At 40.7% G+C, this 144,179-nt stretch overlaps 6 protein-coding genes and 1 long non-coding RNA gene across 9 annotated transcripts; 1 reads left to right on the top strand and 6 right to left on the bottom strand.

Moving 5' to 3' along the window:
• Window positions 1-1,569: 1,569 nt before the first annotated feature.
• LOC113033677 (lymphotoxin-alpha-like) lies at window positions 1,570-6,227 on the bottom strand. Its single transcript, XM_026187711.2, has 4 exons — window positions 5,815-6,227; window positions 2,762-2,786; window positions 2,613-2,672; window positions 1,570-2,372 (listed from the first exon to the last, which is right to left on the bottom strand). The coding sequence occupies exons 1-4, from the start codon at window positions 6,025-6,027 to the stop codon at window positions 1,963-1,965; spliced, it is 708 nt and encodes a 235-aa protein (XP_026043496.1). The 5' UTR covers window positions 6,028-6,227; the 3' UTR covers window positions 1,570-1,962.
• A 2,277-nt stretch (window positions 6,228-8,504) lies between these two features.
• Window positions 8,505-53,571, bottom strand: si:ch211-158d24.2 (multiple epidermal growth factor-like domains protein 9). Its single transcript, XM_026187179.2, has 6 exons — window positions 52,890-53,571; window positions 45,869-46,088; window positions 27,343-27,482; window positions 19,348-19,497; window positions 10,756-11,025; window positions 8,505-10,559 (listed from the first exon to the last, which is right to left on the bottom strand). Exons 1-6 carry the CDS (start codon window positions 53,434-53,436, stop codon window positions 10,048-10,050), a joined length of 1,839 nt encoding a protein of 612 aa, XP_026042964.1. The 5' UTR covers window positions 53,437-53,571; the 3' UTR covers window positions 8,505-10,047.
• A 6,329-nt stretch (window positions 53,572-59,900) lies between these two features.
• dhfr (dihydrofolate reductase) lies at window positions 59,901-73,284 on the bottom strand. Its single transcript, XM_026187146.2, has 6 exons — window positions 73,099-73,284; window positions 72,575-72,624; window positions 63,242-63,347; window positions 62,913-63,036; window positions 62,554-62,669; window positions 59,901-60,334 (listed from the first exon to the last, which is right to left on the bottom strand). The coding sequence occupies exons 1-6, from the start codon at window positions 73,188-73,190 to the stop codon at window positions 60,253-60,255; spliced, it is 570 nt and encodes a 189-aa protein (XP_026042931.1). The 5' UTR covers window positions 73,191-73,284; the 3' UTR covers window positions 59,901-60,252.
• Window positions 73,285-75,206: 1,922 nt separating this feature from the next.
• gtf2h2 (general transcription factor IIH, polypeptide 2) lies at window positions 75,207-81,850 on the bottom strand. Of its 3 annotated transcripts, XM_026187145.2 has the most exons (16): window positions 81,728-81,817; window positions 81,356-81,470; window positions 80,974-81,074; window positions 80,811-80,888; window positions 80,672-80,708; window positions 80,137-80,223; window positions 80,002-80,052; window positions 79,337-79,391; window positions 79,022-79,127; window positions 78,852-78,942; window positions 78,549-78,744; window positions 77,719-77,782; window positions 77,525-77,628; window positions 77,329-77,431; window positions 77,211-77,250; window positions 75,207-75,801 (listed from the first exon to the last, which is right to left on the bottom strand). In XM_026187145.2, the coding sequence occupies exons 3-16, from the start codon at window positions 81,027-81,029 to the stop codon at window positions 75,691-75,693; spliced, it is 1,179 nt and encodes a 392-aa protein (XP_026042930.1). In that variant the 5' UTR covers window positions 81,030-81,074; window positions 81,356-81,470; window positions 81,728-81,817; the 3' UTR covers window positions 75,207-75,690. The 3 variants fall into 3 exon arrangements, with proteins under 3 accessions (XP_026042930.1, XP_026042927.1, XP_026042928.1); XM_026187142.2 differs by lacking the exon at window positions 81,356-81,470 and having other exon boundaries at window positions 81,728-81,850; XM_026187143.2 differs by lacking the exon at window positions 81,356-81,470 and having other exon boundaries at window positions 81,521-81,773.
• Window positions 81,851-81,961: 111 nt separating this feature from the next.
• On the bottom strand, window positions 81,962-106,650 carry marveld2b (MARVEL domain containing 2b). The gene is made up of 14 exons (XM_080309244.1): window positions 106,513-106,650; window positions 103,205-104,431; window positions 102,014-102,049; window positions 101,741-101,919; window positions 100,055-100,226; window positions 99,927-99,977; window positions 98,646-98,738; window positions 93,838-94,572; window positions 92,794-92,958; window positions 91,358-91,473; window positions 89,999-90,103; window positions 89,669-89,840; window positions 82,690-82,731; window positions 81,962-82,604 (listed from the first exon to the last, which is right to left on the bottom strand). The coding sequence occupies exons 2-14, from the start codon at window positions 104,414-104,416 to the stop codon at window positions 82,506-82,508; spliced, it is 3,177 nt and encodes a 1,058-aa protein (XP_080165370.1). The 5' UTR covers window positions 104,417-104,431; window positions 106,513-106,650; the 3' UTR covers window positions 81,962-82,505.
• A 1,203-nt stretch (window positions 106,651-107,853) lies between these two features.
• sdf2l1 (stromal cell-derived factor 2-like 1) lies at window positions 107,854-115,576 on the top strand. Its single transcript, XM_026188133.2, has 3 exons — window positions 107,854-108,917; window positions 114,677-114,873; window positions 114,969-115,576. The coding sequence occupies exons 1-3, from the start codon at window positions 108,740-108,742 to the stop codon at window positions 115,245-115,247; spliced, it is 654 nt and encodes a 217-aa protein (XP_026043918.1). The 5' UTR covers window positions 107,854-108,739; the 3' UTR covers window positions 115,248-115,576.
• Window positions 115,577-117,593: 2,017 nt separating this feature from the next.
• LOC113033929 (uncharacterized) lies at window positions 117,594-121,412 on the bottom strand. Its single transcript, XR_003274098.2, has 4 exons — window positions 118,412-121,412; window positions 118,214-118,300; window positions 117,987-118,109; window positions 117,594-117,855 (listed from the first exon to the last, which is right to left on the bottom strand). It is a non-coding gene; the product is annotated as an uncharacterized LOC113033929 (long non-coding RNA).
• Window positions 121,413-144,179: the final 22,767 nt, after the last annotated feature.

Below are 144,179 nucleotides of genomic sequence, written 5' to 3' on the forward strand. Positions count from 1 at the left end.
GCAATGAATTAAATAATTAAATACAAACACACATTTCTAGGCTTGTTAAATAAGTGTATATGAGCACACAGCAGCAACTCGTAGGTTAAAAGTATAAAGTGAAAAGTTCCACATATATGTTTTCATCAGTTTACAATGAATCCCGTGGAAAAAACAACAAACAATAGTTACATTCTACCACATATAAATACTATGGTATACAACGTAATCCATCACTAACTCTACAACTGAGTCTTCCAGCATCCCTCAAACATTTCGAGTCACACCTGCGGGTAGTGCAGTGATTTAAGCGTTCCTCCCAAAATTGCACATGCTTCCTATTACACGTCAATAAACTGTGAGTATATGAGTCTGAGAAATTCTCTCACCGTCAGCGTTAAAACACTGGCACCAACGATGCACAGTGTTCATACCGACAAACTGCTGTGCTAAATCTTTTAAACAATCATATCAAAACACAATAAAAGTTGTCTGGCACTGAGATGCTTTTATCACCCCTTTAAAGCTTTATTACCTGATGAGAGCATCACAGGTTTAGACTACTACAAACATGTTACAATGACTACAGGACTGGACACTAAGCAACCAGTGCTGCATTTAATCAGAATACCACAGCACAACTGTATCTACAACTGTACAAAAAATTCATATTTCAGCTAATGCTTCCACTCTTTTTTTGTTTCCTGCATCATTCACCACGTGGCCAATTAACTTTCCACTGGCGTCCTTTGAGCCAATATAATCTCGTTTTTAGTTAGCTGAGATGGAGCCTTACAGCTTAAAGTATCAGCCTCCAATTTAGGCAAAGTGGCCTTCAGTGTAACTTTTAAATCTCGATACAATTTAAATGAGAGCGTTATAGAAAAATTAAGAGAGGAATTAGCTACAGAGACCAAAACTATTTCAGTAAAATGCTGTAAACATAATGTTTAAATGCTGTAGAGTGTAGGACTTTGAACTAGAGATCTATGAGAACTGACTCACTTTTAAGTCCTTAGTTGTGACCGTAAATAAATACAGTCATGATGGTAACAGTATATGTGTGGCTGGAAATTATGGGCTAATGATTCACCGTCTTCCGAAAACTTCTGAGCAGTGTCTCTATTTCAACATAAAGTTCACACTTTGTCATGTCTTTGGCTCTTTTGCTTTTATAGACCTTGAGACTGCTCGACTTTGAGAAATTTAAACCGAACTTGAGAAAATATTTCAAGACACTTTAAAAGGGACCATCACCAACAATTATCACAATGGCAAAATATATAAAAATGGTAAATGGCCTGTATATGTATAGCGCTTTACTAGTCCCTAAGGACCCCAAAGCGCTTTACACAACCAGTCATCTACCCATTCACACACACATTCACACACTGGTGATGGCAAGCTACATTGTAGCCAGAGCCACCCTGGGGCGCACTGACAGAGGCGAGGCTGCCGGACACTGGCGCCTCCGGGCCCTCTGACCACCACCAGTAGGCAACGGGTGTCTTGCCCAAGGACACAACGACAGAGACTGTCCAAGCCAGGGCTCGAACCGGCAACCTTCCGATTACAAGGCGAACTCCCAACTCTTGAGCCATAATCGCCCATATATTTTAATTCCACACATATAAAATAAGAAGAAGGCTATAATTGATGAGTTTTGCAGTTATACGAGTCATGTGCTGTCAAGGACATATATATTTTATACCAGGAAACCAGTTTAGGAGGCAGTATGTAAAGTGAGCTGTCGTTAATGAGTAAAAAACAATGCAGCTTATAACTTGCATAGGGTGAAATTAACCCACTGTCATAGCTTGTTCAATAGCTTCTCACTGCTGTTAATCAATCGGTAGCTGCATATGTTTCATGAGCAAAAAGAGTAAAGGGGAAACCATAAAATACACTGATTTTCCTGGAGAAGAGGCTAAAAACCATCCTCAAGATCGGATTCGAACAATCTTGATATATGTGATATAGATATTAGTGAGGAAAAAGCACAGCGCCAAAGAACACTTCGTATTCTGCCTTGGTAATATAATCTGGATGTGATGACATCACACGTAGTTTGTCTTTTGCTTTCAGGAAAAAGAAGCCAGCTGTATAGAGGGATTTACTCCAGACATCTTCGCTGCAGCTCATTGTGTGGATCGATGAGAGGAGAGTCATATCATTTCTGTATTCTTCTGAACTATGCAACACCTTGTTCATCAGTTTTTTATGGACAGGACACACTAAACCACTATAAGTGATCTGCAGGTAGACACTGTACAAGCCATCTCTGGGCACCACAAGATCCCCATTGGAGTAGCTGAAGCCGCCGTGACAGTAAGCATTTCCGATGTCATGTGCCCATTGAAGGTACTGCCCATTCGTGTTATTCCCTACAGGAGCTAAAGAAGAAAAAAATAAATAAAAACTAAGGTTACTCATGTTTCTACTTGTCTATAATTTATAGCTAGCTTCAAACTTAAGTAAAAGTGAATGACTTCTTGCAGAGTCATGTGTAAATAATTTAGGCACAGAACCTTTTTTTTTTATGATAAGCTCCATACAAAGTGTGGTTAATGAAAAAAAAAAAACTTAAATAAGCATAAGATAAAGACACACACACACATCATTTTTAACTTTACCTGTTAGCATGGCAGCTGGATTAACCAAGTTTTGATGTCTTGAAGTTTCTAGTTTGTTGACTACAACACAGATTGAAAAAAGAGATTGTTTGAAATGTGGTGATGGCGTTTCTGTTTTAACTTCATGCTAACACAGTATTAACATTTACCTGACAGGTCGGGTGGCGTGGTTGGCTGTAAGGAAACAGACAAAGTCTTAGCATACTTTATTAGAATGACCAAAAATATGATGTAACTCGATGCCAATGAATCTACCCTACACTATTTTCACCAAAGTGTGATAGCAGAACACTGTTTATGTATATTAGAAACAATAACCACAGGAACACTCAAACTATAGGTGCCTGGTAAATGAGCTATGTTAGAACATTTAGGGAATATTCAATCAATTTCAAAAGTTTCGCTTCCTGGTTAAATAATGGTTTGGGACTAAAAGATAGAGAGACACTCTCCAAATCTGAGGGTTTGTTTTTAATATACATTATACAACTGTTTTACTGCAGGAAGCAGGTTTCAAAAACAGCATTGACATGAATGTCTTTAAATGTTTTTGGACGCTTCACTGACTCTGTGGTTCAGAGTTACTGAAATATTATGACCTCGTTTGTTTGAGGACCACACAGTTTTTAGTATTGTGCCAAAAAGCGATCATCTGACAAAAAGTGATTTCCGATGTTTCTGTGTTCTATTTCAGCAATTATTTTTCTAAATAATAAATAATATCTTTACTTACCAAGCACTTTATTGGTAAAAAGACAGCAGTGAAAATAATCCAGGAAGGCTTTATGTAAAAAATGACCAAGTATCATTATCAGCATCTTTATGATGCTGCATTATTGTACCTGTAAACAATCTAGTCCTTTTCAGTCACATAAAATATTCTTTTAGAACTGTGATGTTATATTTGTTTCAAGTTCTGTTCGCCTCTTGGCCAGATCTCTCTTGAAATTACTTTTTTGTTCATTTTAAATAAATAAAAGATATGCAAAATCCTCTTTGCCAAAAACTGATTGTGGCTTCCACTTTGTGATAAGAATGTTCTTTCTGGCTGAAAAGGACTTGATATAATTCACGAGAAATGCGTTTGACATGTTTTTGACAGAGTATATATGTCTGTGAAGGTCCAGACGTTTTTCTTTCCAAGCTCTTTAGACAGAGTATATACCAATAGGTCACTTATAACAGTTTAAATACCCACAATCAGTTTTTTTAATAGCAAATACCGGAAATCACTTTCTGGCATAACACCGGTCACTGTGGTCATAAAATGAACTCGCAGGCCATAATTTCCTGAATCACAGATCCCTTATTTTGGAGTTCATCCCTCTAAGGCTACGTTCACACTGCAGGTCTTAAAGCTCAATTCCGATTTTTTTTATCAAATCAGATTTTTTTTGTCTGCTTGTTCACACTACAAATAAAATGTGACAGCAAACGCGCTCTAGTGTGAACCCTCAAAGCGCCACGCATGCGCAAAAGAAGTCGTCACACACAACGCGCTCTGTTTAGACCCAGTAGTGTTTGACTGATGGCCTTGATATAAAGATTTGTTTCTGACTTTACGTTTCCCAATTTTGCTTTAAGTTATAAAGTTATTTTGTTATTTTCATATGGCCTAATAATTATCCTTGTTGCCGTTTTAGAGAGGAGCGGCGCTTCAAAGGATAGTTGCAGATTTCTGTCAGAATCTGCAGATTATACAGTACAAATAAAATGTTCACGTTTCTCCAACGTTGTCTTCCCAACAGTTTCACTGGATGGCCAGGAAGCGTTCACCATGTTTTCTCGGGCGCTTCTCCGACGCTGATAATTGGTGTCTGTCTTGTGTCAGTGACGTAAAAAGCTGGTTTAATGCGACATAACCATTCAAACAGCAGTCGCTTTCTAAAACATCAGATGTGTGTCGGATTCAGTACCACATACGAAAGCGACCCAGGTCGGATTTGAAAATATCGGATTTGTGCTGTTCACACTGTCATACCATGATCGGATATGGGTCGCATAGTCAAAAAAGTCGGATTTGATGCGCTTTCGCCTGCAGTTTGAACGTAGCCTAAAAAGCGGTTAGTGCAGTGTCCTGTGGGACCTTTTCCTAGGCAACGAAACTAACACAGATGATAGGTTGGGTTCTTCCTCGGTGTCTTTTACAGAGGCCGTTTTTAAGGTTTCAGCATTTTTAAGCAAGTACGTTTCTGCAGTGTTGCCAACTCCTCAGTAAGGAAAATCGCTATTGGCTGTCCTAGAAGTCGCTAAATGACGCCATCGCCTAATTTTGCATAATTGGTCATGCTAATCCAATTGTAACCTATGTTGTTGGAGAGAGAAATAACATCGTGGAAGAGACATAAAGTGGGTAAAAACGTCCTAAATGCATTTAGAGTTTATTTAGAACTACAAATTAAATTTCTTTTAGCAATTATTGGTTTTTTTTTTGTTTTTTTTAAATGTCACAATTCCAACCCTACTCCTTTACCCGGGCTTGGACCGGTGAAAGTGACCCGAAATAGGCACTCTGGTGGAGTTACTTTGTGTGTGTGTTTATAAGTAGCTTTAAACCTTGTGATCCACAAAACAGCATAAGAGTAAAAGAAGAACTGACTGCGTTACAGCACCCGCTGCTTGTTGAGAGTAAAAGCGATACGCGCTTTCACGTCTTTTTTTTTTTTTTTAGCGAACTTCCCAACAGTCGCTAAGGGGTCTGAAAACTCGCTAAATATAGCGACAAAGTCGCTAAGTTGGCAACACTGCGTTTCTGTAACTAAGCACTCCAAACTACAGCTGCGCGGTAACAACATTTGGGCACGTGCGCTCTGTTTTGCTGGCCGTGTGCGTGTGTGTCGAGCTACCGCGCGTGCTTGGATTCAGTGTGCCCACGACTCACAAGTGCGAATAATTTCGTGGAAAGTACGCCGCCAACGCGCTTTGGCTAATGCTGTAGCCAAGTTTATCAAAACATTGCATGAGGGAATAAACTTTGACCCGGCTGGCTTGGAAACATAAAGAGTAGAACATATCTTGAACGCATCAGCCGAGGATTTAAAGGCGTATGAGTTAGCTGCGTTTATAATAGATTACATTGTTTAATATGCGCTAAACCATTCTCCTCTCTTTTTGATTTTTTTAAAGCAGTGTTAAAATAATATTTCAGCAGCAGCAGCAGCTCTAAACGGAAAATCTTAAGAGTGTGTCGGGTATATGTTACCTGGCTGCCCGGCGGTGCATGCCTTTGACTTCGGAGTAAAATCGTGATTAGTAAAGGCAGAACTCCTGCAAGCACCAGAACCAGCACCAAGGCTAAAAGCTTAGCCATTCGCCTGTTTCGTGTCTCGTTCGGCGACAGTAACTGAAGAGAGGTGTTCGGGCTTTGAAGTACTGCCTCCTCCCCTACTTCAAAACCCCATTTGTCTTCCTCCATGCCTCTGCTTTGCTATTCCCGGATTAGCCGCTGGCTCCCATACTCCATCTCCATTTATTAGCGTGGTGTCGCCCACGTTGTTGCAAGTCTCGCTTTAAATGAGTTTCACCGGGTATCGAGTATCAAGCACGAACTTCCTCTTTTTTGGGGCTGGCTTTTCTCTAACACCGTGAAATACGTTGGCTAGTTTGGTTTTTAGTGGAACCAAAGCACGAATGCTAGGAGAGGGATTGATTATAATATAAAACCACGACCATAAAAACTCACCTCCTGTTGAACACGCTGTGAATGACAGTCCCATTAATGACCATTGGCTAGACTTTGTTTTTCAGCTGCTTGTGAGGACACTGACAGTGTTTTCGAATGAACGTCAGCACTCTGCTATCTGTTATCTGCCCCTTTGTCCAGATGTAATTTGCAGACTAGCTGTAATCACGTCCGTGTAGTCTAGACATAATAAATAAATAATTAGTGGTATGCTGTAGTAGGTTTACACATTTTCCAAAGAACTAGAGGATGGTGTAGCTTGTGAGCGGAAAAACAACATCTAGTATAAAACACATAGTTATGAATGCATTGAATCAGTTTCTGCAAAAAAAGAAAAGAAAAAAACCTTTACAGTAAAACAAGCTGAACGATAACTACAGATAAATGGACTGATTCTTATATAGCACTTTTCTACTCTCCCGGAGTACTCAAAGCGCTGTATACAACATGCCACATTCTCCCAAACTCACAAGCACTGACACTAAACTGAGTGCTTTTCTAACAACATCCACACTCCGATGGATGCATCAGAGAGCAACTTGGGGTTAGTATCTTGCCCAAAGATACTTGGCAAGCAGACTGGAGGAGCCAGGGATCGAACCACCAACCTTCCGATCAGTAGGTCACATCTGATAAGGTTGATTTAACCTCTGCTGGGGGTTTAAAGGCAGTCGCCTGCTGGGTTATACAACCAAAAGGAAACGGGAGCTGCTTTGCAAGCGACATTAATTTTTTCCCACTTATGCAGGGCTGGTTCATGGGGGCAGCTGCCTCAGCAGAGAAGCCTAGACCCTCTTCTCCTTGGCCATCTCCTCCAGCTTGTGCAGGGGAACACCAAGGCATGCCCAGGCCAGCTGAGAGATATAATCTTTCCAGCATGTCCTGAGTCTGCCTTAGGACCTGCTCCTATTGGGACATGCTAGTAACACCTTGCCCAGGAGGCATCCTTGTCAGATGCCCGAAACACCTCAACTCTCTCCTTTTGATGTGGAGGAGTTAAGGCTCTACCCTGAGCCCTTTATGAATGGCTGAGCTCTGTACCCTATCTATAAGGGAGACACCAGCCACTCCTGGGAGAAAGATAATTTCTTGTATTTTGCTTGTATCTGCGATCTCGTTCTTTCGGTCACTACCGAAAGCTTGTGACCATAGTTGAGGGTAGGGACCACGGCCTAAGACTTGGTGCTGATTCCCATTCCTGCAACGTCATCTGTGAAAAGCGGAGATGAGATTCTAAGAGCACCCAAGTGACACACAGTCTATTACACTGCACCTCCTATCGTTCTCATTTATTTGCAGTTTGTAGTCATACTGGCATTTAACCTGTCCTCCATTATTCATGTGCCCTATGTTACGACAAATTTCTCATAATGTTATATAAAATAAATGCTGCTGCAGCATTAGTTGCTTACATAGACAAAAAATTCAGAGTGCTATGAAAACAGAAGCTGATAATACATCAATCAATGAAGTGTTGTAGATTACTGATCTGAGTAAGTTGGCAATGTTAAGCAATTTTAAGTAGCCTGCAGTTGAAAAAGACTTTGAAAAAGAATTTAAGAGAGTATGTCAACTGGTTAGCAGCAGTCAGCCTGCAGTAATTAGGGCATTAGTTACCTAGAAACAATCTGTGAGTAAATCAAGTTCCTCTTCACTCATCTTTGTAATTGTGACTTCCTTTGATTGTTTCGGTGAACAGTAAATGTTTTGCATTCTTCGAAAGGAATGATTCCTTGCAATCACCTTCAACTTAACAAACAGGATTTTGCATCATCAGAGCCAATATGAAATCTCAGCTGTCCAGTAGAACTTGGAATATTTTCTTGGAATTTCCCACGTACTTTGGTTTATGCAATGTAGCAGTTTAAATAACTGAAATTAACTGAACAGAAACTGACTTTTTTTTAATCAAGGGAAAGGAATAATGTTACATTTTTCAGAATGTCACCGGATACCTTTTGATAACAATTCCCTTTTATCATATATAAACTTTTGTGTGTTGCGTACAGGATGTAAACTGAATGTTTTAATTTTTTTAATTTGCACAGTGGAAAATAAAAGGCTTAAAAAACCCTGCTTGCAGTGTAAATTTTAAACAGCTAACATGTGAGTATATTTCTGTACTTTTTAAATGAATTGAGACAAGTCTTTTTTATGTCTCAGGAGGGAATTGTTAAAATGTGATAAAGAGATGTGCAACAGACATAAACAACAGTTAAACCCGTTTTTATTTGAGAGTTGGGCTCTGACTGTGAGGTATTATTTACACTGCTCTTTTTTTAAATTCTTTGTTATGAGTTGTGGGTGCATTTGAGTTCTGTAGCTGCGTGTATGGCAAAGTCAACTGAGAATAAGAAATCAAAATACAAAAAGCCGCAGGTCGACCGCCACATCACGCTCTGGGAAGTGAAAGGTTGGGAGCTTGTTGAGTGACAGTGTCCACACGGTATTCTACCTGTACAATAATAGTGCTACTATTCACATTCATCTGTACAATAATAATATTTACAGAGATCACATTAGGGAAAGAGCCAGTACCTGAGGAGTTGGTTTCATAATTAGCTTTACTCATTCACCATGGTAAAAAGAAGCACACCCACCCAATGGTAGCTATATTCACACAGAAAACGTGGGGTCCTGTCTGGGATCAGGTGGAAATTGCATCAATATTACAGCAACTCACTGCTTGAGATGATGCAATTTGATTGTAGGTGAGAACAGGATGTGTGTGGGTTTTTTTAAACATCTGCAGGTTGGTTTCACTACACAACAGTATCAACAAGACAATACTGTTTATGTTTTTAAACTCTCTATCATCTGAGTCACAGTACTCACCCTATCTAAGAATGAGAAGCACTTATTGAAATGGTTTGTTCAACTTTTGCTGAGGAAGGCAGCAAAGAGCAGATTAGATTATAAGATTATGGCCTTTTACACAATCCGAGTATGTGTCACTGTCTCACCATACTGCCAGAAGAAAGCAGTCTGTAAATACCAGTTGCAGTTTCTTTAAACAAAACACTCCTCTTAGATGTTTTAGGTGAGCTGGCACACTTTAACAAAAGTGAGAAAGCTATGAACAAAAGATGAGGTCACTAAGACGCGTGTGCTAACAGACTTTGTTTCCTTCTACAACTCTCTCTCCCTCTCTCTCCAAAACACACCAACTATACATGAAAACATATCAGCCAGTTCAAAGTACCATTTGATAGCACATAAGATAAAACACCATGAATAAACACAGCATACATGTGCAGCATTTCTCCCAACCAATAAATAAGAACAGAATACAAATTCATTAAATAACAATCATCGTCTCAGATTGAAATCACCATACCAAGTGATTCAGTTATAACTTAAACAGTCACAAATTCATTTTAAAAATATCTGAAATGTTAAGCTCCTGGAAGTCCTCTGACTGGTTCCAGAACCATTGTTTCAGCCAACAGGTGCATACTTTCACCAGCCTCTCACCGGCCCTCATTAATCTCCCCAGCAGTGCCCTCTGCAGGCAAGACTTAAACTGGTTTCTTTGGACCCCGTTTCACTGATCACCCATTCCACCCGAAATCGCACGAAAAAGTGGAAACTCTTTACTTTGAACTCTCTATCAGGTTGCCAGGTGCTGTAAATGCTGCAGATGAGCAGTATAATGACAAACTGTCAAACATGAAGGAGCTTTGGATTTGGTGTTTTCCAGCAGCTTTATTTCATCTGTAAATCTAGGTGACTGCTTTGGGAATAGATGGAGAGCTAAGCTTTGTAGCAGTTTCCCTGCGTGGTGAGTGCCAGCTGGCCATTGGGCGCTACTTCATTAGCCTCATCCTCCAGCAGGCCTGACACGTCAGCGTTGGGGATGCTGTCGTGGTAGCTGCTGAAGCTGATGTTGTCCTCTTTCAGTTCAATGGTCCAGAAGGGGGCGTTGAGCTTGCGGTTCTGGTACTCCCTGTAGGTGTACACGCCTCCGACAAAGCCCAGCAGTAGCAGCACCACCAGGATGATGACAGCCAGAACGATGACGTTGAACTGAGTCCAGGTGACCTCTGTCAGGGCAGCTGTGGTGTTGTCAGTGGGGCTGCTTAGACTGGTCAGCAGAGCCTGGGTGGTGGAGGAGGTGCTTAGTGTGGTACTGGTGTTGCTGCTTGATGTGAAGGCTGGGATCCCTCTTGCTCTGGGAGACATCAAAGTAGTGCTGGTGGTTATTGTGGTGGAGGAGGATGTGGGGTGCTTTGCTGTAGCTTCTGGTGTGGGAATAATTCGGGGAGCTGAGGAGAAAAAGCATTTCAAGTATTTAATCATTTCAGATTTTATTTTTAAACATTTGAGACTACAGCAGACCTTTTCTTCCAAATTTTAACCCATTATTTTTATTCCTTCACTTAAGTAGCTTTGCATGGTTTGTAGTTCTATATAATGCTCGTTTGTAATCATCTTCAACCCAGCAGTGTGTTTTGGACTTACTCGGATGGGTGCAGTTAAGTTTGCGGTTGTCCCCTATGAAGCCGGGAGCACAAAGCTGGCACTGCGTCCCAGTAGTGCCGTTGATGCAGCGGAGGCAGTGGCCAGTGTCAGGGTGACAGAGCTGGGGCGGGCCCAGAGGGTCTGCATTTCCATTGCAGTCACATGGAACACAAATCCTAGCTGATTTGTAGAAACCAGCACTGCACTCAACACAGTGTGGTTTGCTGTACTGGGGAAGGCACTGGTCACATACTGGAGAGCCACTTTGATCTGTACAGGAACAGAGGAAGTTGCACATCAGCTGCTGATCACTGCTATTTATGACTTTCAAGTACACAAGCATGATCTGAGCTTTGTTTGAGATTTAAGTTTACTCATGTTAAATATGAGCATTTGCTAGATTACACTTACTGCAGGGACAAAAAGAATGTTAAACACATATAAAAAAAAAACCCCCACATCAAAACACATTCTTTAGTCTCAACTTTGATCGCTATATCATTAACATACATCCATCTTATTTCTTCTGCTTTACCAGGAGTTTATCCCAGCTGCCACAGGGTGAGAAGCAGTTTGCACCCTGCCATCAGTCTGTCACATATATTACAAGCAGAGGTTCTAAAATCTAGCTGTAATGATGACTAGCAATATTATGTTGTGTTTTCTGAAGAACCCTCTGAACATGTATGATCTTGTGTTATATTATACAGCCCGAAATGAAACAGCTATTGTCGGGCCACTAGGTGGCTCAAGCTGACAGTATATGGATGTGAGAGAACCATGTTGTGTCATATCTCCAGAGGAGGGTGTGATTTTCCCTGTTTGTCCTGTGCAACTCAGTGAAAACACAGAGTGCTTATGCCTCAGCCAGGCCCACTATGAAGTACTCTGAAAAGGTTTTACATTTTTTTAGTGTTTTTTTTTTTTAAATTCTGGGTTAAAAAAAACAACAGTGATTTGTTTAAAGCTCAGTAATAGCTTGTATTCAACCAGAATTTACATGAACACTGTTCATCTGCAACAAGTGCATGTCAAATGTCAGCTTTCTCCTAGCCTTGAGCCACTGGTCACATGACATCTTCTGGCACGTCAAACAGAGACTGCAGTACTGAAGTGCACTCCCTTCAACAGCGTTGTGTCACCAAGACACCACCGTCATTGGCCTCATTCAGGATGGTGATGAGTCTGCATACCGGCAGGAAGTTGAGGTACTCTGGTGCAGTCAGCACAACCTGGAGCTGAACGCTCTTAAGACTGTAGAGATGACAGTGGACTTCAGGAGACATCCCTCAACTCTGCTCCCCCTCACCATATCAGACAGCCCTGTGTCGACAGTGAAGATCTTCAAGTTCCTGGGTACCACCATCTCCCAGGACATGAAGTGGGAGACCAACATCAACTCCATCCTCAAAAAGACCCAGCAGAGGATGTACTTCCTGAGACAACTGGGGAAGTACAGTCTTCCATAGGAGCTGCTAATCCAGTTCTACACTGCAGTCACAGTCTGGTATGGTGCAGCCACTAAACAGGACAGGAGCAGACTGCAGCGGACTGTACGGGCAGCAGAAAGGATCATCGGCGTCCCCCTGCCCTCCATCCAGGACCTGTACCTCTCAAGAACCAGAAAATGGTCAGGGAAAATCATCACAGACCCCTCACACCCTGGACACATACTTTTTGACCTGCTGCCCTCTGGCAGACGGCACAGAAGCCTGCAGACCAGGACCATCTGACATAGGAGCAGTTTCTTTCCCCTTGCCATCTCCCTTCTAAACGGTTGACCTGTCGCACTGCTCCCACTGCCAGACTGCAACTGCACTTTATGTGCATTCTGTAGTATTCATTCCACCTCATTTAATTGCTGTCATCCTGTATACTATGTATATAAGTTTAGATTGGTTATTTATAGTTGGTTTACACAGCTTTGTGTATGTATGTGTATGCATGTATAATGTATATATCGACACGTGTGTGTGTGTGTGTGTGTGTGTGTGTGTGTGTGATTTACATTGCTGTGCTTGAGAGTCACCATCTACCGGAACCAAATTCCTTGATTGTGTCTGCACATATACATGGCCAATAAACACGATTCTGATTCTGAAGTAAACATGGTGGCAGCCTTGATGATTAATCAAACCAAATGATCAACGCTAGGGGTGGGTTTTTATAATCGATTCATCGATTAAAATCGATTCTGGCTTGGATAACGTAAAATCGATTCATTTAAATCCTGAATCTATTTTTTTAATATAAATTTATTTTGCTTGAAATGCCAGAATCTTTGGTGACATCTCACAAAATTTCAAGAACCACCAAACAGTTAAGACAGTAAATGAGAGCAGGTACACGGATTCTGCACATAGACTTAAACACACAGTGCGACCCGCGGATCAGAATCAGTTAGATGTCGCCTTTCTCACGGTTGGGGCTGAAAGCCGACAGCTCGCTGATCCTGATGTTTCGGCGGGTCCGCGCTTTGTGTTTACGCCCTTTTTGCGCCGATTCTAAAGCTGTTAGTTTGATCTCTCTCCAAACAATATTGACCGAACCAGCAGCAAAAGAAGATCCAAACGATTCACATAAAATTGTCATGAATTCACTCTGACTTTTACTGTTTTGCTTCCACCGCGATGCACAGCTCTCTCTCTCTCTCTCTCTCTCCCTCCCCCCCCCCCTCTCTCTCTCTGTACTTCAAGAACAGTTTCCCTTTCTTCATTATTCGCTTGCTTGTTACGCACCAGTCTACTGTTGTTTACAGCGCTGTCAGCCGCTGTTTTTTTCCCTTTTACATTCTTCCGAAAAGAAAACCTCATTTCTGCTGTTCAATACTGAACAAATTTAAACTTTTTAAAATTATTCAAAATGCAAAACGCTTAACCGTGTCTCTAATAAAACCGCTGTAACTTCAGAGGTAATGTTCATATGTTGATTAATGGTTTTCTTTCGTTTTTGATGTACTGCAGAATATTTTTATAAAATCCCAGGCCAGGAAAATCACCTTCATGTTTTTCTGTGTTTTATCTTCAGCTACTTTGACACAAAGGCATCTGCTGTGATGCTCACACCTTTGATAAAGTCTTGCGTGTGTCAGCTTCCTTTTTATTGATACAAAAATATGTAAATGTACTGATTTGAATTATAATATTTCTGACTGTCAAAATTTCCCAGATTTAAATCGAATCGAATCGAATTAAATCGAATTAAATCGAATCGTGGATCGAATCGATTCGGGACCTTGTGAATCGGAATTGAATCGATTCTAGAAATCAGTGACGATACCCAGCCCTAATCAACGCCTTATTTGAACAAGTAAATCAAGTCTGAATTGGATAAATTTCTTATCTGCCAAATGATTAGAATTCTTATTTTGTAATAAGTATTCAGTTTTAGATTTTAATTACAAGTAATATTATTTTAAGCTAAGTATGTGTTACACTGCCCAAAGGGCTCTAGTGTTTGGCTAACCAGCCTTTGCTTTTAAAGGGTTAATCTGTCTGCAGTAGGAGGATTTTTGCCATATGACTTAGAGGTGGGAATCATCCCCATGACACAAAATTATCACAATAATTCATTCAAAATGTGGTATTATTGTGATTTTGAACATTTAGTGATATGCTTAGTATTGCAATTTATTACCTTTTGTCAACTACAAATTGTCAAAGTCAAACCTTTCCAGTATCTTTTTTAATTAATAAAAGTTATCTCATGTCAGTTATCTTTTTGGCTGCAAAATGACATCAAGCATATAATATGGGCAGAAATCTGTGACATTTTCAAACCATAAATTCAATTTCAAATTAGACTAATTCAAATTCAGTTTCTGATGGCACAGATTTCTGCCCATAATACAACGCTGCCAGTAAAAACCGCCATAATTGCCATAAGACAAAAATCAGTCAAGTCTGCAATCAGTCTGAAATTGAACTTGAATCCCCTCGAGTTGTGCTTATTGAGAGACTCATACAGACTGATGACAACATGTTGGCAATCTGTTTGCATTTATAAATTAAACAGCAAGTATTTGCAAACTTTCAACAATCTGTCAGAGAGTTATTTCAGTCAGTCCAAGAGAATATGAGAACAACATAGGTAACTATCACTGAAGAATTCATAGTAAGACCAGTGGTCATCCTGAGGCATCTTAATTGGCGCCATTAAAAACTAAGGAGCAGCGTTGCTCCTTCTCAGCCACTGCTTGTCCAACTCTGGAACAACTCTGGTCTAAGTTATAATTAAACTAATTTAAGTGACTGAATTGTATCACAATACATTATGCTGCTAACAAAGCTTTGTCTCTTTGAGAGCATATGCACAAGCTAATGTGTGCTAATGTAAAGCTAGCCAAGAACGGAGACTGATGCTCAAGCCCAGTGCACGCTGACCCCAGCCCTGAACTTCAACAGACAACAGGGATGTGCAGTCTTCCAGAATAGTAGTGTTTCTATTTCTATTTCTACATGTTTCTACAGTAGAACATTGAGGTGATTACCTTGGAGTCTTTTTTGGCCCATTTTCAACTTCTCTTTGTGTATCTGATGTAACTGACCAAGCCTGCAAAATTACTTTTACACACATGCGTGTGCAACAGACAAAACACAACATCAAGATGGTGGGGATTGGAGGATTGTGTTATTTACCTGGTAGAGGGGAGTTTTTAACACATCATATAGCAAACATTTACTTCAATCTAAAGGGGTTAGACAGGTTAGTAGTGAATATTCCACCAATATAGGTAAAAAGTTTTTGCAACATGAACAATATGGCAAACGGTCCCATTGTTTTCCCCTTTTCAACACAAGCTGACAAGCCTGCAGTTCCATTTTACTGGTTCCCAGATTGCTCTTCTCATCAAAACACTGTTGCTGTCCAAAGAATAACAGGTTCCAACTTTCTTATAACAAAGACTGGTTTCTGGCACAGAACCACAGAATGTGTGCTCCAAAACTAGGAGCCACTGATTTTCTTCTGACAGAACTTAGTTCTGCACTGCTCAAAGTTCTGCTCTGAAACTTGTTGAAAAGTGTGTGTGTCAACATGTTGGTGGTGGAAAATAAGTAAAGAAAAGAACCATCAGTTTGGTTCTTAAATGTTCTTTTTATTTCTTTGACGCAATCTGATTCTGCAGTGGGATAAATCTCACTGATACCTGAGCTACTAAACCTTACTGTTCGAGCTTTGATTTGATGTGTAAAACTGAACAGCAAAAACTGGGTCATTGAGCAGGGGGTGAAGGCACACAATTTGGCTATGAGAAGTTGAGAACTCGTATAAATAATGTGTGTGACACTGCAGCATAGTAGACCATTCCCTCTCCAGTCGTCAGCACAGGAGAGCTGTTGGCATTGAATGATTTAAGCACAGATAGCTGCCTTCCAGTGGCCTAGATGTTGGTCTCCATCTACTGTAGTTACACGGCTGTGTTGATTTCCAGCAAAACTAAGGAAGGCACATCTGATAAGGTTGATTTAACCTCTGCTGGGGGTTTAAAGGCAGTCACCTGCTGGGTTATACAACCAAAAGGAAACAGGAGCTGCTTTGCAAGCGAAAAGTGCAAAGCACTCCTCTTTCCAACAGCACACACATACACACATTTGAGTGGTACTGTTAGGCAGGCAGGTCCCACATACACAATTATATAAGACAAGACGATTTAAACAAATGAGTCAAAATATCTGATGAAGCTTAGAATAAACTGAAATACCCTGACTGTTCTATACCACTGGGTAAAGACACAATCATACATGGATGATTTAATATGTGTGACCCACATTCTGAACTGGTGCAATGCTCCATTTCACCTCTCCGAGTGTCAGTACAGAGGATATTCATTTACTGCAACAGGCCACATCAGCACATTTAGGAAGCATCTGCCCCTCACAGTGGAGCCATGATACTGCATTGTGGCATCTTCTCACTTGTCACTGTTGCCGGGGCAACCTATACAGGGAGGCTGATCTCTTTCCAGTTCTAGTCTTGAGTCTGTGAGATCCTCGACAGCTGTGCACCACTAACATGAGAGCACCTCACCCTGTGAACCATCCCAAGCATATTTCAAGCTGTCTAAATAGAGGACACGATGATGCCCATCCCCCTGCTCCAGTCTGCTGCTGCCTGGGTGGCGCTGAAATGGCCCAGCTGTGAACATGCCGTCCCAGCTACGCTCTGCCTGGTTCATGTCCCATCCCCTCCCTCCCACATTTTGTAACCTCTGCTATGGCCCCTGGCAGTGGCAACCCTGATCCGCCAGTCTAAGTGCATCTATACATGGCTGTTGCCATGCAGGCCACCACCAATAGTGGTGATGTAGCAAAGCTGTGTGCCCCAAAAGGGGGAAGGGCAAGGTGATAGAAGACAATAAGCAGTAGAAAGCGAGGCCAGTGATGCAATGCTGAACGCAAACCTCCAAAGGCAGTTTGCAGAAAGGGTTATGGTGCAGTTCAACAAGGATGAGCTGTGATGTCTGAAGCACACAAACTCACACCATGAGAGACTCATCACTTGCACAGCACATGTAGCAAGGTTCCTGGTCATATTTTATTTAACGCCTGGAATGAAGTTCAGGCAATTTGAAGGTAACTGCCAAATTCCCTTGTTTGGTGGACAGCACAGTATCTTATTTGAAATTAAATAACTGCATTTCAAAACTGCAGTATTCTGCAGGTTCATCACATGCAAACTGGTCTGCCTTGCATTTGCTTTAGTTTCAGCTGATTCTTAACTTAAGTATATCTAAGGAAGTATATCTATGCATGTTCTTTCATAGGATGGAGCCTATCCCAGCTGTCTTAGGGCGAGAGGCAAGCTACACCCTGTACAGGTCGCCAGTTGCAGGGCTAACACATAGACACCAACAACACTTTGCCCTCACATTCGCACCTATGGGCAATTTAGAGTTTCCAGTTAACCTATTCCCACTAACTGCATGTCTTTGGACTGTGGAAGGAAGCCAGAGTACCCGGAGAGAACCCACGCAATTAAACCTATTTACAACAATTTGAAAAGGTGTGTTTTTTAAACTTCAAAACAATAGCAATTGAAAGGCTTTCTTTACTGACATATTGATGACAAGCTCATCTTTGGTCCATGATTTTTTCTCTATTACATATATATGTTATTTATGTTATGTGTTTCTCACTCACCAAATGTTAAATTTTGATTTTTTTTACTCAAGAAAATTGAAGGTGATTGCACATTGATATGGGACATGTGATACACCATTTTATCATTTCAAACATTGTTGTTGACCAGATGCTGATCTTCATTTTTTTTTTTTAACTACTTCCTTGCGATGAAATTAAAGGAAGAATTGAGGTAGTCTGAGAATGTTATAGAGACTGTAGTTCAACTCAGATGTCAGCTCCACAGAGACCTCCAGGAGGTTGTGGAAGTAGGGCAGCAGCAGCCTGAGGTGAAAGAAGTGGGAACTAGAGTGCTGATTTTTGTTTGGAAACGTCGAAAAGACTGTGGTTTACAGTTGAAAAGTTATCAGAAAAGCGCAAAGGAAATAATTGATACTCAATTTCCAAAAAAGTTGTTTTTGCAAGTCAGTTAAATCCCACATATAAATAAAAATAATACAAAAAGAACATATCTAATGTTGTGACTTGCAACCATGTTGGCATTTAAAAAAATACTGCATTTTAACACACATATCAGTAAAATTCAAGAAATGTTGCAATACACTTGGTGAAATATACACAAATAATAAGATCAGTTAATTACACGACTGGATATAGAAAAAAGCAGCAGATAACAATAGGGAGAGAATTATCACTTTTCATAGATGGTATGTTTCCAAACTGTTCAGCAATTTTTGAAATCATTATAATTTCAGAAAAATAAGCCATGCTAATGTAATATCTTAAAGGACTGAAAGAATCCTAAAATGACAATGTGAGTGACTCATCTTTGAGCAGTGAAGCAGCACTGTATTTAATGGTACAGTCACAGGGTGCAAAGCAGTGGCTGCACAGTGAGAAACATGCTGCTGTTATCATATTCAAAATGAGTTTATATCTGGAATAAACTTTCTCAGTTTCAATATGTTGCCTTTGAAATAATAGTTTTCTTTCAAATGTACAGTGGATTGCAAATCACTGGATTCTCTTTATACTTTACATTTTATGCGGTGTTGTGAATAGGCAAATCCAGGAACAGGACCAGACCTTGAAAGGCTCATTTTAATTTCACTCCATTCAAAATCTGCCAACAAACACAAGGTATGTATGCAGTATATGTGGTATTATATGTAGTTTGCTTTTTAGGTTATCTAACATTTGGCTGCTGGTTGCTTATCTACATAATTTCTCTGATGTCACCTTCTTTCCTTTTCATTACATCTCCCTTTGACTGCATTTCTCTTTTTAGTTTGTATAACCAGCCAACAGTAGACACCATGATGTCATTCCGAGTTATTTTCAGCAATAACAGCTTGAAGGTGGAAAATGCTTTCCAAGACATCATCACTGTCAGGTTTTTATGTCATAAATCCCAGGATTAATGGAGTATAAAGCCAGGAGGCCAGATCTGCTTAATCACTGCAACAAGCCATTGGATGAGCGCTAAATGCCTGACATGTGAACAAGTGCTCACCAGTGTGACAGGTGCCATTGGAGGTGGAGTTAGAGCAGGGGCATGGCACACAGGCTTCGGTCAGGGCAGCTCCAGGACTGCGGTAAAAACCAGGCTTGCAGTTCTCACAGTTCAATCCGTGGGTGTTGCCCTCGCAGTTCAGACACACTCCTGAAAGGTAGAACAAAGGTCACAAGATTAGCTGTTATTCTTTCTTGATCTGCTTATGACAGAAAACGAAAGTAGTTGGTTATATAACAATGTAATCTGACGACATTTTAAAAATCTAAAGCAAAGTTTTTTAAGACCTTTTTAAGACACTCAACAAATGTGAGTTACACTCTCAGTCGGAGGAACTCTCATTTATACAGTTTTAAATATAAAGCAATACTCAGATTGGTGCCTTCCTATTAGGGCTGAACGATATATCGCATTTGCGATAATATCGCGACATGATCAAGTGCAATTTTCTAACCGCAAAGGCTGCGATTATACTGCGATTATAAGGCTGTCCAAATTACTACCATATCCCAGAATTCATAGCGCGGCCCAGCCAAACTCCAGTTTCCAGCAATGGCGGCCGCTACTAAGTTTTAAAATTACTCATACTAATCTTTCTGGGTCACAAAATAAACTTTTAACATATTTTCAGGCGAGAAAGTAGTTGTGTAAACATCAAATATCTGCTCGGTTTATCAAGATATCCCATATTTGCAAAAGTGCTTCGATGTTTTCAGAGGCGTCTGCTACCCACCAGCTCGACAGCTAGCCGGGAGCTCGAGGATTACTGATGCGGCCGAGAACGGCACAACTCCCGGCACATCATTTTCAGATCACCGCGGAGTTTCGCTGCTCGGGTTAAACGTAATATATAAGTCACTTAGACAACCTAAAAATGTTATTGTTGGGCTTTTTTCAGTGTTTTGTTTGTTCGTGAGTAAATCGGTTTGGCTGAGATTAAAGTTATTAGATTAGATAAAATAAAACTTTATTAATCCCCCGGGTGGGTTCCTCCTTGGTTTTCACACAGCTGACTAAACGTCAAACAGAAAACTTATTAAACAGAAGTATGAGACAGTCGAGAATTTACACCAGTGTCTGGTTATATTTTAGATAGCAAGAAGCAGACGGCCGAGTTTATTAAACTCCACCGAGACAGCGGTGACGCTAATCAGAACTAGCCTTCTGATTAGCTAATCAGAAGGCTAGACCGTCCAATTTGACGCCTTTAAACTTTAAAGGCGTGTTTGTGTGTGTGTTTATACAATTGCTATTATGTTTGCACTTTATGTGTAATGTTACTGACTGCAGAGATCAGTAAGATGTGTGTATTTTTTATTTATTAGTTTTATTTATTTAATATTATTTTTTAATTGAATGACTGTCTAGTAGTTCACAGATGTCGAAAAACTGAGTGTGGTAAAGCCACTGATTTTTTTTTATGTATATTTCTGCAATCTGCACATTGTACTGACTTTCATTTTAATGTTTACACCAGAGTTCCTTGTCAGCACTTTATGCTCAGATGTTTGTAAGCTAAAAATAAACTATTGTGTATGTTCAAATATACTGTTGTGATTGAAGAAGTTAAATAAAAATGTCAGTCATCAATTCATGCATCACCTCATGTCATCATAACAGAGGTCTGTCTTCCAGGAAAGAACAGTTTAAAATTAATGTAATATAGTATTGGCCATACTATATGATGTATTGCTTGTCTTTGTTTAATAATACAGAAGACAAAGACCTTAAAAAATAATCGCATATCGCATCGCAATCGCAATATTGGGGCAAAAAATCGCAATTAGATTATTTTCCATAATCGTTCAGCCCTAATGCGATTACATTAAAGCAATTGGTCAATCCAGGATTGGTATGTTGTAACAGGCCAGGATGTTACCTTGGAGTTCAATATAACCTCGACATACTTCATCCTGAAGTGAGCTGTGGTTTTTATTGAATGATTAAGTATATATAGTAACATGAAAGTTAAAAATCCATTCCTGTTAACATGCTCAAAGCATTCTAAAAGTATTTCTCTTTGGCCCACCTGGCTGCCTGCATGTAGTGCAAGGTGATTGCTTTGCAATGTGCCAGATTATCTTAAACCTTAAACCAAATTCACCATTTCGCTATTACATTAGATTACTTAAAACTCTAAATGGCAATAGGCTAGCCAGTGAGTTCCAATAGCCAGATCACATCCAAGAGTTTTGATGAATTAGGTCATGGAATCAACTTCAAACAGGGTTTACTGTCTGTTTGGTAGCTCGCAGTTCAGCGATATTAGCATGCTAGTTGGCGTTCAGCAATATTAGCTGCACATTTGGTGAAATTGCAACTGTTACCTTAAGCGGTCTCAGCATAGTTGTTGCTTTGTCCTCACAGCCATTTGATATGTTTTAGAATGTGGTTAAGTATGTCAACCCAAGGAAGCTCTAATAGATTATTTGGCTATTTCCTGATAGACATTAAATGAGGTTCCTGTAAGAGCGAATAATGGTTTGATGGTATGTTTAAAAAAATAGGAATCATGACTCTTACTCCTCACCCTGATGGTAAACAGTGAAAACTATTAAAAAATATGTATTTTTTTGTCTGACCACCAGTCCAGAATCCAAAGACATTTTACTGCTATGTATTAACAAAAACATCAAATACACTCTGCTTCAAGACTTTTTGCATTGTTTTGCACTAGTAGTTGCTTGTTTATGAAAACCCAAATATAATAAAAGATTTTAGTATGGTTCTGTGTTAATTTTTTGTAATTAACATTTATTGAGATTAAAGAACTCTTTTTAAGGGATACCTGGCCAAGATGCCACCAGCAACTATCTCACAATTACAAAAATTATACAATAAAACACACGCCATAACAACACACACAAACAAATTAATTAATTAATTTAATATTCAATTAAAATTGAAACCATTTCATGTTTTGGAATTGGTCTGAAGGATTCTTAGTTTTGCTTTAAAGCACTTGATGAAATGAATTCTGTCATTTCCAGTCATTCTGCACAAAAGCTCTTTTTGCCAAGTTCAGTTCATGCAAGTACAACAGAAAGCAACAAGTAACCTTGTGGACGGAGAAATTACCAGCATGTTGCATTGCAAACAGGGAACATATATAGGAAGTAGGGCTGAACGATTATGGAAAATAATCTAATTGCGATTTTTTGCCCCAATATTGCGATTGCGATGCGATATGCGATTATTTTTTAAGGTCTTTGTCTTCTGTATTATTAAACAAAGACAAGCAATACATCATATAGTATGGCCAATACTATATTACATTAATTTTAAACTGTTCTTTCCTGGAAGACAGACCTCTGTTATGATGACATGAGGTGATGCATGAATTGATGACTGACATTTTTATTTAACTTCTTCAATCACAACAGTATATTTGAACATACACAATAGTTTATTTTTAGCTTACAAACATCTGAGCATAAAGTGCTGACAAGGAACTCTGGTGTAAACATTAAAATGAAAGTCAGTACAATGTGCAGATTGCAGAAATATACATAAAAAAAAATCAGTGGCTTTACCACACTCAGTTTTTCGACATCTGTGAACTACTAGACAGTCATTCAATTAAAAAATAATATTAAATAAATAAAACTAATAAATAAAAAATACACACATCTTACTGATCTCTGCAGTCAGTAACATTACACATAAAGTGCAAACATAATAGCAATTGTATAAACACACACACAAACACGCCTTTAAAGTTTAAAGGCGTCAAATTGGACGGTCTAGCCTTCTGATTCTGATTAGCGTCACCGCTGTCTCGGTGGAGTTTAATAAACTCGGCCGTCTGCTTCTTGCTATCTAAAATATAACCAGACACTGGTGTAAATTCTCGACTGTCTCATACTTCTGTTTAATAAGTTTTCTGTTTGACGTTTAGTCAGCTGTGTGAAAACCAAGGAGGAACCCACCCGGGGGATTAATAAAGTTTTATTTTATCTAATCTAATAACTTTAATCTCAGCCAAACCGATTTACTCACGAACAAACAAAACACTGAAAAAAGCCCAACAATAACATTTTTAGGTTGTCTAAGTGACTTATATATTACGTTTAACCCGAGCAGCGAAACTCCGCGGTGATCTGAAAATGATGTGCCGGGAGTTGTGCCGTTCTCGGCCGCATCAGTAATCCTCGAGCTCCCGGCTAGCTGTCGAGCTGGTGGGTAGCAGACGCCTCTGAAAACGTCGAAGCACTTTTGCAAATATGGGATATCTTGATAAACCGAGCAGATATTTGATGTTTACACAACTACTTTCTCGCCTGAAAATATGTTAAAAGTTTATTTTGTGACCCAGAAAGATTAGTATGAGTAATTTTAAAACTTAGTAGCGGCCGCCATTGCTGGAAACTGGAGTTTGGCTGGGCCGCGCTATGAATTCTGGGATATGGTAGTAATTTGGACAGCCTTATAATCGCAGTATAATCGCAGCCTTTGCGGTTAGAAAATTGCACTTGATCATGTCGCGATATTATCGCAAATGCGATATATCGTTCAGCCCTAAATCGCATTATATTTATTAGGCTTGCAATATATCCAAATCAGTCTAATAGATGCCAGGGTTAACAGGACACCGGTAGAAAATACAGGTACTGGGGAACTTGTTTTAGTCTTTCTTTTAGGATGCCTGGGTCGTTGACCAAGGGTTTTGAATTTATTATATTATTTATCATTTCTAATCTTGGGTTTCTTTGTTAGAGTTCTCTTTTATGGTTTATGTCTCTGTGCATCCTTAGTTGCTGTCTCCCCTGTCTGTGATATCCCCATGTCCAGTCAGTGTCTGTGTCTGTCCTGGTCCCACGTCTCTGTTCCCTCTGTTGTAGTGCCTGCGTGTGAGTCTGTGTCTTTAGTTCAGTCTGTGTTATGTTTCCTGTTTTATTTTGAAGGTCCATGTCTGATGTTAATGTATCTGGTTTCGCTTCCCCTTGTCTCGTTAGGCCTGATTTGCCCCAGCTGTGTTTCCCTCCTGTTACCCATTCCCTGATTGCTCCCTCTGTGTATTTAAGCCCTGTGTTTCTCTGTGTCCGTGTTGTGATCTACCCTCATTTATGCTGTGTGTTCTGGCTGCCTGCTTATGTAAGTTCATTTGGATTTTTGTTACGTTTTGCCATCCAGCATTAAAAGCTGAGTTTTGAAATACACTTTTGCCTGCCGTGAGTCTGCACTTTGGGTCCACTACTCCTGCCTGCACACAGCGACACCTGACACTTTCCAGCCTTGTAATACCTGCAAGTCTCTTTTAGGCAGCTAAATAAAATCCAGGATGCTATGCCTGAAAAGGTGGGTACAGCTTTATTGCTCACCTATAGAACTTTCTTTCCCAAATAGGAAGCATTTCAGAAGTAGATGATTTAAAAAACAAAAAATATTTTTGCACTCTGCAAAAATGTTAATAATGTTACAAAGGCTGTGCAACTGCACCTTTAACACACCAACCAAGAAACAAGTTTTATTTATTTATATATAAATAGATCAGTCATGTCGACAGATATGATTAGGACAGATATGACTGATAGGTGTGGATGTGGGATTAATACAGTTTTTAGACTACATAAAGAAAGTGCAGTTGTTTTGAATGTTCAGTGAGACCAGGGAAGGACTGTATAAATACCAGTTCATTTGCATGTTGTGTTTACCTCTTCACTACAACATGCTCTGTCTTTCAACTTTACTCTCCTTCGTACCTTTATTTTCATTTAATGTTTATCTACAGATAACATTTAAATTTTACTGAAAACATATAAAGCAGGCTTTAAAACACTTGTTGGAAATACTTAATGTGGGTTGTTGCATTCAAGGAGATGTCCATGCTAATTCTCACTTTAGCATAACTGCATATTTTTCACCTTTTTTTTAAATTTAAAGAATTTTCAAAACATACTCTTTGCTTCAGTGCTTTATTTAAGAAAAAGAATCCCAGATTAAAGGCATTGTTGTTCTTGTAAATATCTGTGACGGCAATCACCACTATTGTGCTGTTTGGAGTTGAGCTTCGATGTTTGTTTGAACTGTTTTGCCTCTATGAGCTCTGACAAAGGTTATGTAGATGTGACTCAGTCTGCCTACAGGCTTATGCCATATCGTTGTGTAACCAGGATTTCAGCCATCACCACACAGAGGTTAAATTACTGTTTAAAGAAGAAGACAGAAAAGTGAATATCTAAATGCAACGACAGCTTGTTTTCAGTTCAGAGACACCAATTTATAAGCAGAATTTAATATGTTAAAGTATTATGAAATTTGAATGTATGTTTTAAGGTTCAGAGAGAGAGATTCTAGTGAAACATCATCTTGTTTACTTATCCCTGCATTAGATACTTTTAAGGTTGAAAATAATGTGTTTATGAGACAGTGTTTGGGATACTGCCTAATTTGCATTTGTGCAAGGAGTTCCTGTGTGAGCAGCCTTAGGGAGAAGCCACAATCGCTCTTTAAAGGGAGCTGTCAAACCTGAACTATGGCAATCCATAGCACTATGAACACTGAGCCCAAGTGAAGGCTAAAGAGCTCCATCTGCGCCTGCATTATAATGCAAAGACATATGCCGTCTAAAACTGCTACACACGTGCCCCACCCACACACACTGCCCCCTGTGCAGTTCCTCCTTTTCGGGGTTGTCACTAGCCAGTGATTTCTAAGTCTCAAGGCCTGACTGCTGGGAAGCGAGCAGCAATCCTCCTTTACATTTGAAGAAGGTGCAAACTCTCAAGAACACAAACCGAACTGGAATTGCACCCTAGTGTTTAACTTGCTTCTCGGGTTGCTGAGACCACAGACTACAGCAAATATTTACTTCAAGGAAGTAAAGTGGGGGAGTTTTGTGCTGCCAAAGATTAATTAAACTCGGCATTAGACTGTTCTCTGGGTATGCGATCAAGGTGTTACTGTAACCTGGACAAATCCAACATTTGAATTTAAAGAGTTTTGAGTATTTAATCAGCAAAGACTGGACAATTTGCACTGCCTTTCTTATGCAATGCCAATGAACAAAACAGTGCATGTTGAAAACGCTGCTTCTTTCATTCCAAGCTCTAACAGATTGGTGTTGTCCATGTCAGGGTTCTCAAGAAAAAGCCCAATGCAAAAGCATCCAACTGAAATTGACTGACAGTCAACTTTGGGATTTGCTTGTCTTCGCCTTGCTCAAGGACACTTTGACCCTACAACTAGTAGGTGTAGCTGATCAGTGTTTAAGTTTCAACTCTATTACCTGGAGTCTCTGAGCTGGACTTGTTCGCTGCCTTTTGGAGCGTTTCAATTGAATCATCTGACAAATAACACAAGCTGGTGTATGCTACAGACTGCCAAAGAAGTCTGCGCCTTTATTGAGTGAAATTGTAGTTGCTAGCAATAACATTGCTCCAACACAGTTTACTACTGGCTCTGAAAATCCACTCTGACAGCCAAAAACCAACGAGTGATGTCATGAATTTGGGGTTAAACCATCACAAGATTTATATACATAAATATCAGTTCCATTTACAAATACAGGTTATCTGTTGTCATTATTAGTAGTAGTCAGTACTGGTATCATAAAAAAAATTTTGTTTTTATGATGATTATAATTTTAAGTGAAGTTTCCATGTAAAATGAAGTAGGATAAAAAGCAGAGTAAAAGTTGTCCTCTAAAATGAAGCTGATTGTTTTCTTGGACTTTATTTATTGAGAAAAATGATTAAAAAAAAAAAAAAATCAGTCTCTGATAACAAATTACTTCAAAAAGGAAAGTGCTTCCAAATAATATTTATTGGAGTCAGTTTGTCTAAACAAAAGCTCTTATTTTGGAATCAGATTGTGCGGATTTGCAGGATTTTCTGTTTACAAGGCAGATGCTTTCACTAACTAAGCTACTGTGGCTCTTCACAGCTGACTCAGACAATCCTGAATAATGAAAAATTACAAAACAAAATAGGTTAGGTTTTAGTGACAATGAAAATGAGATCATTGAACTGCAGCGTTTGTCCTCAGCTGACTCACCGGACTGCGGATGGCAGTAGTTGGTGTGGTTGTTACACTGGCAAGGCCGACAGCCAGTGCTACTGAAGTCGAAGAAACCCGGGTAGCAGTCATCACACTTCGGTCCATACACTCCTGATTTGCACACACATGTCCCTGAACTGTGGGGGCAGAACAGAAGACAAATATCAATACCCAGTGGATCAAATACAGTCGCAGAAAGCATTTCAGTGGACCATAACACCATGGCAGCATGTCAATGAGGTACTCTGTGTGTGTGTCTGTGTGTTTGGTTTTAACAAAAGGTTTCCCTCCACGCCTTGATTAATTACATGAGGTGATTTATTAGTGGCAAATGTGGTAAGAAATCATGTAAAGTAATTATATACTGGACAAAGCTATGTGGTGCTGCTGAGTAGCATATAAAGCCGGATTACAAACAAAGGTAGCTTATTAGTGGACCTCCCAGCATGCACTTTTTTGAGAGTGGTTACCTTTGATGAAAAATACACATTGTGCAAATGTATATTTATTACATACAAAGGTAGCATAAATCAAGGTTCACAGTTCTATTTCTTGAATGCTGAAAACAAGCAACTCTTAAGCAGCTCTTATGTTTAAAAATATTAACAGCAGACATTTGAGATGTTTTAAAGAATACTGTGATCTTTGTCTGTCAGGTTATGAAACGTCAGAGCATCGAGAATCAAGGCTTTTATTGGCCACATTTTCTTTACATAACTGAGAATGATTGCTTTCAGCTGAGAAAATCTCATTGTATAAAACATCTCCAAGAATCCTCCAGCAAACTTAAATCCAATTACATCTGAGTTCTTCAGCCATAACACACTCGCAACTGAGTTATTTCACATGATAATGTGTCTTTCATAGATCAGACCTTTGCTCTCATTATGCTGTGTTAAAAATAGCAAATGCTCATTAATACAGTGTGAGTGTCAAGAAGAGATTTTGTTTTTCTCTCTCATCCACCGCTCACTGGAGGTAAATTCCTTGGAAGAGAACAATGCTAAATCGAGCCCGATCAGCTCTTAAACCCAGACAATGGACTCAAAAATGTAATCTTGGGACAATGACTTCAAAACAATTGAAGCAAATCACAAGTGACTCGAAGCACTTTCCATGAATGTGTGCGTGGGTCTTCATACAAACAAGGCTTTGTTAAAACAACTGCACTTAATGCAAATGAAGAGGCCCATAGCGATGCTTAGTGAGGCGTGGGCACTGTTGAAGACGAGGCTGGGAGATCAACAGTCCTCGATCCTCTGGCTACAACACACACACAAACATCAGGCACTAACAAAAAGTATCAGCGTGATACATCATGACCCTAATACAAGCAAGTGAAAGATATAATGTCCAGCTGCCAAAGGAAAAAATAAAAACACGATACAAAAAAACAGATTTATTTAAAATTGCCATTTATTACTAAACAGAAAGATACTTTGCTCATCAAAAAATGACAGAAAATGTAAAGGGATTTGTTTTTACAATAGCCAAATTATTTGTGTTAGATTAGATTACGTTCATTGCCATTCTAAACAAAAAAAAGTTCATTTTTTTTTTTCTTTAAGTGATTATAAACGAGTGTGTGGGGCTTATAGAAACTAGACTTTTGAAAACTGATTCAACATGAATTTTGTGAACCTGGAAAACTAACTAAACTAAAACACAAATTATTGGGGCAATATTATTTGTCTGTCTTTATCTGTTAGTTTGGTCAAACTTTTAGCTTGCAACTTTCCTGATGAGTGTGTTTGTAATCGAGATTCTACTTTGGCAAAATCAGCATGTGGTCAGAGAGCGAGGATACGCCTAATATGGTCATCTTAAGAATACCCCGTGTTTACACCTTCTGTTTGTGAGAAGCAGGTAATATGAAAACTGCTTGTAAAGTTAGGGGGGTAGGAGCTAGAGTTTTGTTTTTAAATGTGCTGAAACTTCCATATTTTATTGAGAAGAAAACAACTTGTAATGTTCTATCATTCAACTCTAACATTCACTCTGCATCAGGATCTGCGGTTGAGTGTACTTGAAAGCTGACTTTTGATCAAATGTGCAGCATCCCAGTAAGGCCAGATGGTCCACTGGCTTTGATTCCTTACTTTTCCTTGTATAAAATACAACCTTTCACCTTTGGCTAATTATACATGTGTATTTCTCTAAGAGGAAAAAATAAAAGAAAGATGTCAAACAAAAAACACTATACAGCATGCAGCTGCCTGAAATGAACACTAAAACATTTTTTAAGTATGCTATAATAAATAGCCATCTGTACAGTAATAAATACTACAAGGGACATCAGCTGGAAAATCAGCTAAACTAACATGATGCATTTTTCCTTTAAAGCACCGACATGTTTCTGCTCCAGCTGCCTGGCAGTCAGTCACACACTGACCTGTGGCAATGCAATGCAATCTGTCATCAGTTTCTAGTGATCCTTCCTCTGTGTGGAGCTCTAAATAAAGACTCATTTACTAAGAGCTGTGCTGTCTTAGGTGCAGCCTGCAAATCCAACAGGCCCTGTGTTGCTTTGTCTCTCCTTTTAAAATGCCTCTAATTCGGCGTTTTTCCTTTGGGGATCTTTTGTGGAATAACTACAACAGGTCTGAAAACCTCCAGGCCTTTATAAAGAGTTTTAACTTGGCTGGAAATTTAAATAAAGCTTTCAACAGACAAACTGTAATGCCAAAATATAATACTTCAATTGAAAGGTAATAGCCTATAGTCCCTGAAAATCGGTTTATAAAACATGTGGATAAAATAAAACCCAGCCTTCCCCCTAGATGGGTTCTACCAGAGGTTGATTCGTTCTGCTGTTATTTCTGCCCATTTAAAAGAAATAATTAAATTTAAATACATTCAGGGTTCTCTTGGGTGCTAAAAACTTTGATTGTGCCCACATTTTAGTATATAGGAAATGCTCTGCCCAAAAGAGTTCTGCTGGATTCAAATCATTACTTTTGGATCATGATCACACCAAAATAATCCTCTGCTACAAACTGGGAGTCTTGCCATCAGCCAGTGTTTTGGCAGACTCTCAGTGCTGCTGTTCATAAATGTCATATCCCTGCTACCTTCACATATTCAGCTCATTTCAACACACTTCCTCCTCCTTGCTTTAGTGCTGGGACTTCTCAGTTAATATGGTAGTCCTGGCCTGACTGATGTTAAACATCCTGGATCCTGTCAGAGGCAAATAAATATGTCACCAGTGACTGATTTATAATCAGAAAGCTTCTTCTTGCAAAGTTTATTCTTGTATTTCCCTCTTTTGACTGATAAAGGCCACCATTATGCAATGCCCCTTACACTGTCAGAACTGTCACATAAATTCTGATTTAACCTCAAACACTTTGCATGGTGTAACATACAGAGGACAGCAGATTTGATCTGATCTGTATTACTGTGGCTCATTCTATACTCCTACTGTTGCAACTATGTTTCCAATGATTCCTAGCAAGAGCTTTCTAATTCATATAACAATCGTCTGGTGATTAATGGTGAAAATGTGTTAGGATAACAGGATAAAACAAGTGTCAACATTTTGGTTACAGTTAACACAGAATTCTACACTGTGGTCTATATTTTGATCACAATCTTTCTGAAGTGGTTATTCTGAAGAGTTATCTTATCTTAATGCAGCTTTACTAATGACTTTACATTGACGTGGTATTGCACAGCGATGCAGCCCGTCTGTTTGTCTACTGTAGCTTCATCTAATCTATAGGAACTCATAGGTTTGAACTAGGCTTTAAATGTTTACGTTGCGTCTCAGTGGTCCTGCTTGTGAGATTATGAAGACCCTCTCTTTGTCTTCTGTGGCCAGAAGGAGGGGGTTTGTTATTGTTTTGATGTAGTTTCATGGCCCCGTGCTGGCCAAGCTGCTCTGCGTCAGATCTGTGTGTTAAGTAGGTCAGTATAACATAAGCGACAAAGCTTAACCCCATTCTGCTGCTGCTGCCACGCCAGCGCTGCCCCATTGGCTGCTCCTGTGTTGGATCAGGCCAAATGTCCTCTCTGTAACGGGGACGTTGACAGTTCAGTTAGCCACAAGGTTCAGTAAAAATAAACAAGGAAGTACACTAAGCAGGTTTAGTTGCTTTTCTGGTTGAGCAGTGAAATGCTCAAAGGGTGTGTTAACCAAAAGCAGAGCCAGATCTCCCTTTGCCGTCTTAGCCTTTCATCTGTATGAACGTGTCCAAATATTCCATGTTATAGCAGGGCTTAGCGCGTCTGGTTTTACGTTCACTTCCCACGATCATGAAAACAAAACAAAAACAAGGGGGAAGAAAAGGTTCTCTTTTTTTAATGTAACATGCTCACATTTTTCTAGCACTTGGCAAAGTCATCTAGACTACAAGTCATATTTAACCATCGTTTATTTAGCACTTAATTCAATTTTAGCACTCTATCTACCTCAAACCAAAGCCAATTTACATTCTCCAATTAACTTAAGATGACCATGTCTTTAAACGCTTGGAGGAAGCAGGAATGCCTGAGGTACTAAAACCACAAAACAAAGATCACTAACAGGCTCTTGTTTTGTCTTGTAAATTTGGGGCACCCCATCACTTGCCTGTATAGCAGCTCCTCTCCTTACAAGCCCAAACTCACTCAGTATTTAGTTTAGTCTGTGCTAAGATCATTGAATCAGCAGGATCTACACAGGGGGAGCAGAACAGCTTTAATGATTGCAGGGTTCCTTTTTTGGGAATCTCTAATGGTTTCTCACCCCAGTCATCTTCTGCAGTGCCCTGAGGTCTCGATTGGAAGTCAGCACTCCTAAGCTTTCTGTCTAGCTAACAGACAGGTCAACACAGGCACGCAAACCTGCTGTTGCATGTGTTTTCTTATTGGCACTCAAACAACCTGCAGTAGAGCTGCCGGGTAGCAGGGACTAGCAGCTGCCCTTATGAGGGGGGATTACACTCAGAAACTATCCTGTGCCTAACTACTGACTTTACAGATGCAATATTCTGCTTTTCAGGGTTTTCCTTAAATATTTTATACACCTTTTTGTGCATTCAACAGGTCAGCAAAGTGCAAAGGGAGTTCTTCTCTCCTCCAGTAAAGCCTGCTGCTGAACTCTCTCAAATTTCATGCTGACAACCTAGGCTTTTCCCCTGCTACTTATCAAGGTCACCATGTAAAGTTAGGCATGCTCTCAAACACAGAAAAAGCAGCTGCCTCAAAGGCCACCATTTTTAATTTACTAGCTACAGTCACTTTTGCTAAGTTTAAATCTAAAAATGTGTAAAGAAAATTGAATACCCATTGGACTGAGCCAGCTTAAAACTGCAATATGTGAAGAATACTATGGTTGCAATGAAATTCATCTCTCAAATGGTAATACCATTATAGGAAAACATTATTTGTGTACCTAATTAAATTAGCTAAAGGATTCTTTAAAGACATTTTAACCAAAACTTTCAATGTGCATTACCTTTAAGCCTTTAAGCTACCTGATATAAAACACTGAATAAATGTAGTCCGGAAAAAGACTTTTGCATTTTCTGCGTCATTTCTAATAATACTGTTCGCCACTGAAATATCACAATCGGTGCAGAGTAATGCTAGATGAACAGCAAAAATGCCTCCAGTGACCTGACATAGACACAGAAACATCTGTAGCCAAAATCAATATTTCATTACAGACTGTGGTGCTTTTTGACACAGTAATGGTAAAAAAAAAAAAAAAAATCCTTATAGACATTGCCCACAGGATCTGACCCACATACACTACTGACTCTTGTGTTCTGACAGATGCAAGATGATATTAAAGCTCTTTTGTCAAAGACTGGCCTGACCTAACCCAACAAACTGGGTAACAGTGTGTGTCCACTTTACATCACATGATTTGCAGACAGACAGAATGCAAGATCATGAGAGAGCAAAAGAGGGGAATCTCATTAAGGTTGTTAAGAAGACTGAGCAAGGACAGAGTTACAAATGTCACTCGGCTTTAAACAGTCGCCAGCCCTGAGAGAATTCTATTAGAGTGGGTAATAGAGAAGCTTAGTGTCCTAGGACAGGGTCAGTAATGATCACATATTTATATGTCCGCATACAACAGCTGCTGGTGAGTTATTTAGTTAATATTAACATAAACAGGTTTGACAAGTTCCTCATTCTCACACAGCAAAGCACAGACTGCTATCCAGTACCGTACAGTGCTTAAAACAGTTATTTCCTTTATTTCTTTGTGTTCAAAAGGGGAAGGAAATCTAGCTAAACAGTTATTATTTAAACTAGTATAAGTCCAAAATTTCACTATTGGTGAATAGTGAAATGCATACCGAAATACCTGTGAAACACATTTGTATTTGCTAGACTACCTAGCTAATAACTGATAAGGTAATAATATCAGCTGAAAATATTGTTTAACTGATCAGTCAGGCTCAAACTGAAATTAACATGGTCCTATTAACACTAAAGAGGACCTATTCTGCTCCATATTTAGGTTTGGTTTATTCATGGGTCAAAATAACTGCCACTGCCATAAGAGAGCAGAGAGCAGGAGGGTGGAGTATTCAGTGTGCAATGGTATTTAGGGAAGTGATAAATCAATTCACATGAACGTCACAAAGGTTTAAAAAGCAGAACACTTCCCTGAAACAAGATGCACATCATCCTCATTACTTCTTCACAGCTGTAGATTTCCAGTAAAAATAAAAATAAGGAAATACTTTCTTAAGTAAGCACTATTCTACTAAACTACTGAAGGCAACCACCTATGTTACTATAGAATAATCCCATCTTGTAGTGGGTCTTAGTTAGGGATGGGTATTGTTTAGGTTTTATCCGATACCGGTGCCAAACCGGTACTTTTGAAATGGTGCCGGTGCTTAAACGGTGCTCGAACCGGTGCTTAAAGAATGGAGAACAAACTTTGTCCAAAAACCTCTTATGTTTTTATTTTTAGCAGTCTCTTTTTTCTACAGAATGTTAATCATTAGCTTTTTCTGTTGATACAATATACCTCCTTTGGTTGGAACTGGTGCTACACTGGCAGGGCTAGGGCCAGGACTCTCCTCTTCGGGTTAATGGGGGATGTTGCTAACTCCGGGTCCGATAACAGGCATCACACCCGCAGTAGATGTGCTCGGTGTGAGATCTTGCAGCAAGCTATCAAATACGGTGCATTTCTCGGCTTTTAAAAAAACGCTATGCGTCGCCAGGTGTTTCATCAGATTCGAGGTGTTACCTACTTTGCGCAGTATCACCTTAAAGCACTTGTTGCAGGCTGCTGAGTTTGCATCTTTTGCTGTGAAGTACAGCCAGACTTTTGACCGCTTCGCCTTGGGCATTTTTAATCTGTAGCTCTGCTCTAAAAGAACGTACGTGCCTGGGCCCGCTTACTATTCTTGGAAAGTTAAAATGATTGGCTAGAATCCAAAGTGTATGACATCTCAGGGGAAAGAAAAGCACCGAAATAAAGCACCGAAATGTGCGCTGCTTTTCGGTCTGGTTACCACCGTTTATGTCAGAACCGGTGCCATAATGGCGCTGGATATCGGTACCCATCCCTAGTCTTAGTGCAGGACAACAGGTTCCTGTCATTTTAGCTCCTCTGCCTATCAAGCTATCCTGTCTTTAATAAGAAAACTTTGATTGGTTACCCAATCAAACAGGTATTTGTAGCTGTCCTTGAGGTCTACAATGTTACTTTCTGGTAGTTCGATCCCCTCAGTTCTGACTACCTTCCCTCTCTTTGTTGCCATCTGACTACACTTCTCCAATCCAAATGACATTCCAATGTCATAGCTGTATATCCTGGTGGTGTGGATCAGTGAACGGATGTCTTGTTCACTCTTGGCATACAACTTGATGTCATCCATGTACAGGAGGTGTCTGACAATTGCTCCGTTCCGTAGTTGGTATCCGTAGCCAGTTTTGTCGATGATCTCACTGAGGGGGTTCAGGCATAGGCCTGGGGGGCAGTGGGGACAGAGCATCTCCTTGATAGATCCCGCAATTAATGGTGACTTGTGCTATGGGCTTGAAATTGGCCTCTAGTGTGGTATGCCACATCCCTGCTAAGTGCCTGATAAAGGTTCTAAGGGTCCTGTTGATCTTGTACAATTCTAGGCATTCCAGGATCCAGGTGAGGGGCATCTAGTCATAAGCATTCTTGTAATCAATCCAAGCAGTACAGACTGGTCAGTCTGCTCTTGCAGTCGTGGGACGACTGCTCTGTCTACCAGTAGCTGGTGTTTTGCTCCTCTTGTATTCCTGCCTATTCCTTTCTGTGACCCACTCATGTATTGAGCCATGTTCCTATTCATTTTAGCTGCTATGCTATGATGCCTGACAGGAGCGTCCATGTGGTACTGAGGCTGTGACTGAGTCTCATTGGAGTAACCATCTGGAAACCTGTGTGATTATGCAAATCTTTAAATGGCATTTCTAAAGGTTTAGACTTCTGCAGGAAATCCACCTTCTAACTTACATAGTAACCAGAAACTCCTTTACTCCCTACACCAGAACCTTCAATGCCATTCAACTGGCTGGCATTCCTCCTGGCGTGGAATTGCATTTCTAGGGAGGTGCACGTCCAGTGGCGTAACTCGTGACATAATTTACGGCATAGATTTGATGTAGAAGTACAATTCACGTGTAACAGAAACTACTTTTCATAGTTTTGTTCTCCAGTGAGGCAAAGTTTGGGGGTTTTTTCGTTGTTGTTTTTTTTTTTTTGCTTTGTTTGTTTGTTTGTTTTTACAATCTTACCCAGCCCTTAGTTTTGTTATATAGTTTTCATTCATTTGTCATCTTTTATTTTCCCAAACTGTGGCTTAAGGTCTTTATATTGAGCATTCACCACACTTAACACTCCTCCTGTGAGCAGAGGTCACATCATTATCAGCAGTTCTGTTGAATGGTGAGTTAATCTACAACCCAAGGCACTAAAAAGTTTGCTTGTGCTGAAAGATTTCCGTTTCCCCATTTTGTATGCCCACTGCAACTTAGTTAAAGAACACAGATGATCATTTCACACTGAGAACAACTAATGTCATCTCAGGGTAAAGAACAGTCCAAATGCAAAGTACTGGAAGGCACTTTGGCCTCTTTTTATCCAACCCGACTTCCTCTTCCTGACATAAGCTACTGCTGTCAATTTATAAATTCATTAGTTTGATCACATGTGACTCTGAGTTTGAGGATAGTGGCAGATATTCATTGAGCAGGGCTTGGGCATGCTTTATTTTCTCTTAGAGGCTATACAAGAAAAAACTGACCTTCCATAAAGTGGTTTCTGCCTCTGTGCAGAAAAACGAAATGAAGTAGATATTCTAGAAAGAAGGTCTTGCTTTTCAATTCTAAGGAACAAATGTGGAATTCTGGCATTTAAATTGAAGTTTTAGAGAACTGAAAATAGGCGCTTTTAAGCATCTGCCTGAGATGTCGTGTCATCTATATTTGGCTAGCCAAACAGATAAATGCACCAGCAAACAAAAACAGTGACTCAGAAATGCAGGGGACATTCTTAAAAACACTCAGCATGTGTATGCAGCATGACAGCACAACCAACAAAAATCTTCTACTTCCACCCCGGCAAATGCCCCAACAGAGGCTCACAGAAGAGCACAGCGTTGAGCACTTGCTGTGGGCTACAGGCTGTCCGGCAGTTACATAATGCTGCTTCACACAGCAAAGCTCAGACTTAGTTGCTCGCTTGGATTTAGGAAACTACAACTGTGTTATAACTAAATGCTGCCATTAAAGCCTATCAGGCTCTCGACAACCGTGCCAGACTTTCTAGACCTTTTAAAAAGTGCTCTAGAGCAATAGTTCTACAGGATTTCTGTGGGTCTTTCAAGGTCGTTTGCAGTTTCTTTTTTTTCCACATGTTTTTGGGTCCAGTATATTTTCAGAGGAATATTTTGTGTTAGTTAAGACACAACACTGACCTATAAATCATTCAATCATAAAAAAGGCAGCTAACCTAGGGGATGAAACAGTGCTGTATCTGCACTTGAAAAATAACTGAGCAAAGACCCAATTAAAGGGAACTTAATTACTAGCAACTTGTCACAAAAACACAATATGTTATCACTTCACAAGCTGAATCTATGAAAAATGCCAAAAATAACAGTTTGACAGACAGTTTTGCACCAACAATGCAATTCCCAAAAAAGCTATTAGCTAAAAACTGTACACAGACATTTTAGGAAGCAGCATTGTTAGTTTCCAACCTTCTAAATATCACATTATGCCAACAACACAGGAACAATATGTTGATGCATAATCACATGCCATGTTTTTGAAATCTTTATGTAGAGAAACAGACATACATAATCTACATAATCTATACATTTTATTCATTGTTAAGTTATGTAGAAGAAACATTAACAATTTACATCTTCCTTAGCAAGGTTTCACCATTTCCCATTTCATATTTAAAAAGAAATAGATTCCAACTCAACAAGTACAGTAAAGGTTTTGGTTTGGTTATACTGACCAATTTTTTTTTCCAAACAGCCAAACTCTCTTATTCCTAAGGGTGTAACTTGCTCTGTCACTCTAGTAGAGTTGGCTTGTGAGCTTTCTGCCATTGTCATAGTTGCAAATTATTCCTGCCTGGCCTTAATTAACCCACTGTCAGTCCAAAAGTTTCAGGAAATTTGTATTTTTAACTTTTTTAGGCACAACCATTTAAGAGTTGTAGTTGAATACTTCATTAGCACAGAAAAATGTTCTAATACTATTTTTTTCTTCAGCAGTTCTGGGGCTAAGAGCTTAATTCTTGTGGAAATGCGGCTGTGCATTCTGTTCAGCTCCGAAGAGCAAGCAGACAGTCCTACTTGTGTAAGAAAATTCATCCAACAATATTTTAAGCAACACTTAAAATATCAAACACTTGTTTGATATAAACAAAGTCATATAATCCGCAGTCTTAAGATGTGAAATGTTTAACTGTTTTCAGCCCATTTCCAGTCTTTATGTCAGACTATGTGAAAGAGGGCTCTTAGTGAATCTTCTGACAGAATTAAGTAAATTCTCTAAAATGTTCCAGTTTATATTCTTGCTTTGGTTGAATATGCAACGTTAATGACAGAGAGTAGGAGGAACTTTACAGGTGTGATGAGATGACTGTCAGGAGTGAAACTCATCATGTTCCATGCCTAAAGGTAACTACTCCTCCCCAGCTTCTTGACCAGGTCAGTAATTCCTGAACTAATTCTTTGAAATCTTGGTATAATTTCTGCTGTTATCACTGTGATTTCAGTGAACATGACCACAGCACAGACTGCCTTTACTTCAGCTCATTACTTAATGGGAAAGAAACCTAAAGCAGCAGGCCAGGGGGTCTGAAAGCTGGTTAATCTGGATAAGTTACAATGCTAAGCTCCTGAATGAGGCTAGGCTAGGCCGGGATGGTTATCAGAGGCCAGGCGCTGTGTGAAAGCCCAGAGCCCCAAAATAACCTTCTTGCCTCCACCTTTACCATCATTTGAAAGTGCTGTGCACGCAAAATCTCAATCAGCATGAAAAACACATCCTGTAGTTGCATCACAGGACTCCACCCAGCAGGATTTAGTTCAGGTGAGTAACATGTTTCTCGGGGCATGACAAAACAAATCCTCCACACGCTGCGGACACTGACTCAAGCTTCTAAACAGCAGCTTTCCTTTTCATGGCTAGAGGCAGAAAGTACAGCCGCTATTTTTACCGCATTCCTAACCCACACACGCAGCTTCTTTTCCCAGTCTGTTCTTGTGACTGTAGAAAGGCTGTGTACAAGAGCTGTTATGTGTTCTTTGACTGGATTTGAGAAGTAACCGGGGTGGGTAACATTTTGACATCTTCCAGGAGGCCTGCAGCAAGACAACCTGGATCAATGAGCAGAATAATGACTGCGAATGAACACCGTGTCTGAGCACAGCTGATCCCTTGAACATCTCGGCCCCATCTTTAGAGATAACAAACACTAATTCACAGCAGGCAGTCTGTTCAAGCTTGGTGTGTCACAGCAGTTTTGGAGCTAAAGTTAAGACTCCTTTAAAATGCTGTAGCCAATTTGCAGGTACATTACAAATCAGAGCCTTTGTCCTGATAACCCACTCTATACAAAATGTGTACAGCTGGTCTACATGATAAAAATACCTGAAAGGGTTCATGGAGGCTCAAAGTAAATCTCAGTAGCCTCATAAAGAGGATTTGTTTCAGAGTTTAGATCACAGTGACACAATTAGAATCTTAGATAGTGCTTCTCTACTCAACCTCAGCAATCAAAACGCTTCATACAACATGTCTTATTCACCCATTTACACCAGTTCATACAAGCACTTTTTTCTGTCCAACATTCAGTCTGATGGATGTGTCAGAGGGCAATTTGCAATATCTTGGCCAAGGATATTTGGTATGCAGGCAGGGATCAAACCAGCAACAATTCTGATTACCTTCTGATTAGTAGATATCCTGGTCTACCTCCTGAGCTACAGTCACCCTGTGTTCGACAAACTGGTGGTTAAATGCAGTCACTGTCGTTAACTCACGTGCAAATCAGTGCTGTCGCTAAGCCCTTTATGCAAAACATGTTCAAATTCAAGTTAAGCCAGTGACTGAGCCAGTGTTAAAGGAAAGCCCGAATGATGTCTTCGTTTTATTGATTTTACTGTTAAGAACTGACCAGTCGTAATATTTCTCTTATCCAAAATGGGTGAAACCTTTTTTTTCCCTCCAGAATTCAAACAAAAGCTTGAGGTCATTTTCAGGTGTAATCATGTCCTAAAATTTATTAGCATTAGTCCCAAATTGGCTTCCATGGTGTCAGAATTCATTTTTTGAGCAATAGTTCTCCAGTCTTTCTGAAGGTTGTTCTCAGGTTTTTCTTTGAACACTGAACATCAGTGGGAACAGGTCTTCTGGAATAATGAATCCAAATTTTACATTTTTGAAGTAGGACAGAGGTACAGCAGTGAGTGTTTGCAGCCATTTTAAAAACATGCGGAGGCTCTGCCGTGGCTTGTGGCTGCATTTCAGGCTGTAGCATTGGGAGTGGGAGAAAAACCCATTCGATTTTGATGCACCATGGAACACAATCTAGGAAAAATCTGAACAGTAACAGATTAATTTTTCATCATGACAATGATCCCACACACACCACCAATGCAGTAAAGGGATACCTGGATAGAAAAAACACACAATGAAACACTATCAGTCATCGACTGGCCTCGCCAGAGTCTAAATCTAAACATTAGAAACATTAGTAGGGGCAATCATGGCTCAAGAGTTGGGCATTCGTCTTGTAATCGGAAGGTTGCCGGTTTGAGCCCTGGCTCCGACAGTCTCGGTCGTTGTGTCCTTGGGCAAGACATTTCACCCGTTGCCTACTGGTGGTGGTGAGAGGGCCCGGTGGTGCCAGTGTCCGGCAGCCTTGCCTCTGTCAGTGCGCCCCAGGGCGGCTGTCATCACCAGTGTGTGAATGTGTGTGTGGAGAGAAGAGCTGCCCCAGCTGTGTTTCCCTCCTGTTACCCATTCCCTGATTGCTCCCTCTGTGTATTTAAGCCCTGTGTTTCTCTGTGTCAGTGTTGTGATCTACCCTCATATATGCTGTGTGGTCTGGCTGCCTGCTTGCTTATGTAAGTTTATTTGGATTTTTGTTACGTTTTGCCATCCAGCATTAAAAGCTGAGTTTTGAAATACACTTTTGCCTACCGTGAGTCTGCACTTTGGGTCCACTACTCCTGCCTGCACACAGCTGTTCATGACAATTTGTATTTTCTGTTGTACAGTTCATTTGCTGTTATGGATAAAAAGTGTCTTTTTTTTTTTGTTTCAAAATAGCTGATAACTATTCGCTGATAGCTGCCAGCATCTGCAAACAAATATAATTCTATAAAGTGGTTCTATATAGTGTGTAACTGTTAATATAGAGCGTTATTAAATTTATTGCTAATGCAATCATATGGCACACTGGCTTCTGAGGAAATTTTAGATGGCACTCATCAGAAAGGTTGCCTACCCCTGGTCTAGACTTTCACGCTTTACCTTATACACTGTATTTCCATTTATGTTTGCACGTTTTAACTGATCACTGCACCCATTTCCCAATTTTCCAGGACAATACAACGAAAAAGAAAAAAGGCTCACCCTACTTATCAAAATACAAAGTCATGCCATTGGCTAATGATCAAGTGGACTGGCCCATACAATCTGAGCGCTTAAAGAGCTTTCTACTACAATCTTCCTGCCATCCACATTCATACAATGCTTTCATTCTATGTCTTATAAGCACTTCATCCAAGAAGGACACACTTGCACTCTGATGGACACATAGGGGCAACTTCACTTTGAAACACGCTGGAAGATCCAGACACTGACCGTGGGTTAACAGTAGGTCAACCAACCACTGTACCTTCTGATCAACAGCCACTTCTGCCCTTACCTGAAAGTCTAGGCTGTGATTATGTATACAGGGAAAAAATAATAATTAACTTGCTTATCTGGCTCTGCATTTTTATGCCAAATCCACCAGAGTTGTTGCCTGTTTATACACACAACAGTCAAGAAACCATGTTTAACACCAAAACAGCTTCAGAATTGACTCTCTCTGTTTTGTCCTTCACCAGTTAACAAAATACTCAACTTTACCTGATAAATACTAGCAATGTGGTTCTGGGCAATGTAAACATCTATTTCTGCTGGTCACTGTTGGAGCAAGCAGTAAGGCTGAACCAAAACAAGCTGAAAAAATGCTAAAATACAGCCCCCCTTACATTCTATACAGAGATACAGTTGACATGTGCGTTTTATACCACAGTTAGTCAGAAAAGCAGTAAATATGTAAACAAAGCTTATCTGATTTACTAGTGAGACACAGCACAGAAATGAGTTGGGTAGGTGGATGATTGTGTATAGTGTAAAGCGCTTTGGGGTCCTTAGGACCAAGTAAAGCGTTATACAAATACAGACCATTTACCATTATTGAAGTAGTGTGGGAATATCTTGACAGAGAATGGAACAAAAGGAAGCCAACATCCAAAACAGGCTCTGGAATGACCTCCAAGAACCCAGAAAAAATATTTTACTTAACTACTAAGAGATTAAAAGACAGCTTGCCTACAACAGTCTAGACTAAGCACCCTAAGAAGGGCTAACTGATGGCACGACCATAGCTGGACTGGCCATCGGGCATACTCGGGCATGCTCGGTGGGCCGATGATTTTTTTTTTCTTTTGTAAGGGTATAAAAAATGAAAGGTGGTGGATTGGCCAGATACTGGCCGGTGTGTAAAAATAACTCAGTTGTTTGGTGGTGGCTATGGCGGAGCTTCCACAGGGAAAAGGGAGGCAGGAGGAGCAGAGACCCAAGGCAGCACCGGTCCGAGTGTCAGGTGAACTGAACTTCAGGTAAGAAGTTATGACCTGCAGTCTATCTGGGTCAGATATAAATCAAGTTTAGGTGTAGTTTATTTTCGTTGTGCTGACTTTTTACAGTCAGTTACAATAACTCGTACTGCGTACTAGCTAGCATGACAGAGTTTTCATCAGCATTGTTGTAGCGAACTTTATTTTATTCATAAGGTTAGTTAGTAGAGTCGCCAACCCGCATTCGTCCCGCATTCAGAGAAAAATATTACGAGTTTCGTATTGAGCTGAAAAGGAACAGTTTGTCCCGTACTTCAGCTAGAATGGAAAAAGACACAAAGCTGGAGTTATTCTGTCGTTACGCTGCACAGCTGCCTCTTCTCTCCCCTCTCTCTCCTGTTGCTACTTCAATCATGAAACTGATCAATGATCAGCTGATTGGCTTTTCTCTCTTCTTTGTTTATCGCCCACTTTGCGCCAGAAAGAGGAAACCGCCGAATGTTGCGCTAAACAACAGCAGCACGTTTAAGCTTGATCAGCTGTTGTTAGAATTTATTTAATATTAATTTCTAGTATCAGCTGATGTTTGCTGGAGCCACAGCTGTAAAAGCTGCTGGTCATGATATCGGTTTGGTTATCTGGTGAGAGGGAAACATGAAGATGAAACCCGGAGATGTCCTTACTGAATCATCAGAGCTGAACAGGTGATGGAGAAACAGGTTTACCTTTTAGGTGACATGAATGAGTTGAATGGAAGTTATGAACTGTTTCTGAGAGACAAATAACACCAAGTAGCTGACAGCTGGTAACTGTGCAGGGGTCTAGCAAAGTGTTGCCAGGGGGCCAGGTAGGGCATTAACAGGGAAAGGGGGGCACAAAGAAATACTTTCTTATTTTCATTTAAAATGTCTGGCTGTTATTAAATAATTATCTGAAGCTTACAACCAAAGTTTTTATCTGACGTAAAATGAATAGAAATCATACATATACCAACAAGACTGTACATCACTGTCACAATCGCGTTTGTTTTCATCCAAAGGCTTTATGGCTTTAATACCTGGTGGGCCGGTCTGTAGTCAAAATGCCCGGGCCAATTTTTTGTCCCAGTCCAGCCCTGGGCACGACACGCAGTGAATTAATCTGAGAAGGCGCATTAAAAAATAAATGGCCAGGCCAGCGGTGCACATCGCAAAATAGCTCGCATAGACACATTAGTTGTGCCGCTTCTTAATGACGGTATCTTAACCAACAACCCCAACTACCAGATTCAACTTGTAATTGGCTAAAAATAACTTAGCCTACTGGTGAGAGGGATGTTGTTAGCTTTCCATATTCCGACACTTCAAAAGCTTCAGGAGCTGTCCACTCAGCGCAGCATCAGCACCACGGAAATACACGGATACATCCGTAGACTCGAGACAGAATTCACACTGCGTTTTTGGGGCTTTCAGGTGTATGGACCAATGTTTTATTTTCTGATCAAACCAGAAATCTTTAATGAGCAGCTGGATTTGTCTCGCATTAACTGGCTGAGTTATCCCTGTACATGTGTATCCCTGTATTAACAAACATGCCATATTGGCCCAGTTTATTTTACTTATCATTGTTGTGAGGAGACCATAAATAGCATTTGTGTTAGGATGCCTGGGTCGTTGACCCAGAGGTTTGAGTTTATTATATTATTTATCTTTTCTAGTCTTTGGTTTCTTTGTTAGAGTTCTTTCTTATGGTTTATGTCTCTGTGTAATCCTTAGTTGCTGTCTCCCCTGTCTGTGATATCCCCATGTCCAGTCAGTGTCTGTCTGCCCTGGTCCCACGTCTCTGTTCCCTCTGTTGTAGTGCCTGCCTGTGAGTCTGTGTCTCTAAGTTCAGTCTGTGTTATGTTTCCTGTTTTACTTTGAAGGTCCATGTCTTATGTTAATATATCTGGTTTCGCTTCCCCTTGTCTCGTTAGGCCTGATTTGCCCCAGCTGTGTTTCCCTCCTGTTACCCATTCCCTGATTGCTCCCTCTGTGTATTTAAGCCCTGTGTTTCTCTGTGTCAGTGTTGTGATCTACCCTCATATATGCTGTGTGGTCTGGCTGCCTGCTTGCTTATGTAAGTTCATTTGGACTTTTGTTACGTTTTGCCATCCAGCATTAAAAGCTGAGTTTTGAAATACACTTTTGCCTGCCGTGAGTCTGCACTTTGGGTCCACTACTCCTGCCTGCACACAGCGACACCTGACACTTTCCAGCCTTGTAATACCTGCAAGTCTCTTTTAGGCAGCTAAATAAAATCCAGGATGCTATGCCTGAAAAGGTGGGTACAGCTTTATTGCTCACCTATAGAACTTTCTTTCCCAATTTTCCAGGACAATACAAAGAAAAAGAAAAAAGGCTCACCCTACTTATCAAAATACAAAGTCATGCCATTGGCTAATGATCAAGTGGACTGGCCCATACAATCTGAGCGCTTAAAGAGCTTTCTACTACAATCTTCCTGCCATCCACATTCATACAATGCTTTCATTCTATGTCTTATAAGCACTTCATCCAAGAAGGACACACTCGCACTCTGATGGACACATAGGGGCAACTTCACTTTGAAACACGCTGGAAGATCCAGACACTGACCGTGGGTTAACAGTAGGTCAACCAACCACTGTACCTTCTGATCAACAGCCGCTTCTGCCCTTACCTGAAAGTCTAGGCTGTGATTATGTATACAGGGAAAAAATAATAATTAACTTGCTTATCTGGCTCTGCATTTTTATGCCAAATCCACCAGAGTTGTTGCCTGTTTATACACACAACAGTCAAGAAACCATGTTTAACACCAAAACAGCTTCAGAATTGACTCTCTCTGTTTTGTCCTTCACCAGTTAACAAAATACCCAACTTTACCTGATAAATACTAGCAATGTGGTTCTGGGCAATGTAAACATCTATTTCTGCTGGTCACTGTTGGAGCAAGCAGTAAGGCTGAACCAAAACAAGCTGAAAAAATGCTAAAATACAGCCCCCCTTACATTCTATACAGAGATACAGTTGACATGTGCGTTTTATACCACAGTTAGTCAGAAAAGCAGTAAATATGTAAACAAAGCTTATCTGATTTACTAGTGAGACACAGCACAGAAATGAGTTGTCTCTCTTCAGTTGTGTTGACAAAACAAACTGACTTTTTTGCCAGAGGCTGCCCTCGCGGGGAAACTGAAAAAGCAGCCTTACCTGTCACAGAGGTGGTTCACTGCACCGTATGAGTCGCAGGAACAGGGCTGGCAGCCACTGGTGCCATTTGTGAAGTAATCCTCCTCGCAGTCCTCACACTGCAGACCAGTGTAGCCCTTCACACACGAACACTGACCGGTGCTCTTGTCACAGTCGTCGGGATGTGAAATCCCCTCAAAGTCACTGCTGCAGTTACAAAGGATCTCTGAGTGAGTGGTGGCTGGGGTGTGACAAAAAAACAGGAAAGACAAAAAAAAATGTAAATAACGCATGAAGGACAACAGTAGTGAAAGCAGGTCAGTACTGACCACACTACACAATGATGAACATTGTTTATTTCACAAATATTATTTCACAACAAAACATTTCAAATGCAACAAGCAGTGACTTGTGTAATGTGCAAAACAGGGATTTTAAAACCTTTTTGTTGTGACCCTTAAAGATGAAAATGCATATGTTTCCTTCAAAGTCATAAACCATTCAACTTTTCATCTATAATTTTATTTTTTTTTACCCTGGTTTCACCCTGCTTGTTCAACACTTTCTCCTTTTCACTCCCTGTTTGTTTAGGTCTAGCAACAAACTACTTTGTTGGGATTAGGTAAAAAAAACAAAAAACATTGCGGTTTGGGTTAAAATACATCCTTTCACAATGTTAACCATATCTTACACAGCAAACCTCTCCCATCGGCAACAAGTGTCTTTGCCATTTCCTTGGATACCACAGTTATGTGTCCCACAACTGTGACAACCGCTAGCAGATCTATACAGTCCCGATCAAAAGGTTAAAGCGCTTGAAAAATGGCAACAACAAAAAAAATATCATATTTTGTACGGTTGGATCTTAACGAGGTTCTAACAAGCTTGGAACCAAGCTTTAACATGGAACAAGGAGAAATGGGAGTGAGACAAAACATTTGTTTGAGCATGCAATTTATTAAAAATAACACTTAAAGTGAAACTTTTTGCATTTGGAGGTCTCTAAAGTTACACCACACCCTCTCCATGACCCTAGATAGGTCACCAGTGACTTGAGCCCTACCCCACGAAGAACCTTCAACAAACTCTGAGTGTAAAAGTAAACTCTGAGTTGATTAACTCTAATCTGTAACTGAGTTCCCTGTTCCAGACCAGCTGATCAGAGCAAGTTCAGTCATTTCAGAGCATGTTCATGCGCACATTCAGCTGCACATGCATGAATGTGGAAAGGACAATCTGCATTTGTAATCCGGTGGCCTGAGAGAAATGAACACATGTCAGTACTGACTATGATATTTACCTGAAATCACAGCAAGGAAGAGGAGTAATTATAATCATCTTGAGATACTATGTCATCTTCATAATAAGTATGAATGTTTAATTTAAAAAAAAAAAAAATAGATACAAAAAAATAAATGTCTGCTGGCATCTTTTACCCAACTTGAAGTGTCATTAGATGAAGCTGGAACCCTAATTTAGGTTTGATTTGTGAATCTAATTATTCAAACTGTAGGAGTCAGAAACGGAGGATTAAAATATGAAGAAACAGATCACAGTTTACTGATAGACCTGCTGTTAATTACCCAGATAGCAAAAGATCATTTTGTTTTTTCAATATTTATTCAGTAAAAATTAAATCTACTGGAGTACTATAACAACCTCACTTTTTTTAAAAATACAATTTTTTTATTTTTTTATTTTCCCCACTACTGAATAAAAACCCCTTAATGAGATTTACAGAAAAACTCAGCTTTTATGTTCCCTTGTTAACCTGATCTAACAGCAGCTTCCCTTACAAATGATGGCTCTCTTACAGTCATAACAGAGATGCTGTACGTTACTTTCCGTGGAGCTTGCATTGAATAAAGACTTGGAAAAGTACTATTAGTAAAGCTAAACATGATTTTACTTCAATACTTCAATACAGTCTTGGGGGATCAGCCATTTTAAATAAGGAGCACAGATTGTGCCAGGGAGTAAGCCATTATGAATGGATCTAATCAGAGGAGCTAAGAAATGATGAGAACCAAAGATCCGGGCCTGACTCAGTCAGAATCCGTGATCCATATCCATTTTGGATGTCAATGTGAGGACGCCACTTGCACTTGGCCTAACCCATGCAAGTGTTTGTAAAAACCCACTGAGACATGTTCAGACTGAATTTCAGACCATGTACCTTTCAAAATGTTGTTTGACATCATTTCATGACTGAATGTCAATCTGTGAACAAATTTTTAACGCGGAATGTCAGATCGGACTTCAAAAACTCATTTAGTTGTATTATAGAGCCTTATCTCAAAGATCCCAGCTGTGACAGGCATTTTTTATGACTATTACCATTTACTATATGACAAGTTATTCATCATTGATCAGTCTTCTCTGTCTAAAGACCCTTTTCTTTAAATAGTGATTGCTACAGTAAGGCTCAATAGATGTTTGCAGTGGACAAAAACAGGCTGTCACTCTGATAGCTCCATTACTGCCTACAGAGTCAGAGTTAGCAGGATGGAGACTAAAATTTATTTAATATTCCGAGTAGATAATAACTCTGTCCTTATATACTGACAACTGAGTGAATGTCATAGCACTCATGTTAATTAAAAAAGCACACTAACATCTAAGTGTTTGTAAAATGAATTATGCTTTTACAGCAACTTTATGAATGAGGAAATGTGGCATCACACAGGTGGATCAGGTGCAGCAAGAGGGGAAGAGTGAGGAAGAAATTGAGACTTTGAAGTTTACAGAGTCTGTTACCATGGTGACTGATTCAGTTTTTCCTGGAACAGAAAACCCAGAATTTCACTCATCTCAGTTCAAACATTTGACCTAATGTTTTAAGCCTTTTTATAGCTGATCATGCTGTCACTGTCATTGCAGCATTCCACAGCTAATGGAATCGGCGTGATGCACTGTGTTTGTAAAGAGCGAAGTCTTTATGCTAGCATTTGTCATAAACCAGTTTAGCCCAACATTACACAGACACCTGCCTTACACATTTACTGAATCTGGAAACTTTGGAACTGGTAGTGGAAGAGAAATTTAATTTGAAAATGGACCAAATGTGAGCATGCCCAGAAATGAAGACACTAGGTGCTGCCCTGGCTTCCACCATCGTTCACTTTAAGCTGCACAATCGAACCACAGTCCACTAATATCATCTGTGTCTAGGAGCTGCCCACTGTGTTGTGCTAAAGAAGTGCACAAAGTTACACTTTGCTCATCCAGATTTTTCAAATGAAACCTTGTCTTTCTTTGGCTGGTTTCTGTTTTGTTGAAAGCACAATTCACTTATGCTTCAAAAAAACAAAAAACAAGATTCCCATCTCATGGAGACTCTAGACAGTCTAGAGATAAGTGTGCAACTGTGCTGCATATGGAGGATGTAATGACAGACATGTGGATGAATCCACAGAGTGCCAATCTATTATTCATCTGATCTCAGGCTAGGTGTGGCAACTGAAGGCTCGACTGTGTGTCTCCATTCTGTGCTCAGCAGTGAGACAAAGAAAACAGACAAATAAGAGAGCAGAACAGCATGTTTTTATATGTGGTGTGCACACAATATCTCAACTAACATTAAGAGAGGAAAGGACAGCTAAATTTTAATGCATTCCCGCTCAGGCGTCCTACTCAGATTATACTCGTCTGCCACTGCTGCTTGGAGTTTTATGTAACTAATAAAGGCCTGTGGTTACGCAAGCTTGTTGAATATACAGTCTGGGCCTTTGCTACAGCAATGTCCGCATAGGAACTGTCAGTTCTGATCACGCCTGAAAATGTGTGCGATCCAGTGAATGCATCACCCCTAACACACGCACAAAGTTCATTCTTAAAACCCAGCTTCCGCTAGGTGTGAGATGATTCTGTGAGGCCGCGGCAGCAAGTTTGATTTAGATTGCACTGGAACTGCGTGCAGCGAGGAAGAGAAGGTGAGGAGGAACCGAAGCAAGAGTTCATCTTTCTCCTATTTAACTTGCTGTAAAGGGTTGTGACAGCATGGCTGCTGGTATTCAGGAACAGACAGTGGTAGACTGCTCGCCATGAAAAAAGAAAAAGAAAAACAAAACAACTGCCTCCTGTCCTGCCTAATTTAGAGCTTGCTATGGTGAAAACAATCATTGTGCTTTGAGATTTGTTTGGAGAGTCAAAACGCATTATCTTCCATGAAGCACTGGGAGACTTTGCAAAGTAAAGCTGTGGAAAAACACCACATGGTATTGGTCTATGGGGCCTCTGCCCTGGAAGAGAATCTACTGAGGTAGCCGAGCGAGGCGTTATCCCGAATGATGTGATGATGTCGTGTGAGTGGCCTTCACGCTACAAGAATAGAGAGTTTGGGGGGTTTTGAAGTTACAAATCTAAACAAGGCCAGCTGAAGTTTCCATTTATGACCTGACACGTGGCCATGTGTTTCATTTTGACCTCACGGTTCACGTAACAAAGTGGATCAAATGACTTAAAAGGAGAAATGACTAAATGCCTCACTAACATGAAAAAGGATCCAGGAAGCAGTTTGGTAAATATGCTGCATTTTGACTGAACACTTCCTGCACTCTGGTAGAGTATATTTGCATGAATCGCAGTTCAAAAATCTTTATTTATCTGCTCGCGTGCAGAACCTGTTTTTCCTCTTTGGGCTAACTTTTTTTTCTTATTGGCTGTCAATTATGAACAGAAGGTCTGAACAGCAGGTGGGTGGGGCTTCTGTGATCCCAGCCAAAGTTCAACATTTTAACTTTGTTGCTCACTCATTTATTTCTAGCTCCATACTTCAATCCTTGAACTCTACTAGAGCAAGAAAACCATTCTTAGTTAACATATACTAGGCCCTGGCTCACCTCCTCAGTTCGCCTTTTGACAGAGACAAAGCTGTTTGTTTCATTCTGCTTTACTAGCGACTGTCTGTTCACTTTTGTGCTCATAGCGAGAGCTGACCATATTAGGGATATTACCTCTATATAACCAAGAGCACAAAAAACAGCCTGAAACTCAGTGTTTAGAGCTGTAGCCTGAGCTTTTAGCTGATAGGGATTACTTGTAGGTACATTAACCTCATTATTTGAACAATCATTCCTTTTTAATGTGAGCATCCACCATTGTGACAGTGTGCATATGACAGAAAATAAGGTAAACCAATTCAAAAGCTTATTTTGTCCAACCAGAATGCTTATGGCCCAAACAGACTTACATATTTATTACTTACATATTATGAAAAGAAAAATAAACTCGAAAACTGTTTTTTTGATAACGTTTAATCAGTATCAATAGAATTTTTTCTTGTTTATGTGCCATGTTATAGACTTATAGATACTCACAGCTAACTATAACAGTAAAACTACTTACATGTGAAATGGATAATGCTGATGTGGATGTTACTTTGTAAAGGGCCACTCGCGTAAACACTGTTGCAGACCAAGCAGACCCCCATGCCTCCACCCCCTGTTGAAAAAGCACTTCCTGATGGTGGCAGCCTCTTGGCTTGACGAACAAGACAAAGACTCCAGGGTGTTTATGTGGCCTCTAAGCTCCCACAGGATCCCCTGCTAACATGCAGGTACCTGACAACACAGATGAACACCTTGAGGGATTCCATTTCCATAACATAACAGGTCAGAGCTGGGGAATATTGTGCTTGTGTTCATTTCTGGAATACAGTTGTGATCCAGCACCAAGAAATAACCTCTGAGCATCCACCAGGTCAACGGTGATCCACTTGGCAGCAGAGTTAGTTTGTATTTTAGATATATGCCACTTTCAGAAACTAAAACATGTTGCCTCTCAAATTAGGCCTCTTATGTATATTTTAGCATAATGCTACTTCTGTTATAAGGTTAAGCCAAAATCAAACTCGAAACAGTCAAAATGGAAGATGTTCTTTAACAATGTTCCACTGAACATTTGTGCATCTTTAATGGCCCATCTACCAGGAGTTCAACCAGAACCCAAGCTTTACTTCTTTCCTCCCAAACCAGTCAAATCTGGAGATTTCTCAATAGCCATTTATGGCTGCAGTACACCACAACCAGCTTTCTTAATCCGCCACCATCACTAGGATTAATGCTGACAGTCAGGTAGGACACAGTGAGGAGAACAAAGGGGTCACTGTAAAAAAAACATGACTAGATTGGACCCCCTGGTGTGGGGAAGCCAATATCATTCAAATACAGTAGCCTGAATTTTACACTTAGGTTCAGGAGGTGTGCAACTGTGTGTGTACGTGTTGGTGTGTGTAGTGCTCTATAAAGCTACAAGCAGAACACAGTGTGGCCCGGGGAGATAGGGGATGAAGCTTTTACAGACAAAAAGGGAATAGACAGTGTTGAACAAGAACACATAAAAACCATTTTTATGTGGTTACAACAGGATAAGGGCAAAAGAAAGCCAAAGCACGAAGACACACCATCTGCTGAAGGTGAATTTTGGACATTTGTGCGGTATTTGTGGCAGACTGGAGAACAACACCATGGATGCTGAGATGTGTGTGAGGTGTGAGAGGAGGAGGAGGAGGGGGCAGACTCCCCCACTGTCATTGCTCATTCATGGCTTGGCCTGCCTAGCCATTTTGCTTGGATGGCCTTGTTCTGAATATGCCAAGCAAACAACAATGGAGAAGATGAAGCAGCTATATGAGCAGCGTATTCCCTGTCAGCTGCAAACATGGCTGCTCTGACTATACAGAATCAAGGCTTGGATGAATTCTCTGTGAATTGGAGAAACTGAGTGAACAACAACAGGATTACACACCCCCTCAAGCCCCCCACACCCAACCCCAACAACGTAATATATGTCACACTCGTCCTAAAATAATAATAATTAAAAAATGAAACCCTATGTTAGAACGGAGCTGTGCAGGGGAAGCATCTAGGCTCTTGCTTATTTTCAAAGGGGCACACTATGCACTCTGAGGCGTCTGCCCATTGTTGCAATCTGGTTAATTCGGTGGATGCGTCAAACCCACGGAGCCACCATCCGAGCCTACTGATGTGACTGCGCAACACAAACGTTAAATCTGCAAAGGTTCCTGCTTCACAGGACTCACCCTGGCTGCTCTCCACTGAGGTAACAGATGTGTCGATATTATCCGCAGCCCAGGCATCGTTGGCCGTGCGCTGGGAAACCATGGACACCAAGGTCTGCAGCATTTTCTCCGGAGTGAAGAGGGATGTTCGCGCGTCGGCGGACCGCTTGCGCACGCCGGTTAGCCTGGAAAACGGTGTTGTTTGTTCTTTAGTGTATGGGATTATTCCAACATCAGGGGCGTGAATTGTGCTGGTGGGGGTGGGTGTCGGGTCCGTGGTTGGCGTTTTGGAGATGGCCGTGGTGGTGGTGGAAGGATCGGCTGAAACAATAGTCGGCAACGGTGCGAGTCCGGCTGAAGGCGAGAGAGTGAACCAGCTCTCTGGTAAACTGCGAAGCATGTCGTTGCGGAAGGTATCCCAGGCATCGGAGGCTGAGCCGCTTTTCCCGGAGATAGACGACGCATCGTAGGTACTGATGCGGGGCGCAGCTTCAGAAAACCCACTATATACATACAAAATAAATAGTAAAAGCAGAGATATGTACATCATTAAGGACGTTAACGTCATGTTCAGCCTCAGCTCTCCATGTAAGCCCCAGTAATGGTCTTCCTCAGACCGTTCCCTGAATGGACGTGTACTCCAGCATTGATGTCTCCCGGCGGCGTACACTGCTGTTTGTTGCCCTATGAACCACCGTCAACACTTCACCTGCGCTGCAACCTAGCGCGAGCCGTTCCTCAGATCGACGTACCAGTGAGCCAATGGGAGCCCAGGAAAAATGCCCACGGGGCACTCGATCGCTCGTTGATTGGATAGTCCCTTTTTCACGCCGCAGACAATAAGTTGTAAATTATCAAGTGTCTCAGCCTCCCCGAAAATTATAACCGGTTTCCATTCATGAATTTTTTGTATTGATAGGGTACTTTGTAAAAATAATGTGGCAAATATAAGTTTATTATTTTTTGTCCCATTTTACACCTCAGTATGCGCCCGCTTAGGTATGGAAATTTCCAATAATTGCTGGCCTAAAGGTCCAATTATTGCCTTGCTCTTAATAACACCACACGCATTAACTGTCATAAAATTTACTAGCATCATTAAAAAATTTCCTGGAGCTACTCTTCCTGAAACGCAATCTACAGCTTAATAAAAAGCTCTGTGTGAAATAAAGGTGACTTGGGCATAAGTTTGAGTGGATCATGGGTATTTTCTCTCCTGACGTATGTGAAAACGAACACGTTTTTGCTAAACCCTGGTTGTGAAACCGCATAATCCATATTCCATGTCCTCACCAGTGACATGGTGGCATATTTGGGCCAAGCATCAAACAGGAAGCTGACCATGGAAAGCGCAGGCTGCAAAAGATCACGGGTTAAACAGCGGGCAAGCTTAATGTACTACATGTACAACAACTAAAGCAGTAATACCATTTTTCCGTTTTTAGTTTTCTCATTTACCCAAAATGGGACAGCAAGGCTATGAGCGAATGGGACCGTGCTAAGGCTTTGCTAATAAAAACGTGTGAGTCCATCAAACATTTAAACGCAGCGTAACCATCACCTAGTCATGGTTAAAAAAAAACCCACAATGAAAGCTGTACAAGCCTTCTACCAAGAAGATGGTTTGTCAGGTCTTCAGTGTTGTTATCCAGCAGATGTGATGTGGGGAGAGCTATAGTCAGAGCATGCTGCTCCTTTAAATGTGTTTTTATATTGCATAATAATCAAAATGAGTCCGGTTTTAATATTGTATTGTTTTAAAAAATTTATAAAAACAAATAATTATCTTTACATACCTGTTTTTCTTCATCGTGTTTTCAGCAATACCTATCTTGCATGTGGTGAAATTGTCTAGAACACACTGACAGGTTTAATGTTGCATTAAAATACTCACCCGTAAGAATTATAGGACACTTGTTATTATAAAACAACAACAAATATGTAAATTAATTATATTCAAGCAACACATTTTCATTTTTGTTCCACTAACAAAGACCAGACCACTTAGAAGATGTTTGGTTTATTAAAAATATAAAAGAGTAAAGCTGGAAAAACTCAGGGTGCAGAGTGTCCTCCTGTGAATCCTATGGTTCCTGTGCTGAGAGAGAGTTACAAGAAAGAAAAAGAAACACAGTTCTGGGATGGAGGTAAATGCATTAGGAAATGAGGTGCCGTTTTCCTTTGAGCTGAGGGTGGCCCCCGCAAACCTCTCTGCAGGATACCCAGCTACTTTAGTTCAATTTTATATAAATAAAATAGAAATGAATTCCACCAGGAATGGAATTATTGTGACACTACAAAAAAGCAAAGCTTTATATTTTATAGATTGTTATTTATGAGTCAATTTATTCATTTTACAATCAGTTTTCATTCCTAATTTTTCTAAGGAAACAACAAAAATGTGCCTTCAAAAGTAGAATGAAAAAAATTCTGCAGCATAATTGATTACTAATTGATTTAGTAATTGATTATTAAATCAGTAATAACATGCACTGCCTTAACCACCCAAATATTCCCTAAAAATATGGACATCGTGCCACTTCAAACATACAGTTAATATCTGCAGTATTACACATATGCGTCACATGTTGATTTTATAGCAAGCAAGTTTTTAAAATAAAAAAAGTTAAGAAAACCCTTTATTCGTGATGTTTTCTCATATTTGTTAGCTGTTCACAGTGCCCGGTACTGGTTAGAAGAATTCTCCAAAAGTTGATTCTGTTCATTTGAACGTAACGTTTTCAGTGGGAGAAACGTTTCGTCACTTATCCAAGTGACTTCTTCAGTCACAGCCGACTACATGTTTCCCCAATCTTAAAAACAGTACATTTGCATAATGACTGAAACCAGCCCACTGAAGGAACAATGGACTGGTTTCCTTCAGTGAGGAAACCTGCAGTCAGCTGAGACTGAAGAAGTTACTTGGATGAGTGACGAAACGTTTCTCCCACTGAAAACGCTACGTCCAAATGAACAGAATCAACTTTTGGAGATTTACTTACCTGGATGATTGAGAATGCATCAAGACATTAGAAGAATTCAAATGTTCAATTACTGTATATGCTGTAGATCTGTTTGCAAAAGTAGTTTTTCCACACTTGACACTTGTTAAGTAATTTGTTGATGATACTAACGCTCTCCTTTGCAGCGCTCCTCTCCTCGCTGCTCCAGATTTCATGTGCCATCTTAAACTCGAGGTGGATGCCAGTGCTGTGTGGGCTGGAGCAGTGCTCCTGCAGGAGGATTCACTCTGTTACTTCTCAAAAAGCAACCATCAACTGCACAATAGTACAGCTGAAAAAGATATCACCCAATATGTATTTATTTATATTTACTCCTGAAATGTTTGTTGAGAGGATTTTGTAAATAATCTTTGTTAAGTAGTGAACTGTGAATATTTCACCACAGCACAGCACATTTCAGCAGAAGTGAGTCGTTTTTTGTTTGTTTTTTTTTTGTTTACCTTTGGTTCCTCTTGTTCATTGATAGGGAGCCTAGATTAGAGAACTGTCTTTTTTAAAATTTCTGTTGTGGAAGCTCAACAGAAGTTTTTTTTTTTTTATGTTTTGGCATTGCCTACTTCCAGAGCAAAGAAACTGATTCTAGCATCTTAAATGGTATTGTGCTGTTGCTCTTTTCTTGGGGCTGGTGAGGAGTAAGGATTGGGGAGTCACGTTATGTTTAGGTTGTGCCTACGCAAAAGTTTAGACGTTTATTTTAAGGTCACCACAGGAAGTAAGGGTATGGTCCCTTGATTTCTTGTAGTCAGTTTATGATTGGCAAGTGTTTGTTGCCCCCTAGTGGCCTCATGGGGCGATAACAAGTCAGTTTGTTAGAAAAGCTCGGAATCATATGGCCATATTCAGAAACGGTAGTGTAGCACACGTGTATACTGTGAGCAACACACATGATCCGTTACACCAAGGAAAAATACTGAAAGCACGCGCGCGCGCGCACACACACACACACACACACACACACACACACACACACACACACACACACACACACACACACACACACACACACACACAAAGAAATGAAAAAAAGAACCATATTTAACAATTCATGTAATTTGACAATATTTTGAAGGTGTTCACCAGAAATATTTTTATATGTTACTGTGTCCAAGCCAAACTGCTTATCCTGCAAAAGATACAGAGAATTGTCATGCAACACTTGAATAACACAAAACTACTACACTCAGTTTGTTTTGCAAGATGTTTCACAAAATAAAAACACACATTTGATCAAAACACATCATATACAGATCCAATATGTGATTAAAAATAATGACGTCACATATAATCTTTAAATGTGCAGTTTATCAAGTTTCACCTAGCAGTCTATACCTGCCTTCTCCTTTCTTTTCTTACATCTTTCTCCATCTCTGCAGTGAAGTTAGCTCTAATTTTTTCTCTCCCTGTGAGTTCCTGTGATTTATTTTTAATTTTATGTCCCAGGTGTGTGTTACTGGGGCTACAGTTGCCGATACACTGTGCATTGTTTTTGTACTATATCTTCTATTATGTCTTCCCTAGTTCAGCTTTCACAAGAGTATCCTCAGGGCAAATTGTGTAATAAATGATGCAAAGAAATTCAGTGTGCTTCAGGGTACTATTTAATATTAATATGTTATTTAGTATTAGTGTTGTTTCAAAACATTACTGATGGAAATGACCATTTAGCAGTGCTTAAGAAAAGGTGTATGACTTAAACTGAGATTTATTTTACATTATTCCCAGTATTAAGATGAATTGACAGGTTTGAGTTGGATAAAAGGAACCAGCTCCAGAACAATTCACCTCAATTGGAAAATAAAGATTAAGTAAATTCTAATTTCAACAATTTCCCTTCATTTCACGAAGAAATAGTCTGAAAACAGAAAAGGGGATAGTTAGAAAGACTTATGTGTGTGAAGGGTTCAGATTTACATATGGGCCCCAGTTTTATACTCCATTAGACTCCACCAAAAACCTGCCAAAACAGTTATTTTTACGGTAAGTATCGCTGAAGAATCCTTAATAGCTGCACAAATAATGACATGAAGAGTTTTGTCCCATGCAGAATTCACTTCCTGCTCCTTTTGACAATGCCATAAAGGTCTGTGGTCCAGCTGGGCATGGCAAAGGTTAGCTGCTATCATCATATTTGCTCAGTATGTAACTGTTAACAGCATCAAAATGCTAAAACTATAATAAAGGCAAAGTCAAAAGATGCACCTCATCAATGTTTATAGTTCATGATTAAGAAAAAATTCAAGATTCAAAGATTCAAAGCATTGTCATGTGTACAAAGAAAATAATTTCTCTGTGCAATGAAATTCTTTCTCTGCTGTCCACACACAGATGCCGGTTAATATGTACAAATAGGACTAGAACAGATAAAATACAAATAGTATAAATAAATAGAGACAAAAATTGAAGTATTAAATAGATTTGTGTGCAAAAGAGCTATGAGCTTAATATGCTGGTTTGATATGTAAGATGACCTGATGTGAAAAAATTATTATTACTGTTAAAATAGGTCAGCTGTTCAAGAGTCTGATAGCAGTGGGGAAGAAGGAGTTGTGGAGTCGGGATGTTCTGGATTTCACACTTCTAAACCTTCGTCCCGAGGGCAGAAGTGTGAACAGTCTGTGTTGGGGGTGTGTGGGGGTCTTTGAGGATGGAGGCAGCTCTCCTCTGTTGCTGTGGCAGGGCATGGTTTGTCACTCTGCTGCTGCGGCCCAGAGGAGAGAGCTGTGGTGTGCAGCAGGAGGTCGTTGAAAAGGTGCTGCAAAGAAGAAATAATTGTGCAAATATACAGTCATTCATCACGTGCTGAGTATCAGTAAGGTGAACAAGGTCTCACAGTTTGACGCTTATCCCATGGCCCAGGTCAGCAAGCTCCTGGACCGAGTAGGCACAGCTCATGTTTATTTATTCATCCAGGGGCTACTGGCAAATTTTCTTGGATTGGATGGATGGAGGTACAGTAACTGGTAAGTACATTCCTAAAACAAAAAAAAAAAAGAGGTGAGGCTGGTCTTGGGGCTTGCCAGTTACTACCACTGGTTTGTGGTCAGACCTGACCAAAAGGTGCCAAGGATCTTGTCCAGTGAATGGAGCAGTACCAGCTGGCATTTGTACAGGTAAAGAAGGCCCTCTATGGGGAACCCTTACTCTACACTACTCAATTTTCTCTCCCTTTTATTCATGAAATGCCTTGAATAGAGGGGTGGGGGCAGTTTTGTCCCAGCAGGTACTGGAGGTCGATTGCCTGGTCGTTTGTATCAGCTGAAAGCTGTCAGAGTGGGAAACCTTGTAGACTTTACTTTGCAGCCATTTAACACTCTAATAAAAGTTTACCAAGTTAACAATCCTTGAACCAACATTCTTTTAATAGCCAGCAGAGGGTGACTCCTGTGATTTCAGAGACACTTTTGATTGTATGTAAATCTATGAGAAAAGGGGCAAAAGTACTCTAGGTCTCCAAAACATGCATCTCAAAGCTTCTCTAACTAATTTTCTATGGTAGCTATCAACATCTTTTTTCCAATGACAGCTTTATCCTACCCTTATTAGTGAACATATAGTGCTTAAGAAGCAAACTTAGCTGTTGTAGCCATCCATTTTGTAGCTTTTGTCAAAAAGGTAATATAAAATAAAACTGATGATGTAGATCAGTGAATCAATTTGTTGTTCACGCTTGGCATTCAGCTTGGTGAAAGGGATAAAAAAAAAAATCTAGAACATCTTATACAAGATTTCAAATGTATTTCATTTGAATAACTATAGAATTAGCAACAGTAAATTCCTTGAATATCAGCAACTGAAATCCATCGTACAGGAAAAATTTAATCCCAGTCAACACAATCTATAAAAAGCTACTTGGGTAACAAAATCTCTGTATCCCCCAAATGGTAATCAAAAATGTATAAGGTGTTGTTTAAAATTGACAATTGTTCTTGCAAAAGCAAAATGTGTTCGTCACCACTGTGCATTCAGATCAAAATTCTGATTGCAAAAGGAAAGAGGACAAAATAATAAATAAATTAAACAAGTGACTTTCCAGAAGCCACAGTTGCACTTTATTTTGTTTACTTTGCTGTGACACATTTATATGAGAAAAGAGATCAGAGACTACACCTTTACATACCTCTTCCTTTTCTAAGATCATTCATTACTTGAAGAAAACAAAACTGAACAAACTCAAATCAAACTAGATCTAGTCCCAGCATCACTTCCATCACACCTGTGAAGTGTGGTGGGTCAATTCCAGTACTACTTAACACAGGTTTGTTTTTGTTTTCCGCCGTCTGTTCCAAACAATAAGTCCAGCATTTACATAATGGTGATCATTTACAAATCACATCAACTTTTTTGATTTCTGCGTTGCCTCATCATTCCTGGATGCTCTCATAGACTTCAAATCGGTACTGAATCCCATTCTCCTCCTGCAGCTCATGTGGTACATCTGGAAACCTGTAGGAGAAATGATCTTTAACCTTTAATGCATCTTGATTCATCTACAAATAAAGTTTAGAGGCAAGTGCATTATTTCACATTCAAATACCCAATTTCAACATCATTCACATAACACTTTATTATATAATCAACCTTCAACATTTTCCTTACTTTGTTATGTGTGTACCAAGGAGTATTAGAGCTATTGATCATTTTGAGAAGGAGGTACAAATTTTGAGATAATTCTTGAAATAGTATTTTGACTATAAAGTTGAAATGTGTTGATTAGTTGTTTTTCCATGATGAACTGCCACGGCTGATGTGACCCTATACAAAATGTAGAGGATCAAAACAAATTATTTTCCATATAAAAAAAATTGTACTGCGATGATGCACTGCACTGCATTATTATTTTTTGTGTAGTGTCAGATACTCCCTCTCGACACTTGCATGGACAAAAATAGTCACACGGCTCCATTATAGAACTTGCAAAGATACAAGAATTTCATGTACTGGCCCACAATGGGACAAATGGGATTCTGGTGGACTACAGTAAAACTTCCAAATATCAGTGGCTCATGGTAGTGCCAACTCCAAGCAACAGTTACCTCAAGCTTTATATTATAAGGTAAAGACCCTACAATAATACAAAGAAAATAGAGAAAACAATCAGATGACCCCATTTGAGCAAACACTTTAGCAAGAGTGGGAAGGAAAAACTCCTTTTTAACAGGAAGAAACCTCTGGCAGAACCAGGCTCAGGGAGGGGCAGCCATCTGTTGCGACCTGTTGGGGGTGAGGGGAGGAAGACAGGACAACGACACACTGTGGAAGAGAGCCAGAGATTAATAATAACTAATCATTAAATGCAGAGTGGTGTATAAACACATAGTGAGTGAAAGGGAAACACTCTGTCCATCATGGGAATCCCCCAGCAGCCTAGACCTATTGCAGCGTAACTAAAGGAGGATTCAGGGTCACCTGATCCAATCTATATGCAAAAATATTCAAAATGAGACCTGGTTCCACAGAAGAGGGGCCTGGAAGCTGAAGTCTCTACTTCCCATTCAGTACTATATTTCAAAGATTTTCAGGGCCGAGTTCAATAACCTTAGTTTTATCTGATTTTAGAAGGAGTAAATTAGAGATCATCCATGTCTTTATTTCTTTAAGACATCACTGAAGTTTAATTAATTGGTGTGTGTTATCTGGCTTTATGGATTGAAAAAGTTGGATATCATCTGCATAGAAGTGAAAACGTTTGCTATGCCTTTTAATGATAGTGCATAAGCATAGTGTAAACAGAATTGGTCCTAGCACAGAATCCAGTAGAACTCCCAAAATTATCCTCTTTACACACAAGTAATTAAGTGTGTGAAGAGGACTCTCAATACAAACAAACAAACTGGAGACTGTTAGATAGATATGTTTCAAACAACTGCAGTGCATCACCTTACCTATCAGCATGCTCTAACCCAGGGGTGGGCAACTCCAGGCCTCGAGGGCCAGTGTCCCTGCAGGTTTTAGATGTGTCCTTGATCCAACACAGCTGATTTAAATGGCTACATTAGCTCCTCAACATGTCCTGAAGTTCTCCAGAGGGCTGGTAACGAACGAATCGGTTGATTCAGGTGTGTTGACCCAAGGTGAGATTTAAAACCTGCAGGACACCGGCCCTCGAGGCCTTGAATTGCCCACCCCTGCTCTAACCACTGTAATAAAATATAAGGATAAGCACAGAGACAAGTAAACTGACAGAGGCCATAAGAAGATCATTTTCCCTTCACTAAAGCTGTTTCTGTGCTGTGATGAGCTCTGAAACCTGACTGACTGTTTGACAACTACTCTTTCAAGAACCTTTGAGAAAAAACAAAGGTTGGAAAATGGCCTATAATTAGCTGACAGATGGGTCAGGTGATTGCTACTGCCAGCTCGACAGCCTGTGGTACGTAGCCAATTAATAGAGATAAGTTGATCATATTAATATTAATTGAAGCATTAATTAATGGTACAACTTCTTCGAGTAAGGGCCTGGTGGACGATAAATAAGAAATAAAACAGTTTTCTGGATTTTCCAGCTAGGGTGGACAAAGCTAAGCATCAGGGAAACTCCTCGGCCTGTTCTTCGAGGATTCCCGACAATTAGTGTGACTCAGGGGTATTTTAGTTCTGTTTAATGATTTGAAATGTGTGACAAATATGCATAAACTAGTGCCAAGCATGTGTGATGGTCTTACTCTGGCAGCAGACGATATTTGTCCAGACTGATCTCAGGTAAGAATGTGTCGCACTGAAACTGCTTCAGAATTTGAGTGACAAACAGTCTTCTCATTCCCGTGCTCCCCATCATCTCCTGGATGATCAAAACATAATTAAAGAGAAAGGTGTGTAGTTGCAGCTTCTCTTGAAGTGCTTCACTATATAACCATCAATAGTAGCAGTCACCAGTGTGACAGTAAAAACCACTTTGGAGTAACTATTTAGAGTCCAGCTGACTATTAATATGTAATCAGTTAGCCTGGCCTACTCTTTTTTGGTTAATTCAAAATGACTAATTTCTGACTCTAAAAAAAAGTGGAAGTGAATACAAACATACCTTGTAGAGAGAACTGCCCCCTATAACCCAGACCTGATCGGCCTGATCAGCCAGTTCTGTTTCGATTAGCCTGAGGGCTGAGCTGAAGTCTGACGCCAAGTAGTGTGCTCCTGCAGGGGGCACTCTGGACCAGAATGACCAGTTACAGCATGTCAGTTAGAACAGGGCAATACTTTGTGTAGCAAAACTCTGCACTGAGTAATAAAATATCCCCCCCCCACACACACACACACACACACTCACACAGACACGCAGGAAGTCAATGCACTGCACACTGGGCATTATGATAAAACGTGACACCGTGAAATGGCACTGTGTGTGACAAATACTTGCACTTCCTGCTGAGGACAATGTTGACTCTGTTGCTCAGAGGTCTGTTCTTCTCTGGGATGGAGTACCACGTCTTCTTGCCCATGATCACTACATTCTGCTTGCCTGCACAAAGACAGGTTTTGAATTCATTTAATCAATTATTATTATCACATGTTTTAGCGTGCAATCTCCAGTGCATGGAGTGTCAAACTCCTTTTATGTCACAGGCCACATACCGCCCATTTTGATCTTAAGTGGGACGAACAAGTGAAACTCCACTTTGTGTCTGTGTAATTAAGTTAAATATGTAACTGAAATTTGTCAGAACTCTTCAGACTTAAATTGTAAGAAATAAATGTGTAAAATTACAGAAAAAGTCCTGGTAGCTGACCACCCAGTCTTTTGTTTTGTCTTTTTTCTCCGGTCCTCTCCTCAATCAGGAGTGACATGTTTAGCTGCATGTTCTCCTTAAATTGCTGGCTGTCTGAGTGGTGTCCAAAAAAATGATGTGGGCTTTATAGTAGGGGTGCAATGATACTCGTATCGATATTGAACCGTTCGATACAGTGTTTCGGTTCGGTACGCATATGTATCGAACAATACAAAATTTGTAATTTATTTTGAGCGCTCAGTGAATCTGCGTTCGACTACTCCGCCTAGGCTGCACTGTCGAGCGCAGATCCACTGAGCGTTCAACACAGACAGCATTGTCAGAAGGAAGAGCGCAGGGCAAGCTAGCGAGACAGAAGTTAAGCGCTCCTTGCAACATGGCAAATTGAACCTCCCCCACCCTCATTCAGATCTGGCGTTTGGAATTATTTTGGTTTTCATGTGACGTATGACCCTGAAGGTAAGCGCGTCATGGACAAAAGTAAAACAGTATATTGGATGTGCCACGCAATGCTCAATTACATGGGTGGGAACTAGTGTGTTAGCGCAGTTAGCTCGTTAACATGTTGGCCGTCTAGCCCCACGCACGGGGCGATCCGCGGTAGCTCATTAACGGAGATTTGCCGTGTTGTGGCGTTAACGTCATTTCAACGAGATTAACGCTGACAGCACAACGAATATGACTGCACATTTACGCCGACATCATCCTAGTGCAAAATCAAGTGGAAGCAGACAAAAACAACAAGCATGCATGCTACAAACTTTACCAGAGTCATTTAGACAGCCGTTAGCACATGATTCTCCTTATGGGGACCTGATATGTTTAATATTGTGGCGAGCTCAGACAAGGAGGAGACGGAGGTGTCGTTTGGTCTTGCTTCCCGTGAGCTAGCCAGGGAGCACAGCCATTTATTGACATCTGCAGAAGAACACTGCCGCTAGCTAACTGCTCAGCGCGGCAACCGCACAGCAACAACAACAACACACAGGGCACCCTCTGACCCCGGAAGGACACACCGTTGCAGCGAGAGGGCGTCACCCGTCACTATGGCAACATAAACAAAACATAACTGTACAAACAGAACCCCGAACAGCCCTGACCCGCTACAATATGCTGCTGAGAATATAGCCCAGAAGAAGCGGATAGTATTGCTTTTATTTTGGAAAGAGCCATTTCTCTGTAATAAACCCTTTTCCAAAGATGAGTGATTCCTCAATCAGATACAGGGCTCGCAAAATCGCTAGCCCGACGTCCTGGGGCTAGCGATTTTTCCAGTCGGGCTACCAAAATCTATCTCTGCCCTGCCCGTCGGGCTATTGAAGGAAAAATATATGTCAATGCTTTTGCATTCTTTCGGAAATGTAGCTGGGTAATTATGTCATTGGCATCGGTGAGCCAATGTCAATATGTGACATATTGGGGGGCAGGGATAGCTCAGTAGGTAAAGTGGTCGCCCCATGATCGGAAGGTCGGCGGTTCGAATCCACTTAACGGCTACCCTGAGGTACCCCTGAGCAAGGTACCGTCCCTACACACTGCTCCCCGGGCGCCTGCTTAGTGGGCTGCCCACTGCTTCACTGAGTGAATGGGTCAAATGCAGAGAAAAACAAGTAATTTCCCCATGGGGATCAATAAAGTATCCATTATTATTATTATTATTATTATTATTATATTGAAATCGCGTTTGAATTTGCGCTTGTTTTTTGCTTTCACTTTGCAATCGCGCAAACTGTGTATAGAGAGCGACAGTACTGATTGGTGAGTGATGATAATTTGCGCACCAATTCCTCTGACATCGTCTTATCAATCGTTCGCTTACTATGCAAACATGACAAGTGAAATCTCCCGCAGCTTAAACATGTGAGAGGTTGATCGCGCAGAGAATCGCTGAGCGTTATGTGAGTGCGTGTGTAAAAGCAGCAGGATATATATTTTAGTTCTGCTGAGCCAAATAAGACAGGTCAGGGTAAAGAAGTGACAGCCAAAGAAAAGCTTACCACAAAACGGAAAAGTTATGACAAATCAGACTATAAGGCAAAAAGAAAGTGCAGCTTTATGGTTTCATGGACAAAAGAATTTCTGTGGCTGCAATACGACAAGCTAAATAACCGGGGCTGCACATAAGTGGTCCGCAGGTGCGCATTCGCTGTCCAAAAAAAAAAACAAAAAAAAAACAAAACGCGTGTTTGCATACATAAGATTTTCTGGAGGAGGACAGACATTTGTTTAGAACTCTTAAAGATGTCGAAGAAACAAAATCCTTTAAGCAATTACTTTGGTGTTCCTCCACCTCCAAAATGTCAGAAGGAGTCCGAACCATAAAAACAGCACGTATTCTCGGAAAAGTGGTTGCAGGAGGTGAGCTGGCTTCAAACAAATGATGAACGCACAGAGATGTGGTGCAGAATGTGCCGTGAAAATCCCACTCTAGCGGACAAAAACAGTGCCTTTTATATGGACACAAACGCGCGTTGCAATTTCTTATCTGGTGCGCGTCTTTTATTTTGACAGCGAATGCGCACATGCGGACCACTTATGTGCACCCGTGTAAATAACATAATGTTCTGCCGAGTGTGTTGTTGGTTTTCTCTCGATTCCTGAGTCGACAAGCGCCTTTGTTACTGGGACCAGTCATTTTAAGAAAGGCCCCCCATTAGAACCCATGAGAAATGCAAGAAATGCATTATTGCTCAGTCTGCAATATCTTTCCCAGAACAAACACCAATTGCAAATAACATACTAAAAATAAACCTGAAAAATCTGTTTAGAACAGCGTACTATGTTGCAAAGAGTGAACTACCACTGGCAAAATTTAGCAGTCTTTGCAAACTTCAAAAAGCAAATGGCCTAGATCTTGGTTCCACTTGCCTCTTACCCGTGACTTCAGTGGAAATTTCAAATTCAGGATCTGACACAGACTGATTCCATGTCCTACACAGTTCTTACAAGTTCATAGAAATTTCTGTTCAATTAGAACCAAGTATTTGAGTTGATGATTGTAATTTTTATACAATGTTGTAATTTGTTTTTCAACAATTTTTTGACTGATGTTTTGTTTCCTTTACAATATTATACTTTAATGTATAATATTGTAAAGGAAACAAAACATCAATCACAAAATTGCTCTCTCTTTTTATTCGGGCTACTTACATTTATTTTGGGCTACCAAAAAATGCCCGAAGGGCTACCAGAGATTTTGAAATTTTGAGAGCCCTGAGATATATTTATTTTTTTTAATTACTTTTGTTTCAGCAACATTAAATTTAAAAACTGTACTTTTGAGTTAAAATATATATTTATAAGTTTAATAAATGACAAATTAAAAAGGCATGAACATTTTTTTGTATCGAAAAAATATCGAACCGTGACACCAAAGTATCGAACCGAACCGAACCGTGAATTTTGTGTATTGTTGCACCCCTACTTTATAGATAATTGGGAAACTTTCTGGAGCCAACCTGGACTTGTTAAGAGAGATGGCATCCATCCCACTTTGGATGGAGCAGCTCTCATTTCTAGAAATCTGGCCAAATTTATTAAACCACCCCAAAATGTGATTATCCGGAGTTGGGAGGAGGAAGCAGAGATATCTTACATGCCTCTCTGCAGCTTCTCTCCTCCCATTATCCACCCAAAACCCTGACCATAATATCCTATTAAAGCATGCAGTACACGTATTACAGGTACTGTCCAACAGTGGTTTGTATCATATCTATCTAAAAGAGTTCAATTTGTTCATGTAAATGGAGAGTCCTCTTCACACACAGGTTAACTATGGAGTTCCATAGGGTTCCGTGCTAGGACCAATTCTATTTACATTATACATGCTTCTCTTTGGCAGTATCTTCAGAAGGGATTGGATACATTTTCACTGCTATGCAGATGACACCCAACTTTATCTATCCATGAAGCAACACCAATTAGTTAAACTACAGGAATGTCTTAAAGACAAAGACCTGGATGCTTTCTAATTTTCTACTTCTAAATTCAGATATAACTGAGGTCATTGTACTCGGCCCTGAAAATCTTCAAAATATGGTATCTCACCAGATTCTTACTCTGGATGTCATTATCTCAGCATCCAGTAACACTGTGAGGAACCATTTTTTTGACCAGTATATGTCCTTCAAACACACATACTAAACATATATACGACTGCTTTTTTCCATTTGCACAAAATCCCTAAAATTAGAAATATCCTGTCTCGGAGTGATGCTGAAAAACTAGTTCATGCATTTATTACTTCTAGGCTGGACTACTGTATTTTATTATTATCAGGATGTCTTAAAAACTCCTGGAGAAGTCTTCAGTTAATCCAAAATGCTACAGCAAGAGTAAATGGTAAATGGACTGGTTCATATATAGCACTTTTCTACTCTTCTGAGCACTCAAAGCACTTTATTGACAGGGACTAAAAAAGAGAGAACATATTTCTCCTATATTGGCTTCCCTTCATATGCTCCCTGTTAAATCAAGAATTGGTATGATGGTATGGTCCCAGTCTGTCTTTTCATGTGACTGGCCACATAGTGTGCCCCATCAAAATAAAGTCCCACCCCTACCTGCATAGATTCTCAGCAGGGCTGAAGATTCAGCTCCCACATACAAGCGGGCCATTAATAATTAATAATAATAACAACCAACTTCTGACAAGCTTCTGTTTTTTCACAAAACCCAAAGTATGGGTTTGACATAATGACATAATTATGATGGGTCTGGACAGAGGTAAATCTGTGCTAAAATCCTGAGCTACATCTGTTGAATTGGAGTGTGTTATGATACACAGTGAATTACTTTTCGATATATACTACTCTCCAAAATATGTAGTTTCACAATGATAGTGTAAAACACATTACATTATTTACCATGTTGTTTAGTTTATGTGGATGTTGCAAAGAAAAAAAAAAAAAAGGAATGTCACACTTTCCACAAATCTGCTTGGATCCCAGTGACGTAAACTTCGTCATTGAGCAGTGAGTGAAATAAACCATGAGGTGCAATCAAAGCATTGTAAGATGTTGAAAGTAAGATGGTAAATCTTACTTTCAACATCTTACAATGCTATGATTGCACCCATTCCCCAACTCTCTGTGAATGGTACTCAAGGTCATTGATCAGTTTTTGATCAATGGTCATGACAATATGCATATTCATGATTAAGGAATTCTCAATAAAAATTTGTGACAACAAAAACAGAGTAGCATTCAGGTAGCTGTAGGGCTGCAGCTATCAGCTATTTTAGTAATCAAGTAATTATCGATTATCCCATAGATTATTTTACTCTGATGTGCTGTGTAATCCATTAATTTAAATGTTATTAGGAAAGGATTAGACAAAAGTAGGAAAACAGTCAGGAAATACTCTTAAGTGTTCAGTTTCTATGCCATATGTGCCAGATACAAGATCCAGAACAGGAGTGTCAAATGTATGGCTCGCGGGTCACATCTGGCCCATTTTTGTTTGACACAATTATATCTGTCCCACGATTAATTTCATAAGTCAGTTATTAATTGTCCATCGGTATGTGGGAGCCGAAATCTCAGCCCTGCTCATAATTCATGCAGACAGCCGTGGGACTTTTGATGGGCACACCATGTATGTCTCCCCACACACCAAAGAAAAAGTTAAATAAATGAGCTGCAATATCTGTAACTTGGTCAATCGTTTTTATAGTCACTATCTAGATGGGTTTTTTTCTGTAATTTGAGGTTATCACGTTTATTATTTTTATGTTTCAAAACAGTATTGCCAACAACCAGAGTTTGCTCCTCAACACATGAGGGTGGCTTCGGTCGCACTGACTACAGGTACAAGTATCATTATTACTAAAGGAGGCAGAGGAGTAACTAAACTTCTGACACACTGAGCAGGAAAGTGCAGGAGGGACGGGTGGAGAGGCCATGTTGCTAGAGATCTGGCTACGAGCTAAACTAAGCTAGCAAATCCAGAAAGACACACTGAATGAATACTGCGAATATAATTAGTGGGTGAATCGAATTATGTGCTTTGGCGTGTGTGAGCTTTTTATTAAAATTATAGGCCATTGTAACAGATAAGTTATACAAAAACACCATCATTCATAGTAACAGGAGCAGGGAGTGATACTCTACCATAGACAGCACCAACACCAAGTCGTGTTCTTTCACCAACATGTAGGTAAAATAACAGGTAACTAGTAGGTGTTGGATTAGTATGATCGGAGTCTGCGCTGCGGGACTGTTTTGATCACGCGGACTGGGAAATGTTTCACGTGGCTGCTAGGGACATTGATGAATACACAGACTCAGTCTGCGGATTTATCAGGAAATGCGTGGAAGATGTCGTCCCATCCAGAACAGTTAAATCCTTCCCAAATCAAAAACCCTGGATTAACGGAGATGTTCGCGCGGCACGGAGCACCGCCTTTGCCTCCGCGAACACATCGGACTACAAACACGCACATTACCAACTCCGGAAGACGATCAAAGCAGCCAAACGTGAGTACAGGGACAGGGTGGAGCAACAGTTTGACAACCCTCGGAGTATGTGGCAGGGACTAAACACGATCACAGACTTTAGAGGGAAAACCAGCACACCGCAGACCACGGCCTCTCTGTGTGAGGATCTAAACGTATTCTATGCTAGATTCGACACAGCGAACACCATGAGACCGGACAGTGTGCGCACCGCGGATGACGTCAGTGCGCACACTGTGTCTGAGGAGGATGTGCGGAGGTGCTTCAGGAAGGTGAACGCACGCAAAGCTACTGGTCCGGACGGGATTCCCGGCCGCGTCCTCAAGTCATGCGCGGCTCACCTGGCTGGAGTGTTCACGCACATCTTCAACCTTTCCCTCTCTCTGTCTGTAGTCCCAGCCTGCTTCAAAATGGCCACCATCGTCCCTGTACCCAAATCCTCCACCATCTCCTCATTGAACGACTGGCGACCTGTAGCCCTGACCCCCATCGTAAGCAAATGCTTCGAGAAGCTGGTCAGGGACTTCATCTGCTCTGCACTACCCGACTCACTGGACCCTCTACAGTTCGCATACCGCCACAACAGGTCCACTGATGATGCCATAGCCCTGACACTACACACTGCCCTGTCACACCTGGAGAAGAGAGACACGTATGTGAGAATGCTGTTTGTAGATTACAGCTCAGCATTCAACACCATCGTTCCCTCGAAGCTGGACAGGAAACTGCAGGATCTAGGACTGAGCAGCTCCCTCTGCAGCTGGATCCTTAGCTTCCTGTCTGACATACGCCAAGTGGTCAGACTGGGCAGCATCACCTCATCCCCCATCACACTGAACACTGGTGCTCCACAGGGGTGTGTACTGAGCCCTCTCCTGTACTCACTCTACACCTACGACTGCACAGCCACTAACAGCTCCAACATCATTGTGAAGTTTGCGGACAACACTACAGTGGTGGGTCTTATCACCAACAGTGATGAGACAGCTTACAGGGAGGAGGTCAGCGCCCTGACCCACTGGTGTCAAGACAACCATCTCACCCTCAACGTCGCAAAGACAAAGGAGTTGATAGTGGACTTCCGGAGGTGCAGAGAAGTACACACCCCCATCACCATCAGCGGCGCTGCTGTGGAGAGAGTGAGCAGCTTCCGGTTCCTTGGCGTACACCTGGCTGAGGATCTTACGTGGTCAGTACACACAAACAAAACAGTGAAGAAGGCGCAGCAGCGCCTCTTCTTTCTCAGGAGACTGAAAAGATTCGGCATGAGCCCCCGCATCCTCAGGACCTTCTATCACTGTGCCATTGAGAGCATCCTCACTGGATGCATCACCACCTGGTATGGCAACAGCACCGCCTACAACTGCAAAGCTCTCCAGCGAGTAGTGCGGTGCTCTGAACGGATAATTGGAGGTGAGCTTCCCTCCCTCCAAGACATCTACAGGAAGCGCTGCCTGAGGAAAGCGGGGAGGATCATCAAGGACTCCAGTCACCCCAGCCATAAACTGTTCAGACTACTTCCATCAGGAAGGAGGTTCTGCAGCATCCGGTCCCGTACCAGCAGACTGAGAGACAGCTTTTTCCATCAGGCCATCAGACTGCTGAACACTTCATAGACACCTCAGCTTCACTACTGGAACTTTAACATTATGCACTCCATACTGTACAGTAATGCCACTGTTTTGCACATGTCTCACTCTGTATATTTTATTTTATTTATTTTATATATTCTATTCATTGTTTACTCTATTTAATTTGTAAAATATGTGTACACACACACACACACACACACACACACACGTAGAAAAATATTTAGTATACACATCCAGAAATGCATATACTATTATATATTGTACATATATTTATTAGTTTCAGATGTAGCCATTCTTGTATTTTGCTTGTTTACATTCTTGTATTTTGCACAACTCTGTTGCTTGTGAAGCTCGCACACAAGAATTTCACTCACATGTGCTGTACCAATGTACCTGCACATGTGATGTGACAATAAAAGTGATTTGATTTGATGTTAAGCAGAGAAATCCAGAAGGACGAATCTTGGTGAATTTTGCAAAGAAAAAAGAAGAAGATTGAAATAGCTGTGGTAGACATGTAGGCCTACCTCAAGAAGAGGGAGGGACAGGGTAAGGGTGGAGTAAGGTGCAGTCTTAAAGAGATAGGACACTGTAAGTTGGTATCAGGAAAGTTTGTAGCCAAGCAGCATTGTTTGTATATGTGTTTTTCTTGCTGCTGTTACAACCAAGGTTACGTCCACACGTACCCGGGTATTTTTGAAAACGGAGATTTTCCGTTTTCAAAAATACCCGGGTACGTGTGGACGTAGCCCAAATTTCCCCTTGTGGGACAATTAAAGAATTATTCTATTCTATTCAACCCTGGCCCTTCGATACAAGCAGCACACTTGTTGCTTTATGTTCATGTTTAAGTTAGGTCACTCAGAGAACTTTGACCTGTGACTAAGCAAAGACAAGGTGGAGATGAGTTACCTTTCACTGACGGAGTTGCTGTCATCTTTCGGAAATGTGCGAATTCCTTACTGTAAAAGAACATGTATGTTTACAGATGTACATTTTAACGTCGCTACATCAGCTCGCTTGACCTTAGGTTAGACTTAGCTTGTACCAACAAATGTCTCATATTTAAACTGTTGTGAATGAATTGTTGGCCTATAATCCGCCAAACACATCTCAGACTTATTTCTCATGAATGATATTAAGTCACTTTGAGCCAGAAACAACATTTCTGTCACAGTGTAGAAGCTGCTGTCAGGTTTTGCCAAAGTCACTTGTACACGTCCATTACCCAGATAAGATATTAAAAATGTTTTCTTCACCAGAGATCTAGCCAAAGCATATTGATTGTCTGAAGATATGTACAGTGATTAAAAATGTAGCACAGCCGATGTACAGTGCCATACAAAACGGTTCATTTCAGAAATCCTGTCGATTAATCAATATAAACACAGATACTCGACATAAGAGATACAGAAACATCGGCCGGCGGGACTGACCTGAGCCTAATGGGGTGCCATGGCAGGTTTCCCTTGTTGCCGATTCCCCGGTCAGGGCACACGGCCACAATGGCGTTCAAAACGCGGGCCATCGTTACCGTGGACTGACACTGTACACTCCCGCCACAGAAACGCCGGAAATGACGACGATTGCTTCTCTTTTTTTTCTCCAACTTTATTTCAACAGAAACCTTTTTTAACAACAGCAAGCATAATACATGGAGAACGCAATGTATTATTGTAGTGCAAAATTATAATACAGTGGAACAGTATGTATAATTAAACAAATAGGATAGAAATACAGGTTAAAAGGGGGACAAAAGCGAGAGATGCTTTGACGCCGAATAATTAAAGAGATTAAAAATATTACAAATATTTTTGGTTTTTAAAGCTTTCTTGTTGTGAGAGGAACAAATTGTAGTCAGAGATCTAATTCTTTCCTGAAAGGGGAGAATTACGGTTTCTTGTTTGAGAACTTACATTTAATGGTGAAATACATCTTTCACTTTATTATTAGAATAGAATAGAATTTTATTTCGAACATGGAAATATAACTGAAATAACAAGAGAAAAAAGAAAAACAAAACAAAACTTAAAAATCATCAAATTTTCATGTATATATTTATGTCTATAGAATGTGTGTGCTCGAAAAGGAGTAGTTTACACTTCTACGGTTCCTACCCCCTTTACCCCCTTACTGATCAAATAAGTGATGATGATGATGATATATAGCGACAACGGTGTAAACTCTGTGCAGGAAAATACTATTGTACGCAAATTCAGCTTTTCTTCACTTCCAGTTAAAGTGGGTTTAAAGCGCACCGCCATATACTGCCCGCTTGTGGTCATCTTACAAACAATGTAGCATGCAGAAGCTGCATGTTGCATATAATGATGCAAGGAGAATCCTTCTTAGGATACCTAGAGGGTCTAGTGCCAGTCAGATGTTTGTAGCTGTGGGTATTTGGACTTTTACGGAATTTAAAGTTCACTTTTAGAGAACGACTGGACGGCTCTAGAAACAGTATAATTTTAGCACACACAGATCCGACAGTGAGCCATCCTTTTAACTATGGAAATAAAGTCTGTCAATAAAGACTGAATTGAAATTGAATTTATGGATGCGGTATTTGGCGAGGAGTAAAATCAGATTCATGAGGTAAAAAGCTCACTAGAGTCAGTATAACCAAATAAAAACGTGTTTTGAATACAATAAAAACATGGTACAAATTTTGATAAGATGCTGTAAGATGCAACTAGTGATATCTCTCCATAAAATCTGAGTAAAGGTACACAGCCAAAAGTAAATGCGAGCAGGTCTCTGGGACAATCTTACAAAAGGCGCAAAATGTGTCTATGTCACTTATATTTTTAAAGGAAGCTTTTAACAGGGTAAAATCTATGAATTAGCTTAAATTAAATCTCATTTTGTTAGTAAGGAGGATTTTTTGTTACAAAGACCAAACCTTTTTCCAGTCAGTGTCCTGACAAAATGAGTCCAGAATTAAATGGATGGAGGAACAGAGATAAGTGACTCTTGAAAAAGAGACCCAATCTTGGCATTCACACCTTTACAAGAGGAGAATCAAATCTGACCTAAAGGAGACTCTTTCAGAACAGGGTAAGACATGAACAGATGTGGGGAGACAGTGGTATTTCTAAACAACATGGATAGCTGAGATGGTATGGCATCAAAAACAATACAGAACTCCTTTGGGTGTATACCCAAAGGAGTTCTGTATTGTTTTTGAGTAATTATATAATAATCCTGCATTACTGAATACTTGACTTACAAGAAGAATCCCTTTATTAAACTCGTTTTCAAAGAATAGTGACTTATTCTTGTATAGAATGTTACAGTTGTTCCAAATATAATATCTTTGTGGAGAAAAGTTATGTTTATAGATCAAAGACCATGCCAAAAGAGCCTGTTGATGAAGGTTTGAGAGTTTAATTGGGATTTTCTGAATACTGTTAGTTGCAAAGGATAATAAAGTCCAAGCCACCCGAACATGAAAAGATACTGACGAGAGATGAAAGATGACTGCTTCTTCTTTCGGAGAGCTATACGGCTTGTCTTCTTTGTGAAATAACACAATTCTGCTGAAAACATTTGCATTTTTTTATTTAGTCAAAAAGCTGCCGTCTTAAAGTACATCAAAGTCAAAGTCAGTCCTAAGTATGAGGGTAAAATGTAAAACGCTTACAAATGACGAGTGGGTGGAACCCCCAAAATTCAAACTCAACGAAACCTGCTGAAATTTAGCTTGAAGTACAAGTGTTCAGCTACAGCCAGAGCTAGAGTACAAAAACATATTTTTACAATGCTTACCAAAGATATCTGACATATTTGATGACAGAAATCTTTATGTATGTGGTAATCTGATGACAGAAACCAATGCAGCAGCTCAGCAGCTGTATTTACAGGAGTCTCTCCACCTCAAATTATGGACTAAAAGCATCTCATACTCCCAGTCATCAGATCTCAAGTGTTCAGTGAGAAGCTCCATAAGAATCATCCTTGTTGGAAAAAAAAAAATCACGTGACCTCATTTTCATCCTATCAGATGTGAATAAAGCTTGTGTAGAGATTCAAGGAACAGTCTGACAGTAAATACAGCAGGGACAGCAGTGCAGAGACTCGTGGATGAAGAGATCACACTCCACACAGAACACACTGTGACACGATGGACAGCTGAACATCTGGAATGTCACAGGTATGCAGACAGAGCAAATAAATAAAAGGAAGATAAAGACATTATACAGTTTTTACAAGAAAAAATCTAAATGAATCCAGCAGGGCACAAAGTGTCACAGCAATTGAAGGCGGGCCCCTGATTTCACCAAAACTTAAGCTCTGCCAGCCAGCACATGTGGGTGGAAATGTGTGCTGCTTAAATCTGTAAATAATCAAGTAGTCTGCTGACTTATCCTATCTGCATTCATTCTCAGATGGGTATAAATTTATATTTACATATACTTTAAATAATTATTTAATCTTTAAAAAAAAAAACTAAATAATATACATATAATAACAACAATAATATTGATACAAAAGGGGCAGCATGGAGACACTTATATAATTATTATTATGAACTGAAGATGATGGCACAAGTCACAGTTTTGACAATTTCACAATGAGGTACATTAAAATTGTTCAAATTTTCAAAGATGCAGTTTTGTGCAGGTTGGTGAAACTATCCATCTTCACTCCTGAGAAAGTCTGTCTCTCGCCTTATTAGCAAATACCTTTTGTGAAACAATTTGCCTCTGTTTAAACATCTTGTGTTTTTCTGAATGAAATGTGTTTGTGATTGTTGCAATGTTTTTTTTTCTTTTTTTAAATCTGACAGCATCCCAGCTTTGTGGAATTGGGCTTATATCCTCCTGAGAACCGAGGAAAAAAGGAATCTTCCTGTTGAACTTGTTGTGTGATTTCCTTGCTCTTTGGAGTGAAAAGATTCCACCCAAACACATGAGATATCTATGGAAAGCCCAGCATATCCTCTATTTAGCACATCAGGACTTAGTAGGGTAGCTCAAATAAGTCAAAAGATATAGACTAAAAACACTCTACATGTCCTCCTGGTTCTTAGGAGGACATGTAGAGTGGTCATGGTTTGGGATGCAGACAAATTTCAGCAAGAGTGAGATGATGGTTATCCACTGTATAAGGAAAAAGCAAAAATCTTGCAGATTCTGCATATTCATATGCAGATGCCTGCTGTATGAGATTGTAGGTGTGTTAATATATAAAACTGGTGAACCTCATGGCAAATTTAAAAGAACGGGTAACTATACTGGCTTGTCACAGACCACATTTCCCCCAGTCTTCGACAGAGATGCTGATCTTTAGAGCAAGCCAAACAGAAGCTGGATGTTATGTTTCTGAAACATTTTGTGAATTAAAGCCAATATTAAAGTGTGTCTTGTTATTCGCATACCCGTGAGCAGAAATCACTTGTAAACCTCGACAAATGACTCAATTTACACAGCAAAGACTGAGGGCAGTTGACTGTGACAGGCAAACTGGCTTTTATGAGTAAAACTGGAAGTTCATTTCACAACAAGAATAACACTGTGCTGTGCTGCACAGATATTCAGCCACTTACACTTTTATCCTTCAGCTCTGCTTGACATGCCTGACAGAACCTGAAACCAAACCACAACAGTATAAGACATGCAGTGAAACACCATCTGCATCTCAATGTGAGAGTAGATCACAGCTACCTGTCTCCTTGGAGGTTCTCCACTGGACTCTCTACAAAAGCTTGGAGGGGGAAGAGGTGGTGAAAGGATCTGGCGAGATGGGGGGCCGACACCAGAGTCAAACCTTGGAGATAAAACAGCACATAGGCCAGTCAACACACAACAACAAAAATAAAAAAATTTTTCCCATCTAATCCTTTAACTGAACAGTACATACCACACACTTTACACTCCACGGGAAGCTCAGTGTAAGTGGCGTGGCACTGTGGACACAAATATCCTCCCAGAGACAGACCTGGACCACTGCTGCTGTCCAGATGACTGGACAGACACAAAGACGAGCGTCAAAACAAATATTCATTTTAACCTGCAGTCTTAGCCATGCGGTTAATCGCACTGCTTTCTACTCACGACATGCTGAACGACGGCTTGGCATCCTGGTCAGTCACAGAGGCAATGGTATGCTGAGGAAAACCTGAGCAAACACAAGGTTCACATCAAGTGGATTCAGTGAGAATGACTTACTTTTTTTCTCCAAATCTTGGTTCTGTTTCAAAGGAATCATTTCAAAACGTCACCACAAGAAATAGCTATCAGAAACTCTGAAGGATTTCAACACTAATCTAACCATGAACAGCAACTTTCACAAGAGCTTAGAAGAAGCATTATACAGACACACAAAGCCACAAAAGCATACAAACACAATTCTAAAGACCTAAAGGTTCATCAGCACATAATAAGATCAACAGTTTACAGATGACACAGAAATAACCACTGCTTTATTTTGAAGGAAAACATCTCCAAAGTCTAGCAGCTGAAAGTGAGTCAGATTTGCTGATGCAGTGAGGGAATAAAACAAAGCAGAACACTACTTAAGAATCACCAGAGCAGCAGCAAGCACTGAAGCTTAACAGAACAAAGCTTCTGTGTTTAGACCTGCTGACAGCATGTACCCACACTGTACCCTGGACAGTTGGACAAGTGCATTACTTTTACTGGTGGCCTCAATATTGGATGCAACGTACACAAAGAGCTTAAGTATATGAGAAGGTGAACGTGACACTTCCAGTGATTACTTGGGGTTCACCAGTGTCACTGGTTTAGTTCCATTGTTTTTATTAATAACTTTGATCCACAAGGAAATCCTACTAATTCCAAAGGCTTTTGCTGCAGCTGTAGGTAAGTGACGGGAGAGGAGCTGACTGAATACCAAGAGATGGAGACAGCGTCAGCATACTCACCCATGCGGATTAAAGAGCATTCAGAGGAGGAGCTGGCAGGAGGTGGTTTGATGTGAAGCATCAGCAGCTCTTTGAAGTGGCTCTCATCCAGGATCACGTGGTACGAGCCACCTGTCTCTCTCGTCAGCACTGTACATACCCGGACCTCTGCTGACAGACCGATGACAGACACCCGCACCTTCAGAGACTTCAGGGTCTGACGGAGGAGATGGAGCACAGAGCTGTCTCTGGACCTGAGCTAACTTGTCTATAAGATAATCAATGGACTGATGACTCTCAGCACAAAAAACAGAGTGGCTTCACCTTGATCAGCTCATAGATGTTGGCTGGGTCACATGTAGTGAGACTACTGAGGATGATCAGGATCTCCCGGCTCGTGTGTCCAGGCATGTGCCTTCACACAGAGGCAGACAGCAGCTCAATGACGTCTCACTACAGAAGCTAATCAAAAACAATGACTCTGCTAAACCTACTTGAGGGTTTGTATGGCCAGGTTGAGGGAATTGTAGAGGGACGGCTCTCCTACGCAAACAGTGTCCACAGCTTTTTTCAGAGCAGTGATGTGCTTCTTTGGATTTCCTGGTGATGCCGTGAAACAACACACACACAGTACATTTGCATTACAGAACAGATGACGTGAGGTTTAAAAAAAAACAAAAAAAACAAAAAAAACAAAAAAACTAACACTGGCACTGGCACACTGATGCTAATTTAAAAAAAAGAAAAAAAGAAAAAGGTTTAGTGGCAAATCAAAAAACATTGGTTCAAAGAGACCAAATCACAGATACCTGCCAGATCAGTCAGCTTCTCAGCCCTTTTGTTCTTTGTGGTGATAATACCAACCTACAAAACAAAACACAGCACAACTCACTTACTAGCAGTCACTCAGTCTCTGGAAGTTTGCTGAACATCCGCACACAGCCGAGTGTAACCCAGCAGCAACCTGGGGCCAATGCTGAAACTCTGGCACCTCCAGTGGACCCGTAAGACTGGCTTCGAAAGCATGTCAGGACACTCATATGTTAAACCCGACATATACAGATTAGAAAGCATGTTTACAACTCGGTCAACCTTCACGGACAGGACGTCTCTCCATTAGAACTGCATGTTGGGCCATTTCCACCAGGGTCTGTCACCCTCACTAATCTAAGACACCCAACTGTCTTTGTGCATTTTTATAAAATTATCAGGTGTTGCTTTGTCTGTGCTCCAGGTTGGAGCACAGACAAGTTGGCAAATCACAGGTTGGCAAATCAAACTTTTTTTTGTCTGTCACAATCAGCAGGCGTATAAGCTGAGCAGCCCAGCCTTAGAGGGAGCATGAGGAATTCAGTAGTTTAGGAGGAGCTAAGAGTCAAAAGGAAACTAACTGGATTGGGCATCTGACTAAAAGTATGAAACCAGTGTGTGTTTGTATACAGTGACAAGGGGCAGAATATGACTTATGGCATACCTGGCTGATGGGATTTTGGTCAAAATATTCATCAACAAATACTTCCATGAGCTGAGGAGGAAAGAAGAGATGAGATGGTTAGCAGACAATCACACTGTGTAGCTGCTGGTGTCCAGGGAGACAGCTCTGCTTTACCTTGAGAGTAGAGGTGAGGCGGTTTGGTTTTAAGTCCTGGTCTTCCATACTACGCGAACAGTCAATCACCACATACACGTGACGCATCTGAAGTACAAAACAACCTTTAACATCTTAACTTTCTTTTTCAATTTTTTCAAAAAAATAGATGTTATGCACAATATTAACCAGCGGGTATGTTGGGCTACAAATATAGAATGTGCAGCAGATCCTATATTGACATGAGAGCTCAGAGGCCTTGGCTTTGTGCTACGACAGGAAACTTCTCATTCATTTCAGGTTTATTTATAGAGCACCAAATCACATAAACAGTCACTTCAAGGTTTTAAACTGAAAAGTAAAGATCCAGCAGCATTCTGCAAACACATGATATTATACAGATATACACACAACTACTCACATATTTAGAATAATTAGTTAACTGTGTGTAAATTTTCTATGCTTTATTTCAGAGTGCTGAAACAGCACTCCACTTCAATAACAAACCACAAAAAGTGTTACGCATGTGGGAAACACAAGGCTCTGCACAACTCACCATTCCAAGCCTCACTTGCCCATGGCTCTCTATCACCCTGTGCAGCAAAGAAAGCATGAGATGAGGAGCAGGAGAAGACACAAGCATTTTCATCATGGGATGGATAGACAGACAGACAGACAGACACAAACACGCACACCTTTTCCGTTTGGACTGATACAGAATCTCTTCCACTGTGGCTTTGAGTGAGCCTGACTCGTCCTCCTTCAGCACCTCCCTGAGGATGAAACATATTCCACAATAATCCAGGGAATGACGACACACAGCTCAAGCTGCAGATGCACATGGCTGAGCAGTCTCACCATGTCCTCTCATAGCCCCCTTCCCAGCGCTTGGCTCTCTCTGGTTCTTCATCCATTGTGTTTGGCGGCCAGAAATTCAACAGACGCTCCCAGCCAAATCACTGCCAAACCAAGTACACACATTCGGTACTACAGACTCACAATAACTCATGACACGCTGCATTAAGGATAGGACGTATGGCCACATTTCGGTTATTGCTCATTCTGCATTTAACCCATGTGCCTTGCTTAGAAGCACAGTGGCAGTTATCGATTACTGTAGATTACCTCGGTGACTAGCTACCTTCTAGGAAGTTGGCGGTAAATAAAAACATGTTAATAAAAACCCCATTATCAGACCAAACAGCACCTTTACGTACGGGTCGTTATCAGCGCCACAGACCTGCCTGTAAGTAGAGTCAAGCTAACAGATGTTGTAAGTGCAGTCCGCTGAGCCACAGCTCATAGCCCTCCATGTTCTTCCAGGACAGCGTGAGGCTGACACTGGGTTCGCTGACCTTACAGTGAGAGAAGCGACAGATGAAGTCGGGTTTTGAAATGAACTTACACTTTCCACCACCAACGAATTACTCCAGCTCGTCGACTCTATTCCGCCTGCTAGCTAGCTAGCTAAAAGTCCTGATAAATCAGTGATTTTCATGCAGTTCAAACAACAAGCATGATGCGGGACTCACATCATGCAGTTACACAGGACTATGATTTTAAACACATTATAACTTACTATACTAACTAAAAAATAAATATAAACACTCACCAACTCTGACTATACTGTAACGCAAGCTGTGCAACAAGACTTTTCCTCCGGATGGAAACGGGCAAAGAAGAGAAAGGATCCGGTGACATACTATTTATTATTATCGTAGCATGATGGCCGCGGCATTATAATGAAAGTTTACACAGTGTCATATACAAACAAATAGCTTTGTGATTTTACATCATACTGCACATATCAGGGAGAGTGCAAAAATCAGTGGGAAAACTAAAAAAATGACAATGCTTAATGGTAGTTTAATGCAGTACATGGCAATTGTTAGAAGTTATTAGCGCCCAGATCCATGAACATTTATGCTATGTGCTAATAACATAAGCTCTGCGCCCATACTAAACAGAGTTTTCCTTTATATCCATCATGCCAAGGTAATAAAGTATAGAAAAGTTTACTTCAGAACAATCGAAAGAATAAAAATAAACATTTACAAGAGCACATGCACAGCTACTCCGATACCGAACAAATTTATAAGTCTCATCTTAACTGTGCCCACAATTATGCAAAACATTTCGGATCACAAGAGAAAAACAATAAAGTCTATAAACCTTACTTGTTTTTCAAAATTTTACTTGTGGAACTGAGAGGTAAAAAAGAAAGAAAAAAAATCCACATTTTATTTATCCTTTTGTTGTAGAAAAACTCTTACTTGATTGGCTTATAAAAATGCATTTCATAGGCAAGAGCATCACTATAATAATAATCATACAGGAGTTTGTCATAAACTGGACAGTTCAGTTCATAGACAGGGTCTTGGGTTGAAGGTTCAGGGTCGACGGTCATATTCACTGATCTTTCTCTTGATGTGCGACAGCTTGGATCTCAGATATTTACACCTCTTCTTCTTAATCTGGTACTCTGATGACTGTGGACAATACATAAGAAAGGTATTGTTGTTTGAATTCTTTACACACAAATTTCACTGCTGAGAATGTGAATAATAACCTTACCTTCTTGAAGTCCTTCAGCCTGTTATAGTCACTCAAGGCATCCTGAGATCAGATTACATATATTAGTTGGCTAAAGAAGTAAGCATCATCCCAAATTCTCACACAGAACTTTCTTTTATGCTAAAGTTTTCAAACCATTTCTAACACTTTATTACTGGATTTATTATTTGATTTTGAGTAGAATTATTTGAATATAAGCAAACACATAATGGATTGCATTTTTATAGTGCTTTTCTAGGCACCCAAAGTGCTTTACAATTCCACTATTCATTCACTCTCACATTCACACACTGGTGGAGGCAAGTTACAGTCTTAGCCACAGCTGCCCTGGGGCAGACTGACAGAAGCGAGGCTGCCATATCGCCCCTCTAGCCAACACCAGTAGGCGGTAGGGTAAAGTGTCTTGCCCAAGGACACAACAACCAGGACAGAGAGAACAGGGGGATCGAACCGGCAACCTTCCAGTAGATGAGCTTCCCAATTCCCCTGAGCCATGGTCACCCCAACATATCAGTCTTATAAAGTTTCCTATAAAACCAGCCACCTCGCATCTGCTGTTAAACTGTTGACAGTTAGAAGCTAAATTGTTGCCTTGCACTTGTACATTCACAATGAAATTGAATACAATGTAAATTTCATCAGATTTAAAATTGTAGGATTAATTGATGGCAAGACTTTTTTGAACAGTCTTTAGGAATGGAGTCTAAAACAAAACAACCCCCCCACCCCCACCCCCCATTTTGCTGGTTCAGAAAGTAAGGACTGAAGTTAACTCAGAAGGATAAATTCCAGTACTGAATTTTATGCCTGTGGCACATATTCCAGAATATGTGAATATTCTTTTGGTTAAAACTTTATTTGTGAAAAAAATTCATGAAGTCATTACTAGTTAAGGTTAAAGAACTAGTCAGTTCAACAGAGATCTGACTTTTTGTCAGCCTGCCTAAAATAGGGGTTGTTATTTTCTTTAATCTGAGATGAATAGTAAGATATTCTAGCTTTACAGGGTTGTTTTTGTTTTGTTTTTTGTTAAATAGAGCAGCAAACTCTTTTTCCAAGCTAAATGAAGATCTTCTAAATAAGTGACATGCCATTTCCTCTGTAACTTATGGGTTATCTGCTTTAAGGTGGACATGTGTGAGTCATTAAAAGGAGTCACCACTTCTGATATGAGGCTTTTTTTTTTTTTTCCAGAGGAGCTACGGTATCCAGAGTCATACGAGTAGTAATATACCTGTACTTTTTTTTGCCCCCCCCCCCCCCACCCCGAGGGCATTCCCCCCCCCCCCCCACCCCCCACCCCTCTCCCCCTACACCCCCCACACCCCCCACCCGGGCATTTTTCCCCCCTCCCCTATCCCCCTCCGCGTCCATGTGCGTGTGCACGTGCGCGAGAACGGACTTTTTGCACGTGCATGTGTGTCCAGGGGTCATATGAGTTCACATGTGTTTAATAGAGTATTATTTAATGAAACCATAATGTGTTTTAATTAAACTCTTTTTAAAGGATTGTATAGGTCTCAGAGTTCTGTTATTTAGACATAGGTGATTTAATTGAACTACTTTAGGGGTATTTTAACTAGTTAGGAGCCTTTTGCATTTTCTTCAGTGCTATTTAGGAGCAAATAGTTTTAAAACAGAGGGCCGCAAATAACAGGTATCCCTTTAGAAATAAACAGTGATACTTCTAAAAACCGTGTATTCCCACACAGCATTTAATTTAGCTAGTTTAGGAAGATTTCACTTTTCTAATAGTTTCACAGGCTAATAGTTTTTAAATAGAGCACCACAAACAACATGTATCCCTTTAGAAATAAACTGTGATACTTCTAAAAGTACATATTCACACTAGCGCTGTATCAACCTCAATGTGGCTTTAATGCAACTAGTCTTATAATTATCTACTAGTCTGCAACAGTTAGACTCGCTGATTACACATAGCTGATTTAACTACTTTAGGGGCATTTCACTTTTCTAAAAGTTTCACAGGCCAATAGTTTTAAATAGAGCACCGCAAACAACATGTATTCTTTTAGAAATAAACTGTGATACTTCTAAAAAACACATATTCACACACTCTGTAACAGTTAGACAGAGGGGGGTACAGTTAGGCTCCCAACAGTCTGTAAAAAAGGTATGAAGCAACAAAAGAGGAGACCTTATCAAGAGCATCCCAGCCCAAAGGTGTTTCTTCACAAATAGTTAATTCCCACACTCTGCAACAGTTAGACTCGATGATTACACATAGCTGATCAGAGGGGGTGCAGTTAGGTGCCCAACAGTCTGCAAAAGAAGTCATGAAGCAAACAAAAGATGCTCCTTATCAAGAGCATCTCAGCCCAAAGGTGTTTCTTCACAAACAGTTAATGGCTTTAATGCAACCAGTCTTATCATGTCAGAGGCCAACAGAAACCATGTCCAACAGAGTCTCCAAAGGCCTGCCACCTTTCTTCCTTACATCATGCTCTTTTATCTCTACATCTCAGAGGTCAACTGAAAGTAGCCCCACCTATATAAAAACACCCCATCAGACACACAGTATTTTCCTCAGCACTTCACAACTGCCGCAAGGTATAGCGTTTTAACTTGTTATTTTTTCACCTGAATGTGCATTGGAGCCGACTTTGCTACCCGCACAGAGCGTTTCTGACAGTCGGACGCTGCTTATACAATAGAGAAAAGCAACAATACAGAGTGTTTCTCTGCTCCAAGAAATCCGAGGGCCTTTCACAAGGTAAGCATGTCTGTTATACCCAGGGCATAAATGTCTGTATGTCAGTGCTGATTATTCAAACATTGTTTAAAATGTGACACATATGTTGTCCGAAAACATTTCCTCTAAATTTGCAAAGTTACTGATTTAAAAAATATATATTTTCGAATTTTTAGTTGCATGTCAAACATATGATAGACTCTTGAGCATATTCGTATAGCTAAATTCACAATGGTATAACCGTGCTAAATAAAAGAGGCCCAAGCACCAATGCACTCTAATCCACTCCGCTAAACTGTATGTTGATAAGTACATGTAGCGTACCTCTACCTCTACAGCTGAAAACAGTTTGTATCCGCACTCTGAGGGTCTGCTGAATTGTTTTAATGGCACTTTTTGACGAACAGCAGATGATGAAATCCTATTTATTGTAGAAACTGTCCCTAAGCTATTGTTGCTCATACTTACTGAGGTCCCTAGCTACTTCCTTACTATGTCAGTAAACATTTTTGAAAAGGAAGCTGTTGTAGATTTAAAGAAACATCTTAATTGAAGCAAAGGCAAAAAAAAACTGGAATGAATTTTATGTGACTGTTCATATTAAAGCCAACAACAAGTGAAAATCCAAAAACGGCTCCAATCCTTTGTATTAATGATCTCCCCCCCCTCTCTCTCTGTCACATAAAATTCATTCCAGTTTTTTTTTGCCTTTGCTTCAATTAAGATGTTTCTTTAAATCTACAACAGCTTCCTTTTCAAAAATGTTTACTGACATAGTAAGGAAGTAGCTAGGGACCTCAGTAAGTATGAGCAACAATAGCTTAGGGACAGTTTCTACAATAAATAGGATTTCATCATCTGCTGTTCGTCAAAAAGTGCCATTAAAACAATTCAGCAGACCCTCAGAGTGCGGATACAAACTGTTTTCAGCTGTAGAGGTAGAGGTACGCTACATGTACTTATCAACATACAGTTTAGCGGAGTGGATTAGAGTGCATTGGTGCTTGGGCCTCTTTTATTTAGCACGGTTATACCATTGTGAATTTAGCTATACGAATATGCTCAAGAGTCTATCATATGTTTGACATGCAACTAAAAATTCGAAAATATATATTTTTTAAATCAGTAACTTTGCAAATTTAGAGGAAATGTTTTCGGACAACATATGTGTCACATTTTAAACAATGTTTGAATAATCAGCACTGACATACAGACATTTATGCCCTGGGTATAACAGACATGCTTACCTTGTGAAAGGCCCTCGGATTTCTTGGAGCAGAGAAACACTCTGTATTGTTGCTTTTCTCTATTGTATAAGCAGCGTCCGACTGTCAGAAACGCTCTGTGCGGGTAGCAAAGTCGGCTCCAATGCACATTCAGGTGAAAAAATAACAAGTTAAAACGCTATACCTTGCGGCAGTTGTGAAGTGCTGAGGAAAATACTGTGTGTCTGATGGGGTGTTTTTATATAGGTGGGGCTACTTTCAGTTGACCTCTGAGATGTAGAGATAAAAGAGCATGATGTAAGGAAGAAAGGTGGCAGGCCTTTGGAGACTCTGTTGGACATGGTTTCTGTTGGCCTCTGACATGATAAGACTGGTTGCATTAAAGCCATTAACTGTTTGTGAAGAAACACCTTTGGGCTGAGATGCTCTTGATAAGGAGCATCTTTTGTTTGCTTCATGACTTCTTTTGCAGACTGTTGGGCACCTAACTGCACCCCCTCTGATCAGCTATGTGTAATCATCGAGTCTAACTGTTGCAGAGTGTGGGAATTAACTATTTGTGAAGAAACACCTTTGGGCTGAGATGCTCTTGATAAGGAGCATCTTTTGTTTGCTTCATGACTTCTTTTGCAGACTGTTGGGCACCTAACTGCACCCCCTCTGATCAGCTATGTGTAATCATCGAGTCTAACTGTTGCAGAGTGTGGGAATTAACTATTTGTGAAGAAACACCTTTGGGCTGGGATGCTCTTGATAAGGTCTCCTCTTTTGTTGCTTCATACCTTTTTTACAGACTGTTGGGAGCCTAACTGTACCCCCCTCTGTCTAACTGTTACAGAGTGTGTGAATATGTGTTTTTTAGAAGTATCACAGTTTATTTCTAAAAGAATACATGTTGTTTGCGGTGCTCTATTTAAAACTATTGGCCTTTGAAACTTTTAGAAAAGTGAAATGCCCCTAAAGTAGTTAAATCAGCTATGTGTAATCAGCGAGTCTAACTGTTGCAGACTAGTAGATAATTATAAGACTAGTTGCATTAAAGCCACATTGAGGTTGATACAGCGCTAGTGTGAATATGTACTTTTAGAAGTATCACAGTTTATTTCTAAAGGGATACATGTTGTTTGTGGTGCTCTATTTAAAAACTATTAGCCTGTGAAACTATTAGAAAAGTGAAATCTTCCTAAACTAGCTAAATTAAATGCTGTGTGGGAATACACGGTTTTTAGAAGTATCACTGTTTATTTCTAAAGGGATACCTGTTATTTGCGGCCCTCTGTTTTAAAACTATTTGCTCCTAAATAGCACTGAAGAAAATGCAAAAGGCTCCTAACTAGTTAAAATACCCCTAAAGTAGTTCAATTAAATCACCTATGTCTAAATAACAGAACTCTGAGACCTATACAATCCTTTAAAAAGAGTTTAATTAAAACACATTATGGTTTCATTAAATAATACTCTATTAAACACATGTGAACTCATATGACCCCTGGACACACATGCACGTGCAAAAAGTCCGTTCTCGCGCACGTGCACACGCACATGGACGCGGAGGGGGATAGGGGAGGGGGGAAAAATGCCCGGGTGGGGGGTGTGGGGGGTGTAGGGGGAGAGGGGTGGGGGGTGGGGGGGGAATGCCCTCGGGGTGGGGGTGGGGGGGCAAAAAAAAAAGTACAGGTATATTACTACTCATACGCAGTTAGAATATAACACTATTAACAAGATAATCAACCTCTGTGGGAGTAGAGTTCAGGTAGCTCCTCTGCATTGTGCTGGCACATATCATTGAAGAAGATAACAGTGGAGGAATTATATCCTTTCACTAAGTTACAGCACTTTCAGAAAGACATCTACTGTGTAATATTGTAAATCTAAATATTATAAAGAAATGAACAGAAAAAAACCAGGTTTTTCTGGGAAGAATGTTATATGTCATATGTAAGAAGAAGATCCAGAGTGTGCTTCAAGTGGTGGGTGGGCTCGTTTACATTTTGAGTGAAGCCAGTTGGCTCTAATTACAGTTTAAATGCTATGTCATTTTTAGTATCTACATGGATGTTTAAAATAAATAACACACTGTAAATATTTTATCTGAACTGAAATCTAAATCACAGTCATTGTTAACTCATTTTGAGTGTTTGGTTTTTGTTAGATACTCATTAGGTCGCTTAACTGTTATTGTCTGAAAATTGTTTGTGTAGTTTTCATTGGTTTCTGTTTTAGATTTAGTTTTTTTTTTAATTATTATAATATGGAGAATACTTTTTAAAAAGTGCAGTTTTAATTTTTATTTCAGTTACTTGAAATGCCTTGTGCTGGTTAAGTATAAAAACCTAGGGTACGGCATATATTTATGAAATGTAAGACTGCGTTCTTCCATTTGCGCAACATCTCTAAAATTAGAAATATCCTGTCTCAGAGTGACGCTGAAAAACTAGTTCATGCATTTATTACTTCCAGGCTGGACTACTGTAATTCATTATTATCAGAATGTCCTAAAAACTCCCCGAAAAGCCTTCAGCTAATCCAAAATGCTGCAGCAAGAGTGCTGACAGGGACTAGAAAGAGAGAGCATATTTCTCCTGTTTTGGCTTCCCTTCATTAGCTTCCTGTTAAATCCAGAATTGATACATTAAAATAACAGCCTGCAGTCCATCGAAATCACTAATGAGATGTTATGGCACAGCAAGAACATTACTAACCAAAATAACAACGTAAATAACGTTTCAACGTCCCTCTTCTCAGCTGTTTCTCTTTCCCTCTTTCTTTCTCCCCTTCTTTCCCCCAGTCAAGTCTGTCCCGTATTCAGTAAGTGAAAATAAAATAAACAATAAAAGGTGAATCAAATGGACCATTACGGCAAGGCTGGGATGGTCAATTTGGTAAAGTAAATCCGTTGGGCATCTTTCTTTGCCTTTAGACAATAATTCTGATGGCAAAAGAGCCAAACGGGACAGGCAAAAGAAAAAAAAAAGAAAAAAAAAAAGGGTGGACCAGCCACCTTCCCTTCAAAGAACCAGACAGATGCTGCCGCCCTTACCATGAACTCTGGACTGCCATCAGAATGTCGGTCCAGTTCTCGGTCCAGGTCGGCCAGGTCCTGGTTTATGCCGTCCAGCTCAGCCTGTAGGTTCTTGTATTCTTGGTGATCCCTATCAAACTCCTGTTTGTAGGCCAGACGCTCTTGCTCATCCAAAATGGGGGGAAACAAACTATATGCAAGAAGACAATTCAGTACATAACCAGTAAAACAAAAGAGATACGAATCAGTCAAGGTCAAAGACAAAGTTCTTTATTACCAGCTTTGATCTAGAAATAGCAGATTAATTGCAATCAGCTAATAACTGGCAATGGAATCACATGCACTCACACACTGAAATCTTCTTCCTCTAGGTCATCCCCAGATTCCACACCAGTGTCGTAGTCCCTCAGCCTGGGCTGCAGGCCTCCCACATAGCTGCTGATGTCAGAGTCTCTGCAAACAGGATTTACTGATTCATCCATTTTTGCAAAAGCCTTATAAGTATCTGCCATTAAAACAAACACACTTGAACCCTTGTAGCATGTTTACAGAGCCAACTGGTCTCAAATATGGTTAATATGGTTCCCCATTATCCTTCAGTACCTTAAACTTCAAAACTTATGGATGAGCTGACCCATCAGAGATGGATCACTGTGATCGAGTGCTACTACAGAGTTATGTGCACCTCTTCTCTTTGCACCAGACCTCATTTCAAATTTGGTACAGGGACACTGATCGTTTGTTGACCTGATTTGAACAGAAGTATCCCCGTCTGACCAGCTGGAGTTCCCTCTACACAGCACAGGAAACAGTTTCTGCAGCAGCTGAGATGTTCATCTTCGCAAAGTTGATAATGATGCACTTTTACACAACCATGAAGAACAGTTTCTTATTGACCCACACTCACAAATAAATGTATCTTCATTGTACATTTCTATTTGAAATGTTATTATTTTCTGTGTTTCAGTGAGTGTTTTTCACTACAGCACCAACAATACAATATAATACCAACAATCCCTTTTCTTGGGAATTTAGCGACGTTAAAAATATAATCAAAGAGGCTTTGGTGGTGGATTGTAAGTGTCATGGTCTGTGTGGAGTTATGTTCTCCCATGTCTGTTTGGGTACTGTGTGGGGCATTTTCAATTTGTCCCACAGTCCGAACACACAGATTGACCGTAGGTGTGGGTGTGAATGTGAAAGTGAATGGTTGTCTGTCTCACTGTGTTAGCCCCATCATAGACTGGTGACTGTTCAGCGTCTACCCCTCCTCACCAGCTGGGATAGCAGGTGCCCCACCCAGAAGTCTCCAAGCTGTTTTATTTTAGATGAACTTTGGTGGTTTACAGAGGAAAATTGTGTAACTAACTCCATCAGGCCACAGTCCTGATCATGTGAGCCCCCCCCCCCCCCCCGCCTCTGCACCCCACCCCAGAACATTTAGTCCTACAAAACTTCATTTACAAAAACAGACTGACAGTGATGCTGCATGTGCAAAAGGCCAGACACCCAAGGTAAGACTCTATCATGTTTTAAGTAAACAAATTATACACTGTTCAGTCATTTCAGTAATTTATTATTCAAGAATAAAAACCCAATAGAGCTGCTAGCATCACTATATCTGTAAAAAACAAACAAAACAAAACAAAACCCCAATTCCCCCAGTGCTTAATGATACCTTTTCATAACAATGAAGAACATGCTTACCCTGGTAGGTATAGAGGCTTGTTGTAGTCCAGCTGGTCTAAATAGTCTCTAGAGGCCCCAACTTTATCGTTATGGTCATTAACAAACACCTCTGGATCACCAGACACGTTGGTCACCTGAAGCAACAAACATAGTCAGCCTCAGAGTTTCTACAATGCCAGATTGAAATTAAAGGGACTTTTCCAAATGATGAGCAGTTTAAGGGTGGAAGTGGCTCTACAAATATTTTGAGTTTAGGTTTAAGGTGAAAATACCACGATTATGTCATCAAAGATTTTTCACATTAATGAGTTTCGTCCCATATCGTTAATGAGAGTGCCTTATCATAACCTAATGAGATACTACGCTCATACTTGAGGTCATGGAAACCTGTTTCCTCCATATGAAGCAAGAAGCATCCGCAGGGACCAACCGGTTCCTCTACTTGTCCCTGTATGTCTGAATACCACAAATACCTTCACTATTGTCAACAAGAAGTCTTAGTCAGTGCCTTTAACCAGCACACCTGATGAAATCTCAGGCCTGATGGTGCTACTTGGAAAGTACACAGCTGGAATTAAAGCTACATGGACATAATACTCAGATACACATTTTCCATTTTTATCACTACCATCGGAAGACAGGGAATAAATTAATTAATCTGAACATGTGAAAGATCTAATGAGTTAATGTTTAAAAGAATAAAAATATAACAACATGCTGTTTCACTTTAGATGACATCACAGTGACACCACAGCACATCATGCTGAAACTAAGAGTGGCTAAACAGACCACACCCAGAAACTACAGGTGAAACCTCCTCTGCCCAGTGTCTCTCTCACCTGTCACACACACACACACACACACACACACACACACACACACACACACACACACACACACACACACACACACACACACACACACACACACATCAATTCTCAGCTTTTGTAACAAACAAGTTGTGTAATTTCTGAAGTAGTAGTAGTGGTTAGAATCTGCAGCCAATTACATGAATTATGCTCCTATGCATCTTTATTGCCATTTACAGTGCTGTTAGGATGTCCCAGACTGTTTTAATGTTCTTAACAGTCTGTTTAGAGATTACACAGATCAAAACCAAGCATTCTGAATAGTGGATAAGAGCAGATAACACATTATCACCCTGCAACTGACTTTAATGTTGTGGAAATTTTAAAGCCCTCCGACACACCTTAGAGATATTGTGTGTTCCAGCTCTTGACTGCAGATCTGTGTCATGTTTACAGTATTTAAAATATTCAAAAATATTCACAGAGAGTTGGAGACTGAGTGGGGAATTTGTTGAGCTGACCTGATATATTTAGTTCAACCTTAATTTGACTGAATTAAGTTACGCTGCAGCTGATACAGGCTTTTGCTATTTAGTAAACAGGTAAATGCGATGCTGATGTCAACACAGTCACACACAGACTCACCCACTCCCCGACGCTGTTGTGGTGACCAACATTGACAACCTTGACTTCCTCCCAGAGAATGCGTTCTGGGCCCCAGCGCCTGATCTGTTGGCGAGTCTTGACCGCAAACACGAGCAGGATGATGAGGGCAACAAACACCAAAAAGCCCATAACCACAGCGATGGCCTGCAAGAAGCACAACCAAGATCATGGAGCTGAAGTAATACCCATTATCAGGGATGTAAATGACAGGCAAGTTTCACACATTTCCCTAAAAATCTCAATCTTATAACACCTGCCACCAAACAATGAGTTGGCCAAAGGACATTTGCAGGTACAAGTCTGCCATGAAACAATGATTCCAAATTCATGTAGAACAAACTGGGTTTCCAGTATCACTACATGTACTAGTTGGTTTCCAACGGCACACTTGCTCAGTTCAGCTGATTGCTGCTTTAGTGCAAAAATGTGTAGAAACACACCCAATTCCTGATCACCAACATGTATTCTGCTGCTCAAGATATCTCCTGCCCACAAGCGACAGTCAGTGACGCCGTTTCTGTCAGGGTTATGGTGATGTTTGCAGTTCTTACAGTTAACATTTAATGGCGTCAATTTAACAAAAATAAGGCAAGCAAACACTGGTGTTCAGTATTTTCCCCAATTTAAGAAATGTGAAAAGTTTGGAGCTCAATTGCACCAGTCCCTGAGTGCACCCAGAACAAGCTGATTTAGTACTGAAAGAGGGGCACACACATTTGTCAGGTTTTTGTTTCTTTTGCTTTTAATAACTTTGAAGTAGACGAACACATAAAGTTCCAATAAAATGAACATTTGCAGACTTTTCTCTTCCTGACACCACTCAGTTCTATTGCATTTTTCTTCTAGTCTTCTGAAGTCGTAATTTCATCTTCATGTGTCCATTAACTGCGAGTTTAATTTACTGCTACCTCTCTGGCTGAAACTAAACAAACTCTCAGTATACACAGAGAAAGGAACTACACAGAAACCGCACATCCTGTGCCAAAGATCCAACCACACATTATTAGAGAAAAAGTGTCTCACCTCTTGGGGCTCCACCACGCAGTAATGGTAAAGGTATTGGTTTAAGAAGAGGCCCTGGGGCTGGACCTGGTTCTGGAACTGGGCACACATCTGTACCACCTGGTTGTAGTACATAGACCCCGTGGACTGTGCTGTTGGATTTATCGCCACCAGGTACACAATAGTGGCAATAATCATCAGGAATGCCAAGATGGCGCAGATAATGATTGATGCCAGGTAGAACTTTGATGAACGGGCAGTACCTTGCCTTGACACAACCATGATGAATATAATAAGCACAGCTATGAAGGTAATTGCAGAAATGGCAATGATAAAGCCTTTGCCAGATCTGGGATCCATTTGTGTTCCTCCATAGCCGGAATAGGAACCACCATATCCACCACCATATGAGCCACCATATGAGCCACCATACGCGCCCCCATAACCGGTTCCATATCCACTGCCATATGAGCCTGGCATGAGACCAGTTCCGCCCCCCATGAGACTCATTTCGTAATCCCAGGCCAGTGTGGAGGCCACACAGGCAAACACAGCCACACACATGATGATAATGATGATGCACATTATCTTCATCACACCAGGTGGTGAATTCCAGCGATAGAAGTGAAGCACCTTATTTCCAGAATAATAGGAAAATGCTGGGTTGGACATGACTTCACTGTGCCTGTGGCTGGAACAGAGGAGAGAAGATGAGTTGTGGTCATTGTCAAGACATGGAAAAGCAAACACCAAGTACTGATATAAAAATAGCAAGGCTACCCCAAGAATAAGGTCTAATATTGTCAATGTTTTCATCACAAGGGCAACTTCTCATAATGGTGTGATCTACTTCACGTCATTGAAATGAACAGGTTATCACTTTGAAAAAGAAAATCCTCATGTCATCTAAAACCCAACTAAGCCAAAGCCTCATTGATGTCCATCACACATTTTCCAAAGGCTAAAGATGATTTAAAAAAAAAGTTTATTAGGGATGGATGTGTTTGTCAAATAGTTAACAAGAACAACAAAAAAAACTTGGTAGAACTCAAGTTTTTTTTAATACAACAAATTGTTTATACACTAATAAGCCAAAGATCTATGGTTTGAGCCCAAAAGGTGACACTAATGCTGTTGGGCATCTGACGTAAAAATCTAATCAAACGTGAATCGGCCCACTGCAGCAATGCCTTGTGAATACTGGAGCGCTGGAAAATGGCAACTATGAAAACTATGCCAACAGTCGGGTGACAAAGAGAAATAGTGTGGGATTGAACACAGACTTTACTAACAGGAAAAGCATGCACAGCTAAAGACGTCAGAAAGTCCGGCGCGGAAGCGGTTTACCTAATAACAGAAAATATGCATTCTGTGGCCCTACAAATACAACAATCCAGTCATTTGAATTTTGGGTGGGGGCCACTCCTTAAAGAATACTGAGTTAGTTCCCAGTGAAAATGAAACTTTTTTTTGGATGCCTTAAATTGCAATGAAACATTTTTGTCATGTATTTGAAATTAATGTTAGAATAGAATAGAGTATAATAGAAAAGCCCTTTATTGCCATTGCACATGTACAATGAAATTATGGGTGCTCCATGTCAACTATGCAGAATAAAACATAAAGAGTAGGACAGCAGGAATAAATAACAAACAGGATAAATATATACAGTCAAGAGGAATATATACAAAACAAGAGAAAGCCACAAAATAGAAAGGCATAACTATTATTACCAATTGCCTGAATTTCATCACACAACCTCTTACGGTCTTCTGATGCCTATATTGAAGCTTTTTTAAACGTATTACTGGCAATTTAAAAACAAGCAAACGCTTGCTCAAAAATGATGAAATTTGTCACTTTTGTTATGTGAAAATCCTTTAAACCTTAATTTAAAATCATTGAATTCTGAGGCTTTTCTTCGAACATGTCTACATTTCCAGAGGTTTATTTACCATAAACACTGCACTGAGCTTAAGTCAGCTGAGTCCATAAATGACTAGATGAAGCAGGTGTCTGTGCGTAGTGAATGATAAAGGGAATTCAGCTTACCGTTTTTTGCCACTGTGGTTGCTGTGTTTGTTGCTCGGCATACTTAAGGTCAACTTCCACTCACTCTAGTAGGACAACACACAAGAAGCAATGAGCATTCAAAAGCTTTTGTATAATGTCATGTGTCAGACTAGTTTTCCTGCTGAGGCACATACCAGCTCTCAGCCTTTTGTTACAAATGTGTGTTTGTGCAGATTTCCTAGCTCACATGATTTCTTTGTTTTTCTTGTCTAAGGTAACTGAATCAATTATGTGATACATACTTTTCAAAAGTCAACACTTCAAATTGCGTTTGATTTTCTGAAATGTGGGGCTAGGAATGATTAGAAATGATTGGCACTAATATTCATGAAGTGCCTTACTTTGACGCTTTGTTAAAAATGATATATTTTATGGTCATCTCAAACGATGAATGCGAAAATCTAACAAACTAGTGACGTATCAGGGGACCAATGTCTGGCTATGGAAAGCACTACGATGGAAAACAGCGCCTGTGTTTATGAGGAAGCCTGTTAATATAGTGGCCATTTCAGATTAAAAGCAGCTGTCTGAGCAGATAACACTGATCCATTCCATCACTTGTAAACTGACTTTAACATCAATGCTCATCTCTTCTACTTCAAACTGTCCGTAAACTCTAGTTACACCTTTAAGAGGGACCTACCTGTGTGATGATCGGCGTCCTGCTGATGAACACAATACACACTCACTGAAATACGAACGCAAACACTGTGCTCGCGACCGCCTCCATCCACAGCGCGCACTCAGGTAGCAATGAGACGGGCATATAGGCGTGTGCTCGTCACGTGGTCGCCTCCTCCTTGAAACAGGACTAACCTGTCCTCAGTGCCTGCATCTTCTGGAAACAGGCAGAAGATGCGTGTACTCTTCCAGGAACTGTTTGAGCTTTATTTCCAGTGCTCTTAAAACCAGATTATAAACAAATGAACTCTCAATCTGCTCCACTTAAAATAACAAACATAATCTCTTTTGAACATCTATTTATCCCGCAATTTCGACAAAAAGCAGGGTTACTATCAAGAAATGCGAATCCCGACGTGCCAGACTTGATCTCTGTTAAAATGCATACGTGCACTAATTCGATGTACCTGAAACCTGAGCCGATGTCCCCATCCCGTCTTCCTACTGTTGTGAAACTTGGTAGGACAAACAGTAACCTGTCAAACCTGTTCTGCAGGTAGAGCTTCTGCTCAGTGCACCGCTGTGAGTCCAGCAGCCACCTTGACCCCTGCATCAGTAGACCACTTCTAGTAGCCCGCATGTTTCTTTGCTTTTTGGACAGTTTCTAGCAGACACACCTTGAGAAAATATTCTATTCCTTTACCCATTTATCAGTGTCACTGCTGTCTTTGTATTCATTTTCATTTATACAAATACTCTTACTTAACACGTGAATGCAGAGAAACTCTTTGTTCAAAGTCCATTTTAAATTTGGTGTGAGTGACAATACTGAGTTTTTCAGGAACAGCTGCTGCAGGAAAATGTCGCTGGGTCTGCTGTTTTTGGATAGCTGTTAGTTTATTCATCAGAGTAGCTGCAAAATTAAAACCCCTGGAAGCAGAACTTATTACCAATCTTTCAATGGGCACCGTTTCAGGTAGGGGTCATGGGAGTTGGCATAAGGATTTTTGGCACCAAGAGTCATATTGTGTTCCTTGAACAGAGTGGTCGGCTTTAAAGGTTTTCCCATGAAATGAACAGTGAGTAGAAAACAACAACCTGGCACTAAAGGAAGGCACTGCAGCACACATTGATAGAAACAAAAAACTTTAATGAAGGTTACAAAAGAAAGGTACCAGAAGACAGCTTGGTGTTCATGGAGCTGTGCGGTCGGAGACAGGTCAGAGTTCAAATAGTCAACTGATTCAAGGTTCTGCTGGGAAACTTTAATGTCCTGTGATGCATTCCCTACCTCCTCATCTCGCTTTAACTTCAAGCACCTAAAAGATCTCTTGTGGAGAATCTGTTCATCATGTGGACTGACCGTACCAACCATTGCACCACCATGTCAGCCAATTTTAAACACATATTTACTATGGCAAAGTTGTACAAATCACAAAGCAGAATTTACATTATAGTTAAAAATATAAATTCAGAGCACAGGTTTCATGTTTAAATGCAAAATAAGGCAAATACACATATCTATCATATGACCCCAAACCAAAACTACAGATAAAAAAAACAGTGTCCAGTCAGAGGAAAGCAGTCAACTATCTTTATTATCTTGCCCATGAATAAAAGTAACTGTATTAAAGTTTCCATAGCAACATCCAACATGAAGATTTCATCTCTTTGCTTGTCTACCAGTGTTCTTTTGAAGTTGCTGTTGTTGCTGTTATGCTAAGCTAACATGGCCATCTTACAGTCTCTAAAACAGCAAAATCCCCAATATGTTCTTTTACAACTATCGGGGAGTGCTGTGTGCATGTTCATTTACCAACACTCTGTTGAAGTTTACGGTTTCCGTGACTTTTACTATTCCCTCTATAATGACGACACATCCCAGACGATGTTCCTTCTAGTGACAGTGAGTCTACCATCCATCATGACGGAGTGACTGCAGTGTTTTCCACCTATTTCAATGTGATAATGTCACCTCTGTTGTCAGGAATTATGGTTCAGCAGTAACGGGGAGTTTCACTTGGAAGAGACAAGCGTCTTTTTTAAATTTACACCACAGTCCCACTGTTGTGTTGTCGCAGAGCACACCTGAGCACACCTGTGTTAACTGCTTAGTTGGCATCGCTGTAGCCCACGGACTTGTTGTACTCTTGAATCTTCTGTTTGATGTGAGAGAGCTTGTTCTTTAGATACTCACACCTCTCTCTTTTTTCCAAATATGTTGGGTCCTAACAAGGAAAACATAAATCAGTAAAATTGAGTACATTTCTTCACAAAGATTTCAGTAAACCACACAAGTATTAAGAAACCAGGCAGTACATTTGAACCCTAATGGTGACACACCATTAGAGGTCTCAAGTTGGGTTTTTCAGACTTTCAGTGTTCGTTTGCTTGTCAAAATATGAAAACAGGATAGATAGTACAAGAAAGCTGCCATGATTAATCTGAGCTAGAGCTCCAAATCACTGTCATTGTTATGGCCTTCTATCCTACAAAAGCCATTACCCATCACCTGCTATACCACACAACAGTAAGGTGATTTGGCATCTGCATTTTTCTGATTCCTGTAGTAGGATTTGTATGTACAGCAGCAGAGAGACTTAGAAAACCAACTCATCTATCATCTGTGACAGTGGATGTGAAGTAAATTTAAACAATTTACTTGTGCTTTTTCACTAAAATAAAAGGGAAGAACACTTTTTAAACTTTTGTTTTAATGATTTATTCATTTTAAGTGGTACTGTGCACTGGGTTTGGATATTCAGCAGGTTTATATGTTTGCTTGTAGGTTTTATTTTTATTTTATTTGTTTTCTTGTCAGGGAGGTGAGGATGCTCCTGTAATAAAAAACCATGTTAGATTAATGCTGCGCAGTAAAGCACTAGATTATTAACCTCTGGGGTTTCAGTTCCTTGACTAAAGTCCAATTAAAAATGACTTCCCTTCTCAGACTGTTGCATTCGCAACCCAAGCCCAGTGAAGTGACAGAAAATGGATGGATAAAAATAAAACAATAATGAAACAAATACTGGAAACTACAAAAATATGAGTCTAACACAAGAACGATATATAATGGTTAGTGAGACAAGTGTGACTCAGCTGAAAAACTGCATTTATTTTCCAAACAAATTCATATGTTGTAAATAGATTCTTCTGAGGTTTGATGAGAGTTTGAAGTTATGCACTCAAACAAGTGTCTGCTAGGTTTTTTGGTTTATCCAAACCTTTCTGTAAAACATCCCCCCCCCCCCAAATATATGAAAGCACAACAGAGTGTTAGTGGGGCAGCTCTTTGATCTAAGTATTATTAAAAATAATAACTGTTATTAACAGAGACATGAAGGGATATCTTTTACAGAAACACCCCTTCCCTAAGACCCCAGTCTGACAGACAACAATTCATGATGTATACTCACAGCTTTCTTCCTCTGATACTCCATTAAAATACCATTTATCCGCTCCTTCTCCTGAAACAAAGCAAACGTGTTACTGGATGTAATGTTACAATGTGTGTGTCTGTCTATCTGCTCGCTAGCAAAATTACCATTTGGCTGGAGGGCCGGGATGGAAGGTTCGCCATCATTTCATCCATCTCTTCGAACTTCTTGGCCATGGCCTGGACCTCAGCATGCAGTTCTTTGTACTCAGCATACTGGTCATTGAACACAGCCTTGTACTGGTCCCTCTCCTCATCTGTGTAAATGCTGGGATACTTCCTGTAGAAACAGCAAAGGAAACAATATTTCTTGGAGCACTGGCAGCTGAATGTGTCTAACACAGGTGTTTAACTGGGATACCCTCCTTTATCTTATCTTACTTATCTTATTCTTGATCTTAAACTGCTAATAAAAATCTGATTTCTGAGGATGGTTTAGAAAATAGTTAGTTTGGTAAACTGGTAACTGAATAAACTACTTTCTAAACCATGTGTGCACCTTTAATTTTTGTCTTACTGACACCAAATCCATGAAAAGATCTAAGATCATAAAGGAACCAGTGAAGGCAGCTTAAATATGCACTCAAAAAATAATTGTTTTTGAAGGCTCAGTAATGTTCTACTAGAGCTGGTCAGAGGAGTTTTTAGCAAACTGTTATCAAGCACAAGTAATAATGTACTATTTGTAGTGTGGATTTAACCCACATTTAGAGTTGTGCTGTGTATTTAGGCCAGCAGGACACTGTGTGATGACACTTTCTGGATAACAATGGAGTTCAGTGATAAAGGAATTAAATGTGTGGCAATACTTATTTTTGATTCTCCATAGGGCATTCTTTGACAGTGTAGCACATTAAATGCCAAAGACCAGCACTTCCTAGTCCTACCCACACTGGGCCAGAAGGTCTATCTGATGTGTGTCGGTGTTGTTCCTGGATCATCATAATAATATTTGTCCAGGATCAACATCGCATCTGACCAAACATAGTTATGATGTCATAGCTTTGCGGATGTCCACTCAAGAAAAAAAAAATCCAAAATGAGGGCTGTTAGGGCCAAGGTGTGATTGTGGTGAGGGTTTGGTGTGTGATGTGATGGTGTTTCCACATCGCAAAGCTATGACATCACTACAGTATGACTAGTCACTTGCAATGATGAAACCTGGACCAACATTAAATTTGTTGATCCAGTAACTGGACCGACAGGAGGACATCAGATGGTGTAAACAGAAACACGCGCAACAAGCTACACATAAACTGTATGCCACTTTGTGTGAGATGGGCCTAACGTGAAAGTGTGACAAACAGTAGCACTGGTGAAATGGTTATTCAGCCTTTGTAGCAGTGAGTTTTCTAGAAGAGCCATAATTCACATAGTCTGTACTGGAGTGTTCACAAACTAAAAGAGGTCACACCATTCTGGGTGGTTTGGAGTTATGTATTTTTCATTTACAGACGTAAGTGTGATACTGCTTTCCCAGAATACCCATGTACAAAAACACAGTGGTCATCATTGCACTGCTGGAGGTTTTATTTCTGTTAAAACACTTTAATTTAATTCTATTTTATTTATATAGCATCATATCCAATCAGCAGTCCCCTTGAGGCACTTTATAATGTAAGGTAAAGACACTACAATAGGGAAACACTGCAACACGAGAACAAAATTGGGGACTGTGTTTAATCAGTCTGTTTGTATGTCAAATGTACATGTGACATCTGATACTACACTAGGGCCTCCCTGTTAAATGCACAATACACAGCTGGAAGACGAAACCTAGATGGTAATACTCACGCCACATAGTCGGCTATAACAACAGGTTTGGGGATGTGTCCGGCTGGTATGTGACCACGGAGGATCTCTGGCTCTGGTGCCATGAGAGGAGCAGCTTTTAAGTGGTTGGGAGCATCCATGATGTCTGGCTGAATGGTGGGGAGAGGGGTCTGCTCCGACACCATGGAGGATGGACCAAGCTGCGGCAGGTAAACATAGACACATGTTCAGATCATACATACTGTGTGCACCTTGGTGTCTGCAGGAACATTTCAAACACTTTCTCATACTTACTATAGAGAGTGGGACAGATGAGCCAATGGTTCTTATCTATTGTGTAATGAAAAAGAGAAACAGGAGTTTACTGACATTGGGTAAATACACCCTCTCTGCAAAACCTAAGCTGTGATGCTATGTTCTCTTTAGATAGAAGAGGTTTTCTACTCCCAACCCTTCCAAACAAACCACGCTTGTTCAGTCGCCTTGAGGCGACTTATGTTGTGATTTGGCGCTATATAAATAAAATTGAATTGAATTGAATTGAATTAATTCTACTGTCATGAACTCTCACGTTCACTGAGGCCTGTACAATCTGACATGAAGCTCTTGGGTTGTTTTACTGTGTCTCTGAGCAGTGCATAATCTGATCTTGGGTTGAATTTGCTTTGACATCCACTTGTGAATAATCTTTCTCCTTGTAGAATGCTGGGCTTCAGTTTGTTTCTTAGCTTAATTTCCATGGTGAAATCATCAAGGTGTGCAACACACGAATAAACAAATGGACTGGCTCTTATATAGCACTTTTCTACTCCATCTGATCACTCAATAGAACTTGCCTTATTGACCCAATCATACAAGCACTTTTTTCTATGCTTTTCTATACACAATTGAATATTAGATTAGAATAAAAACTGGAGATAAAGAGAATAACAGCTGGCTAGTTCTTTGGGGGGCATAACTATTCAAAAACACAACAGGATAAGCATCACTGCTCAGTATTACTTTTCAGTTTTATTGTAGGGTTATTACCTAACAGTGTAATGCACTTTGAAATTGCTGTGGCTGTTGTTGTCATTTGGTGCAATAGAAATAACACTGAATTACACTGAAAATAAAATTGTTGCATGTAAAAAAAAGCTCATCCAGTGAAGCAGGTGATTACTTAACATTACTTACAAAGCGGTCTTACAACAGCGTCCAGGAATGCTGACTCTATTTTCTAGAGGATTGATTGGCATTAGGTTTTGGTTTTGTATGTGCTGATCTCTTATCTTGGATATAAAAGCACAGGATGGGTGCAAAAACATGATAGTTTACTTACTGGGGTACACTGTCATGTAATAGAATTAATGTTTTATTACATGACAAATTTAACCCTAAGCCCCCAAAATGTTCTCTGGAGTATCTCCAGGCCTCTGCATTAAAGGTCAGATTAGGTATTTAGCTGTGAATATTATTTTTGTGCTTTTTGTGTGTGTGTCAGACCTCCTGTGCCAGCCCCTCTTTCCTCATCCTGGCTGCTTCATGTCTCCACAGCTTCACACACACCGCTGCACTAATAAAGTAGAGCACCATGGTGATGAAGATGAAGATAATGGCTGCTGTCTGGCCGGACTCGGTGCGACAGAATGCACCGTTCACTCCATTATTGAAGACTGGCGAGTAGCACAGCCCCCCTCGAGTTGTGTCATTCACATACACCAATCCTGCGGCTAAATAGAGCACACCCAGCACCAGATTTATGGAACACTCTGTTAGAGGCCACCATGAGGAATCCAGAAGGATGGCTCTGTAGTACAGGGTCATGCCAAGAACAACCAGAATAACTGTCACTATCCATGCAAGGCCAGCCACAACCAGAACAAAAGGCGTCTTGGGTCCTGTGTATAAATAACCCCCAGACCCATATGCAGCAGCGCCTCCACCAAGCCCTCCATACAGCTGCGGCCCAGAGTACCCATACATATTGAACCACTCATTGTCCTTATGAACGTAAGCGCAGACACAGGCAAACACTGCAGCTCCAAGCAGCAGCTGCACACCGCCCAGGATCCTTAGCAAGCCAGCCCATGACTTCATGTAGGAGTAGCGCGCATGATATTCTTCCACCCGCTCCTGGTACGTCTGAACTGAGACATTGGTGGGCACTGCAGATGCAGAGTCAAATGCTTCGGCACCGAGCAGCAGTCCATCTCGCTCCTTTTGAGATGTGTAGCTGCCTCCAGAGCCACCATAGCGGTCTCGATAGGAGCCTGGAAGGGAGGGAGATGGAGGGGCAGAGTGAGGCGGTGAGCAGGGGACTCCTGATGTGGTGTGGCACTTAGCACTCTTTTTGGATGAAGGAGCAGGGGAATCAGGGCCAGACCCACCCTTGCTACCACGGTTACTGCTGTTGCCACGGAAAAAGTTCTTGACAGAGTCAGGGATGAAGCGGCGAACTGGCTTAATGTCCATAGCGTCCCGGTCTTCGTCCATTGGGTCGTCATTGCTGGGGGGATAGAAAGCTTCAGGTCCAACAGGTGGCTGTTCAGGTAGAGGGGGAGGGGGCAGGGAGTCTAAGCTTACAGCTGGCACTGTCCCATGCAGGAGTTGTGGAGGTGGAGGTATTGCAAGGTCCCCATACAGGGAATCTGCTGGGACCTGGTCATAGAGTGGCATCTCCCTCACTCGGTCAAATCTGGAGACTCCTGAAAACATCGCAGCTTTGACTTTCTGCAAAGAGAAACAGAGAGGATTACAATGGCATAGTACCAAGATCTGAACTTACAGCACCTCTAAAATAAAAACACAGGCCTTAGTTTCATTCCTCATCTTCTCGCAGCTGCTTCCTTTAGGGGGTACCAAAGGAGATCATCTGCCTCCATCTCACCCTGTCCCAGCATCCTCATCTGTCACTACATCCATGAACCTCCTCTGAGGTCTTCCTCTTTTTCTCCTGCCTGGCAGCTCCATCTTCATTATTTCATTATCCTTTGGATAAACTGGACACTCTCCCTCCACTGCATATGTCCAAACCATCTCATCCCAGACTGAGCTGTCCCTCCAATGTACCTATTGCTAATCCTGGATTGCTCATCTGAGCATTTTCAGTTTGGCCTTCTGTCTTATTGTCAGTGCCACCGTCTCCAAAGCATACATCATGGCAGGTCTCACTACCTACTTATAAACCTTCCTTTTCATTACTGTACACTGCACCCTGCCTGCACTCTCTTCTTCATTTCTCTTGGGCACTGCCATTGGAGGTATTTAAACTCATCCACCTTGAATACCTCTGCTCCTTGCAGGTTCACTGATACAGTTTCACTGCTTTCCATAAATCATGACAGCACTGTACTTTTGAATTTTTGCCAAGGTCCAAGAAAAAAATATCAGCTACAGCGAGAACTTTAATAAATGATCAGATGACACAAATTGGATGAAACAAATTCAGAATGTAATGTAATTCCATTAATTGAGTCATAAATGCAAAACGTATGCTGTAAAGCCAACTGTTCGTCTGCTGGTGGGTGACCAGTCTTTACTCAATTTGAAGAACAGTAAACTGTTTGGATTTAAATGTCTACGAATTCCAAAATTATCCCTCTAAGATAATAAAAGTACTGTGATTATCCAGTCTGCACTGCTGTGTCAGTGCTCCACACAGGAGCTCCAATAAATACTTGGTATACCGAATACCCACCAACTCTGCTGTGGAGGAATTTTGGCTTGTTTTTCCTTTTCAGAACTGCTTTATGCTGGAAACACTGACCATTCACACCTCAGCAGGTTTGGGTCCAGACTGTGCTTAGGCTATTTTAAACTTAGTTTTGGAATTTTGTGCTTGGTTTAGATGAAAGAGGAACCATGTCTTCTTAAAAGATCATACAATAATCTCTCAACACCTTGAGGCGATTTTGAAGCATGGGAAAGTATCATCCACATAAATATTTCCTAGCTTTCTTGTTTTCTTATATGTGATGTACAAGAAAATGTCCTTCATCAACCAAGTCTATTTCTCCGTCACTGGAGTCTTTAATTCAGGTCCCCACTGTAGGCTTGTCTGCCACTAAGTGTGGTGCAGCTGACTGCAATCCACTGTGTCTCACATCTCATCAGTCAGGTCAAGGTTTCAGCGCTTGTCCTTCATTTGGCTGCAGAGCAGCACTCTTGCCATAATTAAAATGGTGAATGCCTCACACCAGCAGACTTTTCAGTCAAGGCTGTCTACATGAGGCATCTTCCATTTATTAAGTTAATATAACTGTTATTTGTAAAAACTGGGAAAGCTTAAGGGAACTGTAGCAAAACAGCTAATTCCATGAGTAAAATGACGAGAAATGAGCACAAGATCAGAGATTTTGTTTTGTTTTGTTGTTTTTGTTTAAACAGAGAACATTCACAATAATTACATTTTTACGTTATTTGTGAATATTTCTAGAATATTCTCAGTATGACATTGCACAATAGGACGTTTTTTTCTCTTGCTTCATGGCAGCACTTCTCAATAAGTAAACTAAAGGAGAGATTTGTAGTTTTACAGAGCTTAGCTCAGACTCCCCATGACTCAAGGCTCACAAAATATACACTATTTAGGACTCCTAGCTTAATCTCTTATGTTGGTCACAGGTTCTTCAAAGGGCGTCTGTACATCAGCACAAGGTACCGCCTTTACCGTCAGGTCCCAAAAGCGCACCGACACATGATGAGGGTGGCAGAGCTGGGAGTGCACGGCTTGACCACAACACACAGAGCACTTCAGACTGGAAGTCCATCTGTTCCCCTCCTATTCAAACTTCACTCATTCGCTGACTTACCTTCTCACTGGTGTCGGTGCTGGTCTGTGACACAGGCAACAGCCTCCTGTCTTTGTTTTCTCACACTTATAGGTCAGGCATCGCTATGAACAGTGGTTAAAGCGCAGTCAGGAGCCGGAAAAGCAAAGTGCTCGCACCTCCCCACCGCGGTAAAACTTACCTGACCTGTCCGGCCAGCCTCACGATGCGTTCACGGCCTCTTTTCACATCTGAATCCTCACTCTCTCATTCTTACGCCACATTGTTGTGTTCCCTTGAGTAAAGGCGACTTTCAACAACCGTTTTTATAAGTAATATTTTTAATACATTTATTTTTATTCTTTTGCAAAAAAAAGTATCACTTATTATAACTGTAAAAAATGTTGATTGGAAACGTAAGTGATATCGGTAGCTTAGCCCCTTATTTCTTGATAGATGTGAGCGCAGTTTACTCTATAGAAATGTACTTCCTCAGCATAGGGTGATCCTTATGAGTCCTAATATACCATATACCATACCGTGTACATTATAACATACCATAATAGACCCATTTCTGTAATATACTCACATATCTATATTATTGCTAATATATATTGTAATATATCTATATCACTAAAGCACTTCTGGATGGATGCAAACTGCATTTCGTTGCCCTGTACCTGTGCATGTGCAATGACAATAAAGTTGAATTCTATTCTATTCTATTCTAATTCTATTCTAATATCTGATCCTAATGAGTCAGAGACATTATGAGATGGTGATTAAAAATCTATAAAAAAATTAAAAATACAAACAAAATACCGCACTGTTGCAGAACATGTAATTAATGCTGCAGAAAACCACCAGTCTGATAGTTTAATGCACAGAGCAGTAAAATAAACATATTAATTCCAGTGACTCGTTTTTTGAATGGCCGATGTGATGATTAACAGGCAGAGTCAATCAATCTGCAGGAAAAAACATTTATCAAATACTGAAATCCAAAGGGACGCTGAAAAATGGCACCTACATCCATATAGCTATGTTGTAGGAATTTTAGGATTTAGGATTTTAGGGTAGTTTAAATTTCACTATTGACAATTTATGAGATTACATTTGATGGTTTTATACGTCTTTTACTTTGCACGTCTTCTCCCAGACACTTTGTGAGTCGATCCAATGTAAAAGTAAACCAAAGAAGAGAGAACCTAAATTCGGATTCTATTCTTTTCTTCTAGATTTAATTATTTTCTTTTCTTTGCTATTTTGTTTATCCTTCTGTCTCACCCTCACCTGTTTCTTTCTCTCTTTGTGTGTGCATGTGTTAGAAATGAAGGATATTCCACCAGTGACCATTGCCAAGTTCTTTATAATGATCGGGTACATTACATTCAGTGTGTTTTTGGATCAAATGAAGTACTCCCCCGTGCTCAGAGGGCAACTGGATTGTATCGATACAAAGTGACAATAACTATATTATTTAAACGTTTCAGAAAGGCCAGAAGAGAGATCAGAGGCTGACAGCTGACTATGAATGATGACAGCATAATGATTCAGTGCACTGGCATGAACATAAGTGCACTTTCGTGGTCAAGACAATACATAATTAATACATAATTTTTTCTCTGTCTTGTATGTATAGAAATACGCTTCTAAATTAGATAACATAAACACATCTAGACTAGACAGGTTACTGTGTATGTTACATTGTACAGGTGGTGGGTGCCATGTGTCCCATCTCCTCCCGCTCTCTTCTCCCTTCCCCTCACTGCCAACTGGTAGTAGCTGATAGCTATCTGGAGGAAGAGCCTTTGCAGTCAGCGACGACCTGAAACATCACCAAATGCTATTTCGTCCTTTGAGAAGATTTTTTATTTTATTTTACTGTTCACAGTATTTGTTAAGTAGATTTGACCTGAATCCATCTGAGTGGCAAAACCACATCTTATCTTGTCTATTTCGGCTCATCTGAGTTCCCAGGACAACTAATGTTTATGCCAATGTACCACGGTTATCCAATCATCATCATCATCATCATCATCAGAGGGACAGGCAGTTTAAATCGGGAATAACGTGTGAGGGGCGGAGCTGCTTCTGCATGAATCCTACTACTGTTTGTCGTTAACTGTTATAACGACGCATATGCCTATTCTGACCAATCACGTGTTGACATTGTCTTCCGTATTTTAGGACTTGTCAAGTGGTGATTGGTGGAAAGCAGCATTGCGGTTCGGAAGTGAGTGCCGGTCATGACAGCAGAGACACAAAGATGGAGGTGGTTGGTACTATCCGCGGGCTCATCAGGTCGTTGCTCTTCTTGCTGCTGTGGTCCAGCTGTGAAGGACGAGACTCGGAGCTCAGTTATGTGACCTGCGGCTCCCTAGTCAAACTGTTTAACACCAGACACAACGTCCGACTGCACTCCCACGACGTTAAGTACGGCTCAGGTAAGTGTTCAGAGAGCTGCCGGTGTACGGCCACAGCAGCTCTGATGCGTCAGCATTGCGCTTACTGTGCTAGAAGAGCTTTGTAGAAGCAAAAAATACCCGGAAATTCAACCCGAGCACAACTTCCGACTACCTTTCCCCACGCTGAAGTTAAGAAGTGGTTCGCTCCATGATTGCATGTCTTAGTTAGTCTTTGGGAGCGTGCTGCTTTTGTGCTATAAGCACAAGAATGAGAAACTGATATTCCCATCAGTGCAGTTTGGCATTATAGAGTTACCTGCTTTATAAGAGCATCCATTAAGTCAGTGAGTTTGGGGTCGTCCCCATCAAGCACCAGGGTTAGGCTGACTTTCACATCTGCCATTTGGTAGAGAGGCTTTAAGTAAGGTTTGCATACTGTAACAGTGACTCACTGAAACTATGAAACTCACTTCTTTTTCATATCGTACGGTCCTAGCAGATGTTTCGGCCTTGTCCCTGAAAGTTGCTAGTTTGAAAGCGAGGTAATGCTTGTTACATGTGTAGCCAGCCTGGGACAAGTGCACATCCACTTTAGCCTCATGTGACGTCAAACTTTCTCAGATAAGTCATTTTAGAAGTGAATATAGCTGAAATCATAGAACAGCCTAGACTTTAACTGATGTCAAGTCAGCTTGCACTGACGTCTCTTTTGGGTCTCACATTTAAATGACAAAATCAACAGATGTAGATATTATGTCTGCTTCATTTGTTATGGAATGACAGTTGAGCAGGCCTCACCCAGCTATCAAGCTACTTGTCAGTCAGTTTTCTGTTAATTTTTTGAACCATTGAAATCGGACATGTGTATAAAGATGACTGTGGATTTTGTAAAGCTGCTTAAATGAAATGTGGTGGTCTACAGGTATATTTGTCCCACAAAATATGGACCAAACTGTCCTGTAATAGTGGGAAAGGCAGGGCACACCTGGACAGGTCACTAGTCTGCACAAAGGGCAGTGGAGAACATTCAAACTCCACACTGAATCTAACTGTAGTCAGAACATTATAAGTTTGACAGGCTGCATCACAGAATAGAATATTCAATTTATTGAGCTTAACATAAAGGGTAATTGGCTCCACATATTAAGCACACAGTTACAAATCTGGGCTTTATATTGGATGGTGATTGTAAAATGGACAGACAAATGGCGTAGCATCTTTCATTTTAGAAAAACGGGTAAAGGTAAAAACCTATTCTCTGCAGGCAGCAGAGACAGTAAAACATGCCCACCCCTTCCTTATTGCGACTTTTAGTTAGGAGAAGTTGGAGATCATGCAGCATCATACAACAAAGTTGACATCCTGTCCACTGTTGCAAGCTGGCATTCCTGCAGGTCATGTACAGCTTGATTTTCGTAACCTGGCACATTGTGCCGTTACTGCTGCAGCTGGGTTGAAGACCGTATCATTTTGTCGGTTTTTACCCCTATTTTAATGACATATCAGTGCAGAAGCTCAAAGATGTACAGATAATACAGAAAGACATGTTGCAACAGTTTGAAAGGGTGAGACTTTGTGGAAAATACTTTGAAAACACGCACTGCAATGTCTTTGCTTCTAGTTTTCTTCTACTATATGAGTGCTGATGTGGCGGTATTGTCAGGTGGGAACATCTTGAGTCTCTAACCCATTCAAAACCCCAACTCACACCTTATGTCAAGTGACCTCAGTAGGTCACATGATAGGGTGGGCCAAGGTGTCACAGTGGTTTCAAGTGAAATCTCTGGGAAACGCAGCTAGCATCTCAAGCTTCAGTGATTTAGTAATGTAACATATTAGTTTTGTTTTTCTAAGCTCTAATGATGATGTTGATATTTATATAACAAAGGAATGGCCCACACCTGCCCATGAAATTCAGTTACAAAACAAATCTGGTTTCTTGCAAGTGTTGTTTGGGCAGAGCTGTAATGGCAGCTGCACTAGCTGCAGTCTTCCACGTGTATTTTTTTTCCTGTGCTAGTGGTTGCTCTTTTCCTGTCAGCATGTAAGGATGGACAAGAACAATTATAAATGTATGCTAGACTCATCTGTTCTGGAAAAACTGCAGCCTTGGTACATAAGCTCCCTACCATGCCAGTGGTACTTGACAGATAATTAAATAAATACACATTATTATAAATATTATATCAAAGGGTATCATAAGTATCAATTCTGGTGACATCCCTGATATATAACAATATAAAATATATACTTAAAGTCTGAACAGGGACGTCCACTTTTACACAAGATCTTCAACATGTGGATGTGACAGGATCTGATGTTGAATAATCTTGTGTACAGAGCGAGACTGATGGGGTAGCGAGCTATGTTGACCTTAAAGCCTTTCTTTCTATGTCAAAAAATTGGCCCTCTTTTTGCCCAGCTAAATCACCATAGCAACTTATTCACCATGTGTTTTGGTTCAAAATTGTCTGCAAGAGATTCTTGAATGTTTAAGTGCATTAGACTGCTGTTCAACTTCACTGTCAGCTGTAAAGTACCAGCTGAGACTGCACTGTGTTGTCACTGGAATGTGCATGTGTTCAGCTGGTGCTGCAGAATGGCCAAATGTTTTCATACATAATTCTAATTAAGCTGCTTGTTCTCATTTATACTGCTAGAATTACAACTACTAGGACACAGGACATACACCAAGAATGAATGAATCAATGAATCTAATTAATTTCACTGTGATCTTCAGACAAAAGTGAAGTGTTTTCTACGTCTCCTATATTAGGCTGTGTGACAGTAACATTTTTACGCTATCAGTATTAATGTTAATAGTGATTTTTCTACTGCATTAAACTCTTGTCCTACTTGCAAAAGCATTACGTTTTACTGTTATATTGTCTTGATGTTCTTGTTTGGATTTTTGTCGTTGTCATCGTCATCTCTATCATCATTAGATCGTGTCTGATTGGAGTAGCCCACACTCAATGGGATGATGCAGTCCTTTTCTCGTGAGTGCGCTCAGAACCTGAAGTAGAGAGCCTGACTTATCACAGAAACCCAATAACAATCATGGCAATATACATTTCCTCCAAATAGCATTTCAGTTTTGTTATGGTAGTCAATGTTCAAAGAAAACTCAACTGTGTTGAACTTCCTTCATCGTTCACTCCTTCTGTCAGGAAGGCTTTATATCCTACGTCCCGATGAACAGAATTAAGTTTTTAGGATTTCATTACCTGGAAGATACCATAGAATAGTTTGTAACAACGCTGCTAGTTTCCTCTCAAGTATAAACCTACAGACTGCACACAGTCTCCAGCAATTTCTAACGGAAGAGTTTTATTCTATATCAAAAACCTATTGATTGTCCCTCAGCAGCACCTGTTGATCTACTTGTTGTTTTCAGAGAGAAGTGCATATTCAATTCAATTCAATTTTATTTATATAGCGTCAAATCACAACAACAGTCGCCTCAAGGCGTACAGTAGATCCTACAATAATAGATACAGAGAAAAAAAAAAACAATCATATGACACCCCCCCCCCCCCCCCCCCCTTATGAGCAAGCACTTTGGTGACAGTGGGAAGAAAAAACTCCCTTTTAACAGGAAGAAACCTCCAGCAGAACCAGGCTCAGGGAGGGGCGGCCATCTGCTGCAACCGGTTGGGGTGAGAGAAGGAAAACAGGATAAACACATGCTGTTGAATAGACAGAGATGAATAACGGGTACGATTCAATGCAGAGAGGTCTATTAACACATTGTGAGTGAGAGAGGTGACTGGAAAGGAAAAGCTCAATGCATCATGGGAATCCCCCAGCAGCCTACGTCTATTGCAGCATAACTAAAGGAGGATTCAGGGTCACCTGGTCCAGCCCTAACTATATGCTTTAGCAAAAAGGAAGGTTTTAAGCCTAATCTTGAAAGTAGAGATAGTGTCTGTCTCCCGAATCCAAACTGGGCGCTGGTTCCACAGAAGAGGGGCCTGAAAACTGAAGGTGGGCCATTTATATGGATACACTGTAATAACATGGGAATGGTTGGTGATATTAAAGTCCTGTTTGTGGCACATTAGTATATGTGAGGGGGCAAACTCTTCAAGATGGATGGTGACCATGGTGGCCATTTAGAAGTCGGCCATCTTGGATACAACTTTTGTTTTTTTTCAATAGGAAGAGGGCCATGTGACACATCAAACTTATTGGTAATGTCACAAGAAAAACAATGGTGTGCTTGGTTTCAATGTAACTTTATTCTTTCATGAGTTATTTACAAGTTTCTGACCACTTATAAAATGTGTTCAATGTGCTGCCCATTGTGTTGGATTGTTAGTGCAACCCTCTTCTCCCACTCTTCATACACTGACAGCAACACCGCAGGAGAAATGCCAGCACAGGCATTACAGTATTTGTAGTTTCAGGTGCTGCACATCTGGTATCTTCACACCATAGACAATTGCCTTCAGATGACCCCAAAGATAAAAGTCTAAGGGGGTCAGATTAGGAGACCTTGGGGGCCATTCAACTGGCCCACGGCGACCAATCCACTTTCCAGGAAACTGTTCATCTAGGAATGCTCGGACCTGGCACCCATAATGTGGTGGTGCACCATGTTGCTGGAAAAACTCAGGGAACGTGCCAGCTTCAGTGCATAAAGAGGGAAACACATCATCATGTAGCGATTTCAAATATCCAGTGGCCTTGAGGTTTCCATTGATGAAGAATGGACCCACTATTGTTTTACCCCATATACCACACCAAACCATCACTTTTGTTGGTCCAACAGTCTTGGAGGGATCCACCCAATGTGGGTTAGTGTCAGACCAATAGCGGTGGTTTTGTTTGCTAACTTCACCATTCACATAAAAGTTTGCCTCATCACTGAACAAAATCTTCTGCGTGAACTGAGGTTCCTGTTCCAGTTTTTGTTTTGCCCATTCTGCAAATTCTGTGCGCCAATTTGGGTCATCCTCGTTGAGATGCTGCAGTAGCTGAAGTTTGTAAGGGTGCCATTTGTGAGTAGCTAATATCCGCCGAAGGGAAGTTCGACTAATGCCACTCTCCAGTGACGTGCTATGCTGTGGGCTCTTGCTGAATGAAGCTAGGACAGCCACTGCTGTTTCTTCATTAGTGACAGTTTTCTTGCGTCCACATATTGGGCAAATCCAACACTGAACCAGTTTCGCGAAACTTAGCAAGCAGTTTGCTAACTGTAGCATGGGAGATGGGTGGTCTCGTAGGGTGTCTTGCATTGAAATCTGCTGCAATGACCCGGTTACTGCGTTCACCAGATATCAACACAATTGTGATCCGCTCCTCACGTGTTAACCTCTTTGACATGTCAATGGCTGTGAACAAAGAGAAACTTGTAAATAACTCATGGAATAATAAAGTTACGTTGAAACGTTATTTACGTTGTTATTTTGGTTAGTAATGTTCTTGCTGTGCCATAACATCTAATTAGTGATTTCGATGGAATGCAGACTGTTATTGAAGTAAATGGGCAGAGTTGGAGATCATCTGCAGAAGGTTTTGGTTATATTAGCAAACCTTGAGAATGAAATTGTATATAATGGGCATATAGCCTGTTCTATGAGCACAATGCTCAACAACAAGTCTTTATCTACTTGGCTGCTGAATCTTAACAGGCTTGCATGCACTGAGCACTCTGTGCTTCATTGGTGGAACAGTAATTAATAATTAAAGATCAAAAGTACTATAAATGCATGATGCCTCGATGCCGTGTGTGTGTGTGTGTGTGTGTGTGTGTGTGTGTGTGTGTGTGTGTGTGTGTGTGTGTGTGTGTGTAGGCAGTGGACAGCAGTCTGTAACTGGAGTGGAGAACGCAGATGATGCCAACAGCTACTGGCAGGTTCGTGGGAAGCCCAACAATCCATGTCTGCGTGGTGCTCCCATCAAATGTGGCCAGGCCATTCGCATCACACACATGAAGACTGGACGAAACCTCCACACACACCACTTCAGCTCTCCTCTGTCTAATAACCAGGTCAGACACACACAACTGTTTCTCTTGCTCTTTTAAACACATGTGGATTTTCACCAGGGTACAAATGCTTCCCTTCTCCTCTGCACCATCCACAGGAGGTGAGTGCTTTCGGAGAGAATGGCGAGGGTGACGACCTGGACGTGTGGACGGTTCAGTGTGAAGGCATTCACTGGGAGCGCGACGAGGCTGTGCGCTTCAAACACTTGGGCACAGACGTCTTCCTGAGTGTGACGGGCGAACAGTATGGCCACCCCATACGTGGACAGCGGGAGGTGCACGGCATGAGCTCCCCCAATCAGCACAACTGGTGGCGTACTATGGAGGGTGTCTTCATCCAGCCCAGCCAGGAACCGCTGCGCCACGATGAACTCTGACATCATCATCATCATCATTAGGAGACATGAGCATGGACATGCTTCTGCCTGGACCTGATGTATGACTTGACTGAGAAATCTTTTCTATGTGAAGCACTCGGGGTGTTTTGTGACATGAAGGGGGTTGGCAGGCATTATTTGTGTGTACGTAGTGTAGCCTCAATATGTTCTTTCAGCTTCTTCCTTGGAGAATGTGATGAGGGATAACATTGAGCCAGGGGAGATGCATGAGGATGGCTATAGCCCTGAAGAAAACTATCATTTGATTAATTTTGTCCAGAAATACATAATGACATGTACTGTATGTAATAAAGCCTTTCTTTATTTCATATTTGGTGTATATAGGTGTAATTAGAGCACACTTCACTGTCTGTCTTTTCGCCACTGTTCCTGTGTTTGCAAGGTTCTGGTATCTGGATTCTTTGCTGAGCTTATCTAAGCTTAGCAGGTTGTCTAGATGTCTCCTGCTACCTTAACTCTAGCTGCTGCATTGGGATTGGCACAACACAAGACTGGCTCCGTTATTGATCCTGTCAGCCTTTGTTTACACTGCAGTGTACAACCTGCCAGACTCACAAGGTGGCAGAATACTCCACCTCAGTGCTGAGTCCAATTACAATGCTTGGTTATTTATTGTAATTTGTAACAGTTGATTGTTTTACTGCGCTTTTGTAGAGTGTTGCAATGGAGGAAAACCCTTATCTTGTGACCCCATAGTCCCCCGTAGCACAATGTTGGAGGTCTTTCACAAAGGGACCACAAGCACTCTGCTCACTGTGAGTTTTCTACTGTGGCTCAGGAGATCGAGCAGTCTGGGCAAGATACTAACCCTACGTTGCAGTATGAAAGTGTGTGAATGTTAGAAAGCGCACTCTAGTTTTTTCATAAAGGCAAACTTTAAGAATGGCTCTGTGATGGAGATCAGGGCCCGTATCCCTAAAGAATCTTTGTGCAAAAAGTGGCTCCTAGCGGCCAAATTCTAAGAAAATTCTCAGAGTCATGACGTTTTCTTAGAATTTCCCCTAAAAGTGACACGACTATCCCAGTTAATATAAAAGCTATTCCTCAAGATTCCTAGTGCTTAAAAGGGCTCCTAAGGTGAGATCTGCTAAGAGCAGGGAAGAGGACTTTTAGTGGCTTAGGAGTTCCCCTAATGGCCAACAGAAGAGGCAGGAGAGATGTCCTGCAAACACTGGATGACAGGGAATTATTGAGACGCTACAGATTGGATCGTGCAGGAATCATGTTTGTGGTGGATCTCCTTAGAGATGCAATTACTTCACCAACTCGACGCCACAACGCTATTACACCGGAGACTAAAGTAATCACAACCCTGAGGTATTTGGCAACCGGGAAAATGCAACAATGCAGCAGTGATGACTTGGGTCTGTCCCAATCCTCCATCAGCAGTCATCACCCAAACACTGACAGCTTTGTCACAACCTAATATTGTGAGACAATTTGTTTCATTCCCGCTGGATGCCCGCACTTTACACACACATAAAAGGGCATTTATGGACATTGCAGGATTCCCTGGCGTTGTGGGTGTAATTGATGGAACACATGTGAGAATAATTGCACCATCAGAGGACGAGGCTGTCTTTGTTAACAGGAGGAATTTCCACAGCATCAATGTGCAAATAGTATTCAATGCGGCCTGTAAGATTTTGGACATTGTGGCTAAATGGCCAGGCTCCACACATGATGCGAGAATGCTCTCCGAGAGTAGCATCAGACAGCTTTTTGAGAGACGCTATGTGCCAGCTAATTACCACTTGTTAGTGGACAGTGGCTACCCATGCAAACCATGGCTCCTTACACCTTACCTCCAGCCACGCCAAGGGCCCCAACTAAACTATAACAGGTAAGCCAAACAATACAAAAATCATGGAAATGAAATGCAAGCAATATGTTGGAGCATCCAAGTAGTGCAATATTTCCATCAAATAATTAAAGGTCTCTGTATTCTATTGTAGGGCCCACAAGACAACAAGAGCAGTGGTGGAGCGTGGCATAGGCCAGCTTAAGAGGCGCTTTCATGTTCTCCACAGAGAGGTGCGGCTGAGGCCTGAAAAAGTCAGCAAAGTCATCATAGCCTGTGCAATATTACACAATATTTGCAAGGTTAGACAGATTGCAGAACCTCTGGAGGATGGTGGTGAAGAAGATATTTACATTCCACAGGGGAACCTAGCCCAGAGTGGACTGCCTTACAGGGCAAACTTCACAAATTTACATTTCAGGCAAGCTGTAGCCCCATGTCTTTTGAGAACTTGTGATGGTATTAAGAACTACCACAGTTTTACTGCACATCACCTGCAATTGTTAAATGCAAGACACAGAACACAATCTGTAAATGGTTTATTTTTTAGGTGTTCAATTTTAAGGCGGTAGTACTCCTCCTGAAGGGAAAGGACTTTTTTTTTGTTGTTCAAACACATCAATTGTGAGTTGCAATCTGCTCTCCTGCAGGGATGCTGACAGAGCAGGTGCTGCGGATGGGAATGGTGTTTGATCCGCCGGGCTATCCTGAGTAGCAGCTGCAGATAGTTCAGGCGGCAATCTCATCGGCAAACTTGATGGGCCCGGTTCTTGTGATGGCTCCATGCTACAGAAATACATAGGCCTAGTTTAATTATTGTTTTGATTAAATTAATTTAATACAATGAGCATGGATAACACATGAAATGGCTTCTGCAATGAATAAACACTGTAGATATGAATAACCCTATGTCCTACCTTTGCTGCACTTCAAGGGCCTTCATCATTGATGTGTCAATGCCTGTTGGCAGCCCAGTGACACTGACCTCAGAGTGTCCCAGGACTTGAAAGACCGTGTCAGCCACCAGGGACAGCCGCCCCCTAGAAAGAAACAGTCAATGAACACAGTACTTAGGCATGTAAATTAACTTTGCCAGCAGGCGCAAGTTGCCAGATTATGTGGTAGGCTATAATATTTTGCTCACCTGTGAGTGAGGATTCCTGCTTGTGTGCTGCAATCTCATCTTTTGCCTTGGACTGCAGCACATATCACCTTCTCTCACAACCGTCGCCTGTCCGCACCACCAGTGGAAAAGAGGCATTGATTATTTGGGATATTGTGTCCCAGGCGCGCCTCTTGCCTTGGCTAGTGACAGTTGGGCCAAATTTTCCTCGTAACATACCTTTATGTTCATTCACCAACTGGGCCAGCAACAAACCTTGCTCCTCAGTCCAGTTCGGCTTGCGAGTCCTTTTTTTCTCCATTTTCTGTGTTTGTAGGATATTTGTTAACAAGCCTTTATAAATAGACCAGCCAGCAATCACAGACATTGATAAAAGCTGAGCCGTGTTACCCTCATTAAGACCACACTGGACTTGTAACGTTGTGATTTCTACTTCATTAAGGACAGCCCCTTGAGATAGGCCATCTTGTTTTCAATGGGGTCCATATGGGAGTGAAAGTACAAAATATGCCAGCTAGGATATTAATATGAGCAAATAAGACACAAATCATTATTTGAACAGGGTGTAATGAGTTTAAGTTTTCACATATTTTAGATTCTAATGTTAGGCTATAACCCCTACAGCTTACTATTCATTTTCCAGATATTTTCTTGAATGTGAAATATTATTCACAATTACAGTCAGCGTAAGATTAGAGTGTATAATTATGTTTATTGATTTGAGGGTACATCCTTTGCTCATTATCACCAAAAACTCATTTCCATCAAACTTGTAGGATCAACCAATCACGGCTTTTGAAATGATGACTCATACCTAGCAACGGGGTCAACCACACCTCCTCACTAAGATAAGATTTTCCATCCATTCCTTGCTCAGAGTTCACTGAAAATGTTCTGGAATCACTTCTAAGCTAAAGCTCCTGGCAAGGAATTTTTAGGTTAAGTTAGGAGCTCTCTGAGAGGATTCTCAGAATCTTTAGGGATACGGGCCCAGGATAGCAGCCTTTGATACTCGAGTAATTACCATAATTTTAAAATGCTTTAATTAGCCATTCATCTTAAATAGTAGCCTAAGTGAGGAACACGAGTCATTATGTTGTGTATTCATTCAGCATATTTAACAAATTCAGTAATACTGAAGCTCCAGTTTTTCAGTGCTGTCAGCAGATGTACTGTGCTCCATCTGTTAACAACCACCTCTGCTATATCAAGTAAAAACACAAAAGGACCAGCAAAATGATGAATGGATTGAACAGTGGAATGACATCAGTTTTATTATTAAATGTTAAAATATGGAAGATGATGGTAAACACTACTGCTTTTCGCTCTTTCATTTGTTACGTCCCCAGGCTAGTCTAGGGGTTAGAAGGGACCAACATAAAGGTAAATAGTGAAGGAAGAGCCAAGATGGTAAGTTAAAAGGTTTATTTCTTGCTAGAAATTCTAATTCAGTTCTAGTTCAGACTGAGGGTTAACTTCAGGGAGAGGTGAGACCAACATAGCAAACAAAACATCCCTGATATGAAAATAAAAGGAACTTACCTAACACAAAGAAAACAAAATATACAACCTGTAACAAGTGCCACCTGGCAGTTTGTTGCTCTCTGCCAGGTGATTAGCTGAAGAGCTTTGAAAAGGTAGTGAGTGTGTGGGGTGAGGTCAGTGCTCTTCTGTGGAAAAAAACAGGTGATTAATTCACTCGGGTGCGAGTGGGTATATTGTCGTGTGACTACGAGTTTTAATAGAAGAATTGATCAAGCCCTAGATTGACTGCGTGCAGGGAAACTGATCAATATTCTGTGCTGTCTCTGCTGTCCTTTTTCGTCCTTTTGATTGATTTGTAATTTTGTTTTGGTTAGTCCGTCCAGCTGTAAAGGGGGTTGTTGGTTGGGAGTGAGTTGTGTAAGGGTGGACTAACCTCCCTTTTTGTTTTTTGTTTGTGCCACTTCTCTTTATATCCCAGATTGCAGGTCATGCATTCCCAGCTGTGCTGAGACCTGAATTGTTTGCAGTGCGTGCCACAGATAAATCGATTGCAGTGTCGCTAAACGGGGTGTGACAGTTTGCAGTGTTGTTATTTTTTGCACTGTTTGTGTGGTAAGTCTCATGTGCTGCTGGGATATCAGCAGGACGTGTTTTAAGTTCTGTCTGAAAATAACTGGGAAATTGTATGTTTAATTAATGTAATAAATAAATTATCAATTTGGGCTATTCAACTGGCCCACGGCGACCAATCCACTTTCCAGGAAACTGTTCATCTAGGAATGCTCGGACCTGGCACCCATAATGTGGTGGTGCACCGTGTTGCTGGAAAAACTCAGGGAACGTGCCAGCTTCAGTGCATAAAGAGGGAAACACATCATCATGTAGCGATTTCAAATATCCAGTGGCCTTGAGGTTTCCATTGATGAAGAATGGACCCACTATTGTTTTACCCCATATACCACACCAAACCATCACTTTTGTTGGTCCAACAGTCTTGGAGGGATCCATCCAATGTGGGTTAGTGTCAGACCAATAGCGGTGGTTTTGTTTGCTAACTTCACCATTCACATAAAAGTTTGCCTCATCACTGAACAAAATCTTCTGCGTGAACTGAGGTTCCTGTTCCAGTTTTTGTTTTGCCCATTCTGCAAATTCTGTGCGCCAATTTGGGTCATCCTCGTTGAGATGCTGCAGTAGCTGAAGTTTGTAAGGGTGCCATTTGTGAGTAGCTAATATTCGCCGAAGGGATGTTCGACTAATGCCACTCTCCAGTGACGTGCTATGCTGTGGGCTCTTGCTGAATGAAGCTAGGACAGCCACTGCTGTTTCTTCATTAGTGACAGTTTTCTTGCGTCCACATATTGGGCAAATCCAACACTGAACCAGTTTCGCGAAACTTAGCAAGCAGTTTGCTAACTGTAGCATGGGAGATGGGTGGTCTCGTAGGGTGTCTTGCATTGAAATCTGCTGCAATGACCCGGTTACTGCGTTCACCAGATATCAACACAATTGTGATCCGCTCCTCACGTGTTAACCTCTTTGACATGTCAATGGCTGTGAACAAAGAGAAACTTGTAAATAACTCATGGAATAATAAAGTTATGTTGAAACGTTATTTACGTTGTTATTTTGGTTAGTAATGTTCTTGCTGTGCCATAACATCTCATTAGTGATTTCGATGGAATGCAGGCTGTTATTTTAATGTATCTATTCTGAATTTAACAGGAAGCCAATGAAGGGAAGCCAAAACAGGAGAAATATGCTCTCTCTTTCTAGTCCCTGCCAGTACTCTTGCTGCAGCATTTTGGATTAGCTGAAGGCTTTTCAGTGAGTTTTTTGGACATCCTGATAATAATGAATTGCAGTAGTCCAGCCTGGAAGTAATAAATGCATGAACTAGTTTTTCAGCGTCACTCTGTGACAGGATATTTCTAACTGTAAAGATTATGCGCAAATGGAAGAAAGCATTCTTACATATTTGTTTAATATGTGCGTTGAAGGACATGTCCTGGTCAAAAATGACTCCAAGGTTCCTCACAGTGTTACTGGAGGCCAAGGTAATGCCATCCAGAGTAAGAATCTGGTTAGATACCATATTTCTAAGATATTCAGGGCCGAGTACAATAACCTCAGTTTTATCTGAATTAAGAAGCAGAAAGTTAGCGGCCATCCAGATCTTTATGTCTTTAAGACATTCCTGCAGTTTAACTAATTGGTGTGTGTTATCTGGCTTCATAGATAGATAGAGCTGGTTGTCATCTGCATAGCAGTGAAAATTTATGCTATGTCTTCTAATGATGCTGCCTAGGGGAAGCATGTATAGTGTAAACAGAATTGGTCCTCGCACTGAACCCTGTGGAACTCCATAATTGACCTCAGTGTGTGAAGAGGACTCTCCATTTACATGTACAAATTGGAGTCTATTAGAAAGATATGATACAAACCACTGCAGCGCAGTACCTGTAATACCTACAGCATGTTCTAATCGCTCTAATAGGATATTATGGTCAACAGTATCGAATGCTGCACTAAGGTCTAGCAGGACAAGCACAGAGATGAGTCCATTGTCAGAGGCCATAAGAAGATCATTTGTAACCTTCACTAAAGCTGTTTCTGTGCTGTGATGAGCTCTGAAACCTGACTGAAACTCTTCAAATAAGCCATTCCTCTGCAGATGATCTGTTAGCTGTTTGACAACTACTCTTTCAAGGTTTTTGATATGAAAGGAAGGTTGGAGATTGGCCTATAATTAGCTAAGACTGCTGGGTCTAGAGATGGCTTTTTGAGTAAAGGTTTAACTACAGCCACCTTGAAGGCCTGTGGTACATAGCCGATTATTAGAGATAGGTTGATCATATTTAAGATCGAAGGATTAGTTAATGGCAGGACTTCTTTGAGCAGTTTTGTAGGAATGGGGTCTAAAAGACACGTTGATGGTTTGGAGGAAGTAATTATTGAAGTTAACTCAGAAAGATCAATTGGAGAAAAAGAGTAACTTAACATCAACGGTACTAAGAGTAGCTGTAGATAATATTACATCTGTGGGATGATTATTGGAGTTATTATTGGATTTTATTATTATATTATTGGATGATTAAGTTCATGAAGTCATTACAAGTAAAAGTTAAAGGGATGGTTGGCTCAAAAGAGCTCTGACTTTTTGTCAGCCTGGCTATAGTGCTGAAGAGAAACCTGGGGTTGTTCTTATTTTCTTCAATCAGTGACGAATAGTAAGATGTTCTGGCTTTGCGGAGGGCTATCTTATAAAGCAGCAAACTATTTCTCCAGGCTAAATGATGATCTTCTAAATTTGTGATATGCCATTTTCTCTCCCGCTTACGAGTCATCTGCTTTAGGGTACGTGTTTGAGAATTATACCACGGAGTCAGGTACTTCTGATTTGAGACCTTAGTTTTCACAGGAGCTACAGTATCCAGAGTCGTACGTAGTGAGGAGGTAAAATTATTAACAAGATAATCGACCTCTGTTGGAGTAGCATTCGGATAGCTGCTCTGCTCTATGTTGGTACAGGGCATTGAAGATGATAACCGTGGGTGGATTATATTCTTAAACTTAGTTACAGCACTTTCAGAAAGACATCTACTTTGATAAAGTCTACTCTCCACTGCTGTGTAATCAATTATTGTAAATGTAATCAGGAAATGATCAGACAGGAGAGGGTTTTCAGGAAACACTGTTAAATGTTCAGTTTCTACGCCATATGTTAAAACAAGATCTAGAGTGTGATTAAAGTGGTGGGTGGGTTCTTTTACATTTTGAGAGAAGCCAATTGAGTCTAATAACAGATTAAATGCCATGTCATTTTTAGCATCTACATGGATGAATCACCCACAATAATTATTTTATCTGAGCTCAGAACTAAATCAGATAAAAAGTCTGAGAAATCAGACAGAAACTCTGTGTAAGGCCCAGGTGGACGATAGATGATAACAAGTAAAACTGGTTTCTGAGTTTTACAGCTAGGGTGGACAAGGCTAAGCATCAGGCTTTCAAATGAATTAAAAGTCTGTCTCTTCTGTTTCATGAAAACATCTCATCTGTAGCACAACGTTGTGAACCTGTGTCCCACTGTGCTGTTCCCTTCACATGCCTAGGTCTATGCCCTGGGTGGTATTTCTGTGCTGCTGTAGAAGGGTGCTGGTGGTAAAACGGGCTGCTGAGATGCTGGTGTTGAGTTTGAATGGTTTTTTTTGATTTGGGTAACTTCAGCCCTCAAATCTTTTAGCAGCACCATGTCAGCATGCATTTCTTTTATATCTCTGAGAAGATCGGCGGGAAGGAGGAACTCTTTTCTGGGCTATGCTTCTCTTTCCAACTGGGGAATCATTAGACTGGACAGTATATACAGTAGCTACTCATGATGGAGCTGGATTTCCATTTCATTTGTGACTGGGATATTTAGCTTCTCTAGCAACAATTCATCTGAAGTATTTGTTTGCAGTAGCTAAGGGATCATATTTTAGATACATACATTCAACCCCCTGAGAAGCAAGCAGGATTTTCTATCTCATGTCCATTGTCCTGATCAAGAAATTGTTGGGCATCTCTCTACTACTCTGAACCTCAGAGATGAGTTGTTTCTATAACTCTGTGGCACTTTTCTCCTGGTAATGAGACCTGAGAAGATAAGTTAGGTAACTCCTTAACTGCAAGCCTGGTGTGATAGCACAAATTATAGCATCAGTTATTTCTGATTCTGGGTAGCCTTTATTGATCCCATTTTCAATTTGTCTGGTCAGACTGGAAAATGTGAGTCTGTCTTTTTGCCCAGGCTCTCCTATTTGACCTGATATCTTAAAATCTTTGCGCCACATGGAGCTGTTCGTGCTTTTGGAACAATATTTCTCACTGGGGTGCGAAGACTTAAGCCAGGTTTCATGCTATTTCTCATCAAGTCAATGGTGATTGACAAGAGGATTTCTCTTACAGGTCAGGGATGGTCCTCAAGCCAAACATTGCAGTGCCTCCAAGTTTTGTGCTCTTAAACAGGGGGAAAAGTCAGGAGAGATTAATGAAGATGCTAATGTGCAGCTCTTGCTTTCACTCATCTGTGTTGAGTGTCAGTTACAAAAAAAACACAACCAAAACCATATTTTCTCTGCAGACATTTGCAGACATTCTGGAATTAATTGATAAGCGATTTTCCAGCTTCGGCGCGAGGTTGTCTCTGGTCAACATTCTATATTGTGAATTCAATTTCTTGAGGGGATCTTTGGAATTCAGCCAGCAGCTGAAACACCATCCGGGTGTACATATCCGGTCGTCAAGTCTGACGTCACTAGCCGTGTCTGGGCCTAAACTCCGTTGCAGGTCCATATATCAAACGATCACTATGGCATTACTGAGAGTTGAAAAACTGTCTAAAGTCTTTCATCTTTAATAAAATGATCAGCGTTCTGCTCTACCAGGTGTAACAATTGAGTTTAACATCCAGGCATCCATGAAAACGGAATTTATGACATTTAACGGAGTTAGAAGTTAGCAGGGAGTTAGCTCGCTAGCTTCTATCTAAATACAATATAGCATGTCCTGACTGTGGGGTTTTGGAAACAAATTAAAATGTACAGCTCTGTTATCACTTCCAACATACAGACAGAAAACTAAACAGCAGTGACATTTGTAGGGTTACTGAATGTAACCGAGGACAAGGGATGAGTAAACGGGGCAAAGAAATAAATTGATCATTTATTTATTACATGAGTTAGACATGCAAATTCCCAGTCATTTCCAGACAGGACTTACAACACATCCTGCTGATATCCCAGCTGCATGTGAGACTTACCACACAAACTGTGCGAAAATAACACTGCAACCCGTCACACCCTGCTTAGCGACACTGCAATCGTGGCACACACTGCAAACAATTCGGGTCTCAGCGCAGCTGGGAATCAGTGCTATGCATGGCCTGCAATCTGGGAAATAAAGGGAAGAGGCACAAACAATTAAACAAAAAACAAAAAGGGAGGTTAGTCCGCCCTTACACAACTTACTCTCAATCAATAACCCCCTTTACGGCTGGACGGACTAACCAAAACAAAATTACAAATCAATCAAAAGAATGAAAAAAGGACAGCAGAGACAGCACCGAATATTGATCAGTTTCCCTGCGCGCAGTCGATCTAGGGCTTGATCAATTCTTCTATTAAAATTCGTGGTCACATGACAGTATACCCACTCGCACCTGAGTGAATTAATTGCCTCTGGTTTTTTCCACAGAAGTGCGCTGACTTCCCCCCACACACCCACTACCTTTTCACAGCTCTTCAGCCAATCACCTGGCAGAGAGCAACAAACTGCCAGGTGACACTTGTTACATGAAGTTTGGCTAGCTGGTATATAATGATGTGCTATGTGACCGCTAGCGACACAGCTATGTTAGCATAATATAAACAAGCTAACTTTTTTCTCCACGCAAAAGTTAACGTGAGTGTTCTTGGTGGTCAGGAACAAATGTAATTGCTTGGCAGGATGCTGTAAAAGTACCAAAGTTCAGCCAGGAGAACAACTGAGATAATCCATCCACAATACGAGGTTAGTCATTCATATACTGCTGCATGGGCTGGGCTGTAGTTACATCCTAAGGTTTTAAAAACTGAGCTTAAATAAATGATTTGCGGTAATAAAAGCCGAGGGAGGTCAACAGTGATCACTGACTGTTTTAGGAGCTTTTTGAGATTAAATAGAAGAAAATACAAAACATTAAACATGTTAACAACACAAAAGCCATATTAAACGCAGACTACTTTAGGCCCAGAAGTAGGATTCGTCACGTCATCACTTAACGACCGGATTGCACCCTTATGGAACCTCTTTTTGTTTGTTTGATTGTTTGTTTTGTTTTTTCCTCTCATTCATTTGAACATCGTTTAAAATAGTATATGATCCTGAAAGAAAAAACAACACTTTCGGGGTCTTTTACAAAGCTTTATACTCACAACAGACACCCATCTAAAAATGAAATTGATTTCCAGCAGAATTCTATAAAGAGATAACCCCCCTCATAATAAATCCTAATCAAACTGGTTTCATACATGGGAGGCATTCATCAACAAATACACGTTGATTACTTAATTTGATAGATTATTCATGCAGTAAAAACGCTGAAACTACAATGCAATTGCATCTCTAGATGCAAAAAACAAAAAACAAAAAAAACTTATTTGCTAGAGTTAACTGGAAATTTTTATTTGTAACTTTACACAAATTTGGTTTTAGAAACTCCTTCATGAACTGGTTAAAACATTATATAGTTTCCCAACAGCTTGTGTCAGGACAAATGACCAAACATCCTCCAGCTTCTGTCTCCAGAGGGGCACCAGACAGGGATGCCCACTCTCCCTTTCACTGTTTACAATTTTTATTGTGCCATCAATTACACCGGCTATAGTGAGTGAAGAGTGTTGAACATAAAATCATACTTTATGGGAATTACATGTTGCTTTTTCACCACTATTCACAAACCACTCTGTGAGGTAATTATATTAATAAACTCTTTCTCAAGAGCTTCAGATTATTTGATAAACTGGTTCAAATCTATAGTTCTTACAATGAATTGCTCCTTCCATAATTCTTCTTCCACCCCACTGTAATCTGGAGATATTAAATATTTAGGTATTAATGTTTCTCCTAGTCATGCAGATTTAACTAAATTAAACCACATTTCACTTTTGAAGAAAGTACAAGATGATCTGACTAGATGGAAGTCTCTGCTTATATCACTCACGGATAGAGTTGCTTCAATAAAAGTGATGGTTTTGCCAAGAATCAATTATTTATTCTCAGTGATCACGAGTAAACCATTGCCTAACTCGTTTGTATCTCTGGAGTCCTTTACAAAAATAAACCACTGCATTTTAGCTTAAAAACCCTGCAAAGGACCAGGGATAACTTTCACCACTATTCCATAGCTAACAGAGTACAATACATCTCAGGATGGTTAAAACATACTCTCTCAATTCAATTCAATTCAATTCTTTATTGCCCCACAAGGGGAAATTAGTTTAGCAGCAAGGGCAGCAATAGGAATAAACAAAATGCTAATAAAAAGCCACAAGACATTTATTTGCAATTAAGGGGACGAGTTGCAGTAGGGATAAAAGAAACCTGGAGTCTTTTTGTTTTCCTCACAGGTACTCTAAAACAACGGCCAGAGGGCAACAAGTCAAACTCACCGTGAAGTGGACGGTTAAAACAATTAACAATAAAATGAGCCTTCCTCAGCTCATGCTTGTTATAAATGGCAGAAAGCCCATCTTGCCAACACCCTGAGATTTTACTGGCAGTTTTTACAAAAAAGTCCCAACTGATTCATGTTCTTCAGAGTCATGTTACCAAACCAAGCAGCGATACAGAAAGAAATAATAGATTCAATAAAACGTTCTTTAAAAGACCTAATTTTCCTTAAAAAGAACAGTCTTTGCTGAACTTTTTTGGTAATGGTATCAACACGAGGCTCAAAACACAGTTTGTGGTCAAGAACAACCCCTGAATACTTGTAACTCTCTACAATCTCAATATCAGCAGCTTTAATAGGAGATGAGCAGCCCTGGGGAGGAGAGGAGAGTACATCAGAAAGAACACTGTTCACTTTTACGCATTGCGACCTATTTGTCAAAAAGCCAACTGATCAAACTAGGATCAAGAAATAAAATTATTCAGTACCTTACCTGGAACAATGACAGCCTGTTTTCTAATCTTAGATACTGTCTGTAACTCTAGAGAAAGTGAAAAAATATGATGGAAAAATCCCACTCGACTGATCAGCACAAGTTTTCAGTAACTGCCCAGAAATGTTGTGAGGTCCAGGACTCTTAATCTTAGTGTGTCTAAAGAGATTAGCTGCCCCTCTCTCATCAATAAAAAATGATGGGGAAGTGGTAGTCAGAATCATAGAAGGCAGAGTAACACGACTCTTCCTCCAAGGTTTTCTTAGACGCTGACACGCACTGCCTTTCTTCCCATGTTTCCTTGAAACCTCAAGGCTTTTCAAAGTTTGTTCTTGACCAGGCATGAGAAACAAATCAGGGAAGCAATCCGTTCCCTCACAAAGTTAAAAATTTGGTTAAAAACTAAGTTAGAAAACACAAAAAAATGCCTGCTGCAGGTCGCCAGAAGAGAAGTGCCCCTAAGGTCCTAATTAATACATACACATTATTAGATACTTACATGGAGAAATCATGGAAGACAAGCACAATCCCACGCACAAATGTACAAACATACACTATCACACTCTATCTTGATTGACTGCCTCCAAACATATATTGTATTATTAGCACTGTGTGCTGTTTAATAACATTTAATATTTGTTATTTACTGTTAGCTAAATTAATTATTTACTGTTAATGCATATGTCAGTTGTTTCTGTGGTTTTTCTGCTGTGTTGGTTGTTTTTTTTCCCCCCCCAGCAGGGACTGAAGCGGTGTTTCTGTTAACTTTCTTCCCAACTTCTCTTTCTTTCTTCTTTTTTCATTTCCGTCCCATGGTCTTGTCCATTGTGATTGTTATAACTGAAAATAAAACATCCTAGTAAAGATCTAATCTAATAAAATATGGCTATAAAGTGAACCATTTTGCAAATGCTATATGGGTCCACTTGGGAAAGTAAATCTGTTGGGCATTTTTGGCCTTTAGACAACAATTCTGCTGTCCTGCTGGACAGGCAAGCAAAAACAATTGTTTTTTTTGTTTATTTTTACTTCAGTGCAGTTCAGCTGGGTTAAGTGATGGATGGAAAGAAATTTTACTGCAGCCATAGAAACAGTTCACAGGAAGGCGGAAAGGAGTTTCACTGGATCATAACAGTAAAATATAAGAAAGTACCAATTCTATTCATCACAGATTCAATAGAAAGAATTTGCCCACTGTGTGCACACTGCTGAGGCAAAAACAAAGCTAATTTCAAGTAATTTCTGCTCTGTTTCAATAAAATACCTGTTTTATTGAGGAACAATAACTGGGGCTTACCTCTAAACACTCAACATGAGGACTGAATGAAGAGTTTTAGGACAGCCAAAGTTTTGGCGCTTAACTCACAGCTTTGAGCATCCATGCAAAGTGTCGATTCTAAAAATAAACTCCAAATACCAGCTATAACAACCATAATGGGCAGGATTTTTTTTCAGCATTAGATGTGTGCTGAAAAAGACTTTAATTCACATTTAAATATTCTCCTCCTGAAAGTAAAACAAATACATAAGTCAGAAGGCCAGCTGCAAATTATTCCTGTTCACAACTGTCAGCCACAAACTGACGCTGTGCCTCGTCAGTAAATCCAGCAGCATTTTAACGTTAAAAGAACTCTTTCGGCTGCTGCAAACATTAGTAAATCTGACCCTACGTTTTCCTTGTTTTTTATAATTCGAGTCGTTATAATAAAGGCTTATTTGCCACAGGCCATTCTTGTTTATATGACAAACAAGCCACTTTTAACACTGAGAGGGCAGGGAAGCTGGAGGATCTTCCTACACCCCTGTTTCTTGCACCATGTCTGGGTTAGGAGTTGGCTGCATTCCAGAGTCACTGCTGGCTCTGGGGGCATCTTTTTGTCTGCACTTCAGATGTTTGGGTGGCTGTGAATGTGTGCGCGTGCGTGCATGTATGGTTAGGCCTTGGTCTGAGGTTTGCTGAGACTTGGTCCCTTTGGGACATTGTTATTGTGGGTGGGGGTTCCCCTCCGTGCCACTCCCCACTGGTTGTTTGTCTGGGGCTGAGGTGGCTGGCCTCTCCTCTGCTGGGGTCGGCTGCCTACTGCATCTGACTCTCTGGTACTCTTGACCTTGGGTTATGGGACCGCCGTCTGGAGCTGCCCTCTTCCCTCTCTTGGGGTGGATGCACGATTGTCATTGAGATGTCGAGGAGAGAAGGTCGCTTCACAATCAGAATGCAGAGAAGGAGAAACGGATTGTCCTCATGGAAGCGGGCAGTTGCAGTCTGACACATACAGGATTAATGATGCATTGAATTGTGAAAGGACCCAGAAAACAGTGTGTCAGCTTTCTAGAAATACATTTCAAAGGAACAGTTGCAGAGGACAGCCACACCTTTTGTCCCACGGTGTATAGAGGAGTGGGAGATCTCCTCCAATCTGCCGTACAGCAAGCTTGTGTTGTAGTCTGAAGCATCGCCACCTTGGTCTGGCGCCAAATCCTGCTGCTGCGGTGCAGTTGGTCCTGGAAGCAGGATTAACCGAAACCAAACAGCAGAGCACGGATTCCAGTTGTTGGTTTGTCCTCTCAGTTTGCCCATTAGACTGCGAGTGATAGCCCAAGGAGAGGCTCACTCCCACCCCAAAGCTGTGCAAAACCCGCTTCCACACACGACACAAACTGAGGCCGTCATCAACAAGTAAGAGAGCAGTCTCAAAGGCAGAAGGGACTTTAGGCAAGGGAACAAAATGGTCAGCCTTAGAGAATCTGTCCACGATGGTAAGGATGACCAAGTGACCAGAGGAACGCGGCAGCCCCATGACAAAGTTCAAAGTGACCAAGGGCAAAAGCCTAGAAGTCGCCTGGTGACTGCTTTTAGAACGCGCACAACATACTCATGTGCATCCCCCTCCAACAAAGGCCATCAAAAGGACAGTTTCAACAAAGACACCATATGACGAATGCCAGGGTGACAGGCGAAGTGCGCAGTGTGCAGCCAATGCAGGACACACGGGCGCACGGTGGACGGAACAAATAGCTTACCCGGAGGTCCCGATCCCTGATTTCCCATACCAAGGCCCCCACCAAACAGGAGGGGGAACAATTGTGCCCACGTCCGAGGCCTCAGCTTCCGAGGAGAATTGGCGCAACAACGCATCTGCCTTCATGTTATGGGAGCCCAGACGGAAGGAAATCATAAAGTTAAAGCGGCTAAAGAACAACTGCCACCTGGTTTGCCTGGAATTAAGCCGCTTCACGCTTCGAATGTAGACGAGATTCCTATGATCGGTCCAAATCACAAACAGATGTTCTGCTCCCTCAAGCCAGTGGTGCAACTCCTCCAAGACCAACTTAAGAGCTGGAATTTTGCAGTTACCGACGCCGTAATTTCTCTTGGCAGAACTAAACCGCGGAGAGAAAGAAAGCGCATATAGTCCGGCGAAATTTGAGACAGCACAGCTCCTGCGCCCGCATCTGAAGCGTCAGCTTCAACAACAAACTGCCTGGACACATCGGGGTGGGTGAGGACGGAAGCGGAGCAAAATAGCTCCTTAAGTCGTGAAAAAGCTTGTTCGGTTTCCGGTGTCCACTGAAAACCACGAGTGGGGATGTCAAACTAGTGAGCGGAAGCACAACGCAACTGAAATTCTTAATGAACCGCTGATAAAAATTAGCGAATCCCAGAAACCTCTGTAATTGCTTGTGTGTGGAAGAGGTCGGCCAACTCACAATGGCTTACAGGGGTCAGCTCAAAGCCACTGTCCCTTTTCTAGTATGTAACCCAAAAAGGACACTGACTCGGCATGGAAGACACATAACTCAGCTTTCACAAAGAGCTTATTTTCCAGAAACCACTGTAACACACAGCGCACCTGCTGTACGCGGTCATCTAGTGATCTGGAAAAAATTAGAATGTCGTCCAGATATGCAAAGACGAAGCGGTTCAAAAAGTCCTGCAACACATCATTGATCAGAGCCTGAAACACTGCAGGCGCATTGGTCAGTCCAAGGTCCAACTTAGTGAAAACAATCGCTTTCTGTAACGGGGCAAAGGCGGAAGAAATTAGTGGAAGGGCATATTTATTCCTTACAGTGATGTTATTAAGTCCGCGTCAGTCAACACAAGGTCTGAGGGATCCGTCCTTTTTCCCTACAAAAAAGAAACCCCCAGCCACGGGTGAAGAGGATGGCCGAATCAAGCCTGCCTCCAGTGACTCTGTAATATACGCTTCCATGGCAGCCCTCTCCGGCCCAGAGAGATTGCACAGCTCTGGCAACAGTTCAATAGAACAGTCATACGGCCGGTGAGGAGGCAGAGGCAGAGGCAGAGTGCAACGTTTGCTGAAAACTGGCCTCAGATCATGGTACACCTCCGGCACAGACGACAGGTCCAAATCTTCTTGTGTCAATTCGGGACCACTGGCCACCGAAGGAGGTAAAGCAGACTGTAAACAATGTGACAAACAATGGCTACTCCAACTCTCTATACGACGGGTGGCCCAGTTGATATGAGGATTGTGGCACTCGAACCAAGGATAACCCAAGACGACGGGGGAGTCAGGGGATGCGAAAACAAAAAACCGGAGAAATTTAGGATGATTGCCCAAGAGAATTAATGAGAAAGGTTCCGTTTCATGGGTGACCAACGGCAGGGTCTGACCATTGACGGCAATAACCAAAACAGGGACCTTTAGAAGCCGTGTTTCAATACCAGTGTTGTACCAGACCGTTGTTGATCAAGTTCTGTTCAGCCTCAGAGTCTAAAAGAGCTCGAGCAGAGTAGGTCTTGGTGTATTTATACAAGATAGCGGAGAGCTGCATGTGGGGAACCTGAGACCAAGAAAAGGTGCCACCCACTAGTTACTGATGGGCCTCGCCCTTTAACCGAAGCTGGTAGGTAGATACAAAGTGGCCTGACTGACCACAATACAAGCATAGCCGCAAACATAGTCTCTGACGCTCTTCGGGGGCAAGTCTCATACCACCCAACTGCATCGGTTCCTCAGCATTATTCCCAGGAGGCGACCATGCTTGGACCGGAGCGGGATGGAGTGAAGGTTGAGCAACAGTGGTCATCCCCCGTAAATGGTACTAGGGCCGGAGGAGCAGGGTCGTGAGTCGAACCGGCATTCTGGTTCGGGTGGAGGGGGCGAAGGACCGGTAGTCAAGGGAGGAATGAGTCGGGCTAGTGTTTCCTGAATAGCCATCAGGGTATCATTAACCCGACCAGCCTATTGTTCTGACTCACGGAACTGATGGGTCAAGCTCAACAGAGATTCCTCGTGTCTCTGGAGCTCGTCACTAGGAACCCGATGTGTGCGCTCTGCAGAGTCCATAGAATGGTCGGAATCTTCTGTTAGGCTGAACGAGCGGACTCTATGGCAGAACACACAGAAACGCAGGGAATGCAGAGTGCTCTTTATTTACAAGGCCCGGATTATTTACACAGGGTGAGAGGTTGTGTACAGTGACAAATAAACTGAGGGAAACCAGGGAAGGGAGCTGACACGAACTCAGAGTGAATGGGGAAATCAGCGCACGCAGGATGCAGAGGTAAAGATGAAGTTGATCTCTGTAGTGATCCCGGAAATACGGCTTCACCAGCAGCTGACAGGCAAGCAGTTGACGGCAGTCAGGGAGGCGACAATATTCCAACACCAGACGTCTGTCACACTGCTCCTAAAAAACGCTCCATCAAATGACGTCTGATGTACCGCTGGTATGCCAACATCCTACCTGTGCTGAAAAAGGAAGCAAACCCATGACACCACACCAGAGAAACACCACCTAATAATATTGCCATATTTGGAATACTGTGTGGAAGTCTTGGGAAATACATACAAAACTTCACTTCAACCAAGGGCGTAGATTTGGTTTTGGCATTGGTGAGGACGAATGATTCAACCACCAAACCCTGCCCCGTTTCTTTTTTTTTTTTTTTCCTTTTTGTCTTTGCTTCTTGATAAAAAAAAAAAGAAAAAAGAAAAAGGGAGAAATATACTTGCCTACATATGCTTTTCTACATGTTTTTAAACCATTTAAAATTACAATTCATAGTTCTATATGTGAATTATATCATGTTAAACTACTATTAAACAAATGACTAAGTATTTTAGACTTTATTTTACTTCAGCCATATTCCATATAAATCAGGTATCATACAAAAATAGCTTCAAATACAGTAATGAACCACCAAGTCATCATCCAGTTTCACCTGTGATCTTGTATCACCATTGCTCTCTGAGCTTTGTGTTGGTTCTTCTGTCACCTGACAAATAGGACATACATGACAATAAGAATAAAATGTGTAGCTGCTTCAGTGTTTCTGTCAATTATATTTGCAAAATCATGACTACCTCATGATATTTTGTCTCAAAAACTAACCACATGAATATCAGAATCAGAATCAGAATGGGGTTTATTGCCAAATGTTGAGCAGGTTTACAACATTAGGAAATTGCTGCGGTGCTTCAGTGCAAACATGCTGTCATAAATATGTCAGTGCCGTTAGGATGAAATTATTGTGTCACCAACATTTTAATATTGGACATATACAGGGAGTGCAGAATTATTAGGCAAGTTGTATTTTTAAGGAATAATTTTATTATTGAACAACAACCATGTTCTCAATGAACCCAAAAAACTCATTAATATCAAAGCTGAATGTTTTTGGAAGTAGTTTTTAGTTTGTTTTTAGTTTTAGCTATTTTAGGGGGATATCTGTGTGTGCAGGTGACTATTACTGTGCATAATTATTAGGCAACTTAACAAAAAACAAATATATACCCATTTCAATTATTTATTTTTACCAGTGAAACCAATATAACATCTCCACATTCACAAATATACATTTCTGACATTCAAAAACAAAACAAAAACAAATCAGCGACCAATATAGCCACCTTTCTTTGCATGGACACTCAAAAGCCTGCCATCCATGGATTCTGTCAGTGTTTTGATCTGTTCACCATCAACATTGCGTGCAGCAGCAACCACAGCCTCCTAGACACTGTTCAGAGAGGTGTACTGTTTTCCCTCCTTGTAAATCTCACATTTGATGATGGACCACAGGTTCTCAATGGGGTTCAGATCAGGTGAACAAGGTGGCCATGTCATTAGTTTTTCTTCTTTTATACCCTTTCTTGCCAGCCACGCTGTGGAGTACTTGGACGCGTGTGATGGAGCATTGTCCTGCATGAAAATCATGTTTTTCTTGAAGGATGCAGACCTCTTCCTGTACCACTGCTTGAAGAAGGTGTCTTCCAGAAACTGGCAGTAGGACTGGGAGTTGAGCTTGACTCCATCCTCAACCCGAAAAGGCCCCACAAGCTCATCTTTGATGATACCAGCCCAAACCAGCCCAAACTCCACCTCCACCTTGCTGGCGTCTGAGTCGGACTGGAGCTCTCTGCCCTTTACCAATCCAGCCACGGGCCCATCCATCTGGCCCATCAAGACTCACTCTCATTTCATCAGTCCATAAAACCTTAGAAAAACCAGTCTTGAGATATTTCTTGGCCCAGTCTTGACGTTTCAGCTTGTGTGTCTTGTTCAGTGGTGGTCGTCTTTCAGCCTTTCTTACCTTGGCCATGTCTCTGAGTATTCAAAGGAGCTTGCAAAGAAAAGCATCTGGACTTCTTTAAGTTGCTTGAAGACGTTTCACCTCTCATCCGAGAAGCTTCTTCAGTTCTAAGTTCAAATGGTGGAGAGTCCCAGATATAAACCTAGTGGGAGTAACCCCCACAGAGGGACAAAAGGACCCCCTGATGATCCTCTAATCGCCTGAGCCAAGGTGTGAAACTGGGTGTGGGTCCCAATCAGCCACGACATCCCGGTGTATTTCAGACCCAGCAACACGCTCAGACAAAAACTGGTTCACCCAAAAGACAAAACGCCAAAACACAGACTTAACAATGTGGTGTATGCTGTACAGTGCAGCGAGGAATGCCCAGACCTCTACATTGGAGAGACCAAACAGCCACTTCACAAGCGCATGGCACAACACAGAAGAGCCACCTCCACAGGACAAGACTCAGCAGTACATCTGCATCTTAAGGATAAAGGACACTCTTTCGAGGATGCCAATGTTCACATTTTGGACAGAGAGGACAGATGGTTTGAAAGAGGAGTGAAAGAAGCCATCTATGTCCACTGTGAGCGACCATCTTTGAACAGAGGCAGGGGTTTACGACACCAACTCTCTGCCATCTATAATCCAGTTTTGAGATCCCTTCCCAGACGCCTTAACGCCCACTCACATCCTGGGCCATCTGACCTCAGGAATTCGCATGATAAGGTGGGGCCAGGTTTCACAATGAACACACCCGAAACTCTGGCTGATTGGGACCCACACCCAGTTTCACACCTTGGCTCAGGCGATTAGAGGATCATCAGGGGGTCCTTTTGTCCCTCTGTGGGGGTTACTCCCACTAGGTTTATATCTGGGACTCTCCACCATTTGACCTTAGAACTGAAGAAGCTTCTCGGATGAGAGGTAAAACGTCTTCAAGCAACTTAAAGAAGTCCAGACGCTTTTCTTTGCAAGCTCCTTTGACTACGATGACCTGGATGACTGAGAACCTTCACAGACATCTCTGAGTATTGCACACCTTGTGCTTTTGGGCACTCCAGTGATGTTGCAGCTCTGAAATATGGCCAAACTGGTGGCAAGTGGCATTTTGGCAGCTGCACGCTTGACTTGTCTCAGTTCATGGGCAGTTATTTTGCACCTTGGTTTTTCCACACGCTTCCCTGTTGACTATTTTGAATGAAACGCTTGATTGTTCGATGATCACGCTTCAGAAGCTGTGCAATTTTGAGACTGCTGCATCCCTCTGCAAGATATCTCACTATTTTTGACTTTTCTGAGCCTGTCAAGTCCTTCTTTTGACCCATTTTGCCAAAGGAAAGGGCGTTGCCTAATAATTATGCACACCTGATATAGGGTGTTGATGTCATTAGACCACACCCCTTCTCATTACAGCGATGCACATCACCTAATATGCTTAATTGGTAGTAGGCTTTCGAGCCTATACAGCTTGGAGTAAGACAACATGCATGAAGAGGATGATGCGGACAAAATACTCATTTGCCTAATAATTCTGCACTCCCTGTAATTTTAACAGCCTCTGTAAACTAATATCCTGGCTTGTTCAAGGCTGCCGTTTTTTCTGACAGTTTCAATCAAAATTAGAAATGCTAGGAGACTGAGATAACTAATAGTGCTGCCTGATGTGCAGTTAGTTTCCAAAACACGTTATTTATGGTTACATACAATTTTAGACTGATGTGGGCCAAAGCCTAGCATTGCCTGTAACGTTATTATGACGGACACATTTTATGAGTGAACTTGACTTTAAGTGACTTACAGGTTTCTTTGAAAAATACTTTCTTATATCCAGGTTCTTCTCTTTGCTGCCATCCTCCTCTCCTCCTCCGGGTACTCTCAGCGCAGGCTTGCCGCTGCTAAAACTAAACAGAGCTCCCTGAAAGGCACAGCCAATAACATTGGTCATATTTGTCACATGAGGTAGGACTCCAGTAGAGAGCGTAACTCTTTCTGCACCGCTAGGTGAATGAGACGTTGACAGATCGTTTTTTTTTTCTTTCTATTTTTTTTTCTTTACTCGAAGAGATCAAATTATTGGTGGGGACAATTCAATAATCACTGGATATTGGTGGGGACATGTCCCTTCCGTCCATGCCAAATCTACGCCCTTGACTTCAACCATTATGTAAAATTTTGAAAAAAGCAATCAAGATGATTACTAAAGCAGGATTTAGAGACCACACTAACATTTTTTGAACATGTTCTAGAAATTAAAAATCCTGAAGTTTATGGATCTTATAAAATATAAAACTGCAAAAATTATGTACAAAGCCAGATACAATATGTTACCAGGAAATGTACAAAGGATGTTTTTTGACAGAGAAGGGGACTATGATTTAAGGGGAAAATTAAATTTGAAGACTCTTAAGCACGGACAAGGGTTAAAATGGTAATACTAAAGGTAATACCATTTGTGGGGTACAACTGTGGAACAGTTTTCCTGTGGACCTACAGCAATGTTCAAGCATTATTCAGTTCATAAAGATCTTTCGAAAACTGCTTTTGGAAGAATATGAAGCTGATAAAGTTGATGACTGACAGTATATATAAATCTGCCCAATTGTATCTGAATTATATCTATCACTGTAGCTATGGTTATACATGTCCTTGATTCCTTGTTTATTGATTGATTGATTGATTGGTAATTTATTTCAACATGTGAACAATATACAAGTACATTTAGAAAAGAAATGAGAGAAAAAAAATATACTATACAAATTACATACAAAAAAACATTCTGATTAATTTACATGTTGAAAGGGAGTGGGAAGAAGTATACACTTATTTAATCCCACCCCTGTCCCATAAATTATCAGTGAATATTTAGTCAGCTTCCTTACTGATATAATTTGTAATAAAAATAGTGAACAGATTTCTGATATACTATATACTATAATATCACATCATGAATTTTTTGTTTGTTTGTTTTTAAATAGAGACATTCACTTAATTTAAATATTTTCCTTTTCTTTATAGATCGAGAAGATCATATTTTTATAACTCTTTTTGAACAGTTTTATGTTTGGACATTGCTTTAATTCCATATTCAGTTTGTTCCATAGTTTCACTCCTTGAACAGAAACACAAAAGCCTTTTCTTGTAGTACGTACCTTCATTGTTTTGAAGTTACAATTGTGTGGGCTAAGTGATAAGGGGAAGTTGGTTTAACACTTTTATTTGTTTTTGTTTGAGCACATACATTTGTATTGTCATTAACAACGTGAATACTAAAAATAAACAAAACCGTTAGCAAGAGGAAGGTACAGATGGTCTACAGCGCTCAAAGCACTCAGACCATGAATCTGCCATTGAAATAACAGGACAGGTTATTAAAAAAACAAACAAAAACGTTTACAAGTGAGATGCACGTTTTGTGGTCTATCTTCTGCACATTGTAGTTTCAACACAGCGTCATATTGGGTTTACGAGTGTCGTTCCAATTCTCAACACACGGCTCTTCTCTTTTCCTAAGTCATTAGATTTTTCTCCTACTGAATTTTAGGTGAAAAAGTCACCAAGGTCAGGAATCCGGTCGTTAAGTGATGACGTGACGAATCCTACTTCCGGGCCTAAGTAGTCTGCGTTTAATGTTTTGTATTTTCTTCTATTTAATCTCAAAAAGCTCCTAAAACACTGAAACTCTCCACATCTCTCTTGTACACTCAGGAACTGTTATCTTGTACTCCAGGGTTTACTATTCGTATTATTAGATTGGACCCTTTCTTTTTTCTTTTTGTACACCCACTGGTACTCCTATAATTATGAGGTGGGAGTGTATGTTTCATATTGTTTTATGTTCTTCAAAAAGAAAACGGCACATTGTTCAATTTGTCTTTTGTAAAAATGGATGCAGAAACTTTAATAAAAATATCTGAGGAAAGCGGGGGGGGAAAAAGCTCCTAAAACAGTCAGTGATCACTGTTGACCTCCCTCGACTTTTATTACCGCTAATCATTTATTTAAGCTCAGTTTTTAAAACCTTAGGATGTAACTACAGCCCAGCCCATGCAGCAGTATAATAATAATAATGGATTGGATTTATATAGCGCTTTTCAAGGCACCCAAAGCGCTTTACAATCCCACTATTCATTCACTCTTGCATTCATACAGTGGTGGAGGCAAGCTACGGTTGTAGCCACAATTGCCCTGGGGCAGACTAACAGAAGCGAGGCTGCCATATCGCGCCATCGGCCCCTCTGGCCAACACCAGTAGGTAGTAGGGTAAGTGTCTTGCCCAAGGACACAACGACCAGGACAGAGAGCCCGGGGATCGAACCGGCGACCTTCCAGTTACAGATGCACTTCCCAACTGAGCCATACCCCGAGTATATGAATGACTAACCCCGTATTGTGGATCGATCATCTCAGTTGTTCTCCTGGCTGAAGTTTGGTCCTTTTACAGCATCCTGCCATGCGATTACATTTGTTCCTGACCACTGAGAACACTCACGTTAACTTTTATCGAGTGGAAAAAAAGTTAGCTTGTTTATATTAAGCTAACATAGCTGTGTCGCTAGCGGTCACGTAGCACATCATTATATACCAGCTACCCAAACTTCAGTAACCCTACAAACGTCACTGCTGTTTAGTTTTCGGTCTTCATTTATGTTGGAAGTGATAACAGAGCTGTATGTTTTAATTTGTTTCCAAAACCCCGCATTCAGGACATGCTATATTGTATTTAGATAGAAGCTAGCGAGCTAACTTCCTGCTAACTTCTAACTCCGTTAAATGTGTCATAAATTCCGTTTTCATGGATGCCTGGATGTTAAACTCAATTGTTACACCTGGTAGAGCAGAACGCCGATCATTTTATTAAAGATGAAAGACTTTAGACAGTTTTTCAACTCTCAGTAATGCCATAGTGATCGTTTGATATATGGACCGGCAGCGGAGTTTAGGCCCAGACACGGCTAGTGACGTCAGACTTAACGACCGGATAGTAGGTAGGAAATGCTTTTGGAATGTACCCTGTTAGGGTTAGCTTCACCCTAATGAAAAATGGCTCTGCGCTGCCAGCTACTGCGGTTCTTTTCCGTGTCCAGCATGTGGTGCTAAAGTGCCATAAAAGGCAAAGAGGGTCTGGCTCAGCAGCATGCAGCTCGTGCCTTTGCGCCGGTATCAGAGCTCAGCATAGTTGCAGACGTCAGGAGTCATGGATATCAGCCACATAAACACACGCATTAAATCGTTCCATTTTTGTCAAAACCTCTTAGTTTTGACCCGTTAATATGGACCGTTGTCTTTAAGGAAATACTTTAACCAGCAGGAGTGAGGACTGTTAAGAAGCACAGCGTACCTTTGAGTGGAGTGGGGATGCAGAGATTCCCAGTCTCTCCTCGCATGAATCCCAGCAGGCAGTGCAGAGGAAATACAAATGTGACCACCCACCTATAAGAAGGAAGTGCAGTGTGTTGCAGTAGCTGGCCTGTGTGCCTCCAGTGTTTCACAGAAGCATCATGGCTGAAGATAAAACAGCGTGGTTTCTACATCATGGCTTCCTTTATAACGCAGGAAACCAAATCCGGTTTTATTAAATTTAAAAAAAAAAGAAAAAAAAAGAAACTCGTAAAAAAAAAAGAACAGGAAACAGAAAAAAACAATTCACAAATAAACAAGCTAATCAATTAGCAGGTGGAATGGTTAATTGGCTAGGACACAGCCCAAATAGGTTCTGGACTGAACCACTACAGATTAAAAAGGGGGAGTGGGGGGGGGGAGGGAATTACCAACATGTCCAAGAGTAATTCATACTCAAAATTACACAGAAAAATGCAAACAGGTTGATATAACTTTTATTTAAATACAAACTGTTTGGTATTTTTGCAATAGCCTTGATGAAGGCCACAAGCCAAAATGCGTTGCTCACCTAATAAATTTGTTCCCCAATACTTTAAGTGTCACTGGAGTTTTCACATCATCAGATCTAGGAGTAGGTGAAGTTGTGCCAGAAAATTTTGTTCCCTTTTAGTTGAAGATAGTTCTTTTGTTATTAGCTCAACTCTGGAGACGCATGTAAAGCTTTTTTTCCCTTCTTCTTTTTTTAATCATAACTATACTTTAAAATCAAAAAACAAATTTAAATTAGCTTTAGCAGTAACTATTGGGTAAGCTTTCTGTGGCAGTGATCTACCATTATTTTTGTAAATTAAAAAAAAATTAAGGAGTGGGACAATGCTCTGAGGAAAAAAAAATACAGCATTTTCTGAGAGAAATGTCAAAATGTGCTAAAGTCAGACAAAACTTCCCAGAAATTATGAGGTCTAAGACAGCAGCAGTAAATGGTCACGGCCACATAAAGTTATGAGTTACTAAGGTTGTAACCAGCAAGATCCCAAACACTGGTCCTTAGATTTGTGGTTCCAAATAAATAAATAACATCACATCATGCACCAGGCTCTTGTGAACAGGCCAGATTCTCACCTATGTCTCCACAGGTGCTTCTGATACATAACTCTGGGATAAAATCACAAGTCCTTTTTAACTGAGGATTCCAATTTCAAATTAGAATTGGATTGGAGAACACTGGGTAAACAGCCGTCTTTGATATATTTTGGTTTGTCTATAACAAAAAAATAAATAAATCTGTTTTTCATTGCATTTCACAGATGTTATAATTTCAGAATGATTTTGTTTTTTCCTGTACATTTGTAGCCATGGGATATTTTAACAATCTGTCTGCTTTAGTAAAGTAATAACATTTTCTGTGGCTTAACAACAGGACTGAAACAACACAGCACATAAGTTGTATGACATGCTGTTGGATGTGTCGTTGCCAAAGTAGCCCAGTTTTCTACACACAGAACAAAACGGTTACATTTTCTCAACAGGACTTTTATTGCAATAACCAGAGAAACCTACCACATCCACGTGCCAACATGTTACACTGTTCACCAACCAATCAAATGTTTTTCTATCCCATTTCACATTCTTTCTGAATTTCATCATCAATCAGTATCATCATCGCAGCTTGGAATTAAACACAATCATTTGATTCAGCTTTTTTTTTTTTTTTTTAGTAACGGTCCTAATGAAAGTAAGGATACACTGAGTTACTAGTGTGTTTGCCTTGCTCAGGGGCCCACCTTAGGGCAGGATGTCAGGCTCAGCTGACTGATGCCCTTTCATTATTGCACTGCTTGCTGCATCTCCCACAGTAGTGCAACAGGGAAAGAGTGTCAAGCAGAGAGCATCCTGTCGCTGCCATGCCGAAAGCCAAAGGGCAAAGTGAAGAGGAGGATTTCCTCTTCATCAGGCTGTGAGTAAATCTCCTGTGCACACATCATGAACTAACTTTAGCCTTTGTGTTGTGCTACCAGAGACCTAAACATTCACAAAATACTGCAGCAAAAAGCTGAGGACACGTGTAACTGCACATACAAGCATAACAGGGGAAATGTACTCTTGCCAAGTGAGAATCGTGTAGGAGCAGAACGCTTTCATACGTGCACTGATGAGTGTCAGCAACAAGCCTCAGAGTTTAGAATGGAGTGGCAGTGTCCACAAGACCAGCTGTCAGACATGGACTGCTTCATTTGTATCCATTTCAACCCAATCAGTGAGCACAGCAATGATTTCAGTCACTGATGAGATATTTCTTCTCTCAAGAGCCTTTTATCAGTCTGATATTTAAAGGGTCAGTTCATGCCAAAATATAAACATTCAACATATCTACAGTGTTATTTTTGTCCAGGTTTTGTAACAACCCTCTTAAAGGTTACTGCATCCACACTCACACAATGCTATGACATCTTATTTCTGTGGATTTGTCCATGGTAAGGTCTCAGATGTTGCACAATATCTTTAAAATTAGAAACATCCTGTCTCTGAGTGATGCTGAAAAACTAGTTCATGCATTTATTACTTCTAGGCTGGACTACTATAATTCGTTATTATCGGTATGTCCTAAAAACTCCCTGAAAAGCCTTCCGTTGATCCAAAATGCTGCATCTAGTATAAAGACAGGGACTAGAAAGAAAGAGCATATTTCTCTCTATTCAGTCTAAAATTTAAAATCCTCCTTACATGCAAGGTATTGAATAATCAGGTCCCATCTTATCTTAAAGACTATATAGTACCGTATCTCCCCAAGAGAACACTTCAATCTCGGACTGCAGATCCCAGATGTGATCCTGAGGCCATTGAGTATAGACTCTTCATCGATTGACTGGGTCTAGAACTACTCTGCATAAAATTTATGACTAAAGTCTTTCACATAGGAAAGCAG

The sequence above is a fragment of the Astatotilapia calliptera genome, chromosome 12, assembly GCF_964374335.1.
Source record: "Astatotilapia calliptera chromosome 12, fAstCal68.1, whole genome shotgun sequence".
NCBI lineage: Eukaryota > Metazoa > Chordata > Actinopteri > Cichliformes > Cichlidae > Astatotilapia > Astatotilapia calliptera.

Bases quoted from the DNA above. Each gene is read 5' to 3' on its own strand.
- LOC113033677 (XM_026187711.2), bottom strand. From the start codon at position 6,027: ATGGAGGAAGACAAATGGGGTTTTGAAGTAGGGGAGGAGGCAGTACTT. The intron at 2,787-5,814 runs GTAACATATACC...GTTTCCTTACAG, and splicing joins ATGCACCGCCGGGCAGCCAG to CCAACCACGCCACCCGACCT. The intron at 2,673-2,761 runs GTAAATGTTAAT...TCTGTGTTGTAG, and splicing joins CACGCCACCCGACCTGTCAG to TCAACAAACTAGAAACTTCA.
- si:ch211-158d24.2 (XM_026187179.2), bottom strand. From the start codon at position 53,436: ATGACGTTAACGTCCTTAATGATGTACATATCTCTGCTTTTACTATTT. The intron at 46,089-52,889 runs GTGAGTCCTGTG...GTCACACCCCAG, and splicing joins CTCAGTGGAGAGCAGCCAGG to CCACCACTCACTCAGAGATC. The intron at 19,498-27,342 runs GTGAGTCAGCTG...TCTACCTTTCAG, and splicing joins CTACTGCCATCCGCAGTCCG to GAGTGTGTCTGAACTGCGAG.
- dhfr (XM_026187146.2), bottom strand. From the start codon at position 73,190: ATGGCCCGCGTTTTGAACGCCATTGTGGCCGTGTGCCCTGACCGGGGA. The intron at 63,037-63,241 runs GTATTTGTCACA...ATTCTGGTCCAG, and splicing joins GTCCTCAGCAGGAAGTGCAA to AGTGCCCCCTGCAGGAGCAC. The intron at 60,335-62,553 runs GTAAGACCATCA...TTTCTCCTACAG, and splicing joins AAATATCGTCTGCTGCCAGA to GTTTCCAGATGTACCACATG.
- gtf2h2 (XM_026187142.2), bottom strand. From the start codon at position 81,029: ATGGATGAAGAACCAGAGAGAGCCAAGCGCTGGGAAGGGGGCTATGAG. The intron at 80,224-80,671 runs GTGAGTTGTGCA...TTTGTACTTCAG, and splicing joins GGCAAGTGAGGCTTGGAATG to ATGCGTCACGTGTATGTGGT. The intron at 80,053-80,136 runs GTAAAGCAGAGC...TTTCCTCCTCAG, and splicing joins GCCTCACCTCTACTCTCAAG to CTCATGGAAGTATTTGTTGA.
- marveld2b (XM_080309244.1), bottom strand. From the start codon at position 104,416: ATGTTTTCAGGAGTCTCCAGATTTGACCGAGTGAGGGAGATGCCACTC. The intron at 99,978-100,054 runs GTAATTTTGCTA...GCTTTGTTTCAG, and splicing joins CCCGGCCCTCCAGCCAAATG to GAGAAGGAGCGGATAAATGG. The intron at 94,573-98,645 runs GTGGGCTACAGC...TTTTTATATCAG, and splicing joins TTCAAGAGTACAACAAGTCC to TACTTGGTGTTTGCTTTTCC.
- sdf2l1 (XM_026188133.2), top strand. From the start codon at position 108,740: ATGGAGGTGGTTGGTACTATCCGCGGGCTCATCAGGTCGTTGCTCTTC. The intron at 108,918-114,676 runs GTAAGTGTTCAG...GTGTGTGTGTAG, and splicing joins CGACGTTAAGTACGGCTCAG to GCAGTGGACAGCAGTCTGTA. The intron at 114,874-114,968 runs GTCAGACACACA...CACCATCCACAG, and splicing joins CTCCTCTGTCTAATAACCAG to GAGGTGAGTGCTTTCGGAGA.